Genomic DNA, 144,179 nt, shown 5'->3' with positions numbered 1-144,179 from the left:
AAGTACTCTGATCTCAACAGATTTCTGTAGATAACTTGAGTAAGAGAGGGAAATATTCCTCTGGAAATGTATCAAGGTGTCAGACACTTTATCCTTAAACATAAATGATGTGGCATGCAACACAGTCTGGGGTAAGGGTAGTAGTTTGGGGAGTCTCATCATGTACTTTAAGAAGACTGCACATGTGTTGGCTTGTGTCAGATGACAGGTGTTGGTATTTATTGACAATATTTTTAGTGGTGAGCACTATGAACTCCAGAACTGACCTGTATCTATCAGATAGGAGGAGACAATGCCCTCCAATTCTTCTGGCCTTGGTCAGCTTATGAGTTTCAAGGCCAGGGAGACTGCACTAGGGAGTGAGGCATGTGTTTAGTGATAGTGGTTGGAAACAGGGACATGTTGAGGAGCCTAGCTTGAAGATAGCTTTCCTGTTCTTTCTGTTATTCACTGTGTCTCTAGTTTTCCCTCTTCCTAGGGCCACTGTTTGGGACTAAGCATGGTTGCTCTTGTCTCTGTCTGTTTATCTCTACAAGTTTACTTGTGTTTATATATCTACAGGGTCTGTTGGGAAGGCATTAACCAAACCTGCAACCACCAGCAACACCAAAAATAAGAAGATGATGAAGAGGTTGGAAAAGCTGAAAATTTATCTGCAGAAGATCACAAATGAGAGGGACGAACTTCGGGGAATCCTGGCTAATTACACTGACAAAGATTTGAACAACAGGTAGTCATTATGCTTGGTATTTTGAAAACTATCTTGGGCCCTCTCTGTTAACCCCAGATTTCCTCATATCACAGAAGTCTTCAACTCCAGGCTGTCCTCATGCCCAAACTCATTTTCTTTTCTTTTCTTTTCTTTTTCCTAACTGGATTTCAAACACTGAATTGAAGGTATATAGAAGTGAGATGGAGTAACAGGGCATTTTGATTCCTCCAAAAGTAAATCAGAACCCATGGAATGAATCCCGGTCTGGGGATATTGGTAGTATTGTGTGAACTCCCACTATTCATTTTAAAAATCTAGACAATTCTTGGTGTGTGGGAGAGGCTAGATGTTGCTCTTTATGGTCAAACTCTTTCTATCTGATCTAAAATTGCTTTGGATCTAATTGGTCCTTTCAACAGCTGGAGAGGCCTGGTCTCATTTGCTCTCTCTTACTGCTTGACTGGATTGGCTGCATGTTAGCACTGCTTTCCTCAAATTTTCTTTATAATACTCTGAGATCAAGACAAATCATTGTATTTCTTTAGGATTCTGATTGTGTTTGGGTGTGCCTTCGTGTGTGTGTGTGTGTGTGTGTGTGTGTGAGTGTGTGAGTGTTTGTGTGTGTGTGTGTGTGTGTGTGTTCCACATAAGACCTCAAGAGTCTATAGAGAGTTATGGCCATGTAGATTTGTTGACTCAGTTTTCACTAAATCACAATTGTGAGGCCAAGAAGCCTCACTTTGAGCAGCATGTGACCTGTGTGTCCAACTTGGATGAACCTTAGAATATCCTGCTGTAAGTTACAGGCTTTTCCCCTGTAAATACTAATTATGTCATTTGGGAAATTGACATAATCAGTAGAAACAATGATTATCAATCCTTGTCTAAAAATGGAGAAGAGTCATCACAGATTTAAGTTGGACCAAGGCATGGGGCACAGGCATTTAGAAAGTTCTTGGAGAGCTAAGCTATTCCTTCAAACACCCTCAGAAAGCTAAAGGAGATTAATCCCTCCTTTTGCTTCCCTGGTTCTACTGGCCTGAGGCTAATAATAATAAATTTAATAAGATCCTAGAGGATGCAGTACCAAGGAACAAGTACATACAATATATGGGCAGGGGTAGTTAATCTAGTTAGAATCATGTGATCCTTGAATCCTTAGTCAAAAGAGTTATTTGATTTCTGCCATGCCCTACACCAGAATCAACTTTGAGTCTCATGCTGAAGACACAGCATCATGAGTTGATGTCTGACCTTGAGGAAATGCCACAGAAGATCAGTGAGGCCTTGTACAAGTTCCAGGATCTGATTCAAGAAAATCAGTATTATTGGTGAGTGACTAATAGAGACTTGATTCCAGCACTATGCACAGAATATGTCTGCCCATCCTTGTCTTTGAAGCAATGTGAGGGTTCAGGTTCTGTACTTTTTACCTCTTAATGGAAAGTGGAAGGCTCTAGGATTGTTACCTCTTGGACTTATTTTGACCAAATGTGAAGAGTATGTAAGTACCTCTGATCATTTTCCTTCCAAAATAAGGATCCTCTAGATAAAAAAAGTTTGCATCATGATGGAAATATCAATCAACCTTGAGCTTCCAGGGCCCTTAAAGTAGATTTGCAAAACTGAATTTCATAAGATATACAGAATTTATGTGTACTTATTGGGTCTCCTCTTGACTTACACAGAAAGTTTGCTCTCTACCTACAAGTAGTTGTATAATTCCAATGACATATAAGCATACATGGGAGCCATGTCTTTTTGGATTTCATTGGTACTTTGTGTCTTCTGGAATGGGTCTGTTCTCTGGATTTTACCTTTTCCTATGTGATGATTCATGAGTGATCTGAACTGTAGTCTGGGTCTCTCTGGTGATAAGAACCCATGAAGTGTGCATGGTATTTGGAGGAGAATGAGGAAGATAAATTCTAGTTTGGAGTCACCAATTTTCTTTGTGGTTCAGCATCTGGAACTGCTATCTCCAGAGAGAGTCAATTCATATGCAGAAGAAAGCAAAGCTATTGTGGGAGGAAAACGAAATGCTTGAAGCAAAGCAGAAGGTAACTGAAATGCCATATAGCAGGAGAAAGAAGCTCTGTGGTAAGGCCAGCATGAACATTTATGGACTATTGCCAAACAGCAGTAGGTAAAACTAATGAAGCATCAGGGTAGATTGTCCTCATCTGTAACCATAACGCCCATAGACATCCTATACCACAAAGCAGATTGTCTCTGATGTGTGTGTCTGTGTGTATGTGTTTGTGCATGTATGTGTTTTAGCTTAGGTCTGGGTTATCATGATCATGGGATATATGTGGTTGGTGATAGTTCTTTGATGTAGATATTTGCAGAGTGGGTACTTGCATATAAAACTCTATGTGTGTGTTCTTTTGTGTGTAAAGGCATGAAGATGTGTTCTTCTCTACATATATGTGTATATTATATCCATATATACAGATTCACTTGGAAAACAATTATCTTAAAAAATAACAATGGCCAAGTTTACTGGATAAAGTACTCTGTCAGTTCTCTTTGCATAGGAGCCTCACTAAATACAGCAGCCACCTTTAGGCCCAGCCACCTAGCTCAATAGAACAAGAGTAGATAATGGATTCTCTAAAGTCTGATATTCAACTGATTTTGTAAGAAAAATATGTCAGTATTGAAATCATTTTTTAAAAATCAAACAACTGTGGTACATGCAGGTGCGAAAGATGCTGCTGTGTCAAATGAATGAGCCTGAGAGTCAAAAGTGCTGGCTTAAGTTTTGTGAATATCATATGGTCCTAATGTGCAGTGCCTGGCTACTGGAATACAGCAGGCAGGTTGCATACTCTCAGCATCCTAGTTTTCTCTGCATTGCCTGTTAACATTTTCTTTCCAACTTCCCCTAAACGTGACTCAGTTATCCTTGGCATTGGAGTTTGTCCTGTGCATTATTATTTGAAAGACTGATTTGCTTGTTGTGCATATGCATCCAGTATAAAGCCCAGAATTCTAATGTGAGTAAAGAACAGGGAACCTCAGACAGCCCCTAACCCTCATGATAGTCTAAAACACTCACCCCGTGTTCTGTCTGTAGCACTCTGTAACTGCTGTTAATCAAAATCATTCTCTCCGAGTTAAAATCAGAATAAAGGAGGATTGGGAACAATGAGCACCCTCAGATATTTTTGATAGTATAAAATGTGCTAGCTCTGTGAGAAGCCATGTACAACTCTTCAGAAATTGAAACAGCAGTCCCCACTGACCCAGCAATTCCAGAACAAGAAGTCAGTATCCTGAAAAAAATTATGGTAATCACGTTTGTACTGGTACTTCTCATAGCAGCTTTGCAGTAGGAACTATCCAGATCTCATGAACACATTCAGGGACCATTTCCAAATGTGATCATTCATGCAACCACTTGGCCTTGAACCAGCCAGCCTTATTTTACTCAAAATATCTTTCAAATTGTATCCTTACAGGGAGAATAGTTTTATTTTGCAACCTGGTTATACAGATTTGGTAATTGCCTGGTCTCATATTTTTGGTTCCAAAGTTATGCAGCCTCTAGTAAATGGAGTACTTATTGGAACATGCTGCCCACTGTAGAGCCATAGAGAGACAGTGTACAAGAGGCAGGAACAGGCTTGTCCAATACCATGCAGTGTGTCTTTGCTGGGAGCCAAGTTTGCTGTGCAAAACCTTGGAATCTTGCTAAGCAGGCTTGGCTAACAGGCAAAGTTTGTTTAGTAGGGGAAAACACATTGTTGACCTAACTGTCTATCTGCTATGCCCACTATGTTCTTACTACATTCAAGGGTTGTATCCTGTGCCTTCATACCTTCATGGGTGAACTTTTATCTTTTCTGGGAATCTAAAAATGTTTCTGCAATGAAGTCTGCTTGCATGTGTGAGCACATGTAATTGCATGTATTGTGGAATGTGTGTCTGGGTGTCAACCTCTCTCCCCCCTCTTTTTCTCTCTCCATTTTTCTCTGTGTCTGTTGTGTGTGTGTTGAGAGAGAGAGATTGTGTGTGTATCTATGTGTGTCTGTGTGCACTTGTGTGTGCCTGGATTAGTGGAAATGATGCAGTATCTTTTTGATGTCTATAGGGAGTAGTAGTAGCACAGGATGGCAGGAGCCATGTAGATTTCCTGGACGTGTACAATAGTCTATGTTGGGTGACTGGTATTCAATATTACTCTCTACCTCAATCAACTAGAAGCACCTCAGAGTATTGATCTCGTCCAGTTTAAAATCCTTATGTCCATGATATAATGCATGTTGGCCACAGAGTTTCTGGCGATGGTGATGGTGTACTCCTTCCACCCTTCTGAGTTCTGTGTTATGACCTCAGCCTAATGTCACTTATGTCTCCTTAGAAAAAGTCCTAGAATACTCACACACATAGCTGGAGTGTCATCTCTTTCTTCATGAGTATAACTTGAGAGTTTAATGCTAACCATTTGGAAGATTTGCATGCAGTACAGAATTGTAGATCATATCATCTCTTCAGTGTGCATAGATTTTCTGTGAGATGGTTTCTCTGGGTTTCACAGATTTCGTGGTTCACAAGTAGAACAGAGGCAGGTTTCTGCATTCTAGAAACAAGAGAGTTTGCTTAAGTTTTAGCCAGACTCCCTAGAAGGCCTCCAAATGGTTTTCTAGGCTGCTCACACCTATTGTGAAATGAGATTCCGACATTGCTAAACTGTTATTTTTCAATATAATATATATTGACTACTGAAGTAATGTTGCATTTTATTTTAATTCTTGAACAATGTTTAGTTCACAATTCAGTTTCAAAATTTCTTTTTTTAAATCTGAACATAAAATTCAGGCCCAGGTACTCTTTGTCCCTTCTCCTTTCAGGATGCTTAGAATGACCTTAGCTGAAAGGTTGTACTAGGGTATCCTCTGAATAAAGCTGGTGTTTGCTGGATAGCTGACCTGGCAGGTCCACCTAACAAGGGTCAACAACCAGCTCCTCCCCTTTCTGGATATTGATCTTGTGCTCAGCAGCTCCTGACACAGAAAAATAACTTGCCTCAGTGAAGGGCATTGCTAACCACTTATTCTGTGACGTTCTGTATGTTCTGGTCATTTTTAATCTTAAAAGTACCACAACCATAAGCTCCCCTCAGGACAAATCAGAATACAGTATAATGAGAAATTTCTATCTAGCTAGCCAAAGTAGCTGGGATCAAAAGCAACAACCTGGGAACATTTTATAAAACTTCACAAGAGTCATTAGTGTTTTGGGGTTTTTTGTTTGTTTGTTTGCTTGCTTTTCAATTATGATTTGGACTTGAGAAAATTTCAGAATCTTACCTCAGCACACAAACTTTGAGCTATGGCACTAAGATCATTTAGTATTAGGGTGTGTGTTCAATATCCCCTCACATTCTGAATTTTTTTTTTATATGTGTGGGTGTTTTACTTCCTGGAGGTCTGTGCTCTACATGCATGTAATACCCACATTGTCCAGCAGAGATCAATGGATTCCATCTGAAACTGATGTGATAGAGGATTGTTAACTGCTTTTTAGCCACTATGAGAATAAAAGCCTCATATGGATAAAAGCCATCTCTCTTGCCCCTGTCCTGGACATTTGTTTTACTTGTGTGGTGTATTAGTTTGACTGGATCACACCCAACCAAAGAGGGAAGTTTCTTGAGACATGAAGGGAAACATACTTGGAATAGGCATGCTAAATGTTTAAATTTCCAGGCATGCATGTAAGGCATTAGTGTGTCAAGATCATGACTTTTCATCTCTTATTTTCAGGGTTGAAGGAGATCTCTCATGTGTCATCCTGCATGACAATGTAGATGAGTCTGTCAAATGAAATGGAGACTTGAGAACTCTCCTGGGAGTGAAGGTATTAAATAAATTATGTAATAAACAGATCAGGATCAAGAAATCTCTGTACTGGAGAAACGTCAGAAGTCGTAGGTACTGTAAAAATAACAATTAAACAGTCATGGGACTCATGTCTTTTCTCAGCTCATGGACTAATCCCATTCTCAAGAGTCTTCCAGATTCTCATGTCCAGGGCAAAGAACTCCAAGAGGGACACATGGTAATTTACTAAAAATAGAGATCATTTGTTAAAAAAAAGTAAAAGGCACTTCTCCAAATGAAACACTGCCAGCAATTTCTTTAAATCAGTGTTCATTGAAGGTACTTCTAGATTTGTTTTACAAGTATACTTTGCATATGTCTCCTTCCTCCATGACTTTCTTCCTGTACATTTAGTTTACAATGGGGAGAAAGTAATGGTGGTAGCTTTAGAAATCTTGGAATCTGGCCCAGATTTACCACAAGCAGACTCCATAGTCCTATTCACTAAGGTAAATGTACATAGGAGTATGTTCTAAGGCCTGTTTATCTATCTAAGGAATTTTGAAACCCTATGCAGTTCTAAAAGAATCCTTAGCAAAAGACATTTGAGCAAGAGGATCATTTCCTAGTGAAACCACCCAACTTGCCAAACCCCTTATTTTAGGGCCCGTAAACATTATCTGAACAAAAATGTTACTGAGATAAAAACAACATCAGTGGACTCTAATCTCAAAGTTTGCTACAAGCCTATAAATAAACATAGTAAAAGCAATATAGAGCAAACCAGTAGCCAATATCATACTAAATGGAGAGAAACTTAAACAATCCCATTAAAATCAGGGACTAGAAAATGCTGGCCACTATCCCCTACCTATTCAATATAGACTGGAAGTCTTGCCCAGAGCAATTAGACAACAAAAAGAAATCATAGAGATTCACATTGGAAAGGAAGAAGTCAAAATATCACTATTTGCAAATGATATGAGAGTATACTTAAGTGACCACAAAAAATTTTATCAGAAAACTTTACAACTAATGAACATCTTCAGCAAAGTGGCTGGATATAAATTTAACTCAAAAAATTTGCTGCCTTCCTCTTCTCAAATGATAAACAGGCTGAGCAAAAAATTAGGGAATCAACACCCTTCACAATACTCACAAAAATGATAAAATATCTGGGGTGCCTCTAAACAAGCAAATGGAGGTTCTGTATGAGAAAAACTTCAAGAATCTGAGGAAGGAAATCTCAGAAGTTGGAAAGATTTCCCATGCTCATGAATTGTAAGAAGCAATCTAGAGATTCAATGCAATTCTGAGCAAAATTCCAACTCAATTCTTCAGAGAGTTGAAAAAAACCAATTCATCTGGAATAACAAAATATACGAGAATAGTGAAAGCTATTCTCAAAAGTAAAACACTTCTGTGGGAATCACCATCCCTGATTCCAAACTATATTACAAAGAATTTGTGTTAAAAACTGCATGGTACTGCTACAGAGATAGACAGGTATATCAATGGAACAAAACTGAGGACCCAGTAATGGATCCACACACCTAAGGTCACTTGATCATTGAAAATGAAGCTGAAAACATTCCTTGGAAAAATGACAGACTCTTTAACAAATGGTGTTGTTTCAACTGGAAGTCAGCATGCAGAAGAATGAAAATCAATCTTTCCTTTCTCCTCTTACAAAGGTCAATTCCAAGTGGATCGAAGACATCCACATAATACCAGGTATACTTCAACTCTTAGAAGAGAAATTGGGGAAAAACTTAGAATACACAGGCACAGGAGAAAAGTTTCTGAACAGAACAATGGCTTGTGCTCTAAGATCTAGAATGGATAAATGGGACTTAGTGAGATTCCAAAGTTTCTGTAAGGCTAAGGACACTGTCAAGAAAACAAATGACAACCAACAGATTGGGAAAAGATCTTTACAATTCCCATATCTGATAGGGGACTAATATCTAATATATACAAAACACTGAAAAATTTAGACTCCAGAGAATCTAACAATCCTTTTAAAAAGAAGGTGCAGATCTAAAAAAGAATTCTGGAGTACAGATCTAAAATATATTCACAGTTGTGGAATATTGAATGGCTGAGAAGTAACTAAGGAAATGTTCAACATCCCTAGTCATCAGGAAAATGGAAATGAAAACAACCCAGAGAATCCAACTCAAACAATCAAAATGGCTAAGATCAAAAATTCAGATGACAGCAGATGGTGGCAAGGATGCAGAGCAAGAGGCACATTCCTCCATCGTTGGTGAGGCTGTAAGCTGGTACAACCACTCTGGAATTCAATCTGGAAGTTCCTTAAAAAGTTGGACATAGTACTACTTGAAGACCCAGCTATTCCACTTCTGGGCATATTCCCCAAAGATGCTGCAATACACAATAAGGACACATGCTCCACCATGTTGATAGCAGCCTTATTTATAATAGTCAAAAGCTGTAAAGAACCCACATGTCCTTCAGTAAATGAATGGATACAGAAATTGTGGTATATTCACACAATGGAGTACTACTCAGCTATTAGAAACAATGACTTTATGAAATTCCTAGGAAAATGGATGCATCTAGAAAATATCATTATGAGTGCGGTATCCCATTCATAAAAGAAAAGACATAATATGCAGTCACTGATAATTGGATACTAGCCCCAGAAATCTATGAATACCCAAGAAACAAATCACAGACTATATTAAGTTCAAAAAAAAAAAAAACAAGTTTATAGCACCTTCTCAGAGTGGGTACACCTAGATTTTAAATCATTAATAACTCAAAAGTTAAGAAGATAGCCTCGTGGCAATTTTTGGTATTTAAAATCATATGTTAAATCTTTAAACACCAAGAAAACTTTTACCATTTCCATGTTATGTTATTTTAAATGTACTTTATGCTCATTATAACTAGTAAGAATTCAATGCATACGATCAAACTTTCAGAAAAAGTTCTGAGAAAAATATATAGTTTTATGCCAAAATGCTTTAAAATGTATCTCTGTTTTTAAAAAAATAAAGTTGAAAAAAAACTCTTATTAACACACACACACACAGAAATAAATTATATTGTGGAAACTAGATGTCTGTGGGTAAAAAGGAAAAAAAAAATAAAAAACTACACAACTATCATACTCCATAAACAAGTCAAATCAAAATAGATGAATTGATGACATACCTCACACTTTTAACTGGAGCTCTCAAGAGACACAGGCAGACAGCTCTCTGTAAGTACAAGACTAACCTTCCCTAAATAACATGTTGCAGTTCACCAGAGCTATCGAGTAATAGCCTAAATAAATAAATAACTAAATAAATAAACAAAAACCCCAAAAGTACCCCTCCCGATACAGAAAAAAAAGGAACATTTCATAATATTTGCCTTAGCAAAAACTTTATGCATTTATCTTACGGTGGAGAAAGAATAATGGAATTCATGTTGGAAATCACAGGTTCCAGCTCAGCTTTACCACCAATGTCTCCAAAGTCCCAAGAGGAATCTTGGGCAGTAAGACTGAGAATAGGCAAATGGGGCTTTGTCACAGCAACGTGCTTCCCAGTAGCATTAAGAAAAGGTCATAAGATCTGAAACAGTATGGTTGCCAGTAGAAAATTTAAAAAGAAGAAGAAGAGGAAGGAGGAGGAAGAGGAGCAGGAAGAAGAAAAAGAAAGAGCAGGAGGAGGATGATGACAATGACAAGGACGACAACAACGTGCAAGGACGGGAGACATGTCAGTTTGCACATGACTTCCATGAGCTGTGCAGCCCCTCCCCAAACCCCAACTACATGATGGAGCTCTACTGCAACTTCCAAACTATTGGCTTCTACCCCTATGACCTGTGCTCCCATTTTATTCGAAACAAAGACAAGTACTGGCCTGTGTCATCAGGGGCACCTCTTGAGACCTGTGAGCCTTTGGTTTGCTTGGTTTAGGTGATGTGCTGCTCTACCTGGGCTTTGCCTGAAAACCATTGCACAAACTGCACCACAGCCTAAGTTTCTCTGGCTTTTCCCCCATTTCTGGCCACCAGAGGTGTTAGGGTGTGGTGGGGCTGAGGTTGCTACAACTGCTGAACTGACCCACTTCCACAAACTGCAGCCTTACTGCTCCTCTGCCTACAGAGCCCACACACACTCCAGTGACCCTACATGCTGCTCCTTGGTGGTGGCTAAGGTGGCAGCCACACTGTTCTACACTGCCTGCCATCCAGACCCACAGCCTAGTCACTGTAGCCACTGCTTACAACTGTCCCCAGCAGCAGGGCCTGTGTGCCCACACTGCCTCTTGCACAACCCAGTGCAGCTAATGAATGTGATGAAAATGATATCATAAGGACACTGACATTTTTGTGACACCTAATGAATGAATTCTACATGTAAGCACTACAATTATTAAACTACTACTGCTATTACAAAACTAGACAAGCAAAGATTATGCAGATTCTTATGAAATATCTAAATATTCGTTGAAATGACACCAAAAAATCAGTTCTAACACAACACCAGTCTTGCAGATTGATTTAGTGAAGATGTGGAGATCAAACAACTGTAGGCCAACAGTTGTTCAGGAACATCTCTGTGTTCTCCTGAGCAGAATTTAACTTGTACCAGCTGCACAGGAACACTGAAGGCCTTGTTTACCATATCAATGGCAATGAGAGGTAGCAATACACGATTTTACTATGTAACATGTAACTTACTTTCTAATCAGTTGAAAGAACACATAAAGCACAAAGTGCAAACTATGTTTGTCTTACGAATTTACGAGTTTAAAGAGCATTAGAAAATTTAGCGATCTAATTATGAAAGTCAGAGAGGAAAAGTCCACCATCTCCTTGCCAGTATTTGATGACATTTTGTAAGGGGGTGAAACTGATACTAAAATTTGATTCCCTAATTGAATCTTGATTATTTCAATAAAGAAGGCAGAAGTTAATTGCTGGCCCTAAAGAAAACGATGGGGCCTTTGGGTTACAGAAGGAAGAAGAGGGACATGGGGAGAAAAAAGACATCGGACAGGCTTTGGAAATAGTAAGATACAACAGTCATGTAAGATTTTAGCGCAACTGAAACTGGTAGCCTCTGATACCAGACATTGGATGAAGTAGGTCAGCTGATAAGAGCTCAGTAATTGTGAAGTGTTTGATGGCACCAGGTTGTCTTTGTTTCCATTGCTTATGTTCTTGTGATTGCCTCTTGCCATCTTGATATCTGTGATATTAGGTGATTTGTTTTCTCAGTAATAAGCGTGGCTCCACAGCCTGAAGATGGGACATCCAGTTATGGCTCAGTGCATAACCCAACGACAGTTTCTGAATTCATCCTGATCCTTAGGGCTTAAGCTACCTCTAGATATAAATTAAAATCTTTTTTTTCAAGTACACTCCCAAAACAAAGAAAAGACTGTCTTGACTCATTAAAGTATATGCAGTTTACAAAGATTGGCCAAGACCTATTTAGGTCTCAGATTCTCTGAAAAATTTATATCTCAAATTAAAAACAAAATGCATATATACACATGTACACATACTTCTGAGTTTATAATTGAAATTACAAATTCCCAACATTGATTTTCCATGTCACTTATCCATGTCCTCTAAAATGGGAGTAATAGGTAATCTAAAAGGTCGGAATGTCATTCTATAGTTATGATATCTTGGATATGTAAGTACAAACTGGTTAAGTACCTTCTCAATAACTGTTTTCCTTATTTTAAAATGAATAATAGCATTGTCTGTAGTGTGGCTGATCACAATAAATGTATTGATTAATATGACTCATCTGGCCTTACAGAGCATGGTATGAACATTCTAGGTATGAAACTAGTACCTGGCTGGAGATTACAAAATTAAAAATACAAAAACACAACCAGAAGAACAAATACAAGGCATCAATTCTTAAAACACCTTCTGAGTGCTGGGACTACTACATGTGCCAACTCTGAACAGCTTTCTAGATATTTCTAATTAAGAAATCCTAAAACAAAAAAAAATAAATAAAAAACCTCTTATAGTTTAAGCAGAGAGACTTGTAAACTAGGATATGCTCTTCTGTTTTCTCTGATACTCTTAGTCCTCAGACATTTACCAGGTGAGCTAAGATTAAGAGCAGACCAGGTGACTCTGATGGTGCCATAACATGAATCTGTGGCAATTATTTATTGCCAACATAAATTCTGGATGGAGATAGCATCTTTGCAGGCTATCTAGGATGCCTTGTTCCCTTGTTTCCTGTATTGTGCTAAAGACAAGCACAAATATGAATCCAAGGAAGTCACTTGTTGTGTGGGTACAGGCCTTGACTGCCTTAAAGAATGGTAATCTTTCAGTGTTAAAGAATTTTCTATTACCCTCATTAAGTGTGTGCCAATTGCTGAGCTGCTGTGTAAACAGTGAACATCAATCCTTACTTGTAACATCCAGGAAGAATCATCATCCCTGAATTCAAGCTGTATTACTGAGCAAAAATGATAATAATAATAAAAAAAAACTTGTATGGTATTGGTACAGGGACAGGAAGGTACATCAATGGAACAAAATCGAAGACTGAGAAATAAACCTACACATCTGTAGTCACTTGACCTTTGAAAAATATGCTAAAATAATCCAGTGTCATAAGAGATAGGATTTTTAAACAATGGTGATGGATCAATTGGTGGTCAGCATGAAGAAGAATGCAAATCTATTCATCCTTATCTCATTGTATAAATCTCAATTCCAAGTGGTCCATGCATCTCAACAGAAAACAGGATACACTCAACCTAATAGAAGGGAAATTAGGGTAGAGCCTCAAGCACACGATCACTGGAGAAAAATCCTTAAGAGCACATAAATGGCTTATACTATAAGATAAAGACTCAACAAATGCCACCTCATAAAATTGTGAAGCTTCTGTAAGGCGAGGACACTGTCAGTAGGACAAAACAACCACCAATAGATTGTGAAAAGACCTTTGTGAAATTTAAATCGGATAGAGAACTAATAGCCAATGTATACAAAGACCTGAAGAAATTTGATTTCGAGAATCAAATAAACCTATTAATATATTGGGCAACAGAGGTAAACTAATAATTCTCAACTGAGGAATAACGAAGGGTTGAAAAGAAACAAAAGACATGTCCAACATCCTTAGTCACCAGGAAAATACTAATCAAAACAAACATGAAATTCCACCTCAAATCAGCCAGAATGGCTAAAATTAAAAACTCATGTGGCATCCAATGCCAACTAACGTATGCAGAAAGAGGAACACTCAAATTTATTTCTGGGATTGAAGTCTTGTATAACCATTTTGGAAGTCAGTCTTGAGGCACATTAGAAAATTTGACAAAGTACTATCCATGTACACAGCTATACCACTCCTAGGCATATATCCAAACATGTTACAACACATAACAATGACACATGTTCTACTATGCTTATAGCAGCCTTATAATAGCCAGAAGCCAGAAAAAAAAAAAAAACAGTTGTTGTCCTTTAACAGAAATTATGGATACAGAAAATGTACATTTACATATTGGAGTACTACTCTGCTATTACAATTACTTCATGAAATTGGTAGGTAAATGGATGGAACTAGAAAATATTAACACAGACATAAAAAGAACACTCTTGGCATGCACTCATTGACAGAAGAATAATAGACCAGAAGCTCTGAATACACAGGATACAATTCACAAACCACATGAAGCTCAAGATGCAGGAAAACGAAAGTGCAGATGATTCAGTGCTATTTATAGTTGGAAACAAATATTCATAGGAGGAATTATGTAGACAAATTTTGTAGCAGAGACTGAAACAAAGGCTATCATTAGTCTGCCCCAATTGGGAATAAACCACATATACAGCCACCAAATCCAGACAGTATTGCAGAGGCCAAGAAGAATATGGTGACAGGACCCTGATATAGCTGTGTCCTGAGAGTCTCTGCCAGAGCATGACCAATACAGATGCAGATGATCTCAGCCAACCATTGAAGTGAGAACAGGGTCCTCAATGGAAGAACTAGAAAAAGGACTGAAGGAGCTAAAGAGGTTTTCACCCAAAAGAACAACAATACCTACAAACCAGAGCTTCTAGGGACTAAACCCCAATCCAAAGAATACACATGGAAAGATTTATGGCTCCAGTAGCATATGTAGCAGAGGAGGGCCTTGTTGAGCATCTATGTGAGGATAATTTCTTGGTCCTTCTTAGGTTCAGTGCCCTGGTGTAGGGAAATGTCAGGGAGGGAAGCAGGAGTTGTAGGTGGGAGGGTGAAAGGGTTAACTGGAGAGCACTCTTATAAAAACAAAAGAGAGTGGATGAGATGGAGGGGTATATTAGCTAGGGTTTTATTGCTGTGAACAGACACCATGACCGAGGCAAGCCTTACAAATAACATTTAATTAAGGCTGGCTTACAGGTTCAGAGGTTCAGTCCAGTAACAAGGCAGAAGCATGGCAGCATCCAGGCAGGCATGGTGCTGGAGGAGCTGAGAGTTCTACATCTTTATCCAAAGGAAGCCAGGAACGGATTGAAAATCCTCAGACAACTAGAAGGAGTAACTCCAAGCCCACTCCCAGAGTTACACACATCCTCCAACAATGCCACACATACCAATAGTGGCACTCCCTGGGCCAAGCATATGCAAACTATCACAAGGGGAAACTGAGAAAGGGGATGACTTTTGAAATGTAAATAAAATGTATTGAATAAAAATATTAATCTTATGCTGAAACTTCAAAATAAAATAAAAAGAATGAAAGATCTGGTTCATTTAGATGTTTAGGGGTGCTCAATGAATGTTAAATACAAAAGTAGGGAAATATCACTTTCACAATAGATTTTGCTCAAAGGCATGAAAATAGAATTTGGGTACCCTCCATGGACTAATGTCTGTATTGCTCAGGGGTTTGGAGAAAGCGTTGGGAGGCACAAAGACAGGCCATGTAGATGATTTCATATGGGGCCTTTCAGAAGCTATTTCTGTATATTTACAATTTGTTTTGCTGTGTGTTATACACACTTGAATCCACAAAACTAGTACAATGAGGTCTAGACCAGAGCATTGCGGTTTTGAAGGTAGTTTATGACCGCAGCCTTGTCATGTATGCTGCAGTGTACACATGCTGGGAAAACTGAGGTACTTATTGGAAATATGCAGTGTCTATACTTTAAAGCTCCAACACTTTGGCGTGGTAATGAGTGTTGTTAAATCTGTGCTCAGGGATTGATACCCAGGTGTTGCAGGCCAGCCAGGGCTATGTGTCCTGTGCCACAGAAACCAAATGAAAGGTGGGTAAGTGCACCGATGGGTGGAACAGCAGGTGAACATGCTTGAAACCAAGCTGGTGACCAGAGTTTGATGTCCAGGAATCACCAGATGGATAAATTTTTCTTCACAACATGTCCTTTAGGCTACACACAAGTGAAGTGGTACAAAAGTTTATAAATGTGATACAAATTCATAATTTAAAAACAATGTATAACATGTAAAATGTAGAGGGCAGACACAACATTCTATGGATTGTTACTTCATAGAAATATTTACACTGGCCAGAATGTGTCAGTCTGAAGAAGAGACCCTAGTCTTAACAGTGTCGCCTACCCATGCGAATAGGTTCTCCTTCTCCTTCCACTCTATCCTACCCATATGGGATTCCCCTAAATTTATCACTGTTTGGTAGGAAATGGGGTTGATATAAAAGTCACAGTTAACAGAGCTAATCCGATGCAGTGCCTTTGTAATCAGTGCATCCTGAAAGGCCTAGGTTTATCCAGCATAGACAAGGTCCTCAAAATTAGCTTTTCCTGTGGTTACACTGTGCCAAGTACATGATTATTTTCCCTCATGCTTAATGCAATCCTCTAGGTTAAAAAAAAAAAAAAAAAAAACACACACACATTCTACATGAAAGACACTGAAACTCCTCACACAACTTAAGTTGAATTACTAAGCCAGAATCCTAAGTGTTCTTCTGTGTAATTCTGAAGGTTAAACTCTTCCTGATACATGACATGAAAAGCTGGAAAAATATTCAACTGGAGGCAGCTTCTCTCCCACCCTTCATGATGAGAAGTAGGGCCTTGCCCTCTTTCATATTCTGTCCATCAGAATAGGCAGAGTCAACCACAAATAAAGCTAGGACTAATCTACCTGCTTAGATAATTTGGCCCAAACCTTCCTACAACAATTCAAAGCTGAAAGTCTTTTGCTGTCCCAGAATGTTGAATTATAAAGAAAAAAAAATCCAGTTAATTCTGTCTCACATTTTTATGGGCTTGTACTCTCCAGAAGGAAAGTCAGATTCCGCAGTGGTCATAGAGCTAATAATTAGGAATGACCCACAATAAGGCCATGCCTACATATTTGAAATACACAAAGCAACCATGACAGAAGCTACTGCTTAGAAAGCTGAGCAATAAAAAAGTAACAATAGATCCAGGACTTATTCCAAGCATGATGTCACCCCCAGTTCACTTAACTATATGCCTCACAGGCTGGCTAAGAGTCACTGTCATTTCTGACTTGCAAATGAGTATCACCTCTCAAATTTTACTGTGTAAAGAAACATGGCCCTGAAATTTGGTCTCCCTCTTGAGAAAAGCTGCTATGGAAGTGTAAAGGTGTAACTAAAACACCAGTTTCATGTCTGACTCTGCCACTTCCAAAATCTGCTGCCTAAAGCTGGTCCCCTAACAAGCCAAGAACCCTGTTTGCAGAACTCACTGTTAATCTTCACCTTGTGGAGACCTAAAAAAGAGTAGTGGTTTCAAGACTGGTGGAAACCTTGGCCCTTTTGCAGCTTTCCTGCTTGGCTAATCTGACCAGACAGTGTTAATGTAATAAAACCACGTAAGCATACTCTAGTTTCATGAATTCACATTGAAATTTGCCATGAACTCTGGGCAGAGTTCATGACCACCAGGAATACCTGGCCTCCCTTCTCCCTGTTGGTGCTTACTGAGTTCCTCTCCATTTTTTCTGTTCCCCTGTCTAACCTGATGAATCAGTCTTGGATATTCAGATACTGATAACTTTTTCTTCCCTTCAGACAGTGAATATCGGCTCTATCTCTACTTAGAATCCCATGTGTCAGGCTGGGTTTCCTGCTCTTCAGAACTAGATATCCACAGGGGCTTCATCCCAATAATGTTTGTTTGGACTACTTACCCCACTGCCTAAGGTCACATTTCAGTTTGAATTCATGTGATCCTTGAATCTTTAGTTCAAAGGGTTATTTGGTCTTTTGCCATGTCCTCCCCAGGATCAATTCTGAGTCCCATAAGATGAAAACACAGCATCATGAGGTGATGAATGACCTTCAGGTAATGCCCCAGAAGAAAAGTGAGGCCTTGTACAAGTTCCAGGAATTGAATCAAGAAAATCAATACTATTGGTGAGTGACTAAGAGGGTCTTAACCCCAGCACTTGGCACAGAATATGTCTGTCCATCCTTGTCTTCAAAGCAATGTGAGGGTTCAGGTTCTATACTGTTGGCCCCTTAAAGAAGGTGTGCTAAAATCAAATCTCTAAAAGTTTTACCTCTTGGACTCATTTTGACCATGTGTGAAGAGTCTCTGAGTCTCTGCAATCATGTCTTTTCCAGCATAGATCCTGAATATCGCGATATTGACTTTCTCCTGTTAGCATTTCATAAGTAACTGGATAGTATGATGTAGCTTTTAATTCTGCTGTTTGCTGACATCTTTCAAAAAATTCTGTTTTCCACAGCAAAAAATTTAGTCACCCTAGACATGCATGAGCTATTCTTTTCCAATCTGCAGGTGAATGATCTTCAGTGGACAGGCCATCCAACATAGCCATGGAACATAGAACATTTTATCAAAACCATGGATTTTATAGTGCCCTTTTATTCCTTCTCCTACTTTATCTCATGTCTGTAAACTTACAGAACCTTCCTCAGGCAACCAAGGACAGATTTCTTCTTTAAAAATCAGAAACTGGATAACTTGTTTCTGACTTATTTTTGCTCCTCTATCCTTTAGCATATTTTAAGCATATATATAAATGGCATTGTGCCATTGCCAAGCCCCATTCTTTTAGGGTTTACTCACTGCTGGCTGAGACTTTTCAAAACTTTCTTCTGCATGCCCTTCCTTTCCCATGATGTCCTCCACTATATCCACTGGAGCCTCACATTGAGTTCCACCTCACCAAACCAGCTCAGTCAAAGAGATTCTCCAGCAGCAGAGCTAGGATTAAAGTAAAAGAGATGATTAGAAAAAACTGCAGCATGACCCCAGCCAGTTCTGAGGCTGAAAGGGAGGTTCAATCCTTTAACTCTCTTTTATTCCATTTTAATTACATGCAGATAATAATAAGGCCAGGTCTAGGTTAAGAGAACAAGAAAGGCCATAGAAAATTCCATAATCACTATTTCTAAGGAGGGTTGTAAAGATGATGGGATTATCTGAACCTACTTTCCTGTCCTAGCCCAAAGTGAAGTTATTGCCTGAAGCCTATTTCTCTATTTGATCCTGAAATCAGATTCCTCTCTGAGCTTAATTCCCTGTCCTAGCCCAATGTCAAATTCCTTTCTGGAGTAGCTCTACTTTCTTTTCGTGGCCCCATGTCAGATTCCTGCCAAGAGACCCCAAAAGCTCTCTACAAAATTTCTCGGAAAGCTGAAAAAATATGTAGAAAAAAATTTTGATAAAAATTAATATATACATTGAAAATATTTGAGAGAAAACTTGAGAACTGCCAAGACAGAATTCTGATAAAATCAAAGGTTTCTATAAAAAAAAAAACAAGATAAAAAGAATGCATAGAAAATATTACTCACATAATTAAAGAATGTAGAATTTTTTTAGAAAAACCTGAAAATTTATCTCGAAAATACTGCTGAAAAAAATTGAAGAAATATATAGAAACAATTGTGATAATATCGAAAATTCACCTTTAAGATAATCATGGTAAAAAAGAAGCAGAAAATGTCAATCTCAAAATTGAAGATACATTAAGAAACTCTTTTCTGAAAAAATACATATTTATATTGAAAATACTTCTGAGAAAATTGAACAAATATATAGAAAGAATTTTCATAAAATTGGATATTCACATGGAATATAATCCTACTAAAACAGCATGCTAAAGTATTATTAAGAAAAGTAAACAGGCATTTAGAAACATTTTTTGACAAATTAAAATTTACATAAAATATTCTTTGAATAAATTTGAAAAATACACAGAAATATTTTGATAAATTTGAAGATTCTCATGAAAAATAGTCCTAAAAGAAAAGAAGAAAAAAAAATTCAAAAATGAAGATGCTTCTGCAGAAACCGTTTAAAAATGAAAGTTTGTATTGCTAATATTTCTGAGAAAATTGAAGAAGTATATAGAAAACATTCTGATAAAATTAAAATTTACATACAATAACAATGATAAAATATATCATGTAGAAAGTATTTCCCAAAACGTGAAGACACATGTGGAAAAATTTGTGGAATAAACTATGTATTTACATCCAAAATATTTCTAAGAAAATTAAATAATTGTATCAAGTTATTTTTGATAAAGTTGAACATTCACATGGGAAATAATCCTGCTAACATAAAAGACAGAAAATATTATTCTAAAACACGAAGACGAATATAGAAAAATTTTATGAAAATTTTAATATATACTTGGACATTTTTGGAGAAAACTGAAAAAAATAGAATAAACTTCTGATGAAAATGAAAGTTTCAAGTATAAAATATGATAAAAGAGAGGAGTAAAATATTTTTTTCAAAAAAATGCAGACACATAAAGAAAAACTATTTAAATAATTCTACATTCTCTTCAAAAATATTTCTGAAAATTTCAAGAAATATATAAAAATTTTGATAAAATTGAAGGTTACCATGAAAAAAGGCATGTTAAAATGCAAGAAAAGGTAAATATTATTTAAATCCTTGAAAACCCATGTAAAAGATTTTTTAAAAAATAATATATAAAGCAAACATATTTCTAAGAAATAGAGAGAATGTGAAGAAAGAAATCTGATAAAATTGAAGACTCACAACTAGAAAAATCACGTTATGATAGAAGATATAAAAATATTTAACAAATATTGAACATGTATGTAGAAAACATTTTAAAAAACACAAAAATTACATCAAATAATTTCTAAAAAATTGAAAATACATATAAAAAATTTCTGATAAATTTCAAGATTTACATAGAATATAATACTGATTACAGATAAAAGAGAAAACACAAAACATTTCTCGATAATCTTAAGACACATAGAGAAAAATGTTTTGATAAAATTCCACATTCACATCTGAAATTCTTTGAAGGAAACTGAACAAATATACGAACAGAAATCACAAAAAACTGGAGATTGACATGGAAAAATAATAATAATGGGACTTAATGAGATTGCAAAGTTTCTCTAAGGCTAAAGACACTATCATGAAAACAAAAACGGCAGCTAACAGAGTGGGAAAAGATATTTACAAACCACACATCAGATAGAGGCCTAATATCCAAGGTATACCAAGAACTCAAAAAGAAAAATAACAGAGAATCAAAAAACCCTATTAAAAAATGAGGTACAGACTTAAACAAAAAGTTCTCAATCGAGGAATATTGAATCGCTGAGAAACATCTAAGGAGTGCTCAACATCCTTGGCCATCAGAAAAATGCAAACCAAAACAACCCTCACACCATTCAGATTGGCCAAGGTCCAAAACGCAGATGATAATAGATGCTGGCGAGGATGTGGCGAAAGAGGAACACTTCTCCGCTGCTGGTGGGGTTGTAAACTGATACAACCACTCTGGAAATGAGTCTGGAGTTTCCTCAGAAAAATGGACATAGTACTACCTGAAGACCCAGTTATTCTACTTCTGGGCATTTGCCCAAGAGATGCTCCAACATACAACAAAGATACATGCACCACAATGTTCATTGCAGCTCTATTTATAATAGCCAGAAGCTAGAAAGAACCCAGATGTCCTTCAGAAGATGAATGGATACAAAAATTGTGGTACATTTACACAATGGAATACTACTCAGCCACCAGAAACAATGACTTAACCAAATTCTTATAAAAATGGATGCATCTAGAGAATATCATCCTGAGTTAGATAACACAGTCACAAAAGAACAGACATAATATGCAGTCACTGTTAATGGGACACTAACCCCATAAAGCTCTGAACACCCCAGAAACAACTCACAAAATGTGTGAAGTTCAAGAAAAAAAAAGAACATATTTTAATTAAAATAAAACTGTATCACATCCCTCTTTCCTTCCTACAGCCCCTCCCAGTTTCTCTCCTATCCCCTCAATTAATAACCTTTTTTCCTATATTATTGTTACATATATACATATGTGTTTGTATATGTAACCACAAATACTAAATTACAACTTTATAAAAAATATATTCCTGTACTTTTATGCAAAAATGCTTAAAAATATGTACATTTATCTTGGTTTTTAAAATTAAAGTTTAAAAAATGAAATAAGTAAAATACAACCAAAAGAAAAAAATCAAAAAAGGAAAAAAAGAGAGAAGTCGGGAAACATTTCTCGAAAACCTGAAAACACATAGAGAAAAACGTTTTGTTAAAATTTCAAATTCACATCTGAAACATTTGGAAGGAAACTGAACAAATGTATGAACAGAAATCACATAAAACTGGAGATTGACATGGAAAAATAATAATAAAATTGAAGACCCTGCAAATATACTTCAAAATATGAAAAACACATGTATGAAAATTTTGTAAAAATATTATCTATACATAAAAATATTTCTGAGAACATTGAAGGAATGTATAGAGAGAAATATGATAAAATTAAAATTCACATGCAATAATAATGATACAATAAACCAGATAGAAAATATTTCTCCCAAAATTGATGACACATGAAAGAAAATATTTAAAATATTTTATATATACATCAATAATTTTTCTGAGAAAAATAAAAAATTATTTCAACAAAATTCTGGCAAAACTGATGATTCACATGGGAAATAATCCTAATAAGATAAAAGACTGAAAATGTTTATTCAAAAATTGAAGAGGCATTTAGAAACATATTTTGAAATAATTTAATATTTGCCCTATAAATATTTTCAGGGAAATTTGTAGAAATATATTGACAGAATTTAGATAAAATTGAAAAATCAAATAAAAAAAGAATAATTTTTAAAATGGAGACTTAAATTTTTTCACAATTAAACTAGAAATAAATGTAGAAAAACATTTTGAAATTGAAAATTTACATCAAAATTTCTGAGAAAATAAATTCTGATCAAATTTAACATTCTCATGGAAAAAAATCTAAAAATTAATGATAGATAAACGATTTCTCAATTAAAGATACATGCTGAAAATCAGCACCTGTGTGTTTCACACACACACACACACACACACACACACACACACACACACACACACAGAGAGAGAGATGAGGGGGAAAGAGAAGAAAATGTACCTAAGACATCATTACATACAATATGGTACGTCAGCACATGCATGTGCAGCACACACAGACACACTCACAGGGGATGTAGGGGAAGAGAGAGGCAGGGGTCAGAGGCACATAAACGCAGTGAGCTCATCTCCAACTGTCAACAGCGCTCATTACCTCACAAGGACACAAAGGTGCTGCCATGTATCTGCTTGTAAATTTTCTTTCCTTGGTCGCTGTGCATCATGGGTATTTTCTCAGAAGTATCTCTTAATAGTTTTTCCAGGTTTGGCACGTTTCTGTTAAGAGCTAAATCAGTCAATCAATCAATCACACAAACAAACAAGCAAACTCATATAATTAAAAGTATTAATAACTAGGGCCTAGAGAGACAGCTCTGAGCTTAACAGCACCAGCTGCTGCTCTACCTGAGTGCCTGGGTTTGATTCCCAGCACCTGCAGGGAAGCTCGCAACTCCCTGTAATTCAACTTCCAGGGGATCTGAGGCAAAATCAAGACTGAACACAAATGCAAATAAGATAAAAATAAACAAGTCATTTTAAAATGTTTATAATCGGTCCCCTGTGATGTGTCCGCACACCTCATAATGTCCCCTTGTTTTTAACTCTGTTCACAGTACTTTCTCTGCCCTGTTTTTATTCCCCAATTCCATGTTTCAGTACCCAATACCCTGTTTCTGGTTCATGATGCCCTGTTCGGTCCCTGATGCCCTATTACTGGTCCCCCATCCCCTGTTTCCATTCCTGATGCCCTGTTTCTGGATGACAATGCTTACGTTTCTGGACCCTGATATCTTGTTTCTGATCCCCATGACCTGTTTCCAGTGCTTGGTTCCCTGCTTCCAGTTCCCAGTGCCCTGTTTCCAATTCCCAGTGCTGTTTTTCTGTTTACCAATACCCTGTTTCTGGCCCATGAAATCCTGTTCCCTGTCCATGAAGCCTTGTTTCCGGGCCCCGTCCTATTTCCTGTCGTCCATGCAGAGCTTCCGGTCTGATGCCCTGTTCTGGTTCCCGTGCCCTGTTTCCATTCCCAATGTCCTCTTTCCATCCTTGAAGACCTGCTTCCTTTCCTAGATACCCTGTTTTGGGGCCTGGTTTGCCTGTTTCCAGTCCCGGTGGGCAGGTGCATTATCTCAGGGCAGACCAGGATGACTGGGAAACCTCACATCTGGTCCAGCAGTTATAGGTGCTATAGGTGTGCTATAGGTATGGACTTGCTCCATGAGTCCTGAAGAGGGGTCAGAGGTTATGGGCTAGATTCAAAGGTCAGCAGTGAGCACTGTCTTAAATAAATAAAATCTAGTATTAATTTAATTATTGTTAACTTATGTAAAATTAATTTTATATAAGCTTTCTTTTAAAATAATCTGGATAAAATTAATTTAATATGTATTTATTTTAAATAAAATTAATCAATATGAATTTAAATATTTATTTCCATTGTGAATGTGTCACTGTGTAAGTACAATCTCTCCCCTGAAACCAGAAGCTAGGTGAGTGTGAGCCTCTGTGTGGGTGCTGGGTATTAGAGCAAGGAACTCAGAAAGAGCAGTTTGTTTTCTAACCACTGAACGATCTCTCAAGCACCAATGTTTTTATTCCTCATCAAATACACAGTATATATCATAAAGCTCTCTGCATTTTATTTTATCAATGGAGTCTTCCTGATGGTTCTCAGCCCCTATCTGACAAGCAGTGGCCCCGGGGTTCATTCCCATGCTGACTCCCTCTGTCCTCTGTGAGGAAGCTGTGATTAAAGCCAGGCACTTCCACTTAGAGCTGGGGAGGCTCATTTGAAAATACTAAATTTAATCCCAACAGTGTATATGTGGTTGTGTAAATAGCCCATGTGAGGCATTCCTTCTCCCTGAGGTATCAGGATATTATAGTATAGAATTTATTCAGGGCATGGGGAGGGGACTTGGGAGTGTAATAGAGGCAGAGAGAGAGAGAGAGAGAGAGAGAGAGAGAGAGAGACATAAAGTGAGAGACATATAGAGAGAAACATAGATATAGTAATAGAGAGATAGAAAGAAACAGAGAGTCACAGAGAGAGACACATAGAGTGAGAAACATATATAGAGAGAGACATGAGAGAGATTGGAGACATTGAGAAATACATAAAAATAACATAGAACCAGAGACATATATAAATAGATAATCAGAGACAGAGAGATAGAAAGAGAGAGACAAAGACATTGAGAGAGAGAGAGTGAGAAGAAAAGAGAAGAGAAGAGAAGAGACAGAAACCAGAGGCTGGCCATGAGCAACTGGAGAGAGAAGAGTAAGGGAAAGGAAGAGAGAGTGAAAGAATAGAGGAGCAAGGCCAAGAGAGAGAGGGGCAAACAAAATGTGCATGCTTCTATCCTACATAGATAATCACATGAGGTGGAGGGAAGAACGCACATAGGAGGGAGTCAAGAGTGGGAGATAAAAAAAGGGTGGACAGGGTCAGGTATAGGAAGGGACAGAGAACAGGGGGTCAGGAAATATAAATATGTTGCAGTAGATAATGGATAACTGGGAGTAGCCTCTAGAAAGTCCCAGGTGCCAGGGAAATAAGAGGTTTTCAGAACCCAACAGAAATGACATTAGCCAAACTACACAACAAAGGGAAGCTAGAACCTGTAGAGATTGCTCCCAATTGATAGGCATGTGCCTCCCGCTCATATCAAAATATTTATTCCAGAATTCTTCCTGTGAACAAAAGAACAGCCCCATCAGAATAGTCAGGGGGTAGGATTGAAGAAACTGAGGATTGCAACCCCAAGGGAAAAAAAATATCCACTAACCTGACCACACGGTACATTCAGGGACTAAACCAGCAACCAAAGAGCACAAATGGAGAGACCCTTGCTTCAGCTCTTGATGTAGCAGAGGATGTCATTATCTGACACTGATGGAAGAGGAGGCATTTGGGGCAAAAATGCAGAATTTCCCCTTATTTTGGGGCAAAAATGTAAAAATTCCCCTCATTTTGTGCAAAAATGCAGAAATTTCCCTTATTTTAGTGCAAAAATGCAGAAATTCCCATATTTTCGGGCAAAAAGGCAGAAATTTTGCTTTTTTGGGGGCTTAAATACAGAAATTTCACTTATTTCACGGTAAAAACAAAAATTTTTCTTATTTTGAAACAAAATTGCCGAAATTTACTTATTTCAGTGCAAAAAGGCAGAAATTTTCCTTATATTGGGGCAAAAAGACAGAAATTCCCTTTATTTTGGGGCAAAATTGGAGAAATTTCGATTATTTTGGGGCTAAATTGCAGAAATATCCCTTTTTTTCTGGTAAAAAATGCAGAAATTTTCTTTATTTTGGGGCAAAATTGCAGAAATTTTCCTTATTTTAGGGCAAAAAGGTAGAAATTCTTTATATTTTGGGGCAAAAATGCAGAAATTCCCCTTATTTGGGGGCAAAAGTGCAGAAATTCCCATTATTTTGGGGCAAAAATGCAGAAACTCTCCTTATTTTGGGCAAAATTGCAGAAATTTTACTTATTTCATGGAAAAATGCAGAAATTTCTTTTATTTTAGATAAAATGAAGACATTATCACTAGAAAGGCAGAAAGTCTACTTATTTTGGGGCAAAAAAGTAGAAATTCCCCTTATTTTGGGGTAAGAAGACAGAAATTCCCTTTCTTTTGGGAGAAAAATGCAGAGATTCCACTTATTATTTGGCAAAAAAGCAGAAATTCACCTTATTTTGGGGCAAAAAGGCAGAAATTTTCCTATTTTTGGGGCATAATAGCAGAAATTTCCCTTATTTCATGGTAAAATGGCAGAATTTTCCTTATTTTGGGGTGAAAATTGCAGAAATTTCACTTATTTCAGTGCAAAAAGGCAGAAATTTTATTTCTTTTGAGGTAAAAATGCAGAAATTCCCTTTTTTTGGGGCAAAAAGGCAGAAATTCACCTTATTTTGCGGAAAAAATACAGAAATATTCCTTATTTTGGTGGATAATTGCAGAAATTTCACTTATTTCACGGCAAAAAATGAGGAAATTGTCCTTATTTTGGGGCAAAATTGCAGATTTAACTTATTTCTGGGCAAAAATGCAGAAATATTCCTTATTTTGGGGCAAAAATGCAGAAATTCCCTTTATTTTTGGGTAAAATTTCAGAAATTTCCCTTATTTTGCAGCAATATAGCAGAAATTTCACTTATTTCATGTAAAAAAGGCAGATATTTCCATTATTTTGGGGCAAAAAGGAAGAAGTCCCCCTTATCTTGGGGCAAAAATATAGAAATTCTTTTTATTTTGGGGCAAAAATGCAGAAATTTTCATTATTTTATGGCCAATAGTCAAAAATTCTCCTTATTTGTGGCAAAAGGCAGAAATTACCATGATTTTTGAGCGAAAAGGCAGAAATTCCCTTTATCTTGGTGCAAAAAGGTAGAAATTCCCTTTATTTTGGGGTCAAAAAGGAAGAAATTCTTATTTTGAGGCAAAAAGGCTGAAATTCTTTTATTTTGGGGCAAAAATGCAGAAATTCCTCTTATTTTGGGGCAAAAATGCGAAAATTTGCTTATTTTGGGGCATAATTGCAGAAATTTCACTTATTTCATGGCAAAAAGGCAGAAATTTTCATTATTTTGGGGCAAAATTGTTGAAATTTCACATATTTCAGTGCAAAAAGGCAGAAATTTTCCTTATTTTGTGGCAAAAAGGAGGAAATTCCTTTTATTTTGGGGCAAAATTGGAGAAATTTTGATTATTTTGGGGCTAAATTGCAGGAATTTCAATTATTTCTGGTAAATAATGCAGAAATTTCCTTTATTTTAGAAAAAAAGGCAGAAATTTCTTTTATTTTGAGGCAAAATTGCAGAAATTTTCCTTACTTTAGAGCAAAAAGTTAGAAATTCCTTGTATTTTCAGGCAAAAATTTAGAGATTCCCCTTATTTTGGGGCAAAAGAGCAGAAATTCCCATTATTTTGGGGCCAAAATATAGAAACTCTTTTTATTTGTGGGCAAAATTGCAGAAATTTTACTTATTTCACTAAAAAATGCAGAAATTTCTTTTATTTTGGATAAAATAAAGAAATTTTCATTAGATTATGGCAGAAAGGCAGAAATTTCTTTTATTTTGGAACAAAATTGCAAAAATTTCACTTATTTTGGGGCAGAAAAGCAGAAATTCCACTTATTTTGGGGCAAAAAATGCAGAAATTCCCCTTATTATGGGGCAAAAATGCAGAAATTCCCTTTATTTTGGGGCAAAAAGGCAGAAATTCCCCTTATTTTGGGGTAAAGAGGCAGAAATTTCCCTTCTCTATTGGGGCAAATTGGCAGAAATTTCCCTTATTTTAGGGCAAAAACGCAGAAATTCCCTTAATTTTAAGGAAAATGCAGAACTTCTCCTTATTTTGGGCCAAAAAGCAGAAATGCCATTTTTTGGGGTCAAAAAGGCAAAAATTTCAATTATTTTGTGGTATAAATGCAGAAATTCCTTTTATTTTGGGAAAAAAAGGCAGAAATTTCCCATATTTTCGGGTAGAAAGGCAGAAAGTCTACTTATTTTGGGGCAAAAAGCTAGAAATTCCCCTTATTTTGTGGTAAAAAGACAGAAATTCCCTTAATTTTGAAAGAAAAAGGCAGAAATTCCACTTATTTTTTGGCAAAAGGCAGCAATTCTCTTTATTTTGTGGCAAAAAAAACATAATTTCCCATTATTTTAGGGCAAAAATGCAGAAATTCTTCCTATTTTTGGCAAAAATGCAGAAATACCCCGTATTTTGTGGCAAAAAGCAGAAATTTTCCTAATTATGGGGCAAAATTTTGGAAATTTCACTCATTTCATGGCAAAAAGGCAGAAATTCCCTTTATTTAGGGGAAACAAGGCAGAAATTCCCCTTATTTTGGAACAAAAATGAAAAAATTTCCCATTTTTCCGGTAGAAAGGCAGAAATTCCCCTTTTTTTGGGGCAAAAATGGAGAAATTCCTCTTATTTTGGGGCAAAAAGAAAGAAATTCTCTTTTTTTGGGGGGGAAAAGGCAGAAATTCCACTTATTATTTGGCAAAAAGGCAGAAATTCTAATTTTGGGGCAAAAATGCAGAAATTTTTTTATTTTAATGAAAAAGAAGAAAATTTCTGTTATTTTCTGGCAGAAAGGCAGAAATTTCTTTTATTTTGGAACAAAATTGCAGGAATTTCAATTATTTTTTGGCCAAAAGGCAGAATTTCCCATTATTTTGGGGCAAAAATGCAGAAATTCCCCTTATTTGGGGGCAAAAGAGCAGAAATTCCCATTATTTTGGGGCAAAAATGCAGAAACTCTCCTTATTTTGGGCAAAATTTCAGAAATTTTACTTATTTCACAAAAAAATGCAGAAATTTCTTTTATTTTAGATAAAATTAAGACATTATCACTAGAAAGGCAGAAAGTCTACATATTTTGGGGCAAAGAGGTAGAAATTCCCCTTATTTTGGGGTAAGAAGACAGAAATTCCCTTTCTTTTGGGAGAAAAATGCAGAGATTCCACTTATTTTTTGGCAAAAAAGCAGAAATTCACCTTATTTTGGGGCAAAAAGGCAGAAATTTTCCTATTTTTGGGGCATAATAGCAGAAATTTCCCTTATTTCATGGTAAAAAGGCAGAATTTTCCTTATTTTGGGGTTAAAATTGCAGAAATTTCACTTATTTCAGTGCAAAAATGCAGAAATTTTTTTTCTTCTGGGGCAAAAAGGCAGAAATTCCCTTTCTTTTGGTGCAAAATTGGAGAAATTTCGATTATTTTGGGGCTAAGTTGGCGAAATATAACTTACTTCTGGTAAAAAATGAAGAAATTTCCTTTATTTTGGGGCAAATAGGCCGAAATTTCTTTTATTTTTAGGCAAAATTGCAGAATTTTTTAAATTTTAGGGCAACAAGGTAGATAGTCTTTTTATTTTGGGGCAAAAATGCAGAAATTCCCCATATTTTGGGGCAAAAATGAAGAAATTCCTTTTATTTTGGGGCAAACGAAAAAAATTCCCCTTATTTTGGGGTAAATAGGCAGAAATTTTCCTTCTCTATTTTGGAAAATTTGCAGAAATTACCCTTATTTTTGGTCAAAAAGGCAGAAATTCCTTTTATTTTGGGGCAAAAATGCAGAAATTCCCTTTATTTTGGGCCAAAAAGCAGAAATGCCATTTTTGGGGGGCAAAAAGGCAAAAATTTCACTTGTTTTGTGGCAAAACTGCAAAAATTCCGCTTATTTTGGGACAAAAAGTCAGAAATTTTCCGTATTTTCGGGTAGAAAGGCAAAAATTCTCAATATTTTGGGGCAAAAAAAAAGAAATTCTCTTTATTTTGTGGCAAAAAGGCATAAATTCCCCTTATTTTGGGACAGAAACACAGAAATTATCGGTATTTTCGGGTAGAAAAGCCGAAATTCTCCTCATTTTGTGGCAAAAATTCAGAAATTTCTCTTATTTTGGGGCTAAAACAAAGAAATTCCCTTTATTTTTAGAGAAAAAGGCAGAAATTCCACTTATTTTTTGCAAAAAAGAAGCAATTCTTTCTTTTGGAGCAAAAAGGCAGAAATGCCCCTATTTTGGGGCCAAAAGGCGGTAATTCCCCTTATCTTAGGGCAAAAAGCAGAAATTCCCCTAATTTTGAAACAAAAATGCAGAAATTTTTTTTATTTTGGTGAAAAAGCAGGAAATTTCTGTTATTTTCTGGCAGAAAGGCAGGAATTTCTTTTATTTGGGAACAAAATTGCAGAAATTTCACTTATTTTGGGCCCAAAAGGCAGAATTTCCCCTTATTTTGGGGCAAAATTCGGAAATTCCCCTTATTTTTTGGGCAAAACTGCAGAATTTTCACTTCTTTCAGGGCAAAGCGACAGAAATTCCCCTTATTTTGGGGCAAAAAGGCAGAAATTCCCCTTATCTTGGTGCAAAAAGGTAGAAATTCCCTTTACTTTGGGGTCAAAAAGGCAAAAATACTTCTTATTTTTGGGCAAAAAGGCAGAAATTCCCCTTATTTTGGGGCAAAAATGCATAAATTCCCCTTATTTTTAGGCAAAAATTCAGAAATTCCCCATTTTCGGGGGCAAAAATGCAGAAATTCACCTTATTTTGTGGAAAAATGCAGAAATATTCCTTATTTTGGGGCAAAAATGCAGAAATTCCCTTTATTTTGTGGTAAAATTTCAGAAATTTCCTTTATTTTACAGCAAAATAGCAGAAATTTCACTTATTTCATGTATAAAAGGCAGAAATTTCCCTTATTTTGGGGCAAAAAGGAAGAAATCCCTCTTATCTTGAGGCAAAATATAGAAATTCTCTTTATATTGGGGTAAAAATGCAGAAATTTACATTATTTTATGGCCAAAAGTCAGAAATTCCCCTTATTTGTGGCAAAAAGGCAGAAATTTCCATGATTTTTGGGCAAAAATGGAGAAATTCCCCTTATTTTAGGGCAAAAATGAAGAATTTCCCCCTATTGTTGGCAAAAATGCAGAAATACCCCGCATTATGTGGCAAAAACAGAAATTTTCCTTATTATGGGGCAAAATTGCAGAAATTTACTCATTTCATGGCAAAAAGGCAGAAATTCCCTATATTTAAAGGCAAAAAAGTCAGAAATTCTCCTTATTTTGGGGCAAAAAGGAAGAAATTTCCTTTATCTTGTAGTAAAAATTCAGAAATTCTTCTGATTTTGGGGCAAAATTGCAGAAATTTCACTTATTTCAGAGAAAAAAAGCAAAAATTTTTCTTATTTTGGGGCAAAAAGGCAGAAATTCCCATTATTTTGGGGCAAAAAGGCAGAAATTCACCTTATTTTGGGGTAAAATTGCAGAAATTTCACATATTTCAGGGCAAAAAGCAGAAATTTCCCTTATTTTGGGGCAAAATTGCATAAATTTCACTTATTTCAGGGTAATAATTCAGAAATTCCCCTTATTTTGGGGCAAAAAAGACAGAAATTCTCTTTATTTTTAGAGAAAAAGACAGAAATTCCACTTATCTAGAGGAAACAAAGCAGAAATTCTTCTTATTTTGGAGCAAAAATGAAGAAATTTTCCTCTTTTATGGCATAAAGTTATGTATTCCCCTTATTTTCGGGCAAAAAGGAAGAAATTCCCCGTATTTTGAAGCAAAATTGCAGAAATGCCCCTAATTATGGGGCAAAAAGGCAGAAATTTCCTATATGTTGGGGCAAAAAGACAGAAATTCTCCTTATTTTGGGGCAAAACTCAGAAATTCCCCTTATTTTGGGACAAAATTGCAGAAATTTCACTTATTTTGGGGCAAAATTGAAGAAATTTCACTTATTTCAGGGAAAAAAGGCAGAAATGTTCCTTATTTTGGGGCAAAAATGCTGAAATTCTTAATATTTTGTGGCAAAAATGCAGAAATTCCCTTTATTTTGAGGTAAAAACGCTGAAATTCCTTTTAATTGGGGGCAAAATGGCAGAAATTTCCCTTATTTTGGGGCAAAAAGACAGAAATTCCTATTATTTTGTGGCAAAAAGGCCGAAATTTCCTTTATTTTGGGGCAAAATTGCAGAAATTTCACTTATTTCAGGGCATAATTAAAAATTCCTTTTATTTTGGGGCAAAAAGACAGAAATTCCGTTCATTTTTGGGTAAAAAGTCAGAAATTTCACTTATTTTGAGGTAAAAAGGCAGAAATTCCTCTTATTTTGGGGCAAACATGAAGAAATTTCCCTTTTTTGTGGCAAAAGGTATACATTCCCCTTACTTTCGGGATAAAAAGCAGAAATTCCCTGTATTTTGAAGCAAAATTGCAGAAATTCTCATAATTTTCGGGCAAAAAGGCAGAAATTCTCCTTATTTTGGGGCAAAAAGACAGAAAATCTCCTTTTTTCGGGAGCAAACAGTCATAAATTTCAGTTGGCAAATGGCAGAGACCTTGGAGTAGATGGGAGAGGGCAAGCATTCCAATTTGTTGAAAAGAAAGTGCATCTAAGGAAGAAGAAAACACTAGAAAGGATCAAAGTTCCTCAGACTTCTCCCTAAGAAACCAGCTCCAAGAGGAAAATAATGGCAGGCACACCCATAGCTCTTGAACACCATCTCATTGGTGAATGAGTGCTGTATTAAGGAAGCAGCAATTACCTTTCATCATGCCTAAGCAATTAAAGCACCAGTGGTTTAAAAACTGTAAAGAAATACTGAGAGTAATTAATATATTAGGGGACTTTTTTTTCTTGAACAGTAGTTAATTTGGGTCTTAAATGTTTCTGTATAAAAGTGTACAAGTTCAATACTTGTTTTTAATACCACAGTTTGATTGTTTGTTTGTTTGTTTCTTTCTTTCTTAATTTCTTTCTTTCTTTCTTTCTTTCTGAGAGAGAGAGAGAGAGAGAGAGAGAGAGAGAGAGAGAGAGAGAGAGAGACAGACAGATAGACTGACTGACTAGATGTGGTTTGTGTATGTGAGTACAGGTGCCTACAGAGGCCAGAAGAGGAAGTAAGATGGCTGGAGTTACAGGTGATTGTGAGTAACCCGATGTGGTTGCTTGGAACCAAAATCAGGTCCTCTGGGAGAGCAGCAAGAGCTCTGAACTGAACTATCTCTTCTTCAGCCCCATAACTTGCATATTTATTGAAATAGGGTTTCTATGTTTAGCCCTGGCTGTCCTGGAACTAACTCTTTAGCCCAGGCTGGCCTGGAATTCAGATATCTGCCTCCCAAATGCTAGAATTAAAGGTGTGGGATTAAAGATGGCTCAGCAGTTGAGAGCACTGACTGCTCTTCCAGAGGTCATGAGTTCAATTCACAGCAACCACATGGTAGCTCACAACAATCTGTAATGGAATCTGATGTCCTCTTCTGGTGTGTCTGAAGACAGTGATATTGTGTGTGTGTGTGTGTGTGTGTGTGTGTGTGTGTGTGTAATCTTTTAAAGGTGTGCACCAGTTGCTGTTCTTTAGATAAAATGTTTTCCTTTACCTTTAATTTTGATGTACTTTCTTACCTTTATTTTTTTATAATTATAAAGAAAAGCATGCCCACATCAAATAAAAATAAATAAAAGATGAAATAAAAAGAAAGTGAATATTGGTAAAATACTCTTAAGTATATAAAATCGCACAGAATTCTGAAATATATCATTTACAACAAAAAAGGCAGAAGAGTCACTGGATTGAATTATCCAGTAATGTGAGGCTAGACAATATGACCACATGCTGTTGTATAGTCACATGATCCAACATATTGGAATTATGAAATTCTCAGCCCTTATGGCTTATTAGACATAGGCACATTTATTTCTTTTTTTTCCCAGATTTATCTATTTAATTTTTATGATTCATTTGACTTTTTGTCAATCATTGTTGAGTAGTAGGGCCAAGAGAAGAACCATCAGTTAGAGAGAAGGTTCGATGAAAACAAGACTTCAGTCTTTCTTAGAAGGGAGAACAAAACAACCACAGGAGGAAATACAAGGTCAAATAGAGGAACAGGGATTGAAAAAAGATCATTCAGAAGCGCTCTCACCTGGGGATCCACCCCATATGCAGCCACTATATTCAAGTACTATTGCTGATGCCAAGAAGTATTTACTGACAGGAACCAGATAAAGATATCTCCTCAGGGGCTCTGCCATATTCATACAGATATAGCTGAACATGCTTGCAGCTAACCATCAGACTGAACACAGGAACCCCAAATGAAGGTGCTAAAGAAAGGACTGAAGGAGCTGAAATGGGTTGCAACCTCATGGGAAGAACAACCAAACAAACCCTCCATGACTCCCATGAACTAAAACACCGACCACTGAGCACACATTGAGAGACCTATGGCTCCAGTTGCATATGTAGCTGAAGACAGCAGTGTCTGGCATCAATGGGAGAAGAGGCCTTTGGTTCAGGGAGGACACATTTTTCCAATATAGAGGAAAGCCAATGCAATGGAGTGGAGAGGTTGATTAGGAGCAAGTGCACCTTTGTGAAGACAAATGAAGGGGAAGGGGGAGGGGAATGGGAGCAGGGTGGGGGAAGGGATAACATTTCAAATGTAAATACAGAGAGTATATAATAAAAAATTAGGGCAGTGGGAAAAACATGGCTTGTTGTTTTGTCTTTTATTAACTTGGTTCTTTGTAAAAGTAGAGAATGCTATTGACAGAAGATCACTGCTTTACATAGCCAAACTGTCTCTAACATTTGGAAAATCAAACTAGATGCTGAAAATCCCATATAAGGTTGATTTTGCTAGGTCTCACACCTAGCCTCATGGGTGCCCAGACTAAAGGGTTGACTTATATGTATGAAGAAAAAGCCAGTGTGTGTGTGGGGGGGGGATTAGTATCACAAAGGTCTTCACTAACTGAGAACTGTGGCAAGCAAACAAGAGAATGTTTAATGGAGCCTAGAGGCCAAGAAATAAGGTTAGAAGCAACAGTGATATGTGGTAGAGAAGAGGACAGACAAAGGGCAGGACTGAACTTGTTTGCAATCACTCAAAGTACCTCTCTAGAGGAGCAATGACCCTTGTATTGACATCATCTTAGACTGAGCATAATTAAGGTTCTAAGTTAACCCTATAGTGTTCTAGGTACTAAAAAGGTATCCCTGGCTGTTCTGTAAGCATTTAATTCCTGGCTCCAGGTCACCAAGATGCCAATGTAAGGGACAGCTGCAAGAGACAGAGCAGTCCTAGGACTGAGAGTGCATTCAGGGGCACTGAGGAGCAGCTTTGAAGCTATCAAACAAAGACACTTTATTTAAACCCAAAGATATGAGGTAGAATGTGCATGTCAGAAGATGAAAAGACACTGATTAAAGAGTTCAATCTAGCAGGTAGTGAAGCTCCCTGTTAATAAGATAGTAGTTAAGAGCCTAGCCTGGCCCCTACCCAGCATAAAAGTATAGCCTCCTCCTTAGGCTTAGAGAACATTCACAGGACATGTGAACTTTATACTTGGCTTAGCCAATAATGCTCTCATAAATGACCAATCCCAATAAAGATTACATCAGTCTCCCTCATAAGACTCATAAAAGTTCAGCAAGCAGGGCATCATGAGACATAGGCACATTTCTAATATCAAATTTCTCATTAATTAGGTTTTGGTTTAGAATGTCTGATTTGCATATTAATTGTGTTATTTCACCTTTTTGTTTATTAATATTTTATTCAAATTTACTGAATATTATCTGCGTTTACACTTCAAAAATTATACTCTTCCCCCCCACACTACTCTCAGTCCTCCATCTTAACCTGCTTCCATGAAGGTGCTCCCTCTCCTAATTACCCTCTTGATCTCAGTGCCTTGGCAGGTTGATAATGTTATTTTTCCTATGAGGTTGCAAACCTTTCAGCTTGTTCTGTCCTTTCTCTAGCTTTTTAATTGGTGTCCCTGTGTACAGTCTGATGGGTAGCTGCAAGCATCCTCATCTATATATATGACTCTGGAAGATTCTCTCAGGAGACATCCATTTCTGTTTCCTGTCAGTAAACACTTCTTGGCACCAGCAATACTGCATGGGTTTGCTGGGTGCATATGGGTGGTTCTCTCAGTAGGTAAATCTCAGTAGATGTTTTCTTCAATCCCTGCTCCTCTATTTGATCTTGTTTTTCATCCCTTGACTGTTTTATTCTCCATTCTAAGAAGGACTGATGCATCCACGTTCTGGGACTTCTTCTTTTTGAGTTTCATAATTTTTGTGGATAATTTCTTGGGTATTCTGAGCTTTTTGGGCTAGTTTCTGCTTAGGAGAGAGTACATAAGATAAGTGCTCTTTTGTGACAGGATTACATCACTGAGGACAATAGCTTCAAGATCCATATATTTGTCTAGAATTTCTTGAACTCATTGTTTTAAACAGTTGAGATGTAATCTATTGTATACTAAAATTTCTGTATTCATACGTCTGTTAAAAGATATCTGGGATTTTTCAACTTCTCATTAGTATACTTAAGGCTGCTATGAACATATTTGAGCATGCATCCTTGTTAGATGTTGAAGCTACTTTTGGGTATATGCCCAAAAGTAGTATAGCTGGGTACTTGGGTAGTACTATGTACAACTTTATGAGGAACAGCTAGATTCATTTGCAGAGTGGTTGTACCAATTTAGAAACCCACTAACAGAGGAAATGAGTTCCTCTTTCTCCACATTCTCACCAGCATCTGTTGTCACCTGAGGTTTTTATATTTTAGCCAGTCTGGTGTATGTGATGTGGAATCTTAGGATTGTGTTGATTTGCATTTACCTGATAACTAGGGATGTTTAGCATTTCTTTAGTTGCTTCTCACCAATTCAATATTTTCAGTTGATAAGTCCTTATTTAGCTCTGTATTCCTAATTTCAATAGAATTATTTGATTCTCTTGAGTGTAACTTCTTGAGTACTTTGTATATATTTGGTACTAGCCTTCCTAGCCAAATTTTGGTGATTTCAAGGCCCTCCAGATCAGTATTTTTTGTATGTTATGAAGAAATTTATGGCCAACCCACCAAAATGTTGTCTTAGGGAAGTGCTTGTGATCCTCAAAACAGAAATGAGCAAATATAATACAACTCACTGCAGCGTCTTTTTACCATTCTAGCAAGCCTTGGTCCCTCCACTGCCACAGTGCACCACCACACTGTGGGAAGATTTTGATGGTGTTTGGTCCTGAATGTCTATCAGGGCAAAGCTGTATATTAAGCAAAAAACAGGGAGTATGTGTGCAAGCACCTAATTGGAAAGTAACTGTGGCCTTTAATATAATTCATTGGTATTGGGATGATACCAATCAAAACGGGTCATAACATTAACTTGATTCCTGCTCTCCTACTCCTTAAGCAGGGGGCAGGCTTATACCCTGGGGCTACAGTTTTGATTTGTGAATAACCTGGAAGCAGTGGTCTTATTGAGAGTGTAATACTTTAAATGCTGGTGGTGATGAGAATTAGCCTAGAGACTATAGCTATGTAACACCCTCTTAGTTTATCTGAAATTAAATTACATCAGGTTCACTAAAATGGACTCTGAAATTGAAAATTTTGGCATCTCAATTCAAAGTCTCAAATAAGCACACCTGAATCAGAGGACGGAAGTGAGGTAAGGAATCGGTCAGATCTGGTAAGGATGGATTGTCATTCTTCTGGCAATCATGGCCAACCAATGGATGGTAACACTTATAAAAAGTCTTTTATCGTGGAGGATTGATTTAGCTTTTATGGTGTTTTTAGTTTTCCATAGGGAGAATTGCTCCTTAAGGATCTTTAAGAATTCGGTTGGGATTTAATGGGTTTTGCATTGAATCAGTAGAATGTTGTTGGTAAGATAGCATTTTGTACTGCATTAATCCTCTGAATGCAGGAGCATATGTGACCTGTGCATCTTCTAGTGGCTTCTTCAATTTATTTCTTCAGATAGTTGACTTTTTCATACAGGTAGTTTGCTTGCTCAGTTAGTTACACCTATAAATATAAAGCTTTACTCTTTGGGAAGGTATTGTTTTCATAATTTCCTTCTTATCCTATTTATTTTTTATGATAAAAAGGACCTTTGAATTATTTGAATTAAGTTTTTTTCTAGACACATTGTTGAAGATCTTTATCATCTGCAGCAGTTCTGTGGTTAGAAATTCTAGGATCAGTTCCCAGAGATAAAGGACTGGTGATAAGGAGATCTGAGTTGCCAGGGGGCAGAGAGATCTCTGCCGAGTGTGCCCGGAAAGCACGCCCCTGCTCTACCTGATCCAGGAACCCAGCATTCCCGCCCGGTGGGTTTGGGGCCAAGAACAGGGCTCTGACCATCTTATTTCTGGACCAGCAGAGATCCAGGGACACAGACCTGTTACAAGAGAAAGGCGAGAACATATCACTGACAATGAGATGGCAAGAGGAAAGCAAAAGAGCATATCCCAAGGAAACCAAGACAACCTGGCAACACCAGTACCAAGCTCTCCCATCACAGCAAACAGCAGAATTCCAAACACAAAAGAAGACGCAGAACTAAAATCATGCCTCAAGATGATGATAGAGATCCTTAAACAAGAACAGGGAGAAAAGCAAAAAGTATCAGAAGCTTTTAAAGAGGAAACAAGAAAAACACTCAAAGAACTCAACGAACTAGAAGAAAACAGAACCAAAGAAATGAAGGAATGGAAGAAGGAATTTAAAACGGAAATTAACAATATAAACAAAACACTAGAAGAGATAATCCTAGAGGTAGAACACCTAAAAAAGAAATCAGGAGTCACAGATGCAAGCATTTCCAATAGACTACAAGAGATGGAAGAAAGAATCTCCGGGTCTGAAGACAACTTTGAAAACATAGACAAATTAGAAAAGATGCAAAAACCAAAATGCTTCTAACCCAAAATGTCCAGAAGGTCCAAGACACAATGAGAAGACCAAACGTAAGTATAATAAAAATAGAAGAAGGAGAAGAATATCAACTAAGAGGCACAGTAAATATCTTCAACAAATTGTAGAAGAAAACTTCCCTACTCTTAAGAATGAGATGACCACGAGCATAAAAGAAGCCTTCAGAAATCCAAATACGTTGGACCAGAAAAGAAATTCCTCCTGACACATAATAGTCAAAACACCAAGTGCCCAAAGCAAAGAAAGAATACTAAAAGAAGTAAGGAAAAAAGATCAGGTAACATATAAAGGCAGACCAATCAGAATCACATCCAATTTCTCAACAGAGACTATGAAAGCTAGAAGAGCCTGGAATGACATCTTGCAGACCCTAAGAGAGCACAAGTGCCAACCCAAGCTGATATACCCAGCAAAACTATCAATCACCATAGATGGAGAGATAAAGATATTTCAAGACAAATCTAAATTTACACAATATCTGACTACAAACCCAGCACTACAACAAATTATAGGTGGAAAACCCAATACAATGAGGGGAACTACATCCTAGTAAAAACCAGAAAAACCCTAAGCAAGAAAACCAAAAGAAGAAAGAGACACAGACACAACTCTTTCTACAAAAGCAATAATAGCAGGAAACAGAAACCACTATTCCTTGGTATCTATTAACATAAATGGTCTTAACTCCCCAATAAAGAGACATAGGCTATCAGACTGGATACATAAAAAAAAATCCAGCATTTTGCTGCATACAGGAAACTCATCTCAGAGACAAAGACAGACACTATCTCAGAATAAAAGTTGGGAAAAAAACTTCCAAGCATGCAGCCCCAAGATGCAATCTGGAGTGGCTATTCTAATATCAAATAAAGTAAATTTCCAACCAAAAGATATCAAAAAGATAAAGAAGGACACTTTTTACTCATTAAAGGGAAAATATGTCAAGAGGAACTCTCAATCCTTAGCATATATATTCCAAATACAAAAGCACCCACATTCATACAAGAAACCGTAATAAAGCTCAAAAAATACATTTCACCCCACACAATAATAGTGGGAGACTTTAATACCCCACTCTCTCCAGTGGACAGATCATGGAAACAGTAACTGAACAAGGACACTCTAAAACTAGCAGAGACTATGAACCAATTGGAATTAATAGATATCTACAGAACATATCATCCTAAAGTAAAAGAATACACCTTCTTCTCAGTACCCCATGGCACCTTCTAGAAAATTGACCACATAATTGGACACAGAATGAGCCTCAATCCATATAAGAAGCTAGAAATACTCCCATGCATCCTCTCAGATCACCGTGGTCTAAGGCTGGTCTTTAACAACAACAAAGACAACAAAAAGTCCACATACACATGGAAACTAAACAATGCTCTGTTAAAATATAGCAGGGTCAAAGAAGAAATAAAGAAAGAAATTAAGGATTTTTTAGAATCAATGAAAACGAAAACACAACATACCCAAATCTATGGAATGCAATGAAAGCAGTACTGAGAGGAAAACTCATAGCCCTGAGTGCTTCCAAAAAGAAACTGGAGAGAGCACACATCAGCAACTTGACAGCACAGCTGAAAATTCTAGAAGAAAAAGAAGAAGATACACGCAAGAGGAGTAGATGGCAAGAAATAATCAAACTTTGGGCAGAAATAGACCAAATAGAAATAAAAAGAACCATTTAAAGAATCAACAAAACTAAGAGCTGGTTCTTTGAGTAAATCAAGAAAATTGATAAACCCCTAGCCAGACTAATTAGAGGGCAAAGAGAGAGTATCCAAATTAACAAAATCAGAAAGGAAAGTGGAGACATAACTGAAACTGGGGAAATTCAAAAAATCATCAGATCCTACTACAAAAGCCTATACTCCACAAAATTGGAGAATCTGGAGGAAATGGATAAATTCCTAGACAGATACAAGATCCTAAAATTAAACCAGGACCAGGTAAACCATCTAAATAATCCCATAACACATAAAGAGATAAAAGAAGTCATCAAAAGCCTCCCAACCAAAAAAAAAAAAAAAAAAAAAAAAAAAACCCAAGTCCAGATGGGTTACATGCAGAATTTCATTAGACATTTATTGTAGACATTACACCAATACTCTCCAAACTATTCCACAAGAAAGAATCAGATGGAAAAATACCTAACTCAATTTTAGAGGCTACAATAACCATCTTACCTAAACCACACAAAGACCTTAAAACTAAAGAGAACTTCAGACCTATCTCACTTATGAACATTGACGCAAAAATACTCAACAAAATCCTTGAAAACTGAATCTAAGAATATATCAAAACAATCATTCACCATGACCAAGAAGGTTTTATCCCTGGGATGAAGGGATGGTTTAATATAAGGAAATCCATCATTGTAATCCAACATATAAAAAAACCCAGAGAACAAAATCACATGGTCATCTCACTAGATGCTGACAAAGCATTTGACAAAATTCAACACCCCTTCATGTTAAAAGTCTTGGAAAGAACAGGAATCCAAGGTCCATACTTAAACATAATATAAGCAATATACAGCAAACCAGCAGCCAGCATCAAACTTAACGGTGGGAAACTTGAAGCAATCTCACTAAAATCAGGGAATTGACAAGGCTGCTCAATCTCCCCCTACCTATTTAACACAGTCTGGAATCCTGATTGGAGCAATTAGACAGCCAAAGGAGATCCAGGGGATATAAATCGGAAATGGAGAAGGAAAAACCTCACTCTTTGCAGAGGACATGATAGTGTACTTAAGTGACCCCACGAATTCCACCAGAGAACTCCTAGAGCTGATAAACAAGTTCAGCAAAGTGGCTGGATATAAAATTAACACAAACCAATCAGTAGCCTTCTTCTACTCAAAGGACAACATGTGAAGAAAAAAAATTAGGGAAATGATACACTTCACAATAGTCATAAACAATATAAAATACATTGGTGTGACTCTAACTAAGCAAGTGAAGGACCTGTAGGACAACAACTTTAAACCTCTAAAAAAGGAAATTGTGGAAGATCTCAGAAAATGGAAAGATCTCCCATGCTAATGGATTGGAAAAATCAACATTTTAAAAATGGCCATCCTTCGAAAAGCAATCTAGAGATTCAATGCAATCCCCATCAAAATTCCAACCCAGTTCTTCATAGAGTTGAAAAGATCAATGTGCAATTTCATCTGGAATAACAAAAGACATAGTAGAATAGCAAAATCCATCCTCAACAACAAGAAAACATCTGCGGGAATCACTATCCCTGACCTCAAGCTATATTACAATGCAATTGTGCTCAAAACTGCATGGTACTTGTACAGAAATAGGCAGGAGAATCAATGGAATAGAATAGAAGAACCAGAAATGTGCCCTCACGTATATGGTAACCTGATTTTTGACAAAGGAGATGTAAACATTCAATGGAAAAAGGACTGCCTATTCAACAAATGGTGTTGGTCCAACTGGCACTCAGCATGCAGAAGAATGAAAATAGACCCTTTCTTATCTCCTTGTTCAAAGATCAAGTGAAAATGGAACAAATATCTCCACATTAAAAAAGATACACTGAAACTATTAAATGAGAAAGTAGGGAACACCTTAGAACACATAGGCTCAGGAGAAGATTTTCTGAACAAAATGTGAATGGCTCAAGCTCTAAGGTCAAAGATTAACAAATAGGACTTAATGAGATTGCAAAGTTTCTGTAAGGCTAAGGACATTGTCAAGAAAACAAAACGGCAGTCAACAGAATGGGAAAAGATCTTTACCAGCTCCACATCAAATAGAGGCCTAATATCCAAGGTATACAAAGAACTCAAAAAACTAGACACCAGAGAATCAAACAACCCTATTAAAAATGGGGTACAGAGCTAAACAAAACGTTCTCATTAGAGGAATATGGAATAGCTGGGAAACATCTAAAGAAGTGCTCAACATCCTTAGCCATCAAGGAAATGCAAATCAAAACAACCCTGAGAGTCCACCTCACACCAGTCAGAATGGCCAAGATCCAAAACTCAGATGACAGCAGATGCTGGCGAGGTTGTAGAGAAAGAGGAACACTTCTCCACTGTTGGTGGGGTTTTAAACTGATACAACCACTCTGGAAATCAGTCTGGCGATTCCTCAGAAAATTGGACATAGTACTACCTGAAGATCCAGCTATTCCACTTTTGGGCAAATAACCCAGAGACACTCCAATATACAACAAAGATACAAGCACCACAATGTTCATAGCAGCTCTATTTAGAGTAGCCAGAAGCTGGAAAGGTCCCAGATGTCCATTTGCATCTAGAGAATATCTTGCTGAGTGAGATAACCCAGTCACAAAAGAACAGACATAATATGCAGTCACTGATAGTGGGATGCTAACCCCAGAGGCTGGGACTGCCCCAAAAACAACTCACAGACTGTTTAAATTTCAAGAAAAAAAGAAAAGAAAACAAACAAACAAACAAACAAACAAAAAAAAAAAACCCATTATGCTCAATCCTTACACACCAAGAAAACGTTGACTAATTCCGGTTTACATCCTGTTTTACATGTACTTTTTGCTCATTGTAACTAGTAAGACCTTAATGCATAGTATCAAACCTTAAAAAAAAAGAAAAAGAAAAAAAAGCCAAGCACTGATAAAAATGTATTTGTATACATTTATGCAAAAATGTTTAAAATTTTTTCTTTAATCTTTGTTTTTTAAAATAAAGTTTAAAAGAAAAAGAAAAACAATAAAAAGAAATTCTAGGCTTTTATTTATACTAAACTATCATCTGTGAATAGATATACTGTGTCTTCTTCCTTTCAAACTTGTTACACTTTAATCACTTTATTTCTTTTATAGCTCTAGCTAGAATACAAAATTCTATATTGGATTGATAGGGAGATAGTACACTGTCTTTTCTCATCCCTGGTTTTTGTGGAATTGTTTTACCTTTCTCTCCATTTAATTTTATGTTGCTTATCAGATTTCTGTATATTGAGTTTTTGTGGTTGTGTATATGGCTTTTACCCTACATTACTTTTATCACAAAGGGGTGCTGGATTTTGTCATAGGCTTTTTTAGCATCTTATGAGATGGAATGTGACCTTTTTGTCTGTTTGTTTCTATGGTGGATTACACTGCTGTATTTATTTTACTATGTTGACCCATCCCTGCATCCTTGGGATGAAGCGTACTGAATAGGATAGTTCATGTTTTTGTAGAGTTCTTGAATGTGGATTACCAGTATTTTATTTAGTATTGTATCAATATTTATATGAAAAATTGGTCTGAAATTTAAATTTTTCTTTTTGGTCATGGTTTTGTGATCTAGGTATCTATATGAGTGTGGTCTCACCTAATAGATAGATAAAGAGCCAGGCAGACAGATGGATAAACATATAGACAGAGACACAGATGGATAGATACAGACTTGGATAAACAGACAGACACCCAGTTTTCTTATATAAACTCTATGTACTCTTTTGTTCCTCCACGGTGCAGACCTCAAACTGGAATCCAGTATAGTCTAGACAATTGTTCACCAATTGAGCTCAATGCACACACATGAAATACCACAAACTCTCTTCTTTGTGGTGTGTATTGGAGTAATATTTGAGCCACACCAAGTCTGGCAAATACCTTGCTACTGAACATCACCATTTTAATTAATTAGTTGGTTTTTTGAAGTGTTTGTGAAACAGAGGTTTTTTTTTTTCCAAGATATTATCAGTTAGGTGAATACATAGGTGTTGTGCACATTGTGCCTGTAAAACCTGATAACCACAACGATCTACATACATGGGCCTACACCCTGAAGCCAGAGATCCAGCTGAGAGCCACTTGATATTACTTCTGCAACCAAACTCCGGTTTTCCTTTAAAGAAACATGTGCGCTTAAAACATGAGTAATCTCACTTCATCTATCAGTTCCTGGGCTTTTGTTTGTGTGTTTGTTTGTGTTATTGATTCTCTGCTGAGCATGAAAGAAGTTTATTGTGAGCAAACCTCCAGGAAATCAACAGGTTCCAAATAACAAGGCCTGCAAAGCTGACAGGCTGACAGGGAGAGAGTGTAGGGGCAGGAGAGAAAGAAACAAGGAGTGAGAGATAAATAGAGGTGGTTTCTATTATTCTATTTTACCATAGGCCAACCTAGATGTCCACATGTGAACCATCTTAGCTGATAACTTTACCCACCTACCCATGATTTTCAATCATAACATGCCTGGCACCAATGTATACATTTTGACGCCTCAAGAGGTCAGTTGGTACAGATTTGTTATTTAGTTTATTCCACTCAGGAAACAGTAATGACATCTAAACAAAGTATCAATGATTTATTTATTCACTATATACTACAAGGAAGGACAAAAAGTTTACACATTGTTGAAAGATCATCTAGTTAAACAATCTTGTCAGAATCCAATCAAAATTGCCAAGGTGTGCTTCTGTTTCCACAAGTTCCCTCTTCCCAGAGTCTATCTGAATATTCCCTGTGTAAAACTCAGCATCCAAGATCCTAGTCACTGGACATTCTTTTGTTTCCAAACTTCTGAGCAGTCTGTGAAGTCACAATCTCTGAGAGACCCAGTTCAAAACGAGTCTGAAGCCATCCATTTCTTCACATTCAAAAGTCATGGTTTCCCATTTGGTGAGGCCTTCTTTTATACCAAAACTGTAGTTATTTTGTTCCATGTATGTCAGATATTTCATATTATTGAGAGGGGAAAAAAGGAACACAACCATTGTTTGACACATCTGGACATCTGGGTAAATGTGGGGTGCATAGAAAGGCATTAAAACAACCATTCTGTCTCTCATATTCCTTTTTTCCTTCTGCACATGCCTTCTAAGGGCAGGATAAAGCTCAGTACACGCCTAGTTATATTGAGCATGTTCTGAGGTTTGCTAATATTATGGAGTTACACATCTATAATTTCCAAATACAACCAATCAGAATGAAGGTCAGTTAGAACTATTTAGTATATCTTGTGAAAATATCTTCAGTCAGAGCCCAATATAGAGCAGCTAATCTGTTTTCTCCTGGATTAGATTATCCTGTGAAATGTTCAATGTCCAGGTTAGGTCCACCTTCTGATCTGCAACCGTAATAGATCAGTCTTCAGGTATATGTTCAAAATATCTGGTATCTGACTGGTACTACTGTCTGTGTGATTTCTGGCTCTTTCTGAAACCCAAGATCATTTACAGCTATCAAAGACAATGACTACCACATGAATGACACATTTCTGTTGCAAAGGAGATGCTCTTTGGTTGTCTTATGGCCTGAGGGTAACAATGACCACAGCACAAAGCTGAAAAATTGCTCTTTGGTGGGAACACCCAAGTCATCATAGCACCGCAAAGGAGCAGGGTTCTTTCACATATTCAGTCAGCTCAAGTCAGCTGTGTGCTTCAAGAGGTCCCTCAGCACAGGAACAGAGATATTATTGTCATTGAAGCTGACCTTGGTGAGCTCAGAACAGTGGCAGATTGCCAGTATCAGGAGAGTAAGTTGAGAGTCATTCATCCTACAAGCCTTTAAGCCCAGGGACTGCAAAGAGTCTTCCACATTTTCTTGGAGAACTCAGAGAGGCACAATATCTAAACACAATAAGACTATTCCTCTCATGTTCAGATACTTTAGCTGACAGATCCTTGGAGAAAAAAAAAAGGAATCCAAGTCTGACTGTGAAATTTGGTACTGTGTGATGGAGAATTCTCCAAGGGCATCATCAGGGACTAGAGAAAAGCAGCGGGTTAGTTCTAGCAAATGGTGATGGAGAGTGGAATAGAATAGAAATTTGACCAGATATTCAAGGATATTATCTTAGGTATGATGTATGTATTGTACCATGCTGAGACAAGTCAGTCCTATAGTTCATCTCCTGGCATCCATCTCAAGGAGAAAATACATTAAATCAAGATCTCTGCACAATTACTTTTATCATATACAGACTCAAAGTTTCCTCCCTTGTTTCATGTTCTCAAACCTACTGTGTCTCAAACATTTTTTCCATAACAAATCAGGTGCAGACTGTAGAATGCTATCACTGACCTCAGCACAACTGCTGGCCTAACTGCTGTGTGGGTGAGTCCTGAGGCTCCTAACTACATTCTCCCTCCTTTCCTTTTGTATTGATTGGGTTGCCATGATACCAAGAATTACATCATATTTTGCCCTACTCCTTAACTCAAGTCAGCTGCTTCATAAATGGCCATTTGAGACCTTAATTCACGCTACTTATACCTTCTGCATTTTAATGTCTCCCTCATGGTCCATGAGTCCTTAAAATAAAAGGGAAATGTTTACTCTGGGAGCTCACCTAGTTCACCATCCTTACCGGACACCTGCTTTATGGCTTAGAAAGCACATGCCATTGTTGGAGTGATGCTGAAGTCCCTAGAGATGGGAAAACTGGGAAATGAACTCATTGACATACATTTGTTCTCTAGCATATGTGTTCCAGCCATTCATAAAAGTTTCCATGGAGGTGCATGCCATGAAAAATATATGAAGTTTCCTCATCTGCCAGAAGAAAGGAGTAAAATGTGACACTGTGTACTCAGTCAATGTCATGTTGAGTTCCAAATCCTCTATGTGCTTTGGATAGAAAACCTCCAAAATTTTTTCATACCATAAACAGGCAGAGCCTAGATCTTCATCTCCACACAGCAGAAATGTATGAAGTCTTTTCTCTGCTGAGCCCACTGCAATAAGCATGCTTCTTCCTCATTCAGATGGTAATAATTGATTTTCTTTTTATGCTCTTGAGATTCTTGATTTGGATTATATTCCTAGACAACTGCCTTGTTCTATAGCTAGAGATAATTTAGAATTCTATTACACAGGGATCCTCTTGTCTATGGCTTCATTCTGAAGGATCACTAGGTGGAACAAGTCACATGATTGTTTTTTTTTTTTCATTTGTGAGCAGCATGTTTTAGAGGGAAAATCACCTGGGGGCCATAACCTGTTCTTGTAAATACATCCACAAACCATCAATTGGCATGGTAAATGGACATGACAAATCCCTTTGTAGAGAGCTTTTGGGGACCTCCTTGTAGGAATACAGCAGGAATTCAGAATTGGGCTAGGACAGTGAAGTAGGTTCAGATAAGAACTTTTTGGGGGAGGGGAGGCTATTACAAAGCTCAAGGAAAACTAGGCAGAGAGATTTGTGGCACTCCTTTTATGTTGGTCTTCCTGATATATCCGTAAAACATTAATCAGGAGACTTAGCTTATTTTCCTTGTTTATTTCTTGTCCTAAAACTGACTTTATTCTTTGCAAGTATGTAAAATGGTATGTAAGCAGTCTGGAGAAAATTAAATTCCCTTCAGCCTTGCACTGTCTGAAGTCATGTTATAGTGTTGTCTAATTGTCTTTATCTTTTCAATCTTCATTCTCTCCCTTGAGACCCTGTTGACTGACTGAGCAGGATTCTTTCCAGTTTACACAATCACTTGACTCTTCTGGAATAAAGAGATGAACTTGATGCTTTGACAATCATCTAATATGACAACACTCAGAAGGCTGATGCAGGAGGATGGCTTGTATACACTCAAAGCTCCCCTCAAGGTCATACCCTCTCACATCTCATTCCCCATATCTCTTTTCTTTCTCATCTAAGTGAGTGGATTCCCTGGCTATCCCTCACCCTAGTACTTTAAGTATTTTTCAATCTGGGCATATCCTCTCTCACTGAGTTCAGACAAAGCAGCCCAGCTAGAACAACACATCCCACAAAGAGGCAATAACTTTTGAAGTTAGGGGATCCACATCATGACCATGATCCCCATCTCCTACATCTGAGTGGGGAGACCTAGGTCCAGCCAATGTATGATCTTTAGGTGGTGGTTCCATCTCTGAGAACCTCAAGTGTCCATGGAAATTGACTCTGTTAGACTTACTATAGGGACCTTACCCCTTTCTTTGCTCATCTGTTATTGCTACCAATTTTGAGTTTTTATTACACTCTTGTGAGTGTGATCCTGTCCTGCATCTCTATGTATTTTTTTTGTATTTTCTTTGTCTCTTTTCCATCTATTGTTTTTATTTTGTCATATTCCAATATGTTTCTTTTTGTTCTATTTCATATGATCCTTTGTTAGCTTTCATTTCTCTGTTTGTTTAATTGATTGTTTGTTTCTTAAGACATGACTTCTCAGTTTAATTGTTTGACCATGAACTCACTTTGTAAATAATACTGGACCAGCTCACAGAGATCTACCTGCCTCTTCCTCTTAAGTCCTAGGACTAAAGAAATGTCCCACTACATTTTTAGCTGCCTATTTGTTGTTTAGGAGAGAACAAAAGGGTGTTGATATAGTTGGAAGAGGAGGTGGTGAGAATGTCAGAGGAACTGGGTGTGGAAAAGATGTAATCACTGCATACTCTTATGGAAAAAAATCTATTTTCAATAAACAAAAAACACAAAGAAGGGCAAGGTTGGGAAATTATAAGCAGTTAAGAGCACAAAGGTCATTTGCCAGCATCCACAAAGAAGCTCCCAAAGGTCTATAACCCCATTTTATAGCATAACTTCTGATGCCCATTAGACATAAACAGTACTCCATGGTTCAAAAATTAAAAAATAAAATAAATAAGTTAAATATTATATAAATATGCATTTGAGTTTTTATATGATTTATTATCATTTATTTTACATGCACTAGAATGTTACCTGAATGTATATTTCTGTGAAGGTGTTGGGTCCCATGGAACTGGAAGCACAGACAGTTGTGATCATCCTATGTTTTATGGGAATGAACCCAATTTCACTGGAAGTATAGCCGATGCTAATGACTGATTAAACTTCTTTCCTGCGCTTATCCTATGAATCTTAAGAAAAGCAGAAAGAATCATCTTGGCACATTGTCTACAGATGGTACACCACCAAGAATGAGAGCAAGTCAGGGTTAAGGCTCATACTACACATGGAGGCAGAAACAGGACCATATCTAGTTTGAGTCTAGCCTGGGTTGTAGACTGGAAGGGTTTCACTTAGCCAACTGTAAATAATAGGTACTGGGGTTAAGCACAAGAGAGGATCTCAATATGTAGATGTGAAAAGTTCCAGAGTACAAGAGGAGAAGCTCTGAATGTCAGAGCTCTGGCATCTCAGATTGTGGGAGAACAAGCAAAGCAGGCAAGGCCTGTGGCTCATTAAAGTCAGTTAGAGTATCTGCAGGTGACTGGTTGAGATTGAGAATGCCCAGCTTAATTTGAGAGTTAATATTATTCTGCACAGACAACATTGAAGCAACTCCCAAGAAAATTTGTCCTCAATTCCAGTACTGGCTGCAGATTTAGAGACATCTGTGGTGGTGGTGGCAGAGATGGCAATGGTGGTGATAATAGCAGCAGTGATGCCAAAGTCTCTTTTGTGTCGGTAGAGCACAATAAGAAGCAGCCATTATCCTCCAGGGCTACAGGGATCACACCAGGAACTCAAACAACCTGAGCAAAATCCTCCCTCTCCCAACAGTTGGTCAACAGGCAATTCCTAGAACAATTGAGAATCTCCTCCCCAGATGATGCCTCTGTCTCATTGCATACCAAGAAGAGAAAGTGGTGCCAATATGCATGGTGAAGACAGCATGTTAAAATTCCTACTCCTTAACTGAATAAAAGTGTACAGATTCCTTAGCTGACTCTGATGGATTCCAAGAAGCACTACCATTATAGGTTATGCCTCACTTAAGCAGAAATGGAGCAGCAACTAAGCAAGTATGAGGCCATGGAATAGTGCTAGGTGCATCTCAGAAGTCACAAGGTTGCTCAGGTGGAAAGCACCTAATGAGGAACCAAGAAGCAACAGCTGAATTATGGGAAGTCCCAGCCCCCAAATGGGGCAGAAAGCAGCTTTGAAGGGCATAAACAGGTTTGCACCACCGCAGGTGAAAAGGCTTAGCGAGGGAAGAAAGGGAGGCCCAAAGTTATAGTATCTAACATGATCATTTTGTACTTAGAATACTACAAAGGGAAGAGCTGGATAAGTGAATGAATCCCTTTAGAGAAGTCCAGAATATCATGTGTGGATCCCAGACATTGGGACAAGAAGTTGGAATGTTGAAGTTGCCTTGGAGGCCCAAAGATATTCAGGAAGCCAGAGCTGTGAAATTTCTACTAAGGGAATCGGCTAACAATGAGTGGAAACTTGGCAGGAGAAAGAAATTTGTTGCAGTTAACAAAGGTGAAAAATGGAGTTAGAGATCTAAAGACCACATTGACATCCAACATAGAGGTATTCATTTGAGACTACTATAGACTATGAGGACTTTGGAAGTCATTTTGAATAACTGAATGTATTTAGTATTATGCTATGTTTAGATGTAGCTCCTATAGACTCATGTTTTTGAACAAGCCAATGTGGGCCATGGAGTAGAATGTGATTATTTATATATGCTTGGCCCAGGGAATGGCAGTGTGTGGAGTTATGGCCTCGTTAAGTAGATGTGTCACTGTAGGCATGGACTTTAAGACTTCACTCCTCACTGCCAGGAAGTCAGTCTGCTGCTAGCAGCCTTCAGAAGAAGATGTAGAATGCTCATATTCTATACTATGCCTGCAAGGATGCTGCCATGTTTCTGCCTTGATGATAATAGATTGAACCTCTAAACCTGTAAGCCAGCCCAATTAAATGTTATTCTTCTAAGGGTTTCCTAGGTCATTTATATCTGTTCAAAACAATAAAATCAAAACTAAGACATGGAACCCAATGGAGGAGTTAAAGAAATGAATCAAGGTGCCCAAAGGATTTGCAACACTGTTCTGGTTTGTATAAGCTTGGCCTAGGTAGCAGCACTATTAGAAGGTGTGGTCTTGTTGGAGGAGTGTGTCACTTTGAGGTGGTGCGTGGAGACACTCCTACTAGCTGCCTGAGGATGCTTGGTCTGTTCCTGGCTTCTTTTGTTTGAAGATGTAGAACTCTCAGCTTCTGCTGTATCATGCCTGCCTGGATGCTGCCATGTTCTTATCTTGATGAAAATGGACTGCACCTCTGAACCTGTAAGCCAATCACAGTTAAATGTTGTTATTTATAAGACTCGCCTGGGTTATGGTGTCTGTTCACAGAAAATAAAACCATAACCAAGACAGAATTTTGTAAGTGGATTTCCAGACACTGGATGGATAGAGGTTGATTTTGCTTTCACTGTGACTTTGTCCTGATATCTTTCCCTCTTGAAGAAAGAAGAAGAGCCCACAGTTTAGAGACTTTGAATTGTAAAAAGACCTTGATTTTTAAAAGAGACAGAATATTTTAATGGTATTTCAGTGTTAAAATGTAAGAATTGGCAAAGGCTGTGGGACTCTTAAACCTATCAAGGTCTTTGGAATGTACAAGAAAGTAAAGGTGGAAGCTAAATATTGATTTGCTTGCATATCAAGTTGACAAGGTGCTGGTCAATTGTACTGGCTGGTTTTGTTTCAACTTGACACAAGCTGGAGTTATCACAGTTGAGGAAATATCTCCATGAGATCCAGCTGTAAGGCAAATTCTCAACTAGTGATAAACACGGGGAGGGCCCAATCCATTGTGGGTAGTCACATCCCTGGGCTGGTAGACCTGGGTTCTAATAAAAGTGGGCTGAGCAAGCCATGGGAAGCAAGCCAGTAAGTAACATCCCTCCATCAGCTCCTGCTTCCTGACCTGCTTGAGTTCTAGTCCTGACTTCTTCTGGTGATGAACAGCGATATGGAAGTGTAAACTGAATAAACCCTTTCCTCTCGAACTTGCTTCTTGGTCTTGATATTTTGTGCAGGAATAGAAACCCTGACTTAACCAATAGGGGAAAGCTGGGTCAGTGAGATGCCAGTTGGTGGGTGGTATAGTACTCTCATAGAAGCAGAAGCAAGGGAGAGTGGGGATGAGATGGGACGCTTGCAGAGGAGAATTGGGTAAGAGGTATAACTTTTGAACTTTAAATACATAAAATAACCAATAACAAAACCAAAAACATAAATATTAGCATATTTTACGAATATCATTCAACTATTATTAGTAGTAATTTCCGATTCTCTATGTAGTTAGCATTTTAGAAATTATTTTATTCATTTACATTGCTCCCCTCCCAGTCTATGCTCTCAGAGATCTTCACACCGTTACCCCTCCTTTTATCATCTGAGATCTTGATCTTCCCACACCACACACTGCCATTACCTCACCACCACAACATCTCCACCAAACCTCCCATCCCCCAGGCCAACAGCATTCTTTTTCCATGGAACACCAACTTTCAACAGGATTAGATATACCTTTTCCCACTGAGGCCAGAAAAAATTTGTTCCAATATACATGTGCTGGGGTCACCAATTGGATGCCCTCACTACTTAGGTTGTCCATCAACAATAACAAAATTAACATTTTCTTAGTGTCTGATTTCAAAAAACTTTTCCTACTTTAATTTTTGTAAAATTATTAAGGATTAAATAAACTTTCTCATAATAATGTGGTTATTTTAATAAGTAAATGATTATTAGACAATTTATAGAGACATGTAATGCATTTTGTATACTCTCACTTTATGTCATGGGCTATCATATATGTTTCTCAATGATTCTATTTTTAATATTTTATGTTCTTTTACTAAGTGTAATTTCCAAATATTATTTTGTATGCTATGAAACATAAGTTAGTACTCAAGCAATAGAAGTGGGATCTTGAGCTATGGGTATCACTCAAAATCTGTTAATGATATTTTTGGGTAATAAAAGGTATTAATAGAGAAGATAGATGAAATATGTTAATGTATTATTTGATTCTTAAAATTATCAATATGATTAAGATAATTGACACATAAAAGAAATTTCAAATAATAAAACATTATAAGAAGAATAATTTATGGATTTCATAAATGGTTCAAGATAGGTTTTTTGTTTCCTTGATTTTTTTTTATGTTGCTGTGGAAACAGAACTCCCAGATTATTGTATAACAGTCCTATTCTTGATGCCTATAATCTAGTTCATGCATCGCTTTCAGAAATAAAACCTCATGGATTTACACAAATATAAAAATTATCATATCAGAGTTTCCTGTTTATTATTTGAAATTGTATTCGACTCTAACTATCTCTAAATTCCCAAGCTTACTTCAGGAAAGGCAGCGTTTACACAGAAATTTGCCATGTCTTGTAGTACAAACTTTACTGCAAATGAATAGAAAATTTTATGATTTGAACAATGGTGGTTTTAGTATGCTTGGTTCAGGGAGTGGTAGTACTACAAGGTATGGTCTTGTTGGAGTAGGCGTGGCCTATTGGAGGAATTGTGTCACTATGGGGTTTGAGGCTGCCAATGAGACCCTCCCTCTTCCTAACCACATGGGAGCCAGTCTTTTCTTAGTGGATTTCAGATGAAGATGCAGAACACTCAGCTCAGCCTCTACCATGCATTCCTGGATGTTGCCATGCTATCTCCTTGACAGTAATGGTCTGAACCTCTGAACATTTAGTCCAGTCCCAAAGTTAATGTTGTCTTTATAACTGTTTCCTTTTTAATGCTGTCTTTTCACAGCAGTAAAATCTTAACAAAGACAGAACTTGGTGTTAGAAACTGTGGTATTATTGTGATAGGACTGACCATCATTTTGGTTAGAGGAATGTGGTCCTAAAATATCCCAAATGTGATCCTTCCATGTAGGTGAACCTGGATCAGATAGGTCACCTCAGATGATGACCTGGGTATTCAGTTTCTCTCAGACTCAACAGAAACAACTGCAAAGATATGGGATGAGTTTGGTTTTTTGTGAATGTGATACCAGAAAACATTTATACACACCCACATGTATAAACACACATACACACACATACACTCACTCACACATGGCAAGGACTAAGATATATGACAAAAAATTATGGCACAAACAGCAAAGGTTGTTTACATTTATGGTAAAATGAACTCTACTGTAGAAGTCAGTGTTAGAAGATGGGGATATTTATGTGCACAGAGAATCTGGATCACAAATGCAAAATGAGATGTGATCAACGAAAGAGATTTCAGCCTTGGCTTCTTTCATGGGATCTGTTTTTTTTTGCACACCACAATGGAGAAATTGGTATATATAACAATATTATATGGAGGAGGCTTTGTGGGCCTCCATTTGTTGTACCTGCACCACTAACAGCAACTCTGAACTGGGTGAAGGCCTAAGGGTTTGAAAGAAAGACACAAGTCCATTATCTGTGTTACCAGAAAGTTTACTCCATATTGAACTGCTGTCTCTCAGGACACCTTGCAGTCACAGTCACATAGACAGTGGTCCCAGTATTATACACCCAGATAATTACAGGGGAGGAATGTAAGTTCTCACCTGCTGGGTGTAAGAGTCACCCCCTAGGGTGGTAATCTGTAATTATCTTTTAGCAACTGGGAACAGGAAGGTCAGGTGTGGAGTGGCTTGTGACTAGGCCAAATACCATAAAAAAAGGGGGGCTTCTATCCCAAGGGGATGAGGAGAGTTGGGGTGATTATTGCAACATCTCCCCCAATATTATTTTTTTAAATTAGAGAACTGGCTTAGACCTCAACACTTGCTCTTACCTGTCTTGGAAATATCCTCATGGGCCCCCATGGATTTTTGGTCTTAGGTTGAGCAGCACCCAGTAGGTTTTCTCATCATTGGTCACCTAATTTATACATACTCTACCATTCTTGGGCTATAGGGTTGCTTACTGCTAGTCTGCCAGCTGACAGCTTGGCTCCAGGCTTGTCTTGCCTGAGGGATATTAGAGAGGATACTCATCCAAAGTGCTCTAAGGGGTGCGTACCCAAAGCTAATACTATCTCAGTTTTAATAGTCTCAGAAACCACACGGAATTGTTCCTGTTAACAGTGTGGAGTTAATTCAAAATTAACATTCCTAATTGAATGTATATCCAAGTTAATGAAAGATTATAGATTAACCTAAGTTGAGAGGGCCTCAGCCACTTTTCCTAAAAATTCCACGGGGCAGCTATGGCAATAAGGTGGGGAAAAGAGGATCACAGCTACAAAGATTGCTGCTGAAACAGCACTAATAGGGCTGCAGCCAAAATTTTCTTGATTCTCTCTGGTACGTTCCATGGGCACAAGTATGGGTGCAGATTCTGGGGTTCTTGTCACCGCTACACGTTTTAACTCCTCTAGTGGCTTCTCAACAGCTTCTCACACTGCCTTCACATACCGCCTTCACATCAGCTTCACACTGGCTTCACTCCAGCTTCTCACTTCGGCTTCACACTGGCTTCTCACCAGCTTCTCACACTGGCTTCACATACCGCCTTCACATCAGCTTCACAAAGGCTTCTTACACCGCCTTCTCACACTGGCTTCTCACACCGGCTTCACACACTGGCTTCACACACTGGCTTCATACACTGGCTTCACACACTGGCTTCACACACCTCCTTCATACACTGGCTTCACATCAGCTGCACACACTGGCTTCACACACTGGCTTCACACACTGGCTTCACACACTGGCTTCACACACTGGCTTCATATACCGGCTGCCTACATCGGCTTCATACCTGTTGAGAACAAATGAAACCCTCCCCCTTGTTAATAACAATAGTGCTAATCTGCAGTTTTCAGAGAACATATACAGAACTCAGGGGCCCAGACAGGTGACTCAGAATCCTGAGGGAAAACACAAACAGAGGCCCAAGCACTATTCAAAACAAGGTCTGGTCCCCACCACAATGCAAGGTCCTTCCATTGCACAATTCCTTGCTGGACTGAGCATGCCCTCCAGTGTCTAGCAGCTGTAGAGCAGCCTTCAGAATTTACAGTTAAAAAAAATTAGAATATATAAAATTAAGGATAGATGCACATGAGGGGAGATATGCTCCCCCTTTTTTGTTTTAGACAAATACATCTTTATGGTGCGGTGAGCACATTCAATGATTGCTTGTCCTTGAGGATTATAAGGAATTCCAGTCTTATAAATTATAGCATAATATGAACAAAATTGTTTAAAACTTTTACTGGAATAGGCAGGACCATATTTTTTTTAATCTTTTTGGGAGCATTGATATATGCAAAAGCTTGTAAGCAGTGATTTTTTACATCTTTTAATATTTTCTACTATGTGCATATATATATATATATATATATATATATATATATATATATATAATTCTTGAATGAGTATCAATTAAAACATACACAAATTATAAATTCCCAAAAGAAGGGACATGTGTGAGATCCATTTGCCAAATATCATTGGGATTCAGTCCCCTAGGAATGACTCCTAAATTAGGGGCAGAAATGAACTCTGCACACATGGGACATGTTTCTAGAACTTGTCCTTTTATAATTTTACAATGAAATCTTAAGGATCCTGCATTCAAATGAAATTTAGTATGCACCTGCATAGCCTTATCCACATTAGATTCTTTTATAGCCAATGCATAAGGGCAAGTGTATACATGTGCAAGACGATTCCCTCTCCATAGTGGTCTTGGAAGGGCAGTATGGGCTCTAATGTGCCCTACAAATATGGAAAACTTCTTTGGCAAATCATGGGATCAGAATTACTCTTAAGAACACAATTGTCAAGAGGCTATACACATTTAGTTGCTTCTCAAGTTAAAGTGATTACAACTAGACAGCCTGAAAAGGTGTTAATATTTAAATACATATATTAATTCTCTAAAACCAGAAATATAAGGAATATTTATATGTCATAATGGGTTAGGTACAAGTCCTTGAGGGTTAACAACATCATGTAGTATAAGAAACTGAGGACATTCAGAACAAATCTTTACAATTTGACATGCACATTCTCTAGAAATTTCAAATTTTTGTCTCAGGCCATTACTATTTTGGTAGCTGAAGAGTAAAAGGTTGTCAAAGGACACTGATTCCTTGCCCTAGGGATTTCCTCTGCCGCTCCCAGGAAATCCCACTTTCTTGAGATTTGAGTTCCCAAAATACCACAGAAGGTCCAGATGACCTCTGTGGAATGTTCAAACGTCCTAGGTGTGCCTGGGGGTGTACTGATAAAAAAAATGTATGATTCTTCCCCTTATGAATTTCCTCATTCCCCCTGTCCCCCCATCCTTTGTGATTTTTGCTTTTATAAGCCTGTTACAAGTTCAGGCCGGGGTCGAACTCCTCTACCCCTTCGTGGTGTATGAGTCTCGACCCCAGCACGCTGGCCTGAGATCTCACTCTTTCACTTTTAATAAACTTCCTCATGTGATTGCAGAAAGTCTGGTCTCGGTGCCTCGCTGGGTGCGCGCCTCTCCTGAGATTTGAGTGAGGGTCTCCCTTCGGAGGTCTTTCATTTGGGGGCTCATCCGAGATTTGCGCGACCATCCAGGGGCCCTAGACCTACTTGAAGGTAAGGATTTTCTTTCCTTTCTTTTCTTGTCCTGTTGTGACTCTGTGTTTGTGGATTGTCCAGATTGTGATTCTGTGTTTGTGATTTGTTCAGAGGTCTGGTGCGATAGCAGTTCGGTATTCGCAAAAGCTCTAACCAAGTCTGCTCTTCCAAGGTAGGAGTGGAGTGGACGGGGATAGACGTGTCCAGGGTCCACCGTTTGCTTGCCCTGGGAGACGTCCCAGGAGGACAGGGGGAGGACCAGGGACGCCTGGTGGACCCCCACGGGAAAAGTCGGGAGATCAGTTTTTCTCCTTGACGATCTGTGTCAGAGGGCCAATTCTGGGCCATCTGGCTCTTTTCGGGATTTCGGGTCAACTCGAGGTCGGCGACTGACTTTGTCTCTCTGTTTTGTAGTATCTGTGAGTGTTTTATGTGTGTGTGTCAGAACTAGAAATGGGCCAGACTGTGACGACCCCACTAACACTGACTTTGAACCATTGGACGGACGTTAAGGCAAGGGCCCATAATATTTCTGTTGAAGTCAGGAAAGGACCGTGGCAAACTTTCTGCTCCCTGTCCCAAATGGCCGAGTTTTGGCATAGGATAGCCTTCGGAGGGAACTTTTAATCTATCTCATATTTCCGCTGTTAAGAGAATTGTTTTTCAGGCTTCAGGGGGACACCCTGATCAGGTTCCATACATCATCGTGTGGGAGGACCTGGTCTAAAACCCGACATCCTGGGTGAGACCCTGGACAGCGGGGGCAGAAACGGCAAAGGTGGCCGTGGCCTCGAACAAGCTGGCACCTGCGCCATCGGCCCCCACGAAGATCTATCCTGAAATTGATGATGGTTTTCTTCTCCTCGACAACCCTCCACCCCCATACCCTCAACTGGCTTCTCATGCAAGTCCCCCACAGGCGCTGACTCCCACTGACTCCTAGACAGCCTCTGAAACAGAACCAGCAGCCGGGACCCGAAGCCCCCGGGTTCGAAGCCCAGGGGGAAATGGCGCGGGGCTTGGCTCTGCTATTGTCGTACCATTACAGGCTTATGGACCCGCCCCAGCTCCGGGAGAAGTAGTCCTGCAACAGTATTGGCCGTTTTCATCAGCCGATATGTATAACTGGAAAACTAACCACCCCTCTTTTTCAGAGGACCCTCGGGCCTGACGGGACTCCTTCAGTCCCTGATGTTTTCTCATCAGCCCACTTGGGACAACTGCCAGCAGCTTTTGCAGGTCCTCTTTACTACGGAAGAGAGGGAGAGGATCCTCCTGGAAGCTAGAAAAAATGTTCCAGGACCAGATGGGACCCCCACCAATCTCCCTAATCTTATAGATGCAGCTTTTCCCTTGATCCGCCCTGACTAGGATTACAACTCTGCAGAAGGTAAGGAGCATCTCAAGGTCTACCGCCGGGCTCTAGTGGCAGGTCTCAAGGGAGCCACAAGGCGACCCACGAATTTGGCTAAGGTAAGAGAGGTTCTTCAGGGACCTGTTGAGCCGCCGTCTGTGTTTCTTGACAGGGGTTATACCTTGACCCAACCTCTGAGGATCAGCAGGCAGAGGTGGCTATGGCCTTTATACAGCAGTCAGCATCAGATATTAAGAAAAAGTTACAATGGCTAGAGGGGTTCCAAAACTATACCTTGCAGGATTTGGTGAAGGAATCAGAGAAAGTGTTTCATAAGGAGGAGACTGAGGAAGAGAAGCGAGAAAGAGAGAAGCAGAAGGCAGAGGAAAGAGAGGACCGGAGGGTAGTATACAAAAAAGAAATTTGTAGGATTTTGGCCACAGTAATGAAGGGCCAGGGAGTTAGGAATCAAGTCTGGCACTAGGAGGGAGCCTCTTGGCAAAGGTCAATGTGCTTACTATAAAGAAGAAGGCCACTGAGACAAAAAATTGCCCCAACAAGAAAAAAAGGGGACACCAGCAACAGAAGCCCCGGACATGTGGCTCCAAAGTTTTATATATTTATGGACTACCCGAAGATCTGTGGATCTCGGAGTGGGCCGGGTATCCCACTTATTCATTGTAAAGCGAGACTGTCACTGCACCCTGTTGGGGAGAGACTTCCTGACTAAGATGGGGCACAGATTCACTTCCACTCTGATGGAACACAGGTTAGAGGTCCAGAAGGGGAGCCTGTGCAGGTTCTAACCATTCAGCTGGAGGACAAGTACCAACTCTAAACAGCCTGCCTCAGATCAGACGGACTGGTGGCTGCAGGCATATCCACAGGCCTGGGCGGAGACTGCAGGAATGAGAGAGGCTAAGAACCAGCCCCTGCCCATATGGAGCTGAAAGTCCAGGCTAGTGGTGCGTTAGTACCCCATATCAAAGGAGGCATGAGACAGGATCAAGACACTCATCATTCGGTTACTCCAACAACTTCGTATGTGTCCATCATCCTGAGGTATGCCTCTCCTACAGGTACGGAAACATGGAACCAACGACTGCTGGACAGCTCAAGATCTCTGGGAGGTAAACCAATTGGTGGCAGAACTCCACCTCACAGTACTTAACCCCTATAACCTGTTGAGCTCATTGCCCTATCCAGGACCTGGTGTACAGCACTGGACTTGAAGAAAATGCATCAATGGACTCATCTAGAGGTAGACAAACTTGTAAAGACTGTCTTGAGGTCAAATTCTTTTGTGCCAGATTTGACTAGATAACTGTGTGCCATGTTAGAAAGCAAATGTATGTAGAAGGCTGGGAGAAGAGAAGATAGACCTGAGGTTTACTGAGAAGTGGATTTTACAGAACTGAGCCAAGAAGATATAGAGATATAAGTATCTATTAGTCTTTATAGATACATTTTATGGGTGGGTAAAAGCCTCCCCACAAAGAGAGAAATGGCAGCAGCTGTCATAGCTAAGAAGATTCCAGAAGAGATCTTCCCTAGGTTTGACACCCCTAAGGTAATTGGATCAGACAATGGGCCATCTGTGTTGCCCAGGTAAGTTAGATATTAGCTTGTTTACTGGGGACTAATTGGAAATAACATTGTGCTTACAGACCCCAGAGCTCAGGACAGGTAGAAAGAATGAATAGAACTCTAAAAGAGACCCTTACTAAATTAGCTATTAAGACCGGCGGTAAAGACTGGGTGACCCTCCTCCCCTTTGTGCTTCTTAGAGTCCGAAACACACCGGAGCGTTTCGGCCTTACCCCTTATGAACTCCTACATGGGGGACCGCCCCCCTTAACGGAGTCATGCGGGATATTGGATCCTGGCACTAACTCCCCCTCCTCCTCTGCTCTATTTGCCCACTTAAAGGCCTTAGAAGTTATTAAAACACAGATCTGGAGTCGAATCAAAGAAGCCTACATTCCAGGAACCACCGCGGTGCCCCACGGCTTCCCGGTTGGAGACTCAGTCCTGGTCAGACGACATCGGGCTGGCATGCTTGAGCCCCGGTGGAAGGGACACTACCTGGTGCTGTTGACTACCCCCTCGGCAGTCAAGGTCAACGAGATTGCTGCTTGGGTAGAGTGGCAGCTGGTGACAATTCTCTTAAGCTGCACCTTCGTCGTAGCCCCAACCTTGGGTAATAACCCCCATGCCCCTCAAAAATTAACCTGGGAAGTGCTTAATGAAGCGGGCGACATCGTGTGGTCAACTACCCCCTGGACTTGGTGGCGTGATCTTGCACCCGATGTCTGTAAGTTAGCAGCCGGCTCTATGGCCTAGGATCTCTCCAGTTATACCAATTTAGAAAAGCCACCCCCAGAAGAACAGTGTGTCCCTCATGGCATAGGGAGCACATTGGGGTGTTCAGGACAGTTTTACCGAGCCAACCTTCAGGCAGCAGACTTCTATGTCTGCCCCGGACAGGGACACACCAGGGAAATGAAGAGAGGGGCCTCAGACTATTTTTGTAGTAAATGGGGATGTGAGACCATGGGAAAAGCCTACTGGAACCCTTCCACCGCTTGGGTTCTAATTATAGTTAAAAAGGGTCGTAGGCCAGGGGAGCCAGAGAAAGGGGAAAGAGATCCATCCAAATACCTGGCTTATAGGACTGGGTGTGCCTCTGAAAGCTCCAGTAGCCCTCAGGGACCGTGCAAAGACAGTTATTGTAACCCTCTAAATATCAGCTTCACCTCATATGGAAAACAAGATCGTCAGTGGGTAAGAGGAAACCGTTGAGGATGGAGAGTCTATACTGGCAGAGGGGACCCTAGATTCATTTTTTGTTATTAAGATAAAGATAGAGAGTCCAACCACATGACCCGTAGGCCCCAATTCGGTGCTTGATAACCCTGCACCCAGGCCTGAGAGTCCTCCTTGTCTCACTCTGTCACCAAAGGAGGACTCGTATCCCCTTTTGACCACACCCTCTTATCTCCCTATGAGAACTGAGGACCGCCTGTTCAATCTGCTTGATAGTGCATTTGTTGTTTTAAACCGCCGCTACTTTGACCTTAGCTGTCTTGTTAGGACTTGGAGTGGCAGCAGGAATTGGAACAGGGGCAGCTGCCCTCATCCAACAACCTTACTACTATAATAAACTCAGAGCATCTATGGACGCGGACCTGGGAGCATTAGAACAGTCCATAACCAAACTAGAAGTGTCATTGACTTCATTATCAGAGGTAGTGCTACAGAACAGAAGGGGATTATATCTGCTTTTTCTAAAGGAAGGAGGGCTCTGTGATGCCCTAAAAGAAGAATGTTGCTTTTACGTAGATCATTCTGGTGTCATAAGAGATTCTATGGCAAAGCTTAGAGAAAGACTATAAAACAGAAATAAAGAAAGAGAAACATACCAAGGATGGTATGAAAATTGGTTTAACCAGTCACTCTGGTTCTCTAGGCTAGTCTCTGCTTTGGTCAGGCCTTTACTCATTTTAATGCTAATCCTAACCTTTGGGCCATGCATCCTCAATAGACTGGTGACTTTTATAAAAGAAAGGGTGAGTGCTGTACAGGTAATGGTCCTAAGACAACAATACCAGATATTACAAGAAGCTGAGGGATCGCTCTAAGATTAGAGCTTTTTACAAAAAGAAAAACGGGGGAATGAAGAGTAAAAGGTTGTCAAAGGAAACTGATTCCTTGCCCTAGGGATTTCCTCTGCCGCTCCCAGGAAATCCCACTTTCTTGAGATTTGAATTCCCAAAATACTACAGAAGGTCTGGATGACCTCTGTGGAATGTTCCAATGCCCTAGGTGTGCCTGGGGGTGTACTGATTAATAAAATGTATGATTCTTCCCCTTATGAATTTCCTCATTCCTCCTTTCTTCCCCCTCCTTTGTGATTTTTGCCTTTATAAGCCTGTTACAAGTTCAGGCCGGGGTCGAAATCCTCTACCCCTGCGTGGTGTATGAGCCTCAACCCCAGCATGCTGGCCTGAGATCTCACTCTTTCACTTTCAATAAACTTCCTCATGCGATTGCAGCAAGTCTGGTATCGGTGCCTCGCTGGGTGCGCGCCTCTCCTGAGATTTGAGTGACGGTCTCCCTTCGGAGGTCTTTCAAGCTATAAATGTGATTATAATCTGCCTGGTATACAAATCTGCTGTGGCATTCATTGCCTTTTCTATGTGATCCAGGCAATCCAGTATCTCTTAAATACCCTATGAAATATGGGATAATAAGCTCTCTTAAATTAAGTTGTATTTGCATAAACAATTGCAAAACTCAAGAATTAGCAATATCTAAAAACAGAACAAATTTAAGCAATTATAAACTATTAATTAATTGTATATTGGTGCAGGCCTTTAGCTATAAATATATATATATTTATATGCTATCAGTATATAAATTCAGAGTTTAACTGATTTTTTTTAACATCTAAAAACAGTGGCCACCAGCATATAAATTTTATAATCTATGCTGCAGCAGGCAAATTCAAGAAAATAAACTTGTGTGATTTAATTGTATATACTGCTTTTCCATAGATGAACCATCTATAAATACAGCAATTGCATTATCAATGGGCTGCATGCATAAATTTACAGGAAATAAAAAAGCATGCATAGAGGAAGGAACCTTAAGAACTTGTCTTTCATATAATGATTTATCAATTTTGAATTTTGTCTGAAAAAGCTAAACATCAGTATCTAGCCATAACCAATTTAATTGCTGCTCAGAATAAGGAAAAAATATTTCATCAGGTTAAAACATTCTCCTTAAAAAAAAAAAAAAAAAAAAAAACCTATCATACAATTCTGCATAAACATAGCAAAGAATGTTAAAACTGTATTTAAAAAGGAAATAAGATGAATTCACATTAATGGTTCCTTTTGCCAAAAGAACAAATACATATAGCCAACAGTTGATCAAATATAATATCTGCTGTTAACTAATTGTTTCCTCTATATTCACTGCAGAGCCTCTCAGTTCACTGCAGAGGATTTGCATCTCTTAAGAACAGCAGAAAGAGGTTTGAGACATTCTATGGTGAGCTTAAGGCGAGGTTTTTGCCAGCTAACCTCTGATGATTTTTGAAAATCACATTAAACAAGTAAATTAACTTTAGGAATCTCCTATGCCAAAGTCTGACTAGGGAGTGGTTAGCTAACAAAGCATTTACAACAGTAAACACTGAGGATTTTAAGTTCCAGCTTCCTGCCATCCAGGCAGCAGCAAAATAACAACAGACCATCAGCCATTCCCTGAGGCAAAGATATTCAGTGATACCCATTGTTTCAAGAGCTCTTTAAAACCTCAGACAAGCCAAAAGCAACCCATTTGCAATCACGAGGATGCAACAGAACGGTATAAAAACAATCTTTTAAATCTACGGATAATTTTTGAAGCTGTAAACCAGGCCATAACCATAACTCTCTCCTAAGTTTCCTACTTTCATGCCACAAAGTGGCTGCAAGTTCATATATATTTATGCATCTTTTAATACCTCATTACTTTAAGTTGTATCCTTTAAGTCTGTTTTCTAGAAGAAGAATTATTCAAATATTGTCCCAAGTTTGGGGTATCCACAGAAATCCCTTTCCTTATATATAGAAAACATGTGGCTCATGCCACATGTTGCACTTTAGGATGACTCTGTCCAAGTTACTAGTTTTAAACAAAATTTGTTGCCAAAGTTACAAAATTTTAAACATACCCAATGCTTATAAGCCAAATATCTAAGACCAAGACATTCAGAGCACATTTATTCCAATTAAAACTAGTTAAGCAAACATGAACTGACCACACATCTTATATATTTAAACCATATAAAATTCTCATTTTCTCTATCAGTAAATTCAAGAAATGAGCACCTTGTCACTTGCAGAGCTCAATAAACACAGTCAGAGATTTTTCTAGGAAAAACAATCATCTGCTTTAAGCTGAGACACAGCCAGCACCCTTTACCAGTGGCCTGGGAAAACATCTAACTCCCATTGGGTCTCCAGTTGAGCTGACTTAAGGGGTAGAGTCTGAAGCCTCCTTTCTTTTTTTTCTTTTTCTTTTTCTTCTTTTTTACCTTCTATTGTTTCCCTTTTAGACAGAAGTTAAGAATAAGTCAAGAGGTAAGCAACCATTTTATTTTTGAACATGAAGCACGAGCAACATTCAGACACAGAAACATGGACACAAATTGACACACATGGACAGGTTGGCACCAAGGGACAACAATACAGGGAGAAAAGAACGAGATTTGTCAACCAGACCCTGATAACCTTCCTTAGGAACCCAGAACCAGAACTGGACATTTCTCCAGTGGGATCCTAAGAGTCAGGAATTCTCCTGTTCCCCTGTTCCTGCTGGAAGAACTCTGAAACAGTTTACAATAATTTTCCTCCTCTCTTCCCATACTGTCCAAGACAAAAGAAAGGCATGCTTTTCTGAGATCTATTTTCTCTCTCTTCCAAATCAACTACCTCTAATCTGTTTACAAAGACTTAGAAACACTAATGGGAAATATCCTTTTTCTATTAGCTCTTTAAGTTTCTTGCTTAAGCACAAACACCACACCTACCAGCAGTGGATTTGATTTCTAAGAATGTGGCCATGGTGAGAGGAGCAGTCAATTCTTCTTTCCTTAATCCTTGTCACAAGTCTATTCTTACTAACTATCAATAAGATTTACTTAGGCTGCCCAAGTGAATTCTACTGCAGTCTTCTACCTTGATTCTAGTTCCCCTACTGTTTAAGCAAATTCAGCAACTGATCTAACAACCATAAAATAGAACTAGTGGTTTCCATCTCCAATCCACCCCACTATCCTTACTTATTTTGCTGGCTAGTTCCATGGGGCAAACCCTACGGGTCATTTCTTCCTTCCCATATCTTGGTGGAATCTCCATTTTCGGGTGGAATTGTAGAACTCCACTTGTGGTTCCTGTACAAATAACAGCTACTTCAAACCAGGCGAAGGCCTAAGGGTTTGAAAGAAACACACAAGTTTATTATTCGTGTTACCAGAAAGTTTACTTCATATTGAACTGCCCACATAGACAGTGGTCCCAGTATTATACCCTCAGGTAATTACAGCGGAGGTATGTAAATTCCCTAGCTGCTGGGTGTAAGAGTCACCCCCTGGGGTGGAAGTCTGTAATTATCTTTTAGCAACTGGGAACAGGAAGGCCAGGTGTGGAGTGTGACTGGACGAAATTGCATAACAAAGGGGGGTGTGTATCTCTCCCAGGGTCAAGGCATGCATGCAGGCAGTGAAGCTAATCTCAAGCAGATGCTGACAGTTGGGATGATTATTCCAATATTTATACAAACAATGAACTTTTGAAATATCCAATAGACATTTCTCAGACTATGCTAGAGTGGTTTGTTTTATTTGTTCAATCTCTGAAAACAGTATTAGTGAAATGGAACATTTTATATTCTCCAACAAAGCAGAATGGTTAGCACAGCACAACCTGACATGGTTCTGAGTGAAGAAGGCTACAACTGGTATAATGTTGTTTACCTTGTGGCCCATACCTACTATGAACTCATTCTTCAACATTTCTCAGGAAATGGTAAAAAAGAAGAAGGAGTAAAAGAAAGAGAAGCAGGAAGAGGAAAAAGAGGAGGAGGAGGAGAAGGAGAAGAATTTAAAAAGAGAATATTCCAAAACTGTAAGCAGGTAAAAAATACTGTTCATTATGTTTAGATTTATAAATGTCATATTTCAAATGATTCCTGAGAAACTCATAATCATTTGTTAGAGATTATTCTCTGTGTGGAAAGATTTCTACATTACAAAAAAAAAAAAACAAAAACAAAAAAAACAGAAGAACAAGAGCAACAGACCCCATGTAATTTGGTATCAGAACACAGTTCTCCCATCACAGCAAGCCTAACACAAATGAAAATCAAAATTATAACCAAGAAAAAAAATTTCACTTTCTTCTGATAATAAAGTCCTTTAAAGAGGATATATATAAAAAAAAAAAAAACTCCATTTAAAATCACAAGAAAACACAAGCAAACTGGTAGTAGCCTTTAAAAAGAAATCAAATCCCTTAAAGAAATACAGGTATATTCATTCAAGTACTTAAAGGAATTGAATAAAACTTTCTAAGATCTATATAGCGAAATAGATACAAAGCAATCACAAGTTGTGGGAAACTTGTAGATTACCCACTAAAGTGATCAGGAGGTACAGATGCTATCATCACATGATACAAAAGAGCAAAAAAGACTCTCAGGTGTAAGACATAACACAGAAGTTACTGACAAGTCAATCAAAGAAAATATAATGTTTGAAAAGCTCCTAAACCAAAACATCCAGTAAATTCAGGACACAATGAAAAAATCAATGCTAAGAATAATAGACCTAGAAGAGGGTGAGGGTTACCAGTTCAAAAGGTCAGAAAACATCTTAATCATATCATAGTAGAAAACTTCCTTAGCTCTATAGAAAGAAAGGACCATAGATGTGCATGATGCCCACAAAACACCAATAAATTGAATTAGAGTAGAAAATCATCCAATCACATATTAATCAAAAGAGAAGATGCATAGAAGAACAAAGGAATATTAAAAGGTTCATGAAAAATGGTCAAGTCATATACAAAGGCTGATCTGTGAGAATTACATCAGACTGCTCACCAGAGATGACAGAAATCAGGAAGAACCAAAAGTTCTCAATCAAAGAATATCAAATGACTAGAAACATCTAAGGAAGTGCTCAACATCCTTAGCCATCAGGGAAATGCAGATCAAAACAACCCTGAGATTCCACCTCACACTAGTCAGAATGGCCAATGTCCAAAACTCAGATGACAACAGATGCTGGCAAGGATGTGGAGAAAGAGGAACACTTCTCCACTGTTGGTGAGGTTGTAAACTGATACAACCACTCTTGATATCAGTCTGGCGATTCCTCAGAAAATTGTACATAGTACTACCTGAAGACCCAGTTATTCCACTTCTGGGCATTTACCCTAGAGACCCAAAGACACTCCAACATAGTACAAACATACATGCACCACAATGATCATTTCAGCTCTATTTATAATAACCAGAAGCTGGAGAGAACCCAGATGTCCTTCAGTAGATGAATGGATACAAGAATTGTGGTACATTTACACAATGGAGAACTACTCAGCTATCAGACACAATGGCTTAACAAAATTCTTAAGAAAATGGATGCATCATAGAGAATATTATCCTGAGTGAGATAACCCAGTCACAAAAGAACAGACATAATATGCAGTCACTGATATTGGGATACTAACCACAGAAAGATGTGAACACCCCAGAAACAACTCACAGACTGTATGAAGTTTAAGGAAAAAAAGAATATATTTTAATTAATTCGCTCTGTATCACATCCCCCTGTTCTTTCTACAGAACCTTTCACTTTCTAACCTATCCCCTCAAATTAGTAGCCCTTTTTCCTATATTATTGTTACATATATACATATGTTTATGTATACATACCCACAAGTACTTAATTACAACCTTAAAATGTATTTGTATATTTTTATGCAAAAATGCTGAAAATTTGTACATTCATCATTTTTTAAAATAAAGTTTTTCAATAAAAAGAACATCAAATAAGAAAATCTCTCACACACAAAATACTAATTTGAAAAACAAAAATAAGTGAAACTAAAAACCATTGGGTTTTAATATCTCTCAATATCAATGGACTCAATTCACAATAAAAGACACAGCCTAACCAACTGGAAACAAAAAGAATCCTGCCTTTTGCTGCATAGAAGAAACACACCCTGTTGATAAAGAAAGACAAGACTCCAGAGTAAAGTGTTGTAAAATACTTTTCCATGTAAATGATCCCAAAAACCAATTTGCAGAAGCCAAAACTTGTCAATTAACAGGGAATGATTTAGGTATATCGGGGAACCTTGATTCTGAATGCAGATCTCTGAGACCTGAACACATGAAAATAAAGAAAGGGACATTGAAGGAAAGAAACACTGCAGATCTCTCAGTACAGTCTAGAGAATGGTGGTTGTGTCTCCTGCTTGCTTTGTGCCTTCTGTACCCAATACAGGAACAGGTTAATCCCTATATATTTGTTTAGATTGCTTCCTCACTGTTTCCCAGGTTCAGATATCAACAGATAGATATCATTTCTCTATTTCTTTTCACATTACCCGGTCATACATTTCTTTATAAAGGCAAGTCATCTCACTATTTGAAAGACTGAGGGGACTTCTGAGTTAGAAAAAAGCTCCTGCATTTACATGATTTTTTCCCACTCTTATACCTTAGAGATTAGGTGGTATTTAACCATGGATTCAGAACACCCATGTCAAGAAGGAAGAAGTCTCCTGAATATATGCATCCACTAACATTGAAGTTTCACAAGATTTGTGGCCTTTCCATTCCTTACCCATCCTATTGTGTCCTATGTATCTTAAATACAGTATCATATTCCAAACTCCCAACACCCTCAGGAGTGGACCTGAGAACTCAGGATGGTAGAGAATGGAGAAGTGATAGCTAATTGGACTATAGAGCTACATTCCAAAAGCCCTGATGACATTTGCACACAAATATTTACTTAATTACTTGTATTGGAGAAATGGAGACTATGAGATTTTATATTTTGAAAAAGGAACTAACTTTTCAACTGATATGTACCTTTTACCTGGAGAACTATGGTGTCAAGTCCTTGGAAGTTTTCATTGCAAAAGAATGGGATTCTAAAAGAGATATTTCATAAAAACTCATGTCTGTATACATTGAAAGAATGTCCACCATCAAGGCATGCACAATAAGAAAATGTAACCAAACTTGCATAAAATTAAATGTGGAAGAAAATAATTTTGGCCTCTGGAAAATCCTGTGTCTGTGGACTGTCTTTCTGAATATACCCAAGGAGTACATTTATTATGGAGTAGAATCTTGCCCATTCAAATAGCATAGACCTTTATGTCTGATTAAAGATGATGCACCCATGCCATGACCATGAAAAAAACACTTTCCATCCAATTAATTAGATATGAAATTAAGCACAAAGTGATGTCTATCTTATGAAGGAAGAGGTACTGAGGTTCCAAAGGGGATCTCAAGTAATTACACCTCAGAAACTAGTCAATTTGGCTCAAGCTGGTTAGCATATAGATCGTGGCAGTTCCCAGTGACTTCATCAGCTGTCAATTCCCTGGACATTCTCTTGTATCCAGGAGAGCCCTTGAATCTTCTGTAATGTCAGCAGTGTTGTGATGATAGAAACTGCCTGTGGGGTATTCCTTCAGAGCCTATTGGGTTCACAAGTAGGCATGATGTCCATGCTGCTCAGGCTAATTCGGAGGAAGAATAGAGGACAAGCAGAGATTACACTGAGGCAGAAAGAGGCAAACCTTCTGTCATGTTCAAAAACAGGTAAAAAGAAGTGGTCCTGGGGAAAGCACAGTGAGTTCTTGGCAGGGGTTGGGGAACTTACTGGAGGAGTGGGCCTGGGCTAGTCTTTCCAGGAGTAGGGCTTATGATCTGGAGCCTTGACATTCCTAAATGGCAGACCATGAGTCAAGAATTTCTGATTAATTTTTCAAAAAGCCAGGAATTGACAGGCCAGAAGTTGCTTTGCTGAGAGACCTAAATTATCTGCTGAGTAGCATAGGATTTCAGGAAATAGCTCTGTGAGAGGAACAATGTGTTGTTCTCAGGAATACAGTGTTGAAAAGTACTCTGATCTCAACAGATTTCTGTAGATAACTTGAGTAAGAGAGGGAAATATTCCTCTGGAAATGTATCAAGGTGTCAGACACTTTATCCTTAAACATAAATGATGTGGCATGCAACACAGTCTGGGGCAAGGGTAGTAGTTTGGGGAGTCTCATCATGTACTTTAAGAAGCCTGCACATGTGTTGGCTTGTGTCAGATGCCAGGTGTTGGTATTTATTGACAATATTTTTAGTGGTGTGCACTATGAACTCCAGAACTGACCTGTATCTATCAGATAGGAGGAGACAATGCCCTCCAATTCTTCTGGCCTTGGTCAGCTTATGAGTTTCAAGGCCAGGGAGACTGCACTAGGGAGTGAGGCATGTGTTTAGTGATAGTGGTTGGAAACAGGGACATGTTGAGGAGCCCAGCTTGAAGATAGCTTTCCTGTTCTTTCTGTTATTCACTGTGTCTCTAGTGTTCCCTCTTCCTAGGGCCACTGTTTGGGACTAAGCATGGTTGCTCTTGTCTCTGTCCTTTTATCTCTACAAGTTTACTTGTGTTTATATATCTACAGGGTCTGTTGGGAAGGCATTAACCAAACCTGCAACCACCAGCAACACCAAAAATAAGAAGATGATGAAGAGGTTGGAAAAGCTGAAAATGTATCTGCCGAAGATCACAAATGAGAGGGACGAACTTCGGGGAATCCTGGCTAATTACACTGACAAAGATTTGAACAACAGGTAGTCATTATGCTTGGTATTTTGAAAACTATCTTGGGCCCTCTCTGTTAACCCCAGATTTCCTCATATCACAGAAGTCTTCAACTCCAGGCTGTCCTCATGCCCAAACTCATTTTCTTTTCTTTTCTTTTTTTTTTCCTAACTGGATTTCAAACACAGAATTGAAGGTATATAGGAGTGAGATGGAGTAACAGGGCATTTTGATTCCTCCAAAAGTAAATCAGAACCCATGGAATGAATCCCGGTCTGGGGATATTGGTAGTATTGTGTGAACTCCCACTATTCATTTTAAAAATCTAGACAATTCTTGGTGTGTGGGAGAGGCTAGATGTTGATCTTTATGGTCAAACTCTTTCTATCTGATCTAAAATTGCTTTGGATCTAATTGGTCCTTTCAACAGCTGGAGGGGCCTGGTCTCATTTGCTCTTTCTTACTGTGTGACTTGATTGGCTGCATGTTAGCACTGCTTTCCTCAAATTTTGTTCATTATACTCTGAGATCAAGACAAATCATTGTATTTATTTAGGATTCTGATTGTGTTTGGGTGTGCCTTCGTGTGTGTGTGTGTGTGTGTGTGTGTGTGTGTGAGTGTGTGAGTGTTTGTGGGTGTGTGTGTGTGTGTTCCACATAAGACCTCAAGAGTCTATAGAGAGTTATGGCCGTGTGGATGTTGACTCATTTTTCACTAAATCACAATTGTGAGGCCAAGATGCCTCACTTTGAGCAGCATGTGACCTGTGTGTCCAACTTGGATGAACCTTAGAATATCCTGCTGTAAGTTACAGGCTTTTCCCCTGTAAATACTAATTATGTCATTTGGGAAATTGACATAATCAGTAGAAACAATGATTATCAATCCTTGTCTAAAAATGGAGAAGAGTCATCACAGATTTAAGTTGGACCAAGGCATGGGGCACAGGCATTTAGAAAGTTCTTGGAGAGCTAAGCTATTTCTTCAAACACCCTCAGGAAGCTAAAGGAGATTAATCCCTCCTTTTGCTTCCCTGGTTCTACTGGCCTGAGGCTAATAATAATAAATTTAATAAGATCCTAGAGGATGCAGTACCAAGGAACAAGTATATACAATATATGGGCAGGGGTAGTTAATCTAGTTAGAATCATGTGATCCTTGAATCCTTAGTCAAAAGAGTTATTTTATTTCTGCCATGCCCTACACCAGAATCAACTTTGAGTCTCATATGCTGAAGACACAGCATCATGAGTTGATGTCTGACCTTGAGGAAATGCCACAGAAGATCAGTGAGGCCTTGTACAAGTTCCAGGATCTGATTCAAGAAAATCAGTATTATTGGTGAGTGACTAATAGAGACTTGATTCCAGCACTATGCACAGAATATGCCTGCCCATCCTTGTCTTTGAAGCAATGTGAGGGTTCAGGTTCTGTACTGTTTACCTCTTAATGGAAAGTGGAAGGCTCTAGGATTGTTACCTCTTGGACTTATTTTGACCAAATATGAAGAGTATGTAAGTACCTCTGATCATTTTCCTTCCAAAATAAGGATCCTCTAGATAAAAAAGGTTTGCATCATGATGGAAATATCAATCAACCTTGAGCTTCCAGGGCCCTTAAAGTAGATTTGCAAAACTGAATTTCATAAGATATACAGAATTTATGTGTACTTATTGGGTCTCCTCTTGACTTACACAGAAAGTTTGCTCTCTACCTACAAGTAGTTGTATAATTCCAATGACATACATGGGAGCCATGTCTTCTTGGATATCATTGGTACTTTGTGTCTTCTGGAATGGGTCTGTTCTCTGGATTTGACCTTTTCCTATGTGATGATTCATGAGTGATCTGAACTGTAGTCTGGGTCTGTCTGAGGATAAGAACCCATGAAGTGTGCATGGTATTTGGAGGAGAATGAGGAAGATAAATTCTAGTTTGGAGTCACCAATTTTCTATGTGTTTCAGCATCTGGAACTGCTATCTCCAGAGAGAGTCAATTCATATGCAGAAGAAAGCAAAGCTATTGTGGGAGGAAAACGAAATGCTTGAAGCAAAGCAGAAGGTAACTGAAATGCCATATAGCAGGAGAAAGAAGCTCTGTGGTAAGGCCAGCATGAACATTTATGGACTATTGCCAAACAGCAGTAGGTAAAACTAATGAAGCATCAGGGTAGATTGTCCTCATCTGTAACCATAACGCCCATAGACATCCTATACCACAGAGCAGATTGCCTCTGATGTGTGTGTCTGTGTGTATGTGTTTGTGCATGTATGTGTTTTAGCTTAGGTCTGGGTTATCATGATCATGGGATATATGTGGTTGGTGATAGTTCTTTGATGTAGATATTTGCAGAGTGGGTACTTGCATATAAAACTCTATGTGTGTGTTCTTTTGTGTGTAAAGGCATGAAGATGTGTTCTTCTCTACATATATGTGTATATTATATCCATATATAAAGATTCACTTGGAAAACAATTATCTTAAAAAATAACAATGGCCAAGTTTACTGGATAAAGTACTCTGTCAGTTCTCTTTGCATCGGAGCCTCACTAAATACAGCAGCCACCTTTAGGCCCAGCCACCTAGCTCAATAGGACAAGAGTAGATAATGAATTCTCTAAAGTCTGATATTCAACTGATTTTGTAAGAAAAATATGTCAGTATTGAAATCATTTTTTAAAAATCAAACAACTGTGGTACATGCAGGTGCGAAAGATGCTGCTGTGTCAAATGAATGAGCCTGAGAGTCAAAAGTGCTGGCTTAAGTTTTGTGAATATCATATGGTCCTAATGTGCAGTGCCTGGCTACTGGAATACAGCAGGCAGGTTGCATACTCTCAGCATCCTAGTTTTCTCTGCATTGCCTGTTAACATTTTCTTTCCAACTTCCCCTAAACGTGACTCAGTTATCCTTGGCATTGGAGTTAGTCCTGTGCATTATTATTTGAAAGACTGATTTGCTTGTTGTGCATATGCATCCAGTATAAAGCCCAGAATTCTAATGTGAGTAAAGAACAGGGAACCTCAGACAGCCCCTAACCCTCATGATAGTCTAAAACACTCACCCCGTGTTCTGTCTGTAGCACTCTGTAACTGCTGTTAATCAAAATCATTCTCTCCGAGTTAAAATCAGAATAAAGGAGGATTGGGAACAATGAGCACCCTCAGATATTTTTGATAGTATAAAATGTGCTAGCTCTGTGAGAAGCCATGTACAACTCTTCAGAAATTGAAACAGCAGTCCCCACTGACCCAGCAATTCCAGAACAAGAAGTCAGTATCCTGAAAAAAATTATGGTAATCACGTTTGTACTGGTACTTCTCATAGCAGCTTTGCAGTAGGAACTATCCAGATCTCATGAACACATTCAGGGACCATTTCCAAATGTGATCATTCATGCAACCACTTGGCCTTGAACCAGCCAGCCTTATTTTACTCAAAATATCTTTCAAATTGTATCCTTACAGGGAGAATAGTTTTATTTTGCATCCTGGTTATACAGATTTGGTAATTGCCTGGTCTCATATTTTTGGTTCCAAAGTTATGCAGCCTCTAGTAAATGGAGTACTTATTGGAACATGCTGCCCACTGTAGAGCCATTGAGAGACAGTGTACAAGAGGCAGGAACAGGCTTGTCCAATACCATGCAGTGTGTCTTTGCTGGGAGCCAAGTTTGCTGTGCAAAACCTTGGAATCTTGCTAAGCAGGCTTGGCTAACAGGCAAAGTTTGTTTAGTAGGGGAAAACACATTATTGACCTAGCTGTCTATCTGCTATGTCCACTATGTTCTTACTACATTCAAGGGTTGTATCCTGTGCCTTCATACCTTCCTGGGTGAACTTTTATCTTTTCTGGGAATCTAAAAATGTTTCTGCAATGAAGTCTGCTTGCATGTGTGAGCACATGTAATTGCATGTATTGTGGAATGTGTGTCTGGGTGTCAAACTCTCTCCCCCCTCTTTTTCTCTCTGCATTTTTCTCTGTGTCTGTTGTGTGTGTGTTGAGAGAGAGAGATTGTGTGTGTATCTATGTGTGTCTGTGTGCACTTGTGTGTGCCTGGATTAGTGGAAATGATGCAGTATCTTTTTGATGTCTATAGGGAGTAGTAGTAGCACAGGATGGCAGGAGCCATGTAGATTTCCTGGACGTGTACAATAGTCTATGTTGGGTGACTGGTATTCAATATTACTCTCTACCTCAATCAACTAGAAGCACCTCAGAGTATTGATCTCGTCCAGTTTAAAATCCTTATGTCCATGATATAATGCATGTTGGCCACAGAGTTTCTGGCGATGGTGATGGTGTACTCCTTCCACCTTTCTGAGTTCTGTGTTATGACCTCAGCCTAATGTCACTTATGTCTCCTTAGAAAAAGTCCTAGAATACTCACACACATAGCTGGGGTGTCATCTCTTTCTTCATGAGTATAACTTGAGAGTTTAATGCTAACCATTGGGAAGATTTGCATGCAGTACAGAATTGTAGATCATATCATCTCTTCAGTATGCATAGATTTTCTGTGAGATGGTTTCTCTGGGTTTCACAGATTTCTTGGTTCACAAGTAGAACAGAGGCAGGTTTCTGCATTCTAGAAACAAGAGAGTTTGCTTAAGTTTTAGCCAGACTCCCTAGAAGGCCTCCAAATGGTTTTCTAGGCTGCTCACACCTATTGTGAAATGAAATTCCGACATTGCTAAACTGTTATTTTTCAATATAATATATATTGACTACTGAAGTAATGTTGCATTTTATTTTAATTCTTGCACAATGTTTAGTTCACAATTCAGTTTCAAAATTTCTTTTTTTAAATCTGAAAATAAAATTCAGGCCCAGGTACTCTTTGTCCCTTCTCCTTTCAGGATGCTTAGAATGACCTTAGCTTAAAGGTTGTACTAGGGTGTCCTCTGAATAAAGCTGGTGTTTGCTGGATAGCTGACCTGGCAGGTCCACCTAACAAGGGTCAACAACCAGCTCCTCCCTTTTCTGGATATTGATCTTGTTCTCAGCAGCTCCTGACACAGAAAAATAACTTGCCTCAGTGAAGGGCATTGCTAACCACTTATTCTGTGACGTTCTGTATGTTCTGGTCTTTTTTAATCTTAAAAGTACCACAACCATAAGCTCCCCTCAGGACAAATCAGAATACAGTATAATGAGAAATTTCTGTCTAGCTAGCCAAAGTAGCTGGGATCAAATGCAACAACCTGGGAACATTTTATAAAACTTCACAAGAGTCATTAGTGTTTTGGGGTTTTTTGTTTGTTTGTTTGCTTGCTTTTCAATTATGATTTGGACTTGAGAAAATTTCAGAATCTTACCTCAGCACACAAACTTTGAGCTATGGCACTAAGATCATTTAGTATTAGGGTGTGTGTTCAATATCCCCTCACATTCTGAAATTTTTTTTATATGTGTTTTTTTTTTTCTTCCTGTAGGTCTGTGCTCTACATGCATGTAATACCCACATTGTCCAGCAGAGATCAATGGATTCCATCTGAAACTGATGTGATAGAGGATTGTTAACTGCTTTTTAGCCACTATGAGAATAAAAGCCTCAAATGGATAAAAGCCATCTCTCTTGCCCCTGTCCTGGGCATTTGTTTTACTTGTGTGGTGTATTAGTTGGACTGGATCACACCCAACCAAAGAGGGAAGTTTCTTGAGACATGAAGGGAAAAATACTTGGAATAGGCATGCTAAATGTTTAAATTTCCAGGCATGCATGTAAGGCATTAGTGTGTCAGGATCATGACTTTTCATCTCTTATTTTCAGGGTTGAAGGAGATCTCTCATGTGTCATCCTGCATGACAATGTAGATGAGTCTGTCAAATGAAATGGAGACTGGAGAACTCTCCTGGGAGTGAAGGTATTAAATAAATTATGTAATAAACAGATCAGGATCAAGAAATCTCTGTACTGGAGAAACGTCAGAAGTCGTAGGTACTGTACAAATAACCATTAAACAGTCATGGGACTCATGTCTTTTCTCAGCTCATGGACTAATCCCATTCTCAAGAGTCTTCCAGATTCTCATGTCCAGGGCAAAGAACTCCAAGAGGGACACATGGTAATTTACTAAAAATAGAGATCATTTGTTAAAAAAGAGCAAAAGGCACTTCTCCAAATGAAACACTGCCAGCAATTTCTTTAAATCAGTGCTCATTGAAGGTACTTCTAGATTTGTTTTACAAGTATACTTTGCATATGTCTCCTGCCTCCATGACTTTCTTCCTACACATTTAGTTTACAATGGGGAGAGAGTAATGGTGGTAGCTTTAGAAATCTTGGAATCTGGCCCAGATGTACCACCAACTGTCTCCATAGTCCTATTCACTAAGGTAAATGTACATAGGAGTATGTTCTAAGGCCTGTTTATCTATCTAAGGAATGGTGAAACCCTGTGCAGTTCTAAAAGAATCCTTAGCAAAAGACATTTGAGCAAGAGGATCATTTCCTAGTGAAACCACCCAACTTGCCAAACCCCTTATTTTAGGGCCCGTAAACATTATCTGAACAAAAATGTTACTGAGATAAAAACAACATCAGTGGACTCTAATCTCAAAGTTTGCTACAAGCCCATAAATAAACATAGTAAAAGCAATATAGAGCAAACCAGTAGCCAATATCATACTAAATGGAGAGAAACTTAAAGCAATCCCATTAAAATCAGGGACTAGAAAAGGCTGGCCACTATCCCCTACCTATTCAATATAGACTGGAAGTCTTGGCCAGAGCAATTAGACAACAAAAAGAAATGATAGGGATTCACATTGGAAAGGAAGAAGTCAAAATATCACTATTTGCAAATGATATGAGAGTATACTTAAGTGACCCCAAAAAATTTTATCAGAAAATTTTTACAACTAATAAACATCTTCAGCAAAGTGGCTGGATATTAATTTAGCTCAAAAAATTTCCTGCCTTCCTCTACTCAAATGATAAACAGGCTGAGCAAAAAATTAGGGAATCAACACCCTTCACAATACTCACAAAAATGATAAAATATCTGGGGTGCCTCTAAACAAGCAAATGGAGGTTTTGTATGAGAAAAACTTCAAGAATCTGAGGAAGGAAATCTCAGAAGTTGGAAAGATTTCCCATGCTCATGAATTGTAAAAAGCAATCTAGAGATTCAATGCAATTCCCAGCAAAATTCCAACTCAATTCTTCAGAGAGTTGAAAAAAACCAATTCATCTGGAATAACAAAATATATGAGAATAGTGAAAGCTATTCTCAAAAGTAAAACACCTCTGTGGGAATCACCATCCCTGATTCCAAACTATATTACAAAGAATTTGTGTTAAAAACTGCATGGTACTGCTACAGAGATAGACAGGTATATCAATGGAACAAAACTGAGGACCCAGTAATGGATCCACACACCTAAGGTCACTTGATCATTGAAAATGGAGCTGAAAACATTCCTTGGAAAAAGGACAGACTCTTTAACAAATGGTCTTGTTTCAACTGGCAGTCAGCATGCAGAAGAATGAAAATCAATCTTTCCTATCTCCTTTTACAAAGGTCAATTCCAAGTGGATCGAAGACATCCACATAATACCAGGTATACTTCAACTCTTAGAAGAGAAATTGTGGAAAAACTTAGAATACACAGGCACAGGAGAAAAGTTTCTGAACAGAACAATGGCTTGTGCTCTAAGATCTAGAATGGATAAATGGGACTTAGTGAGATTCCAAAGTTTCTGTAAGGCTAAGGACACTGTCAAGAAAACAAATGACAACCAACAGATTGGGAAAAGATCTTTACAACTCCCATATCTGATAGGGGACTAATATCTAATATATACAAAACACTGAAAAATTTAGACTCCAGAGAATCTAACAATCCTTTTAAAAAGAAGGTGCAGATCTAAAAAAGAATTCTGGAGTACAGATCTAAAATATATTCACAGTTGTGGAATATTGAATGGCTGAGAAGTACCTAAGGAAATGTTCAACATCCCTAGTCATCAGGAAAATGGAAATCAAAACAACCCAGAGATTCCAACTCAAAAAATCAAGATGGCTAAGATCAAAAATTCAGATGACAGCAGATGGTGGCAAGGATGCAGAGCAAGAGGCACATTCCTCCATCGTTGGTGAGGCTGTAAGCTGGTACAACCACTCTGGAATTCAATCTGGCAGTTCCTTAAAAAGTTGGACATAGTACTACTTGAAGACCCAGCTATTCCACTTCTGGGCATATTCCCCAAAGATGCTGCAATACACAATAAGGACACATGCTCCACCATGTTGATAGCAGCCTTATTTATAATAGTCAAAGGCTGTAAAGAACCCACATGTCCTTCAGTAAATGAATGGATACAGAAATTGTGGTATATTCACACAATGGAGTACTACTCAGCTATTAGAAACAATGACTTTATGAAATTCCTAGGAAAATGGATGCATCTAGAAAATATCATTATGAGTGCGGTATCCCATTCATAAAAGAAAAGACATAATATGCAGTCACTGATAATTGGATACTAGCCCCAGAAATCTATGAATACCCAAGAAACAAATCACAGACTATATTAAGTTCAAAAAAAAAAAAAACAAGTTTATAGCACCTTCTCAGAGTGGGTACACCTAGATTTTAAATCATTAATAACTCAAAAGTTAAGAAGATAGCCTCGTGGCAATTTTTGGTATTTAAAATCATATGTTAAATCTTTAAACACCAAGAAAACTTTTACCATTTCCATGTTATGTTATTTTAAATGTACTTTATGCTCATTATAACTAGTAAGAATTCAATGCATACGATAAAACTTTCAGAAAAAGTACTGAGAAAAATATATAGTTTTATGCCAAAATGCTTTAAAATGTATCTCTGTTTTTAAAAAAATAAAGTTGAAAAAAAACTCTTATTAACACACACACACACAGAAATAAATTATATTGTGGAAACTAGATGTCTGTGGGTAAAAAGGAAAAGAAAATAAAAAACTACACAACTATCATACTCCATAAACAAGTCAAATCAAAATAGATGAATTGATGACATACCTCACACTTTTAACTGGAGCTCTCAAGAGACACAGGCAGACAGCTCTCTGTAAGTACAAGACTAACCTTCCCTAAATAACATGTTGCAGTTCACCAGAGCTATCGAGTAATAGCCTAAATAAATAAATAACTAAATAAATAAACAAAAACCCCAAAAGTACCCCTCCCGATACAGAAAAAAAAGGAACATTTCATAATATTTGCCTTAGCAAAAACTTTATGCATTTATCTTACGGTGGAGAAAGAATAATGGAATTCATGTTGGAAATCACAGGTTCCAGCTCAGCTTTACCACCAATGTCTCCAAAGTCCCAAGAGGAATCTTGGGCAGTAAGACTGAGAATAGGCAAATGGGGCTTTGTCACAGCAACGTGCTTCCCAGTAGCATTAAGAAAAGGTCATAAGATCTGAAACAGTATGGTTGCCAGTAGAAAATTTAAAAAGAAGAAGAAGAGAAAGGAGGAGGAAGAGGAGCAGGAAGAAGAAAAAGAAAGAGCAGGAGGAGGATGATGACAATGACAAGGACGACAACAACGTGCAAGGACGGGAGACATGTCAGTTTGCACATGACTTCCATGAGCTGTGCAGCCCCTCCCCACACCCCAACTACATGATGGAGCTCTACTGCAACTTCCACACTATTGGCTTCTACCCCTATGACCTGTGCTCCCATTTTATTCGAAACACAGACAAGTACTGGCCTGTGTCATCAGGGGCACCTCTTGAGACCTGTGAGCCTTTGGTTTGCTTGGTTTAGGTGATGTGCTGCTCTACCTGGGCTTTGCCTGAAAACCATTGCACAAACTGCACCACAGCCTAAGTTTCTCTGGCTTTTCCCCCCATTTCTGGCCACCAGAGGTGTTAGGGTGTGGTGGGGCTGAGGTTGCTACAACTGCTGAACTGACCCACTTCCACAAACTGCAGCCCTACTACTCCTCTGCCTACAGAGCCCACACACACTCCAGTGACCCTACATGCTGCTCCTTGGTGGTGGCTGAGGTGGCAGCCACACTGTTCTACACTGCCTGCCATCCAGACCCACAGCCTAGTCACTGTAGCCACTGCTTACAACTGTCCCCAGCAGCAGGGCCTGTGTGCCCACACTGCCTCTTGCACAACCCAGTGCAGCTAATGAATGTGATGAAAATGATATCATAAGGACACTGGCATTTTTGTGACACTTAATGAATGAATTCTACATGTAAGCACTACAATGATTAAACTACTGCTGCTATTACAAAACTAGACAAGCAAAGATTATGCAGATTCTTATGAAATATCTAAATAATCGTTGAAATGACACCAAAAAATCAGTTCTAACACAACACCAGTCTTGCAGATTGATTTAGTGTAGATGTGGAGATCAAACATCTGTAGGCCAACAGTTGTTCAGGAACATCTCTGTGTTCTCCTGAGCAGAATTTAACTTGTACAAGCTGCACAGGAACACTGAAGGCCTTGTTTGCCATATCAATGGCAATGAGAGGTAGCAATACACGATTTTACTATGTAACATGTAACTTACTTTCTAATCAGTTGAAAGAACACATAAAGCACAAAGTGCAAACTATGTTTGTCTTACGAATTTACGAGTTTAAAGAGCATTAGAAAATTTAGCGATCTAATTATGAAAGTCAGAGAAGAAAAGTCCACCATCTCCTTGCCAGTATTTGATGACATTTTGTAAGGGTGTGAAACTGATACTAAAATTTGATTCACTAATTGAGTCTTGATTATTTCAATAAAGAAGGCAGAAGTTAATTGCTGGCCCTAAAGAATACGATGGGGCCTTTGGGTTACAGAAGGAAGAAGAGGGAAATGGGGAGAAAAAAGACATCGGACAGGCTTTGGAAATAGTAAGATACAACAGTCATGTAAGATCTTAGCGCAACTGAAACTGGTGGCCTCTGATACCAGACATTGGATGAAGTAGGTCAGCTGATAAGAGCTCAGTAATTGTGCTGTGTTTGATGGCACCAGGTTGTCTTTGTTTCCATTTCTTATGTTCTTGTGATTGCCTTATGCCATCTTGATATCTGTGATATTAGGTGATTTGTTTTCTCAGTAATAAGTGTGGCTCCACAGCCTGAAGATGGGACATCCAGTTATGGCTCAGTGCATAACCCAACGACAGTTTCTGAATTCATCCTGATCCTTAGGGCTTAAGCTACCTCTAGATATAAATTAAAATCTTTTTTTTCAAGTACACTCCCAACACAAAGAGAAGACAGTCTTGACTCATTAAAGTATATGCAGTTTACAAAGATTGGCCAAGACCTATTTAGGTCTCAGATTCTCTGAAAAATTTATATCTCAAATTAAAAACAAAATGCATATATACACATGTACACATACTTCTGAGTTTATAATTGAAATTACAAATTCCCAACATTGATTTTCCATGTCACTTATCCATGTCCTCTAAAATGGGAGTAATAGGTAATCTAAAAGGTCGGAATGTCATTCTATAGTTATGATATCTTGGATATGTGAGTACAAACTGGTTAAGTACCTTCTCAATAACTGTTTTCCTTATTTGAAAATGAATAATAGCATTGTCTGTAGTGTGGCTGATCACAATAAAAGTATTGATTAATATGACTCATCTGGCCTTACAGAGCATGGTATGAACATTCTAGGTATGAAACTAGTACCTGGCTGGAGATTACAAAATTAAAAATACAAAAACACAACCAGAAGAACAAGAACAAGGCATCAATTCTTAAAACACCTTCTGAGTGCTGGGACTACTACATGTGCCAACTCTGAACAGCTTTCTAGATATTTCTAATTAAGAAATCCTAAAACAAAAAAAATAAAATAAAATAAAAACCCTTTTATAGTTTCAGCAGAGAGACTTGTAAACTAGGATATGCTGTTCTGTTTTCTCTGATACTCTTAGTCCTCAGACTTTTACCAGGTGAGCTAAGATTAAGAGCAGACCAGGTGACTCTGCTGGTGCCTTAGCATGAATCTGTGGCAATTATTTATTGCCAACATAAATTCTGGATGGAGATAGCATCTTTGCAGGCTATCTAGGATGCCTTGTTCCCTTGTTTCCTGTATTGTGCTAAAGACAAGCACAAATATGAATCCAAGGAAGTCACTTGTTGTGTGGGTACAGGCCTTGACTGCCTTAAAGAATGGTAATCTTTCAGTGTTAAAGAATTTTCTATTACCCTCATTAAGTGTGTGCCAATTGCTGAGCTGCTGTGTAAACAGTGAACATCAATCCTTACTTGTAACATCCAGGAAGAATCATCATCCCTGAATTCAAGCTGTATTACTGAGCAAAAATGATAATAATAATCAAAAAAACCTGTATGGTATTGGTACAGGGACAGGAAGGTACATCAATGGAATAAAATCGAAGACTGAGAAATAAACCTACACATCTGTAGTCACTTGACCTTTGAAAAATATGCTAAAATAATCCAGTGTCATAAGAGATAGGATTTTTAAACAATGGTGATGGATCAATTGGTGGTCAGCATGAAGAAGAATGCAAATCTATTCATCCTTATCTCATTGTATAAATCTCAAGTCCAAGTGGTCCATGCATCTCAACAGAAAACAAGATACACTCAACCTAATAGAAGGGAACTTAGGGTAGAGCCTCAAGTACACGATCACTGGAGAAAATTCCTTAAGAGCACATAAATGGCTTATACTATAAGATAAAGACTCAACAAATGCCACCTCATAAAATTGTGAAGCTTCTGTAAGGCGAGGACACTGTCAGTAGGACAAAACAACCACCAATAGATTGTGAAAAGACCTTTGTGAAATTTAAATCGGATAGAGAACTAATAGCCAATGTATACAAAGACCTGAAGAAATTTGATTTCGAGAATCAAATAAACCTATTAATATATTGGGCAACAGAGGTAAACTAATAATTCTCAACTGAGGAATAACGAAGCGTTGAAAAGCAACAAAAGACATGTCCAACATCCTTAGTCACCAGGAAAATACTAATCAAAACAAACATGAAATTCCACCTCAAATCAGCCAGAATGGCTAAAATTAAAAACTCATGTGGCATCCAATGCCAACTAACGTATGCAGAAAGAGGAACATTCAAATTTATTTCTGATATTGAAGTCTGGTATAACCATTTTGGAAGTCAGTCTTGAGGCACATTAGAAAATTTGACAAAGTACTATCCATGTACCCAGCTATACCACTCCCAGGCATATATCCAAACATGTTACAACACATAACAATGACACATGTTCTACTATGCTTATAGCAGCCTTATAATAGCCAGAAGCCAGAAAAAAAAAAAAAAACAGTTGTTGTCCTTTAACAGAAATTATGGATACAGAAAATGTACATTTACATATTGGAGTACTACTCAGCTATTACAAACAATTACTTCATGAAATTGGTAGGTAAATGGATGGAACTAGAAAATATTAACACAGACATAAAAAGAACACTCTTGGCATGCACTCATTGACAGAAGAATAATAGACCAGAAGCTCTGAATACACAAGATACAATTCACAAACCACATGAAGCTCAAGATGCAGGAAAACGAAAGTGCAGATGATTCAGTGCTATTTATAGTTGGAAACAAATATTCATAGGAGGAATTATGTAGACAAATTTTGTAGCAGAGACTGAAACAAAGGCTATCATTAGTCTGCCCCAATTGGGAATAAACCACATATACAGCCACCAAATCCAGACAGTATTGCAGAGGCCAAGAAGAATATGGTGACAGGACCCTGATATAGCTGTGTCCTGAGAGTCTCTGCCAGAGCATGACCAATACAGATGCAGATGATCTCAGCCAACCATTGAAGTGAGAACAGGGTCCTCAATGGAAGAGCTAGAAAAAGGACTGAAGGAGCTAAAGAGGTTTTCACCCAAAAGAACAACAATACCTACAAACCAGAGCTTCTAGGGACTAAACCCCAATCCAAAGAATACACATGGAAAGATTCATGGCTCCAGTAGCATATGTAGCAGAGGAGGGCCTTGTTGAGCATCTATGTGAGGATAATTTCTTGGTCCTTCTTAAATTCAGTGCCCTGGTGTAGGGAAATGTCAGGGAGGGAAGCAGGAGTTGTAGGTGGGAGGGTGAAAGGGTTAACTGGAGAGCACTCTTATAAAAACAAAAGAAAGTGGATGAGATGGAGGGGTATATTAGCTAGGGTTTTATTGCTGTGAACAGACACCATGACCGAGGCAAGCCTTACAAATAACATTTAATTAAGGCTGGCTTACAGGTTCAGAGGTTCAGTCCAGTAACAAGGCAGAAGCATGGCAGCATCCAGGCAGGCATGGTGCTGGAGATGCTGAGAGTTCTACATCTTTTTCCAAAGGAAGCCAGGAACGGATTGAAAATCCTCAGACAACTAGAATGAGTAACTCCAAGCCCACTCCCAGAGTTACACACATCCTTCAACAATGCCACACATACCAATAGTGGCACTCCCTGGGCCAAGCATATGCAAACTATCACAAGGGGAAACTGAGAAAGGGGATGACTTTTGAAATGTAAATAAAATGTATTGAATAAAAATATTAATCTTATGCTGAAACTTCAAAATAAAATAAAAAGAATGAAAGATCTGGTTCATTTAGATGTTTAGGGGTGCTCAATGAATGTTAAATACAAAAGTAGGGAAATATCACTTTCACAATAGATTTTGCTCAAAGGCATGAAAATAGAATTTGGGTACCCTCCATGGACTAATGTCTGTATTGCTCAGGGGTTTGGAGAAAGCGTTGGGAGGCACAAAGACAGGCCATGTAGATGATTTCATATGGGGCCTTTCAGAAGCTATTTCTGTATATTTACAATTTGTTTTGCTGTGTGTTATACACACTTGAATCCACAAAACTAGTACAATGAGGTCTAGACCAGAGCATTGCGGTTTTGAAGGTAGTTTATGACCGCAGCCTTGTCATGTATGCTGCAGTGTACACATGCTGGGAAAACTGAGGTACTTATTGGAAATATGCAGTGTCTATACTTTAAAGCTCCAACACTTTGGCGTGGTAATGAGTGTTGTTAAATCTGTGCTCAGGGATTGATACCCAGGTGTTGCAGGCCAGCCAGGGCTATGTGTCCTGTGCCACAGAAACCAAATGAAAGGTGGGTAAGTGCACCGATGGGTGGAACAGCAGGTGAACATGCTTGAAACCAAGCTGGTGACCAGAGTTTGATGTCCAGGAATCACCAGATGGATAAATTTTTCTTCACAACATGTCCTTTAGGCTACACACAAGTGAAGTGGTACAAAAGTTTATAAATGTGATACAAATTCATAATTTAAAAACAATGTATAACATGTAAAATGTAGAGGGCAGACATAACATTCTATGGATTGTTACTTCATAGAAATATTTTCACTGGCCAGAATGTGTCAGTCTGAAGAAGAGACCCTAGTCTTAACAGTGTCGCCTACCCATGCGTATAGGTTCTCCTTCTCCTTCCACTCTATCCTACCCATATGGGATTCCCCTAAATTTATCACTGTTTGGTAGGAAATGGGGTTGATATAAAAGTCACAGTTAACAGAGCTAATCCGATGCAGTGCCTTTGTAATCAGTGCATCCTGAAAGGCCTAGGTTTCTCCAGCATAGACAAGGTCCTCAAAATTAGCTTTTCCTGTGGTTACACTGTGCCAAGTACATGATTATTTTCCCTCATGCTTAATGCAATCCTCTGAGATTAAAAAAAAAAAAAACAAAACAAAACACACACACATTCTACATGAAAGACACTGAAACTCCTCACACAACTTAACTTGAATTACTAAGCCAGAATTTTAAGTGTTCTTCTGTGTAATTCTGAAGGTTAAACTCTTCCTGATACATGACATGAAAAGCTGGAAAAATATTCAACTGGAGGCAGCTTCTCTCCCACCCTTCATGATGAGAAGTAGGGCCTTGCCCTCTCGCATATTCTGTCCATCAGAATAGGCAGAGTCAACCACAAATAAAGCTAGGACTAATCTACCTGCTTAGATAATTTGGCCCAAACCTTCCTACAACAATTCAAAGCTGAAAGTCTTTTGCTGTCCCAGAATGTTGAATTATAAAGAAAAAAACTCCAGTTAATTCTGTCTCACATTTTTATGGGCTTGTCCCCTCCAGAAGGAAAGTCAGATTCCGCAGTGTTCATAGAGCTAATAATTAGGAATGACCCACAATAAGGCCATGCCTACATATTTGAAATACACAAAGCAACCATGACAGAAGCTACTGCTTAGAAAGCTGAGCAATAAAAAAGTAACAAGAGATCCAGGACGTATTCCAAGCATGATGTCACCCCCAGTTCACTTAACTATATGCCTCACAGGCTGGCTAAGAGTCACTGTCATTTCTGACTTGCAAATGAGTATCACCTCTCGAATTTTACTGTGTAGAGAAACATGGCCCTGAAATTTGGTCTCCCTCTTGAGAAAAGCTGCTATGGAAGTGTAAAGGTGTAACTAAAACACCAGTTTCATGTCTGACTCTGCCACTTCCAAAATCTGCTGCCTAAAGCTGGTCCCCTAACTAGCCAAGAACCCTGTTTGCAGAACTCACTGTTAATCTTCACCTTGTGGAGACCTAAAAAAGAGTAGTGGTTTCAAGACTGGTGGAAAGCTTGGCCCTTTTGCAGCTTTCCTGCTTGGCTAATCTGACCAGACAGTGTTAATGTAATAAAACCACGTAAGCATACTCTAGTTTCATGAATTCACATTGAAATTTGCCATGAACTCTGGGCAGAGTTCATGACCACCAGGAATACCTGGCCTCCCTTCTCCCTGTTGGTGCTTACTGAGTTCCTCTCCATTTTTTCTGTTCCCCTGTCTAACCTGATGAATCAGTCTTGGATATTCAGATACTGATAACTTTTTCTTCCCTTCAGACAGTGAATATCGGCTCTATCTCTACTTAGAATCCCATGTGTCAGGCTGGGTTTCCTTCTCTTCAGAACTAGATATCCACAGGGGCTTCATCCCAATAATGTTTGTTTGGACTACTTACCCCACTGCCTAAGGTCACATTTCAGTTTGAATTCATGTGATCCTTGAATCTTTAGTTCAAAGGGTTATTTGGTCTTTTGCCATGCCCTCCCCAGGATCAACTCTGAGTCCCATAAGCTGAAAACACAGCATCATGAGGTGATGAATGACCTTCAGGAAATGCCCCAGAAGAAAAGTGAGGCCTTGTACAAGTTCCAGGAATTGAATCAAGAAAATCAATACTATTGGTGAGTGACTAAGGGGGTCTTAACCCCAGCACTTGGCACAAATATGTCTGTCCATCCTTGTCTTCGAAGCAATGTGAGGGTTCAGGTTCTATACTGTTGTCCCCTTAAAGAAGGTGTACTAAAATCAAATCTCTAAAAGTTTTACCTCTTGGACTCATTTTGACCATGTGTGAAGAGTCTCTGAGTCTCTGCAATCATGTCTTTCCCAGCATAGATCCTGAATATCGCGATATTGACTTTCTCCTGTTAGCATTTCATAAGTAACTGGATAGTTTGATGTAGCTTTTAATTCTGCTGTTTGCTGACATCTTTCAAAAAATTCTGTTTTCCACAGCAAAAAATTTAGTCACCCTAGACATGCATGAGCTATTCTTTTCCAATCTGCAGGTGAATGATCTTCAGTGGACAGGCCATCCAACATAGCCATGGAACATAGAACATTTTATCAAAACCATGGATTTTATAGTGCCCTTTTATTCCTTCTCCTACTTTATCTCATGTCTGTAAACTTACAGAACCTTCCTCAGGCAACCAAGGACAGATTTCTTCTTTAAAAATCAGAAACTGGATAACTTGTTTCTGACTTATTTTTGCTCCTCTATCCTTTAGCATATTTTAAGCATATATATAAATGGCATTGTGCCATTGCCAAGCCCCATTCTTTTAGGGTTTACTCACTGCTGGCTGAGACTTTTCAAAACTTTCCTCTGCATGCCCTTCCTTTCCCATGGTGTCCTTCACTATATCCACTGGAGCCTCACACTGAGTTCCACCTCACCAAACCAGCTCAATCAAAGAGATTCTCCAGCAGCAGAGCTAGGATTAAAGAAAAAGAGATGATTAGACAAAACTGCAGCATGACCCCAGCCAGTTCTGAGGCTGAAAGGCAGGTTCAATTCTTTAACTCTCTTTTATTCCATTTTAATTACATGCAGATAATAATAAGGCCAGGTCTAGGTTAAGAGAACAAGAAAGGCCATAGAAAATTCCATAATCACTATTTCTAAGGAGGGTTGTAAAGATGATGGGATTATCTGAATCTACTTTCCTGTCCTAGCCCAAAGTGAAGTTATTGCCTGAAGCCTATTTCTCTATTTGATCCTGAAATCAGATTCCTCTCTGAGCTTAATTCCCTGTCCTAGCCCAATGTCAAATTCCTTTCTGGAGTAGCTCTACTTTCTTTTCCTGGCCCCATGTCAGATTCCTGCCAAGAGACCCCAAAAGCTCTCTACAAAATTTCTCGGAAAGCTGAAAATATATGTAGAAAAAAATTTGATAAAAATTCATATATACATTGAAAATATTTGAGAGAAAACTTGAGAACTGCCAAGACAGAATTCTGATAAAATCAAAGGTTTCTATAAAAAAAAAAAACAAGATAAAAAGAATGCATAGAAAATATTACTCACATAATTAAAGAATGTAGAATTTTTTTAGAAAAACTAGAAAATTTATCTCGAAAATACTGCTGAAAAAAATTGAAAAAATATATAGAAACAATTGTGATAATATCGAAAATTCACCTTTAAGGTAATCATGGTAAAAAAGAAGCAGAAAATGTCAATCTCAAAATTGAAGATACATTAAGAAACTCTTTTCTGAAAAAATACATATTTATATTGAAAATACTTCTGAGAAAATTGAACAAATATATAGAAAGAATTTTCATAAAATTGGATATTCACATGGAATATAATCCTACTGAAACAGCATGCAAAAGTATTATTAAGAAAAGTAAACAGGCATTTAGAAACATTTTTTGACAAATTAAAATTTACATAAAATATTCTTTGAATAAATTTGAAAAATACACAGAAATATTTTGATAAATTTGAAGATTCTCATGAAAAATAGTCCTAAAAAAAGAAGAAAAAAAATTCAAAAATGAAGATGATTCTGCAGAAACCGTTTAAAAATGAAAATTTGTATTGCTAATATTTCTGAGAAAATTGAAGAAGTATATAGAAAACACTCTGATAAAATTAAAATTTACATACAATAACAATGATAAAATATATCATGTAGAAAGTATTTCCCAAAACGTGAAGACACATGTGGAAAAATTTGTGGAATAAACTATGTATTTACATCCAAAATATTTCTAAGAAAATTAAATAATTGTATCAAGTTATTTTTGATAAAGTTGAACATTCACATGGGAAATAATCCTGCTAACATAAAAGACAGAAAATATTATTCTAAAACACGAAGACGAAAATAGAAAAATTTTATGAAAATTTTAATATATACTTGGACATTTTTCTGAGAAAACTGAAAAAAATAGAATAAACTTCTTATGAAAATGAAAGTTTCAAGTATAAAATACGATAAAAGAGAGGAGTAAAATATTTTTTTCAAAAAAATGCAGACACATAAAAAAACTATTTAAATAATTCTACATTCTCTTCAAAAATATTTCTGAAAATTTCAAGAAATATATAAAAATTTTGATAAAATTGAAGGTTACCATGAAAAAAGTCATGTTAAAATGCAAGAAAAAGTAAATATTATTTAAATCCTTGAAAACCCATGTAAAAGATTTTTTAAAAAATAATATATGAAGCAAACATATTTCTAAGAAATAGAAAGAATGTGAAGAAAGAAATCTGATAAAATTGAAGACTCACAACTAGAAAAATCACGTTATGATAGAAGATATAAAAACATTTAACAAAAAATTGAAAATGTATGTAGAAAACATTTTAAAAAACACAAAAAATTACATCAAATAATTTCTAAAAAATTGAAAATACTTATTAAAAATTTCTGATAAATTTCAAGATTTACATAGAATATAATACTGATTACAGATAAAAGAGAAAACACAAAACATTTCTCGATAATCTTAAGACACATAGAGAAAAATGTTTTGATAAAATTCCACATTCACATCTAAAATTCTTTGAAGGAAACTGAACAAATATACGAACAGAAATCACAAAAAACTGGAGATTGACATGGAAAAAAAATAATAATGGGACTTAATGAGATTGCAAAGTTTCTCTAAGGCTAAAGACACTATCATGAAAACAAAAACGGCAGCCAACAGAGTGGGAAAAGATATTTACAAACCACACATCAGATAGAGGCCTAATATCCAAGGTATACCAAGAACTCAAAAAGGGAGATAACAGAGAATCAAAAAACCCTATTAAAAAAATGAGGTACAGACTTAAACAAAAAGTTCTCAATCGAGGAATATTGAATTGCTGAGAAACATCTAAGGAGTGCTCAACATCCTTTGCCATCAGGGAAATGCAAACCAAAACAACCCTCACACCATTCAGATTGGCCAAGGTCCAAAACTCAGATGACAATAGATGCTGGCGAGGATGTGGAGAAAGAGGAACACTTCTCCGCTGCTAGTTGGGTTGTAAACTGATACAACCACTCTGGAAATGAGTCTGGAGTTTCCTCAGAAAAATGGACATAGTACTACCTGAAGACCAAGTTATTCTACTTCTGGGCATTTGCCCAAGAGATGCTCCAACATACAACAAAGATACATGCACCACAATGTTCATTGCAGCTCTATTTATAATAGCCAGAAGCTAGAAAGAACCCAGATGTCCTTCAGAATATGAATGGATACAAAAATTGTGGTACATTTACACAATGGAATACTACTCAGCCACCAGAAACAATGACTTAACCAAATTCTTAAGAAAATGGATGCATCTAGAGAATATCATTCTGAGTTAGATAACCCAGTCACAAAAGAACAGACATAATAGGCAGTCACTGTTAATGGGACACTAACCCCATAAAGCTCTGAACACCCCAGAAACAACTCACAAAATGTGTGAAGTTCAAGAAAAAAAAAAGAACATATTTTAATTAAAATAGAACTGTATCATATCCCCCTTTCCTTCCTACAGCCCCTCCCAGTTTCTTTCCTATCCCCTCAATTAATAACCTCTTTTCCTATATTATTGTTACATATATACATATGTGTTTGTATATGTAACCACAAATACTAAATTACAACTTTATAAAAAATATATTCCTGTACTTTTATGCAAAAATGCTTAAAAATTTGTACATTTATCTTGGTTTTTAAAATTAAAGTTTAAAAAATGAAATAAATAAAATACAACCAAAAGAAAAAAAACAAAAAAGGAAAAAAAGAGAGAAGTCGGGAAACATTTCTCGAAAACCTGAAAACACATAGAGAAAAAAGTTTTGTTAAAATTTCAAATTCACATCTGAAACATTTGGAAGGAAACTGAACAAATGTATGAACAGAAATCACATAAACCTGGAGATTGACATGGAAAAATAATAATAAAATTGAAGACCCTGCAAATATACTTCAAAATATGAAAAACACATAAATGAAAATTTTGTAAAAACATTATCTATACATAAAAATATTTCTGAGAACATTGAAGGAATGCATTGAGAGAAATATGATAAAATTAAAATTCACATGCAATAATAATGATAAAATAAACCAGATAGAAAATATTTCTCCCAAAATTGATGACACATGAAAGAAAATATTAAAAATATTTTATATATACATCAATAATTTTTCTGAGAAAAATAAAAAATTATATCAACAAAATTCTGGCAAAACTGATGATTCACATGGGAAATAATCCTAATAAGATAAAAGACTGAAAATGTTTATTCAAAAATTGAAGAGGCATTTAGAAACATATTTTTAAATAATTTAATATTTGCCGTATAAATATTTTCAGGGAAATTTGTAGAAATATATTGACAGAATTTAGATAAAATTGAAAAATCAAATAAAAAAAGAATAATTTTTAAAATGGAGACTTAATTTTTTTTCACAATTAAACTAGAAATAAATGTAGAAAAACATTTTGAAATTGAAAATTTACATCAAAATTTCTGAGAAAATAAATTCTGATCAAATTTAACATTCACATGGAAAAAAATCTAAAAATTAAAGATAGATAAACGATTTCTCAATTAAAGATACATGCTGAAAATCAGCACCTGTGTGTTTCACACACACACACACACACACACACACACACACACAGAGAGAGATGAGAGGGAAAGAGAAGAAAATGTACCTAAGACATCATTACATACAATGTGGTACGTCAGCACATGCATGTGCAGCACACACAGACACACTCACAGGGGATGTAGGGGAAGAGAGAGGCAGGGGACAGAGGCACATAAACGCAGTGAGCTCATCTCCAACTGTCAACAGCGCTCATTACCTCACAAGGACACAAAGGTGCTGCCATGTATCTGCTTGTAAATTTTCTTTCCTTGGTCGCTGTGCATCATGGGTATTTTCTCAGAAGTATCTCTTAATAGTTTTTCCAGGTCTTGGCACGTTTCTGTTAAGAGCTAAATCAGTCAATCAATCAATCACACAAACAAACAAGCAAACTCATATAATTAAAAGTATTAATAACTAGGGCCTAGAGAGACAGCTCTGAGCTTAACAGCACCAGCTGCTGCTCTACCTGAGTGCCTGGGTTTGATTCCCAGCACCTGCAGGGAAGCTCGCAACTCCCTGTAATTCAACTTCCAGGGGATCTGAGGCAAAATCAAGACTGAACACAAATGCAAATAAGATAAAAATAAACAAGTCATTTTAAAATGTTTATAATCGGTCCCCTGTGATGTGTCGGCACACCTCATAATGTCCCCTTGTTTTTAACTCTGTTCACAATACTTTCTCTGCCCTGTTTCCATTCCCCAATTCCATGTTTCAGTACCCAATACCCTGTTTCTGGTTCATGATGCCCTGTTCGGTCCCTGATGCCCTATTACTGGTCCCCCATCCCCTGTTTCCGTTCCTGATGCTCTGTTTCTGGATGACAATGCTTACGTTTCTGGACTCTGATATCTTGTTTCTGATCCCCATGTCCTGTTTCCAGTGCTTGGTTCCCTGCTTCCAGTTCCCAGTGCCCTGTTTCCAATTCCCAGTGTTGTTTTTCTGTTTACCAATACCCTGTTTCTGGCCCATGAAATCCAGTTCCCTGTCCATGAAGCCTTGTTTCCGGGCCCCGTCCTATTTCCAGTCGTCCATGCAGAGCTTACGGTCTGATGCCCTGTTCTGGTTCCCGTGCCCTGTTTCCATTTCCAATGTCCTCTTTCCATCCTTGAAGACCTGCTTCCTTTCCTAGATACCCTGTTTTGGGGCCTGGTTTGCCTGTTTCCAGTCCCGGTGGGCAGGTGCATTATCTCAGGGCAGACCAGGATGACTGGGAAACCTCACATCTGGTCCAGCAGTTATAGGTGCTATAGGTGTGCTATAGGTATGGACTTGCTCCATGAGTCCTGAAGAGAGGTCAGAGGTTATAGGCTAGGGTCAAAGGTCAGCAGTGAGCACTGTCTTAAATAAATAAAATCTAGTATTAATTTAATTATTGTTAACTTATGTAAAATTAATTTTATATAAGCTTTCTTTTAAAATAATCTGAATAAAATTAATTTAATATGTATTTATTTTAAATAAAATTAATCAATATGAATTTAAATATTTATTTCCATTGGTGAATGTGTCACTGTGTAAGTACAATCTCTCCCCTGAAACCGGAAGCTAGGTGAGTGTGAGCCTCTGTGTGGGTGCTGGGTATTAGAGCAAGGAACTCAGAAAGAGCAGTTTGTTTTCTAACCACTGAACGATCTCTCAAGCACCAATGTTTTTATTCCTCATCAAATACACAGTATATATCATAAAGCTCTCTGCATTTTATTTTATCAATGGAGTCTTCCTGTTGGTTCTCAGCCCCTATCTGACCAGCAGTGGCCCCAGGGTTCATTCCCATGCTGACTCCCTCTGTCCTCTGTGAGGAAGCTGTGATTAAAGCCAGGCACTTCCACTTAGAGCTGGGGAGGCTCATTTGAAAATACTTAATTTAATCCCAACAGTGTATATGTGGTTGTGTAAATAGCCCATGTGAGGCATCCCTTCTCCCTGAGGTACCAGGATATTATAGTATAGAATTTATTCAGGGCATGGGGAGGGGACTTGGGAGTGTAATAGAGGCAGAGAGAGAGAGAGAGAGAGAGAGAGAGAGAGAGAGTGAGAGACATATAGAGAGAAACATAGATATAGTAATAGAGAGATAGAAAGAAACAGAGAGTCACAGAGAGAGACATATAGAATGAGAAATATATATAGAGAGAGACATGAGAGAGATTGGAGACATAGAGAAATACATAAAATAAAGATAGAACCAGAGACATAGATAAATAGATACTCAGAGACAGAGAGATAGAAAGAGAGAGACAAAGACATTGAGAGAGAGAGAGTGAGAAGAAAAGAGAAGAGAAGAGAAGAGAAGAGAAGAGAAGAGAAGAGAAGAGAAGAGACAGAAAGCAGAGGCTGGCCATGAGCACCTGGAGAGAGAAGAGTAAGGGAAAGGAAGAGAGAGTGAAAGAATAGAGGAGCAAGGCCAAGAGAGAGAGGGGCATACAAAATGTGCATGCTTCCATCCTACATAGATAATTACATGAGGTAGAGGGAAGAAGGCACATAGGAGGGAGTCAAGAGTGGGAGATAAAAAAAGGGTGGACAGGGTCAGGTATGGGAAGGGACAGAGAACAGGGGGTCAGGAAATAGAAATATGTTGCAGTAGATGATGGATAACTGGGAGTAGCGTCTAGAAAGTCCCAGGTGCCAGGGAAATAAGAGGTTTCCAGAACCCAACAGAAATGACATTAGCCAAACTACACAACAAAGGGAAGCTAGAACCTGTAGAGATTGCTCCCAATTGATAGGCATGTGCCTCCCGCTCATATCAAAATATTTATTCCAGAATTCTTCCTGTGAACAAAAGAACAGCCCCATCAGAATAGTCAGGGGGTAGGATTGAAGAAACTGAGGATTGCAACCCCAAGGGAAGAAAAATATCCACTAACCTGACCACACGGTACATTCAGGGACTAAACCAGCAACCAAAGAGCACAAATGGAGAGACCCTTGCTTGAGCTCTTGATGTAGCAGAGGATGTCATTATCTGACACTGATGGAAGGGGAGGCACTTGGGGCAAAAATGCAGAATTTCCCCTTATTTGGGGGCAAAAATGTAAAAATTCCCCTCATTTTGTGCAAAAATGCAGAAATTTCCCTTATTTTAGTGCAAAAATGCAGAAATTCCCATATTTTCGGGCAAAAAGGCAGAAATTTTGCTTGTTTTGGGGCTTAAATTCAGAAATTTCACTTATTTCACAGTAAAAAGAAAAATTTTTCTTATTTTGGGACAAAATTGCCGAAATTTACTTATTTCAGTGCAAAAAGGCAGAAATTTTCCTTATATTGGGCAAAAAGGCAGAAATTCCCTTTATTTCGGGGCAAAATTGGAGAAATTTCGATTCTTTTGGGGCTAAATTGCAGAAATATCCTTTTTTTCTGGTAAAAAATGCAGAAATTTTTTTTTATTTTGGGGCAAAATTTCAGAAATTTTCCTTATTTTAGGGCAAAAAGGTAGAAAACTTTATATTTTAAGGCGAAAATGCAGAAATTCCCCTTATTTGGTGGCAAAAGAGCAGAAATTCCCATTATTTTGGGGCAAAAATGCAGAAACTCTCCTTATTTTGGGCAAAATTGCAGAAATTTTACTTATTTCACAGAAAAATGCAGAAATTTCTTTTATTTTAGATAAAATGAAGACATTATCACTAGAAAGGCAGAAAGTCTACTTCTTTTGGGGCAAAAAGGTAGAAATTCCCCTTATTTTGGGGTAAGAAGACAGAAATTCCCTTTTTTTGGGAGAAAAATGCAGAGATTCCACTTATTATTTGGCAAAAAAGCAGAAATTCACCTTATTTTGGGGCAAAAAGGCAGAAATTTTCCTATTTTTGGGGCATAATAGCAGAAATTTCCCTTATTTCATGGTAAAATGGCAAAATTTTCCTTATTTTGGGGTTAAAATTGCAGAAATTTCACTTATTTCAGTGCAAAAAGGCAGAAATTTTCCTCCTTTTGGTTTAAAAATGCAGAAATTCCCTTTTTTTGGGGGCAAAAAGGCAGAAATTCACCTTATTTTGCAGAAAAAATACAGAAATATTCCTTATTTTGGTGGATAATTGCAGAAATTTCACTTATTTCATGGCAAAAAATGAGGAAATTGTCCTTATTTTGGGGCAAAATTGCAGATTTAACTTATTTCTGGGCAAAAATGCAGAATTATTCCTTATTTTGGGGCAAAAATGCAGAAATTCCCTTTATTTTGGGGTAAAATTTCAGAAATTTCCCTTATTTTGCAGCAAAATAGCAGAAATTTCACTTATTTCATGTAAAAAAGGCAGAAATTTCCATTATTTTGGGGCAAAAAGGAAGAAGTTCTCCTTATCTTGGGGCAAAAATATAGAAATTCTTTTTATTTTGGGGCAAAAATGCAAAAATTTTCCATTATTTTATGGCCAATAGTCAAAAATTCCCCTTATTTGTGGCAAAAGGAAGAAATTACCATGATTTTTGAGCAAAAAGGCAGAAATTCCCCTTATCTTGGTGCAAAAGGGTAGAAATTCCCTTTATTTTGGGGTCAAAAATGAAGAAATTCTTATTTTGAGGCAAAAAGGCTGAAATTCTTTTATTTTGGGGCAAAAAAGCAGAAATTCCTATTATTTTGGGGCAAAAATGCGGAAAATTTGCTTATTTTGGGGCATAATTGCAGAAATTTCACTTATTTCATGGTAAAAAAGCAGAAATTTTCTTTATTTTGGGGCAAAATTGGTGAAATTTCAATCATTTCAGTGCAAAAAGGCAGAAATTTTCTTTACTTTGTTGCAAAAAGAGGAAATTCCCTTTATTTTGGGGCAAAATTGGAGAAATTTTGATTATTTTGGGGCTAAATTGCAGGAATTTCAATTATTTCTGGTAAATAATGCAGAAATTTCCTTTATTTTGGAAAAAAAAGGCAGAAATTTCTTTTATTTTGAGGCAAAATTGCAGAAATTTTTCTTACTTTAGGGCAAAAAGTTAGAAATTCCTTGTATTTTCAGGCAAAAATTCAGAGATTCCCCTTATTTTGGGGCAAAAGAGCAGAAATTCCCATTATTTTGGGGCCAAAATGCAGAAACTCTCCTTATTTGAGGGCAAAATTGCAGAAATTTTACTTATTTCACTAAAAAATGCAGAAATTTCTTTTATTTTGGATAAAATGAAGAAATTTTCATTAGATTATGGCAGAAAGGCAGAAATTTCTTTTATTTTGAAACAAAATTGCAAAAATTTCACTTATTTTGGGGCAGAAAAGCAGAAATTCCCCTTATTTTGGGGCAAAAAATGCAGAAATTTCCCTTATTTTGGGGCAAAAATGCAGAAATTCTCTTTATTTTGGGGCAAAAAGGCAGAAATTCCCCTTATTTTGGGGTAAAGAGGCAGAAATTTCCCTTCTCTATTGGGGCAAATTGGCAGAAATTTCCCGTATTTTAGGGCAAAAAGGCAGAAATTCCCTTAATTTTAAGGAAAATGCAGAACTTCTCATTATTTTGGGCCAAAAAGCAGAAATGCCATTTTTTTGGGATCAAAAAGGCAAAAATTTCAATTATTTTGTGGTATAAATGCAGAAATTCCTTTTATTTTGGGAACAAAAGGCAGAAATTTCCCGTATTTTCTGGTAGAAAGGCAGAAAGTCTACTTATTTTGGGGCAAAAAGTTAGAAATTCCCCTTATTTTGTGGTAAAAAGACAGAAATTTTCTTTATTTTGGGAGAAAAAGGCAGAAATTCCACTTATTTTTTGGCAAAAGGCAGCAATTCTCTTTATTTTGTGGCAAAAAGACATAATTTCCCATTATTTTAGGCCAAAAATGCAGAAATTCTCCCTATTTTTGGCAAAAATGCAGAAATACCCCTTATTTTGTGGCAAAAAGCAGAAATTTTCCTAATTATGAGGCAAAATTTTGGAAATTTCACACATTTCACGGCAAAAAGGCAGAAATTCCCTTTATTTAGGGGAAAAAAGGCAGAAATTCCCCTTATTTTGGAACAAAAAGAAAAAAATTTCCCATTTTTCCGGTAGAAAGGCAGAAATTCCCCTTAATTTGGGGCAAAAATGGAGAAATTCCTCTTATTTTGGGGCAAAAAGAAAGAAATTCTCTTTCTTTTGGGGGAAAAGGCAGAAATTCCACTTATTATTTGGCAAAAAGGCAGAAATTCTTCTAATTTTGGGGCAAAAATGCAGAAATTTTTTATTTTAATGAAAAAGAAGGACATTTCTGTTATTTTCTGGCAGAAAGGCAGAAATTTATTTTATTTTGGAACAAAATTGCAGGAATTTCAATTATTTTGGGGCCAAAAGGCAGAATTTCTTCTTATTTTGGGGCAAAAATGCAGAAATTCCCCTTATTTGGGGGCAAAAGAGCAGAAATTCCCATTATTTTGGGGCAAAAATGCAGAAACTCTCCTTATTTTGGGCAAAATTGCAGAAATTTTACTTATTTCATGGAAAAATGCAGAAATTTCTTTTATTTTAGATAAAATTAAGACATTATCACTAGAAAGGCAGAAAGTCTACTTATTTTGGGGCAAAGAGGTAGAAATTCCCCTTATTTTGGGGTAAGAAGACAGAAATTCCCTTTCTTTTGGGAGAAAAATGCAGAGATTCCACTTATTATTTGGCAAAAAAGCAGAAATTCACCTTATTTTGGGGCAAAAAGGCAGAAATTTTCCTATTTTTGGGGCATAATAGCAGAAATTTCCCTTATTTCATGGTAAAAAGGCAGAATTTTCCTTATTTTGGGGTTAAAATTGCAGAAATTTCACTTATTTCAGTGCAAAAATGCAGAAATTTTTTTTCTTCTGGGGCAAAAACGCAGAAATTCCCTTTCTTTTGGTGCAAAATTGGAGAAATTTCGATTATTTTGGGGCTAAGTTGGCGAAATATAACTTACTTCTGGTAAAAAATGCAGAAATTTCCTCTATTTTGGGGCAAATAGGCCGAAATTTCTTTTATTTTGAGGCAAAATTGCAGAATTTTTTAAATTTTAGGGCAACAAGGTAGATAGTCTTTTTATTTTGGGGCAAAAATGCAGAAATTCCCCATATTTTGGGGAAAAAATGAAGAAATTCCTTTTATTTTGGGCAAACAAAAGAAATTCCCCTTATTTTGGGGTAAATAGGCAGAAATTTTCCTTCTCTATTTTGGAAAATTTGCAGAAATTACCCTTATTTTTGGTCAAAAAGGCAGAAATTCCTTTTATTTTGGGGCAAAAATGCAGAAATTCTTTTTATTTTGGGCCAAAAAGCAGAAATGCCATTTTTTGGGGGCAAAAAGGAAATAATTTCACTTGTTTTGTGGCAAAAATGCAGAAATTCCGCTTATTTTGGGACAAAAAGTCAGAAATTTCCTGTATTTTCGGGTAGAAAGGCAAAAATTCTCAATATTTTGGGGCAAAAAAAAAGAAATTCTCTTTATTTTGTGGCAAAAAGGCATAAATGACCCTTATTTTGGGACAGAAACGCAGAAATTATCGGTATTTTCGGGTAGAAAAGCAGAAATTCTCCTCATTTTGTGGCAAAAATTCAGAAATTTCCCTTATTTGGGGGCTAAAACACAGAAATTCCTTTTATTTTTAGAGAAAAAGGCAGATATTCCACTTATTTTTTGCAAAAAGGAAGCAATTACCTTCTTTTGGGGCAAAAAGGCAGAAATGCCTCTATTTTGGGGCCAAAAGGCGGTAATTCCCCTTATTTTAGGGCAAAAAGGTAGAAATTCCTTTAATTTTGAAACAAAAATGCAGAAATTTTCTTTATTTTGGTGAAAAAGCAGGAAATTTCTGTTATTTTCTGGCAGAAAGGCAGGAATTTCTTTTATTTTGGAACAAAATTGCAGAAATTTCACTTATTTTGGGGCCAAAAGGCAGAATTTCCCCTTATTTTGGGGCAAAATTCAGAAATTCCCCGTATTTTTTGGGCAAAACTGCAGAATTTTCACTTCTTTCAGGGCAAAACAACAGAAATTCCCCTTATTTTGGGGCAAAAAGGCAGAAATTCCCCTTATCTTGGTGCAAAAAGGTAGAAATTCCCTTTACTTTGGGGTCAAAAAGGCAGAAATACTTATTTCTGGGCAAAAAGGCAGAAATTCCCCTTATTTTGGGGCAAAAATGCATAAATTCCCCTTATTTTTAGGCAAAAATGCCGAAATTCCCCATTTTGGGGGGCAAAAATGCAGAAATTCACCTTATTTTGCGGAAGAAATGCAGAAGTATTCCTTATTTTGGGGGAAAATTGCAGAAATTTCACTTATTTCACGGCTAAAAAGCAGAAATTTTCCTTATTTTGGGGCAAAATTGCAGAAATTTAACTTACTTCAGGGCAAAAATGCAGAAATATTCCTTATTTTGAGGCAAAAATGCAGAAATTCCCTTCATTTTGTGGTAAAATTTCAGAAATTTCCTTTATTTTACAGCAAAATAGCAGAAATTTCACTTATTTCAGGTATAAAAGGCAGAAATTTCTTTTATTTTGGGGCAAAAAGGAAGAAATTCCCCTTATCTTGAGGCAAAATATAGAAATTCTCTTTATATTGGGGTAAAAATGTATAAATTTACATTATTTTATGGCCAAAAGTCAGAAATTCCCCTTATTTGTGGCAAAAAGGCAGAAATTTCCATGATTTTTGGGCAAAAATGGAGAAAGTCCCCTTATTTTAGGACAAAAATGCAGAATTTCCCTCTATTTTTGGCAAAAATGAAGAAATACCCCGTATTATGTGGCAAAAGCAGAAATTTTATTTATTATGGGGTAAAATTGCAGAAATATACTCATTTCATGGCAAAAAGGCAGAAATTCCCTTTATTTAAAGGCAAAAAGGCAGAAATTCTCCTTATTTTGGGGCAAAAAGGAAGAAATTTCCTTTATCTTGTGGTAAAAAGGCAGAAATTCTTCTGATTTAGGGGGAAAATTGCAGAAATTTCACTTATTTCAGAGAAAAAAGCAAAAATTTTTCTTATTTTGGGGCAAAAAGGCAGAAATTCACATTATTTTTGGGCAAAAAGTCAGAAATTCACCTTATTTTGGGGTAATATTGCAGAAATTTCACATATTTCAGGGCAAAAAGGCAGAAATTTCCCTTATTTTGGGGCAAAATTGCAGAAATTTCACTTATTTCAGGGTAATAAGTCAGAAATTCCCCTTATTTTGGGGCAAGAAAGACAGAAATTCTTTTTGTTTTGGGGTAAAAGACAGAAATTCCACTTATTTAGAGGCAAAAAAGCAGAAATTCTTCTTATTTTGGAGCAAAAATGAAGAAATTTCCCTTTTTTATGGCAAAAAGGTATGCATTCCTCTTATTTTTGGGCAAAAGGGCAGAAATTCCCCATATTTTGGAGCAAAATTGAAGAAATTCCCCTAATTGTGGGGCAAAAAGGCAGAAATTCCCTATCTGTTGGGGCAAAAAGACAGAAATTCTCCTTATTTTGGGACAAAACTCAGAAATTCCACTTATTTTGGGGCAAAATTCCAAAAATTTCCCTTATTTGGGGGCAAAATTACAGAAATTTCACTTATTTTGGGGCAGAATTGCAGAAATTTCACTTATTTCAGGGAAAAAAGGCAGAAATTTTCCTTATTTTGGGGCAAAAATGCAGAAATTCTTAATATTTTGTGGCAAAAATGCAAATATTCCCCTTATTTTTAGGTAAAAAGGCTGAAATTCCTTTTATTTGGAAGCAAAAAGGCAGAAATTTCCCTTATTTTGGGGCTAAAAGACAGAAATTCCTCTTATTTTGTGGCAAAAATGCAGAAATTTCTTTTATTTTGGGGCAAAATTGCAGAAATTTCACTTATTTCAGGGCATATTTCAAAAATTCCTTATATTTTGGGGCAAAAAGACAGAAATTCCATTTATTTTTGGGTAAAAAGGCAGAAATTTCACTTATTTTGAGGTAAAAAGGCAGAAATTCCTCTTATTTTGGGGCAAAAATGAAGAAATTTCCCTTTTTTGTGGCAAAAGGTATACATTCCCTTTACTTTCGGGATAAAAAGCAGAAATTCCCCATATTTTGAAGCAAAATTGCAGAAATTCTCATAATTTTCGGGCAAAAAGGCAGAAATTCTCCTTATTTTGGGGCAAAAGGACAGAAAATCTCCTTTTTTCGGGAGCAAACAGTCATAAATTCCTGTTGGCAAAGGGCAGAGACCTTGGAGTAGATGGGAGGGGGCAAGCTTTCCAGCTTTGTTGAAAAGAAAGTGCATCTAAGGAAGAAGAAAACACTAGAAAGGATCAAAGTTCCTCAGACTTCTCCCTAAGAAACCAGCTCCAGGAGGAAAATAATGGTAGGCACACCCATAGCTCTTGAACACCATATCATTTGTGAATGAGTGCTGTATTAAGGAAGCAGCAATTACCTTTCATCATGCCTAAGCAATTAAAGCACCAGTGGTTTAAAAACTGTAAAGAAATACTGAGAGTAATTAATATATTAGGGGACTTTTTTTTCTTGAACAGTAGTTAATTTGGGTCTGAAATGTTTCTGTATAAAAGTGTACAAGTTCAATACTTGTTTTTAATACCACAGTTTGTTTGTTTGTTTGTTTCTTTCTTTCTTTCTTAATTTCTTTCTTTCTTTCTGAGAGAGAGAGAGAGAGAGAGAGAGAGAGAGAGAGAGAGAGAGAGAGACAGACAGATAGACTGACTGACTAGATATGGTTTGTGTATGTGAGTACAGGTGCCTACAGAGGCCAGAAGAGGAAGTAAGATGGCTGGAGTTACAGGTGATTGTGAGTAACCCGATGTGGTTGCTTGGAACCAAAATCAGGTCCTCTGGGAGAGCAGCAAGAGCTCTGAACTGAACTATCTCTTCTTCAGCCCCATAACTTGCATATTTATTGAAATAGGGTTTCTATGTTTAGCCCTGGCTGTCCTGGAACTCACTCTTTAGCCCAGGCTGCCCTGGAATTCAGATATCTGCCTCCCAAATGCTAGAATTAAAGGTGGGGGATTAAAGATGGCTCAGCAGTTGAGAGCACTGGCTGCTCTTCCAGAGGTCATGAGTTCAATTCCCAGCAACCACATGGTAGCTCACAACAATCTGTAATGGAATCTGATGTCCTCTTCTAGTGTGTTTGAAGACAGTGATATTGTGTGTGTGTGTGTGTCTGTGTCTCTGTGTGTGTGTGTAATCTTTTAAAGGTGTGCACCAGTTGCTGTTCTTTAGATAAAATGTTTTCCTTTACCTTTAATTTTGATGTACTTTCTTACCTTTATTTTTTTATAATTATAAAGAAAAGCATGCCCACATCAAATAAAAATAAATAAAAGATGAAATAAAAAGAAAGTGAATATTGGTAAAATACTCTTAAGTATATAAAATCGCACAGAATTCTGAAATATATCATTTACAACAAAAAAGGCAGAAGAGTCACTGGATTGAATTATCCAGTAATGTGAGGCTAGACAATATGACCACATGCTGTTGTATAGTCACATGATCCAACATATTGGAATTATGAAATTCACAGCCCTTATGGCTTATTAGACATAGGCACATTAATTTCTTTTTTTTCCCAGATTTATCTATTTAATTTTTATGATTCATTTGACTTTTTGTCAATCATTGTTGAGTAGTAGGGCCAAGAGAAGAACCATCAGTTAGAGAGAAGGTTCGATGAAAACAAGACTTCAGTCTTTCTTAGAAGGGAGAACAAAACAACCACAGGAGGAAATACAAGGTCAAATGGAGGAACAGGGATTGAAAAAAGATCATTCAGAAGCGCTCTCACCTGGGGATCCACCCCATATGCAGCCACTATATCCAAGTACTATTGCTGATGCCAAGAAGTATTTACTGACAGGAACCAGATAAAGATATCTCCTCAGGGGCTCTGCCATATTCATACAGATATAGCTGAACATGCTTGCAGCTAACCATCAGACTGAACACAGGAACCCCAAATGAAGGTGCTAAAGAAAGGACTGAAGGAGCTGAAATGGGTTGCAACCTCATGGGAAGAACAACCAAACAAACCCTCCATGACTCCCATGAACTAAAACACCAACCACTGAGCACACATTGAGAGACCTATGGCTCCAGTTGCATATGTAGCTGAAGACAGCAGTGTCTGGCATCAATGGGAGAAGAGGCCTTTGGTTCAGGGAGGACACATTTTTCCAATATAGAGGAAAGCCAAGGCAATGGAGTGGAGAGGTTGATTAGGAGCAAGTGCACCTTTGTGAAGACAAATGAAGGGGAAGGGGGAGGGGAATGGGAGCAGGGTGTGGGAAGGGATAACATTTCAAATGTAAATACAGAGAGTATCTAATAAAAAATTAGGGCAGTGGGAAAAACATGGCTTGTTGTTTTGTCATTTATTAACTTGGTTCTTTGTCAAAGTAGAGAATGCTATTGACAGAAGATCACTGCTTTACATAGCCAAACTGTCTCTAACATTTGGAAAATCAAACTAGATGCTGAAAATCCCATATAAGGTTGATTTTGCTAGGTCTCACACCTGGCCTCATGGCTGGCCAGACTAAAGGGTTGACTTATATGTATGAAGAAAAAGCCAGTGTGTGTGTTGGGGGGGATTAGTATCACAAAGGTCTTCACTAACTGAGAACTGTGGCAAGCAAACAAGAGAATGTTTAATGGAGCCTAGAGGCCAAGGAATAAGGTTAGAAGCAACAGTGATATGTGGTAGAGAAGAGGACAGACAAAGGGCAGGACTGGACTTGTTTGCAATCACTCAAAGTACCTCTCTAGAGGAGCAATGACCCTTGTACTGACATCATCTTAGACTGAGCATAATTAAGGTTCTAAGTTAACCCTATAGTGTTCTAGGTACTAAAAAGGTATCCCTGGCTGTTCTGTAAGCATTTAATTCCTGGCTCCAGGTCACCAAGATGCCAATGTAAGGGACAGCTGCAAGAGACAGAGCAGTCCTAGGACTGAGAGTGCATTCAGGGGCACTGAGGAGCAGCTTTGAAGCTATCAAACAAAGACACTTTATTTAAACCCAAAGATATGAGGTAGAATGTGGATGTCAGAAGATGAAAAGACACTGATTAAAGAGTTCAATCTAGCAGGTAGTGAAGCTCCCTGTTAATAAGATAGTAGTTAAGAGCCTAGCCTGGCCCCTACCCAGCATAAAAGTATAGCCTCCTCCTTAGGCTTAGAGAACATTCACAGGACATGTGAACTTTATACTTGGCATAGCCAATAATGCTCTCATAAATGACCAATCCCAATAAAGATTACATCAGTCTCCCTCATAAGACTCATAAAAGTTCAGCAAGCAGGGCATCATGAGACATAGGCACATTTCTAATATCAAATTTCTCATTAACTAGGTTTTGGTTTAGAATGTCTGATTTGCATATTAATTGTGTTATTTCACCTTTTTGTTTATTAATATTTTATTCAAATTTACTGAATAATATCTGCATTTACACTTCAAAAATTATACTCTCCCCCCCCCACTACTCTCAGTCCTCCATCTTAACCTGCTTCCATGAAGGTGCTCCCTCTCCTAATTACCCTCTTGATCTCAGTGCCTTGGCAGGTTGATGATGTTATTTTTCCTATGAGGTTGCAAACCTTTCAGCTCTTTCTGTCCTTTCTCTAGCTTTTTAATTGGTGTCCCTGTGTACAGTCTGATGGGTAGCTGCAAGCATCCTCATCTATATATATGACTCTGGAAGAATCTCTAAGGAGACATCCATTTCTGTTTCCTGTCAGTAAACACTTCTTGGCACCAGCAATACTGCATGGGTTTGCTGGGTGCATATGGGTGGTTCTCTCAGTAGGTAAATCTCAGTAGATGTTTTCTTCAATCCCTGCTCCTCTATTTGATCTTGTTTTTCATCCCTTGACTGTTTTATTCTCCATTCTAAGAAGGACTGATGCATCCACGTTCTGGGACTTCTTCTTTTTGAGTTTCATAATTTTTGTGGATAATTTCTTGGGTATTCTGAGCTTTTTGGGCTAGTTTCTGCTTTGGAGAGAGTACATAAGATAAGTGCTCTTTTGTGACAGGATTACATCACTGAGGACAATAGCTTCAAGATCCATATATTTGTCTAGAATTTCTTGAACTCATTGTTTTAAACAGTTGAGATGTAATCTATTGTATACTAAAATTTCTGTATTCATACGTCTGTTAAAAGATATCTGGGATTTTTCAACTTCTCATTAGTATACTTAAGGCTGCTATGAACATATTTGAGCATGCATCCTTGTTAGATGTTGAAGCTACTTTTGGGTATATGCCCAAAAGTAGTATAGCTGGGTACTTGGGTAGTACTATGTACAACTTTATGAGGAACAGCTAGACTCATTGGCAGAGTGGTTGTACCAATTTAGAAACCCACTAACAGAGGAAATGAGTTCCTCTTTCTCCACATTCTCACCAGCATCTGTTGTCACCTGAGGTTTTTATATTTTAGCCAGTCTGGTGTATGTGATGTGGAATCTTAGGATTGTGTTGATTTGCATTTACCTGATAACTAGGGATGTTTAGCATTTCTTTAGTTGCTTCTCACCAATTCAATATTTTCAGTTGATAAGTCCTTATTTAGCTCTGTACTCCTAATTTCAATAGAATTATTTGATTCTCTTGAGTGTAACTTCTTGAGTACTTTGTATATATTTGGTACTAGCCTTCCTAGCCAAATTTTGGTGATTTCAAGGCCCTCCAGATCAGTATTTTTTGTATGTTATGAAGAAATTTATGGCCAACCCACCAAAATGTTGTCTTAGGGAAGTGATTGTGATCCTCAGAACAGAAATGAGCAAATATAATACAACTCACTGCAGCATCTTTTTACCATTATAGCAAGCCTTGGTCCCTCCACTGCCACAGTACACCACCACCCTGTGGGAAGATTTTGATGGTGTTTGGTCCTGAATGTCTATCAGGGCAAAGCTGTATAGTAAGCAAAAAACAGGGAGTATGTGTGCAAACACCTAATTGGAACGTAACTGTGGCCTTTAATATAATTCATTGGTATTGGGATGATACCAATCAAAACGGGTCATAACATTAACTTGATTCCTGCTCTCCTACTCCTTAAGCAGGGGGCAGGCTTATAACCTGGGGCTACAGTTTTGATTTGTGAATAACCTGGAAGCAGTGGTCTTATTGAGAGTGTAATACTTTAAATGCTGGTGGTGATGAGAATTAGCCTAGAGACTATAGCTATGTAACACCCTCTTAGTTTATCTGAAATTAAATTACATCAGGTTCACTAAAATGGACTCTGAAATTGAAAATTTTGGAATCTCAATTCAAAGTCTCAAATAAGCACACCTGAATCAGAGGACAGAAGTGAGGTAAGGAATCGGTCAGATCTGGTAAGGATGGATTGTCATTCTTCTGGCAATCATGGCCAACCAATGGATGGTAACACTTCTAAATAATCTTTTATTGTGGAGGAGTGATTTAGCTTTTATGGTGTTTTTAGTTTTCCATAGGGAGAATTGTTCCTTAAGGATCTTTAAGAATTCGGTTGGGATTTAATGGGTTTTGCATTGAATCAGTAGAATGTTGTTGGTAAGATAGCATTTTGTACTGCATTAATCCTCTGAATGCAGGAGCATATGTGACCTGTGCATCTTCTAGTGGCTTCTTCAATTTATTTCTTGAGATAGTTGACTTTTTCATACAGGTTGTTTGCTTGCTCAGATAGTTACACCTATAAATATATAGCTTTACTCTTTGGTAAGGTATTGTTTTCATAATTTCCTTCTTAGCCTATTTATTTTTTTATGATAGGAAGGGCCTTTGAATTATTTGAATTAAGTTTTTTCCTAGACACATTGTTGAAGATCTTTATCATCTGCAGCAGTTCTGTGGTTAGAAATTCTAGGATCAGTTCCCAGAGATAAAGGACTGGTGATAAGGAGATCTGAGTTGCCAGTGGGCAGAGAGATCTCTGCCGAGTGTGCCCGGAAAGCACGCCCCTGCTCTACCTGATCCAGGAACCCAGCATTCCTGCCCGGTGGCTTTGGGGCCAAGAACAGGGCTCTGACCATCTTCCTTCTGGACCAGCAGAGATCCAGGGACACAGACCTGTTACAAGAGAAAGGCGAGAACATATCACTGACAATGAGATGGCAAGAGGAAAGCAAAAGAGCATATCCCAAGGAAACCAAGACAACCTGGCAACACCAGTACCAAGCTCTCCCATCACAGCAAACAGCAGAATTCCAAACACAAAAGAAGACGCAGAACTAAAATCATACCTCAAGATGATGAAAGAGATCCTTAAACAAGAACAGGGAGAAAAGCAAAAAGTATCAGAAGCTTTTAAAGAGGAAACAAGAAAAACACTCAAAGAACTCAACGAACTAGAAGAAAACAGAACCAAAGAGATGAAGGAATGGAAGAAGGAATTTAAAACGGAAATTGACAATATAAACAAAACACTAAAAGAGATAATCCTAGAGGTAGAACACCTAAAAAAGAAATCAGGAGTCACAGATGCAAGCATTTTCAATAGACTACAAGAGATGGAAGAGAGAATCTCCGGGGCTGAAGACAACTTTGAAAACATAGACAAATTAGAAAAGATGCAAAAACCAAAATGCTTCTAACCCAAAATGTCCAGAAGGTCCAAGACACAATGAGAAGACCAAACGTAAGGATAATAAAAATAGAAGATGGAGAAGAATATCAACTAAGAGACACAGTAAATATCTTCAACAAAATTGTAGAAGAAAACTTCCCTACTCTTAAGAATGAGATGACCACGAGCATAAAAGAAGCCTACAGAAATCAAAATACGTTGGACCAGAAAAGAAATTCCTCCTGACACATAATAGTCAAAACACCAAGTGCCCAAAGCAAAGAAAGAATACTAAAAGAAGTAAGGAAAAAAGATCAGGTAACATATAAAGGCAGACCAATCAGAATCACATCCAATTTCTCAACAGAGACTATGAAAGCTAGAAGAGCCTGGAATGACATCTTGCAGACCCTAAGAGAGCACAAGTGCCAACCCAAGCTGATATACCCAGCAAAACTATCAATCACCATAGATGGAGAGATAAAGATATTTCAAGACAAATCTAAATTTACACAATATCTGACTACAAACCCAGCACTACAACAAATTATAGGTGGAAAACCCAATACAATGAGGGGAACTACATCCTAGTAAAAACCAGAAAACCCCTAAGCAAGAAAACCAAAAGAAGAAAGAGACACAGACACAACTCTTTCTACAAAAGCAATAATAGCAGGAAACAGAAACCACTATTCCTTGGTATCTATTAACATAAATGGTCTCAACTCCCCAATAAAGAGACATAGGCTATCAGACTGGATACATAAAAAAAAAATCCAGAATTTTGCTGCATACAGGAAACTCATCTCAGAGACAAAGACAGACACTATCTCAGAATAAAAGTTGGGAAAAAAACTTCCAAGCATGCATCCCCAAGAAGTAATGTAGAGAGGCTATTCTAATATCAAATAAAGTAAATTTCCAACCAAAAGATATCAAAAAGATAAAAAAGGACACTTTTTACTCATTAAAGGGAAAATATGTCAAGAGGAACTCTCAATCCTTAGCATATATATTCCAAATACAAAAGCACCCACATTCATACAAGAAACCATAATAAAGCTCAAAAAATACATTTCACCCCACACAATAATAGTGGGAGACTTTAATACCCCACTCTCTCCAGTGGACAGATCATGGAAACAGTAACTGAAGAAGGACACTCTAAAACTAGCAGAGACTATGAACCAACAGGAATTAATAGATATCTATAGAACATATCATCCTAAAGTAAAAGAATACACATTCTTCTCAGTACCCCATGGCACCTTCTCGAAAATTGACCACATAATTGGACACAGAATGAGCCTCAATCCATATAAGAAGCTAGAAATACTCCCATGCATCCTCTCAGATCACCGTGGTCTAAGGCTGGTCTTTAACAACAACAAAGACAACAAAAAGTCCACATACACATGGAAACTAAACAATGCTCTGTTAAAATATAGCAGGGTCAAAGAAGAAATAAAGAAAGAAATTAAGGATTTTTTAGAATCAATGAAAACGAAAACACAACATACCCAAATCTATGGAATGCAATGAAAGCAGTACTGAGAGGAAAATTCATAGCCCTGAGTGCTTCCAAAAAGAAACTGGAGAGAGCACACATCAGCAACTTGACACCACAGATGAAAATTCTAGAAGAAAAAGAAGAAGATACACGCAAGAGGAGTAGATGGCAAGAAATAATCAAACTTTGGGCAGAAATAGACCAAATAGAAATAAAAAGAACCATTGAAAGAATCAACAAAACTAAGAGCTGGTTCTTTGAGTAAGTCAAAAAAATTGATAAACCCCTAGACAGACTAATTAGAGGGCAAAGAGGGAGTATCCAAATTAACAAAATCAGAAAGGAAAGTGGAGACATAACAACTGAAACTGGGGGAAATTCAAAAAATCATCAGATCCTACTACAAAAGCCTATACTCCACAAAATTGGAGAATCTGGAGGAAATGGATAAATTCCTAGACAGATACAAGATCCTAAAATTAAACCAGGACCAGGTAAACCATCTAAATAATCCCATAACACATAAAGAGATAGAAGAAGTCATCAAAAGCCTCCCAACCAAAAAAAAAAAAAAAAAAACCCAAGTCCAGATAGGTTACATGCAGAATTTTATTAGACATTTATTGTAGACATAACACCAATACTCTCCAAACTATTCCACAAGATAGAATCAGATGGAAAAATACCTAACTCAATTTTAGAGGCTACAATAACCATCTTACCTAAACCACACAAAGACCCTAAAACGAAAGAGAACTTCAGACCTATCTCACTTATGAACATTGACGCAAAAATACTCAACAAAATCCTTGAAAAACGAATCTAAGAATATATCAAAATGATCATTCACCATGACCAAGTAGGTTTTATCCCTGGGATGAAGGGATGGTTTAATATAAGGAAATCCATCATTGTAATCCAACATATAAAAAAACTCAGAGAACAAAATCACATGGTCATCTCACTAGATGCTGACAAAGCATTTGACAAAATTCAACACCCCTTCATGTTAAAAGTCTTGGAAAGAACAGGAATCCAAGGTCCATACTTAAACATAATATAAGCAATATACAGCAAACCAGCAGCCAGCATCAAACAACGGTGAGAAACTTGAAGCAATCTCACTAAAATCAGGGAATTGACAAGGCTGCTCAATCTCCCCCTACCTATTTAACACAGTCTGGAATCCTGATTGGAGCAATTAGACAGCCAAATAAGATCAAGGGGATATAAATCGGAAATGGAGAAGGAAAAACCTCACTCTTTGCAGAGGACATGATAGTGTACTTAAGTGACCCCACGAATTACACCAGAGAACTCCTAGAGCTGATAAACAAGTTCAGCAAAGTGGCTGGATATAAAATTAACACTAACCAATCAGTAGCCTTCTTCTACTCAAAGGACAAACATGTGAAGAAAAAAATTAGGGAAATGATACCCTTCACAATAGTCATAAACAATATAAAATACATTGGTGTGACTCTAACTAAGCAAGTGAAGGACCTGTAGGACAACAACTTTAAACCTCTAAAAAAGGAAATTGTGGAAGATCTCAGAAAATGGAAAGATCTCCCTTGCTAATGGATTGGAAAAATCAACATTTTAAAAATGGCCATCCTTCGAAAAGCAATCTAGAGATTCAATGCAATCCCCATCAAAATTCCAACCCAGTTCTTCATAGAGTTGAAAAGATCAATGTGCAATTTCATCTGGAATAACAAAAGATATAGTAGAATAGTAAAATCCATCCTCAACAACAAGAAAACATCTGCGGGAATCACTATCCCTGACCTCAAGCTATATTACAATGCAATTGTGCTCAAAACTGCATGGTACTTGTACAGAAATAGGCACGAGGATCAATGGAATAGAATAGAAGAACCAGAAATGTGCCCTCACGTATATGGTAACCTGATTTTTGACAAAGGAGATGTAAACATTCAATAGAAAAAGGACAGCCTATTCAACAAATGGTGTTGGTCCAACTGGCACTCAGCATGCAGAAGAATGAAAATAGACCCTTTCTTATCTCCTTGTTCAAAGATCAAGTGAAAATGGAACAAATATCTCCACATTAAACAAGATACACTGAAACTATTAAATGAGAAAGTAGGGAACACCTTAGAACACATAGGCTCAGGAGAAAATTTTCTGAACAAAATGTGAATGGCTCAAGCTCTAAGGTCAAAGATTAACAAATAGGACTTAATGAGATTGCAAAGTTTCTGTAAGGCTAAGAACATTTTCAAGAAAACAAAATGGCAGTCAACAGAATGGGAAAAGATCTTTATCAGCTCCACATCAGATAGAGGCCTATTATCCAAGGTATACAAAGAACTCAAAAGCTAGACACCAGAGAATCAAACAACCTTATTAAAAATGTGGTACAGAGCTAAACAAAACGTTCTCATTTGAGGAATATGGAATGGCTGGGAAACATCTAAGAAAGTGCTCAACATCCTTAGCCATCAGGGAAATGCAAATCAAAAAAACCCTGAGAGTCCACCTCACACCAGTCAGAATGGCCAAGATCCAAAACTCAGCTGACAGCAGATGCTGGTGAGGTTGTAGAGAAAGAGGAACACTTCTCCACTGTTGGTGGGGTTTTAAACTGATACAACCACTCTGGAAATCAGTCTGGTGATTCCTCAGAAAAGTGGACATAGTACTACCTGAAGATCCAGCTATTCCACTTTTGGGCATATAACCCAGAGACACTCCAATATACAACAAAGATACAAGCACCACAATGTTCATAGCAGCTCTATTTAGAGTAGCCAAAAGCTGGAAAGGTCCCAGATGTCCATTTGCATCTAGAGAATATCTTGCTGAGTGAGATAACCCAGTCACAAAAGAACAGACATAATATGCAGTCACTGATAGTGGGATGCTAACCCCAGAGGCTGGGACTGCCCCAAAAACAATTCACAGACTGTTTAAATTTCAAGAAAAAAAGAAAAGAAAACAAACAAACAAACAAACAAAAAAACCCATTATGCTCAATCCTTACACACCAAGAAAACGTTGACTAATTCCGGGTTACATCCTGTTTTACATGTACTTTTTGCTCATTGTAACTAGTAAGACCTTAATGCATAGTATCAAACCTTAAAAAAAAAGAAAAAGAAAAAAAAGCCAAGCACTGATAAAAATGTATTTGTATACATTTATGCAAAAATGTTTAAAATTTTTTCTTTAATCTTTGTTTTTTTAAAATAAAGTTTAAAAGAAAAAGAAAAACAATAAAAAGAAATTCTAGGGTTTTTATTTATACTAAACTATCATCTGTGAATAGATATACTGTGTCTTCTTCCTTTCCAACTTGTTACACCTTAATCACTTTATTTCTTTTATAGCTCTAGCTAGAATACAAAATTCTATATTGGATTGATAGGGAGATAGTACACTGTCTTTTCTCATCCCTGGTTTTTGTGGAATTGTTTTACCTTTCTCTCCATTTAATTTTATGTTGGTTATCAGATTTCTGTATATTTGATTTCTTGTGGTTGTGTATATGGCTTTTACCCTACAGTACTTTTATCACAAAGGGGTGCTGGATTTTGTCAAAGGCTTTTTTAGCATCTTATGAGATGGAATGTGACCTTTTTGTCTGTTTGTTTCTATGGTGGATTACACTGCTGTATTTATTTTACTATGTTGACCCATCCCTGCATCCTTGGGATGAAGCGTACTGAATAGGATAGTTCATGTTTTTGTAGAGTTCTTGAATTTGGATTACCAGTATTTTATTTAGTATTGTATCAATATTTATATGAAAAATTGGTCTGAAATTTAAATTTTTCTTTTTGGTCATGGTTTTGTGATTTAGGTATCTATATGAGTGTGGTCTCACCTAATAGATAGATAAAGAGCCAGGCAGACAGATGGATAAACATATAGACAGAGACACAGATGGATAGATACAGACTTGGATAAACAGACAGACACCCAGTTTTCTTATATAAACTCTTTGTACTCTTTTGTTCCTCCATGGTGCAGACCTCAAACTGGAATCCAGTGTAGTCTAGACAATTGTTCACCAATTGAGCTCAATGCACACACATGAAATAGCACAAACTCTCTTCTTTGTGGTGTGTATTGGAGTAATATTTGAGCCACACCAAGTCTGGCAAATACCTTGCTACTGAACATCACCATTTTAATTAATTAGTTGGTTTCTTGAAGTGTTTGTGAAACAGAGGTTTTTTTTTTCCAAGATATTATCAGTTAGGTGAATACATAGGTGTTGTGCACATTGTGCCTGTAAAACCTGATAACCACAATGATCTACATACATGGGCCTACACCCTGAAGCCAGAGATCCAGCTGAGAGCCACTTGATATTACTTCTGCAACCAAACTCCGGTTTTCCTTTAAAGAAACATGTGCGCTTAAAACATGAGTAATCTCACTTCATCTATCAGTTCCTGGGCTTTTGTTTGTGTGTTTGTTTGTTTTATTGATTCTCTGCTGAGCATGAAAGAAGTTTATTGTGAGCAAACCTCCAGGAAATCAACAGGTTCCAAATAACAAGGCCTGCAAAGCTGACAGGCTGACAGGGAGAGAGTGTAGGGGCAGGAGAGAAAGAAACAAGGAGTGAGAGATAAATAGAGGTGGTTTCTATTATTCTATTTTACCATAGGCCAACCTAGATGTCCACATGTGAACCATCTTAGCTGATAACTTTACCCACCTACCCATGATTTTCAATCATAACATGCCTGGCACCAATGTATACATTTTGACGCCTCAAGAGGTCAGGTGGTACAGATTTGTTATTTAGTTTATTCCACTCAGGAAACAGTAATGACATCTAAACAAAGTATCAATGATTTATTTATTCACTATATACTACAAGGAAGGACAAAAAGTTTACACGTTGTTGAAAGATCATCTAGTTAAACAATCTTGTCAGAATCCAATCAAAATTGCCAAGGTGTGCTTCTGTTTCCACAAGTTCCCTCTTCCCAGAGTCCATCTGAATATTCCCTGTGTAAAACTCAGCATCCAAGATCCTAGTCACTGGACATTCTTTTGTTTCCAAACTTCTGAGCAGTCTGTGAAGTCACAATCTCTGAGAGACCCAGTTCAAAACGAGTCTGAAGCCATCCATTTCTTCACATTCAAAAGTCATAGTTTCCCATTTGGTGAGGCCTTCTTTTATACCAAAACTGTAGTTATTTTGTTCCATGTATGTCAGATATTTCATATTATTGAGAGGGGAAAAAAGGAACAAAACCATTGTTTGACACATCTGGACATCTGGGTAAATGTGGGGTGCATAGAAAGGCATTAAAACAACCATTCTGTCTCTCATATTCCTTTTTTCCTTCTGCACATGCCTTCTAAGGGCAGGATAAAGCTCAGTACACGCCTAGTTATATTGAGCATGTTCTGAGGTTTGCTAATATTATGGAGTTACACATCTATAATTTCCAAATACAACCAATCAGAATGAAGGTCAGTTAGAACTATTTAGTATATCTTGTGAAAATATCTTCAGTCAGAGCCCAATATAGAGCAGCTAATCTGTTTTCTCCTGGATTAGATTATCCTGTGAAATGTTCAATGTCCAGGTTAGGTCCACCTTCTGATCTGCAACCGTAATAGATCAGTCTTCAGGTATATGTTCAAAATATCTGGTATCTGACTGGTACTACTGTCTGTGTGATTTCTGGCTCTTTCTGAAACACAAGATCATTTACAGCCATCAAAGACAATGACTACCACATGAATGACACATTTCTGTTGCAAAGGAGATGCTCTTGGGTTGTCTTATGGCCTGAGGGTAACAATGACCACAGCACAAAGCTGAAAAATTGCTCTTTGGTGGGAACACCCAAGTCATCATAGCACTGTAAATGAGCATGGTTCTCTCACATATTCAGTCATCTCAAGTCAGCTGTGTGCTTCAAGAAGTCCCTTCGCACAGGAACAGAGATATTATTGTCATAGAAGCTGACCTTGGTGAGCTCAGAACAGTGGCAGATGGCCGGTATCAGGAGAGTAAGTTGAGAGTCATTCATCCTACAAGCCTTTAAGCCCAGGGACTGCAAAGAGTCTTCCACATTTTCTTGGAGAACTCAGAGAGGCACAATATCTAAACACAATAAGACTATTCCTCTCATGTTCAGATATTTTAGCTGACAGATCCTTGGAGAAAAAGAAAAGGAATCCAAGTCTGACTGTGAAATTTGGTACTGTGTGATGGAGAAGGTCTCCAAGGGCATCATCAGGGACTAGAGAAAAGCAGCGGGTTAGTTCTAGCAAATGGTGATGGAGAGTGGAAATAATAAAATTAGGTAGTTGCCACAATAGAAATTTGACCAGATATTCAAGGATATTATCTTAGGTATGATGTATGTATTGTACCATGCTGAGACAAGTCAGTCCTATAGTTCATCTCCTGGCATCCATCTCAAGCAGAAAATACATTAAATCAAGATCTCTGCACAATTACTTTTATCATATACAGACTCAAAGTTTCCTCCCTTGTTTCATGTTCTCAAACCTGCTGGGTCTCAAACATTTTTTTCCATAACAAATCAGGTGCAGACTGTAGAATGCTATCACTGACCTCAGCACAACTGCTGGCCTAACTGCTGTGTGGGTGAGTCCTGAGGCTCCTAACTACATTCTCCCTCCTTTCCTTTTGTATTGATTGGGTTGCCATGATACCAAGAATTACATCCTATTTTGCTCTACTACTTAACTCAAGTCAGCTGCTTCATAAATGGCCATTTGAGACCTTAATTCACGCTACTTATACCTTCTGCATTCTAATGTCTCCCTCATGGTCCATGAGTCCTTAAAATAAAAGGGAAATGTTTACTCTGGGAGCTCACCTAGTTCACCATCCTTACCTGAACACCTGCTTTATGGCTTAGAAAGCACATGCCATTGTTGGAGAGATGCTGAAGTCCCTAGAGATGGGAAAACTGGGAAATGAACTCATTGACATACATTTGTTCTCTAGCATATGTGTTCCAGCCATTCATAAAAGTTTCCATGGAGGTGCATGCCATGAAAAATATATGAAGTTTCCTCATCTGCCAGAAGAAAGGAGTAAAATGTGACACTGTGTACTCAGTCAATGTCATGTTGAGTTCCAAATCCTCTATGTGCTTTGGATAGAAAACCTCCAAATTTTTTTTTATACCATAAACAGGCAGAGCCTAGATCTTCATCTCCACACAGCAGAAATGTATGAAGTCTTTTCTCTGCTGAGCCCACTGCAATAAGCATGCTTCTTCCTCATTCAGATGGTAATAATTGATTTTCTTTTTATGCTCTTGAGATTCTTGATTTGGATTATATTCCTAGACAACTGCCTTGTTCTATAGCTAGAGATAATTTAGAATTCTATCACACAGGGATCCTCTTGTCTATGGCTTCATTCTGAAGGATCACCAGGTGGAAAAAGTCACATGATTGTTTTTTTTTTTTTTTTCATTTGTGAGCAGCATGTTTTAGAGGAAAAATCACCTGGGGGCCATAACCTGTTCTTGTAAATACATCCACAAACCATCAATTGGCATGGTAAATGGACATGACAAATCCCTTTGTAGAGAGCTTTTCGGGACCTCCTTGTAGGAATACAGCAGGAATTCAGAATTGGGCTAGGACAGTGAAGTAGGTTCAGATAAGAACTTTTTGGGGGAGGGAAGGCTATTACAAAGCTCAAGGAAAACTAGGCAGAGAGATTTGTAGCACTCCTTTTATGTTGGTCTTCCTGATATATCCGTAAAACATTAATCAGGAGACTTAGCTTATTTTCCTTGTTTATTTCTTGTCCTAAAACTGACTTTATTCTTTGCAAGTATGTAAAATGGTATGTAAGCAGTCTGGAGAAAATTAAATTCCCTTCAGCCTTGCACTGTCTGAAGTCATGTTATAGTGTTGTCTAATTGTCTTTATCTTTTCAATCTTCATTCTCTCCCTTGAGACCCTGTTGACTGACTGAGCAGGATTCTTTCCAGTTTACACAATCACTTGACTCTTCTGGAATAAAGAGATGAACTTGATGCTTTGACAATCATCTAATATGACAACACTCAGAAGGCTGATGCAGGAGGATGGCTTGTATACACTCAAAGCTCCCCTCAAGGTCATACCCTCTCACATCCCATTCCCCATATCTCTTTTCTTTCTCATCTAAGTGAGTGGATTCCCTGGCTATCCCTCACCCTAGTACTTTAAGTATTTTTCAATCTGGGCATATCCTCTCTCACTGAGTTCAGACAAAGCAGCCCAGCTAGAACAACACATCCCACAAAGAGGCAATAACTTTTGAAGTTAGGGGATCCACATCATGACCATGATCCCCATCTCCTACATCTGAGTGGGGAGACCTAGGTCCAGCCAATGTATGATCTTTAGGTGGTGGTTCCATCTCTGAGAACCTCAAGTGTCCATGGAAATTGACTCTGTTAGACCTACTATAGGGACCTTACCCCTTTCTTTGCTCATCTGTTATTGCTACCAATTTTGAGTTTTTATTACACTCTTGTGAGTGTGATCCTGTCCTGCATCTCTATGTATTTTTTTTGTATTTGCTTTGTCTCTTTTCCATCTATTTTTTTTTTATTTTGTCATATTCCAATATGTTTCTTATTGTTCTATTTCATATGATCCTTTGTTAGCTTTCATTTCTCTGTTTGTTTAATTGATTGTTTGTTTCTTAAGACATGACTTCTCTGTTTAATTGTTTGACCATGAACTCACTTTGTAAATAATACTGGACCAGCTCACAGAGATCTACCTGCCTCTTCCTCTTAAGTCCTAGGACTAAAGAAATGTCCCACTACATTTTTAGCTGCCTATTTGTTGTTTAGGAGAGAACAAAAGGGTGTTGATATAGTTGGAAGAGGAGGTGGTGAGAATGTCAGAGGAACTGGGTGTGGAAAAGATGTAATCACTGCATACTCTTATGGAAAAAAATCTATTTTCGATAAACAAAAAACACAAAGAAGGGCAAGGTTGGGAAATTATTAGGCAGTTAAGAGCACAAAGGTCATTTGTCAGCATCCACAAAGAAGCTCCCAAAGGTCTATAACCCCATTTTATAGCATAAGTTCTGATGCCCGTTAGACATACACAGTACTCCATGGTTCAAAGATTAAAAAATAAAATAAATAAGTTAAATATTATATAAATATGCATTTGAGTTTTTATATGATTTATTATCATTTATTTTACATGCACTAGAATGTTACCTGAATGTATATTTCTGTGAAGGTGTTGGGTCCCATGGCACTGGAAGCACAGACAGTTGTGATCATCCTATGTTTTATGGGAATGAACCCAATTTCACTGGAAGTATAGCCGATGCTAATGACTGATTAAACTTCTTTCCTGCCCTTATTCTATGAATCTTAAGAAGAAAAGCAGAAAGAATCATCTTGGCACATTGTCTACAGATGGTACACCACCAAAAATGAGAGCAAGTCAGGGTTAAGGCTCATACTACACATGGAGGCACAAACAGGACCATATCTAGTTTGAGTCTAGCCTGGGTTGTAGACTGGAAGGGTTTCACTTAGCCAACTGTAAATAATAAGTACTGGGGTTAAGCACAAGAGAGGATCTCAATATGTAGATGTGAAAAGTGCCAGAGTACAAGAGGAGAAGCTCTGAATGTCAGAGCTCTGGCATCTCAGATTGTGGGAGAACAAGCAAAGTAGGCAAGGCCTGTGGCTCATTAAAGTCAGTTAGAGTATCTGCAGGTGACTGGTTGAGATTGAGAATGCCCAGCTTAATTTGAGAGTTAATATTATTCTGCACAGACAGCATTGAAGCAATTCCCCAGAAAATTTGTCCTCAGTTCCAGTACTGGCTGCAGATTTAGAGACATCTGTGGTGGTGGTGGCAGAGATGGCAATGGTGGTGATAATAGCAGCAGTGATGCCAAAGTCTCTTTTGTGTCGGTAGAGCACAATAAGAAGCAGCCATTATCCTCCAGGGCTACAGGGATCACACCAGGAACTCAAACAACCTGAGCAAAAACTTCCCTCTCCCAACAGTTGGTCAACAGGCAATTCCTAGAACAATTGAGAATCTCCTCCCCAGATGATGCCTCTGTCTCATGGCATACCAAGAAGAGAAAGTGGTGCCAATAGGCATGGTGAAGACAGCATGTTAAAATTCCTACTCCTTAACTGAATAAAAGTGTACAGATTCCTTAGCTGACTCTGATGGATTCCAAGAAGCAGTACCATTATAGGTTATGCCTCACTTAAGCAGAAATGGAGCAGCAACTAAGCAAGTATGAGGCCATGGAAAAGTGCTAGGTGCATCTCAGAAGTCACAAGGTTGCTCAGGTGGAAAGCACCTAATGAGGAACCAATAAGCAACAGCTGAATTATGGGAAGTCCCAGCCCCCAAATGGGGCAGAAAGCAGCTTTGAAGGGCATAAACAGGTTTGCACCACCGCAGGTGAAAAGGCTTAGCGAGGGAAGAAAGGGAGGCCCAAAGTTATAGTATCTAACATGATCATTTTGTGCTTAGAATACTACAAAGGGCAGAGCTGGATAAGTGAATGAATCCCTTTAGAGAAGTCCAGAATATCATGTGTGGATCCCAGACATTGGGACAAGAAGTTGTAATGTTGAAGTTGCCTTGGAGGCCCAAAGATATTCAGGAAGCCAGAGCTGTGAAATTTCTACTAAGGGAATCGGCTAACAATGAGTGGAAACTTGGCAGGAGAAAGAAATTTGTTGCAGTTAACAAAGGTGAAAAATGGAGTTAGAGATCTAAAGACCACATTGACATCCAACATAGAGGTATTCATTTGAGACCACTATAGACTATGAGGACTTTGGAAGTCATTTTGAATCACTGAATGTATTTAGTATTATGCTATGTTTAGATATAGCTCCTATAGACTTATGTTTTTGAACAAGCCAATGTGGGCCATGGAGTAGAATGTGATTATTTATATATGCTTGGCCCAGGGAATGGCAGTGTGTGGAGTTATGGCCTCGTTAAGTAGATGTGTCACTGTAGGCATGGACTTTAAGACTTCACTCCTCACTGCCAGGAAGTCAGTCTGCTGCTAGCAGCCTTCAGAAGAAGATGTAGAATGCTCATATTCTATACTATGCCTGCAAGGATGCTGCCATGTTTCTGCCTTGATGATAATAGATTGAACCTCTAAACCTGTAAGCCAGCCCAATTAAATGTTATTCTTCTAAGGGTTTCCTAGGTCATTTATATCTGTTCAAAACAATAAAATCAAAACTAAGACATGGAACCCAATGGAGGAGTTAAAGAAATGAATCAAGGTGCCCAAAGGATTTGCAACAATGTTCTGGTTTGTATAAGCTTGGCCTAGGTAGCAGCACTATTTGAAGGTGTGGTCTTGTTGGAGGAGTGTGTCACTTTGAGGTGGTGCGTGGAGACACTCCTACTAGCTGCCTGAGGATGCTTAGTCTGTTCCTGGCTTCCTTTGTTTGAAGATGTAGAACTCTCAGCTTCTGCTGTATCATGCCGGCCTGGATGCTGCCATGTTCTTATCTTGATGAAAATGGACTGCACCTCTGAACCTGTAAGCCAATCACAGTTAAATGTTGTTATTTATAAGACTCACCTGGGTTATGGTGTCTGTTCACAGCAATAAAACCATAACCAAGACAGAATTTTGTAAGTGGATTTTCAGACACTGGATGGATAGAGGTTGATTTTGCTTTCACTGTGACTTTGTCCTGATATCTTTCCCTCTTGAAGAAAGAAGAAGAGCCCACAGTTTAGAGACTTTGAATTGTAAAAAGACCTTGATTTTTAAAAGAGACAGAATATTTTAAAGGTATTGCAGTTTTAAAATGTAAGAATTGCCAAAGGCTGTGGGACTCTTAAACTTATCAAGGTCTTGGGAATGTACAAGAAAGTAAGGGTGGAAGCTAAATATTGATTTGCTTTCATGTCAAGTTGACAAGGTGCTGGTCAATTGTACTGGCTGGTTTTGTGTCAACTTGACACAAGCTGGAGTTATCACAGTTGAGGAAATATCTCCATGAGATCCAGCTGTAAGGCAAATTCTCAACTAGTGATCAACACGGGGAGGGCCCAATCCATTGTGGGTAGTCACATCCCTGGGCTGGTAGACCTGGGTTCTAATAAAAGTGGGCTGAGCAAGCCATGGGAAGCAAGCAAGTAAGTAACATCCCTCCATCAGCTCATGCTTCCTGACCTGCTTGAGTTCTAGTCCTGACTTCCTCTGGTGATGAACAGCGATATGGAAGTGTAAACTGAATAAACCCTTTCCTCTCGAACTTGCTTCTTGGTCTTGATATTTTGTGCAGGAATAGAAACCCTGACTTAACCAATAGGGGAAAGCTGGGTCAGTGAGATGCCAGTGGGTGGGTGGTATAGTACTCTCATCGAAGCAGAAGCAAGGGAGAGTGGGGATGAATGAGACGCTTGCAGAGGAGAATTGGGTAAGAGGTATAACTTTTGAACTTTAAATACATAAAATAACCAATAACAAAACCAAAAACATAAATATTAGCATATTTTACGAATATCATTCAACTATTATTAGTAGTAATTTCTGATTCTCTATGTAGTTAGCACTTTAGAAATTATTTTATTTATTTACATTGCTCCCCTCCCAGTCTATGCTCCCAGAGATCTTCACACTGTTACCCCTCCTTTTATCATCTGAGATCTTGATCTTCCCACACCACACACTGCCATTACCTCACCACCACAACATCTCCACCAAACCTCCCATCACCTAGGCCAACAGCATTCTTTTTCCCTGGAACACCAACTTTCAACAGAATTAGATATACCTTTTCCCACTGAGGCCAGAAAAATTTGTTCCAATATACATGTGCTGGGTTCACCAATTGGATGCCCTCACTACTTAGGTTTTCCATCAACAATAACAAAATTAGCATTTTCTTAATGTCTGATTTCAAAAAAACTTTTCCTACTTTAATTTTTGTAAAATTATTAAGGATTAAATAAACTTTCTCATAATAATGTGGTTATTTTAATAAGTATATGATTATTAGACAATTTATAGAGACATGTAATGCATTTTGTATACTCTCACTTTATGTCATGGGCTATCATATATGTTTCTCAATGATTCTATTTTTAATATTTTATGTTCTTTTACTAAGTGTAATTTCCAAATATTATTTTGTATGCTATGAAACATAAGTTAGTACTCAAGCAATAGAAGTGGGATCTTGAGCTATGGGTATCACTCAAAATCTGTTAATGATATTTTTGGGTAATAAATGGTATTAATAGATAAGATAGATGAAATATGTTAATGTATTATTTGATTCTTAAAATTATCAATATAATTAAGATAATTGACACATAAAAGAAATTTCAAATAATAAAACATTATAAGAAGAATAATTTATGGATTTCATAAATGGTTCAAGATAGGTTTTTTGTTTCCTTGATTTTTTTTTATGTTGCTGTGGAAACAGAACTCCCAGATTATCGTATAACAGTCCTATTCTTGATGCCTATAATCTAGTTCATGCATCGCTTTCAGAAATAAAACCTCATGGATTTACACAAATATAAAAATTATCATATCAGAGTTTCCTGTTTATTATTTGAAATTGTATTCGACTCTAACTATCTCTAAATTCCCAAGCTTAGTTCAGGAAAGGCAGCGTTTACACAGAAATTTGCCATGTCTTGTAGTACAAACTTTACTGCAAATGAATAGAAAATTTTATGATTTGAACAATGGTGGTTTTAGTATGCTTGGTTCAGGGAGTGGTAGTACTACAAGGTATGGTCTTGTTGGAGTAGGCATGGCCTATTGGAGGAATTGTGTCACTATGGGGTTTGAGGCTGCCAATGAGACCCTCCCTCTTCCTAACCACATGGGAGCCAGTCTTTTCTTAGTGGATTTCAGATGAAGATGCAGAACACTCAGCTCAGCCTCTACCATGCATTCCTGGATGTTGCCATGCTATCTCCTTGACAGTAATGGTCTGAACCTCTGAACATTTAGTCCAGTCCCAAAGTTGATGTTGTCTTTATAACTGTTTCCTTTTTAATGCTGTCTTTTCACAGCAGTAAAATCTTAACAAAGACAGAACTTGGTGTTAGAAACTGTGGTATTATTGTGATAGGACTGACCATCATTTTGGTTAGAGGAATGTGGTCCTAAAATATCCCAAATGTGATCCTTCCATGTAGGTGAACCTGGATCAGATTGGTCACCTCAGATGATGACCTGGGTATTCAGTTTCTCTCAGACTCAACAAAAACAAATGCAAAGATATGGGATCAGTTTGGTTTTTTGTGAATGTGATACCAGAAAACATTTATACACCCCCACATGTATAAACACACATACACACAAATACACTCACTCACACATGGCAAGGACTAAGATATATGACAAAAAATTATGGCACAAACAGCAAAGGTTGTTTACATTTATGGTAAAATGAACTCTACTTTAGAAGTCAGTGTTAGAAGATGGGGATATTTATGTGCACAGAGAATCTGGATCACAAATGCAAAATGAGATGTGATCAATGAAAGAGATTTCAGCCTTGGCTTCTTTCATGGGATCTGTTTTTTTTTTTTTTTTTTTTTTTTGCACACCACAATGGAGAAATTGGTATATATAACAATATTATATGGAGGAGGCTTTGTGGGCCTCCATTTGTTGTGCCTGCACCACTAACAGCAACTCTGAACTGGGTGAAGGCCTAAGGGTTTGAAAGAAAGACACAAGTCCATTATCTGTGTTACCAGAAAGTTTACTCCATATTGAACTGCTTTCTCTCAGGACACCTTGCAGTCACAGTCACATAGACAGTGGTCCCAGTATTATACACCCAGATAATTACAGGGGAGGAATGTAAGTTCTCACCTGCTGGGTGTAAGAGTCACCCCCTAGGGTGGTAGTCTGTAATTATCTTTTAGCAACTGGGAACAGGAAGGTCAGGTGTGGAGTGGCTTGTGACTAGGCCAAATATCATAACAAAAGGAGGGCTTCTATCCCAAGGGGATGAGGGGAGTTGGGGTGATTATTGCAACATCTCCCCCAATATTATTTTTTTAAATTAGAGAACTGGCTTAGACCTCAACACTTGCTCTTACCTGTTTTGGAAATATCCTCATGGGCCCCCGTGGATTTTTGGTCTTAGGTTGAGCAGCACCCCGTGGGTTTACTCATCATTGGTCACCTAATTTATACATACTCTACCATTCTTGGGCTATAGGGTTGCTTACTGCTAGTCTGCCAGCTGACAGCTTGGCTCCAGGCTTGTCTTGCCTGAGGGATATTAGAGAGGATACTCACCCAAAGTGCTTTAAGGGGTGCGCACCCAAAGCTAATACTATCTCAGTTTTAATAGTCTCAGAAACCACACGGAATTGTTCCTGTTAACAGTGTGGAGTTAATTCAAAATTAACATTCCTAATTGAATGTATATCCAAGTTAATGAAAGATTATAGATTAACCTAAGTTGAGAGGGCCTCAGCCACTTTTCCTAAAAATTCCACGGGGCAGCTATGGCAATAAGGTGGGGAGAAGAGGATCACAGCTACAAAGATTGCTGCTGAAACAGCACTAATAGGGCTGCAGCCAAAATTTTCTTGATTCTCTCTGGTACGTTCCATGGGCACAGGTATGGGTGCAGATTCCGGGGTTCTTTTCACCGCTACACATTTTAACTCCTCTAGTGGTTTCTCAACAGCTTCTCACACTGCCTTCAAATACCGCCTTCACATCAGCTTCACACTGGCTTCACTCCAGCTTCTTACTTCGGCTTCACACTGGCTTCTCACCAGCTTCTCACACTGGCTTCACATACCGCCTTCACATCAGCTTCACACAGGCTTCTTACACCGCCTTCTCACACTGGCTTCTCACACCGGCTTCACACACTGGCTTCACACACTGGCTTCATACACTGGCTTCACACACTGGCTTCACACACCTCCTTCATACACTGGCTTCACATCAGCTGCACACACTGGCTTCACACACTGGCTTCACACACTGGCTTCACACACTGGCTTCACACACTGGCTTCATATACCGGCTGCCTACATCGGCTTCATACCTGTTGAGAACAAATGAAACCCTCCCCCTTGTTAATAACAATAGTGCTAAACTGCAGTTTTCAGAGAACATATACAGAACTCAGGGGCCCAGACAGGTGACTCAGAATCCTGAGGGAAAACACAAACAGAGGCCCGAGCACTATTCAAAACGAGGTCTGGTCCCCGCCACAATGCAAGGTCCTTCCATTGCACCATTCCTTGCTGGACTGAGCATGCCCTCCAGTGTCTAGCAGCTGTAGAGCAGCCTTCAGAATTTACAGTTTAAAAAAAAATTAGAATATATAAAATTAAGGATAGATGCACATGAGGGGAGATATGCTCCCCCTTTTTTGTTTTAGACAAATACATCTTTATGGTGCGGTGAGCACATTCAATGATTGCTTGTCCTTGAGGATTATAAGGAATTCCAGTCTTATAAATTATAGCATAATATGAACAAAATTGTTTAAACCTTTTACTGGAATAGGCAGGACTATATTTTTTTTAATCTTTTTGGGAGCATTGATATATGCAAAAGCTTGTAAGCAGTGATTTTGACATCTTTTAATATTTTCTACTATGTGCATATATATGTATATATATAATTCTTGAATGAGTATCAATTAAAACATACACAAATTATAAATTCCCAAAAGAAGGGACATGTGTGAGATCCATTTGCCAAATATCATTGGGATTCAGTCCCCTAGGAATGACTCCTAAATTAGGAGCAGAAATGAATTCTGCACACATGGGACATGTTTCTAGAACTTGTTCTTTTATAATTTTACAATGAAATCTTAAGGATCCTGCATTCAAATGAAATTTAGTATGCACCTGCATAGCCTTATCCACATTAGATTCTTTTATAGCCAATGCATAAGGGCAAGTGTATACATGTGCAAGACGATTCCCTCTCCATAGTGGTCTTGGAAGGGCAGTATGGGCTATAATGTGCCCTACAAATATGGAAAACTTCTTTGCCAAATTATGGGATCAGAATTACTCTTAAGAACACAATTGTCCAGAGGCTATACACATTTAGTTGCTTCTCAAGTTAAAGTGATTACAACTAGACAGCCTGAAAAGGTGTTAATACTTAAATACATATTTTAATTTTCTAAAACCAGAAATATAAGGAATATTTATATGTCATAATGGGTTAGGTACAAGTCCTTGAGGGTTAACAACATCATGTAGTATAAGAAACTGAGGACATTCAGAACAAATCTTTACAATTTGACATGCACATTCTCTAGAAATTTCAAATTTTTGTCTCAGGCCATTATTATTTTGGTAGCTGAAGAGTAAAAGTTTGTCAAAGGACACTGATTCCTTGCCCTAGGGATTTCCTCTGCCGCTCCCAGGAAATCCCACTTTCTTGAGATTTGAGTTCCCAAAATACCACAGAAGGTCCGGATGACCTCTGTGGAATGTTCCAACGCCCTAGGTGTGCCTGGGGGTTTACTGATAAAAAAAATGTATGATTCTTTCCCTTATGAATTTCCTCATTCCCCCTGTCCTCCCCCTCCTTTGTGATTTTTGCCTTTATAAGCCTGTTACAAGTTCAGGCTGGGGTCGAACTTTTTCCATAGATAAACCATCTATAAATACAGCAATTGCATTATCAATGGGCTGCATGCATAAATTTACAGGAAATAAAAAAGCATGCACAGAGGAAGGAACCTTAACAACTTGTCTTTCAGATAATGATTTATCAATTTTGAATTTTACCTGAAAAAGCCAAACATCAGTATCTAGCCATAACCAATGTAATTGCTGCTCAGAGTAAGGAACAAATATTTTATCAGGTTAAAACTTTCTCCTTAAAAAAAAAAAAAAAAAAAAAAAAAAAAAAAAAAAAAAAAAAAAAAAAAAACCTATCATACAATTCTGCATAAACATAGCAAAGAATGTTAAAACTTTATTTAAAGAGGAAATAAGATGAATTCACATTAATGGTTCCTTTTGCCAAAAGAACAAATACATATAGCCAACAGTTGATCAAATATAATATCTGCTGTTAACTAATTGTTTCCTCTATATTCACTGCAGAGCCTCTCAGTTAACTGCAGAGGATTTGCATCTCTTAAGAACAGCAGAAAGAGATTTGAGACATTCTATGGTGAGCTTAAGGCGAGGTTTTTGCCAGCTAACATCTGATGATTTTTGAAAATCACATTAAACAAGTAAATTAACTTTAGGAATCTCCTATGCCACAGTCTGACTAGGGAGTGGTTAGCTAACAAAGCATTTACAACAGTAAACACTGAGGATTTTAAGTTTCAGCTTCCTGCCATCCAGGCAGAAGCAAAATAACAACAGACCATCAGCCATTCCCTGAGGCAAAGATATTCAGTGATACCCATTGTTTCAAGGGCTCTTTAAAACCTCAGACAAGCCAAAAGCAACCCCTTTGCAATCACGAGGATGCAACAGAACGGTATAAAAACAATCTTTTAAATCTACGGATAATTTTTGAAGCTGTAAACCAGGCCATAACCATAACTCTCTCCTAAGTTTCCTACTTTCATGCCACAAAGTGGCTGCAAGTTCATATATATTTATGCATCTTTTAATACCTCATTACTTTAAGTTGTATCCTTTAAGTCTGTTTTCTAGAAGAAGAATTATTCAAATATTGTCCCAAGTTTGGGGTATCCACAGAAATCCCTTTCCTTATATATAGAAAACATGTGGCTCATGCCACTTGTTGCACTTTAGGATGACTCTTTCCAAGTTACTAGTTTTAAACAAACTTTTCTTGCCAAAGTTACAAAATTTTAAACATACCCAATGCTTATAAGCCAATAATCTAAGACCAAGACATTCAGAGCACATTTATTCCAATTAAAACTAGTTAAGCAAACATGAACTGACCACACATCTTATATATTTAAACCATATAAAATTCTCATTTTCTCTATCAGTAAATTCAAGAAATGAGCTCCTTGTCAATTGCAGAGCTCAATAAACACAGTCAGAGATTTTTCTAGGAAAAACAATCATCTGCTTTAAGCTGAGACACAGCCAGCACCCTTTACCAGTGTCCTGGGAAGACATCTAACTCCCATTGGGTCTCCAGTTGAGCTGACTTAAGGGGTAGAGTCTGAAGCCTCCTTCCTTTTTTTTCTTTTTCTTTTTCTTCTTTTTTACCTTCTATTGTTTCCCTTTTAGACACAAGTTAAGAATAAGTCAAGAGGTAAGCAACCATTTTATTTTTGAACATGTAGCACGAGCAACATTCAGACACAGAAACATGGACACAAATTGACACACATGGACAGCTTGGCACCAAGGGACAACAATACAGAGAGACAAGAACTAGATTTGTCAACAGGATCCTGATATCCTTCCTTAGGAACCCAGAACCAGAACTGGACATTTCTCCAGTGGGATCCTAAGAGTCAGGAATTCTCCTGTTCCCCTGTTCCTGCTGGAAGAACTCTGAAACAGTTTACAATAATTTTCCTCCTCTCCTCCCATACTGTCCAAGACAAAAGAAAGGCATGCTTTTCCGAGATCTATTTTCTCTCTCTTCCAAATAAACTACCTCTAATCTGTTTACAAAGACTTAGAAACACTAATGGGAAATATCCTTTTTCTATTAGCTCTTTAAGTTTCTTGCTTAAGCACAAACACCACACCTACCAGCAGTGGATTTGATTTCTAAGAATGTGGCCATGGTGAGAGGAGCAGTCAATTCTTCTTTCCTTAATCCTTGTCACAAGTCTATTCTTACTAACTATCAATAAGTTTTACTTAGGCTGCCCAAGTGAATTCTACTGCAGTCTTCTACCTTGATTCTAGTTCCCCTACTGTTTAAGCAAATTCAGCAACTGATCTAACAACCATAAAATAGAACTAGTGGTTTCCATCTCCAATCCACCCCACTATCCTTACTTATTTTGCTGGCTAGTTCCATGGGGCAAACCCTACCAGTCGTTTCTTCCTTCCCATATCTTGGTGGAATCTCCATTTTCCGGTGGAATTGTGGACCTCCATTTGTGGTTCCTGTACCAATAACAGCTACTTCAAACCAGGCGAAGGCCTAAGGGTTTGAAAGAAACACACAAGTCCATTATTCGTGTTACCAGAAAGTTTACTTCATATTGAACTGCCCACATAGACAGTGGTCCCAGTATTATACCCTCAGGTAATTACAGGGGAGGTATGTAAATTCCCTAGCTGCTGGGTGTAAGAGTCACCCCCTGGGGTGGAAGTCTGTAATTATCTTTTAGCAACTGGGAACAGGAAGGCCAGGTGTGGAGTGTGACTGGACGAAATTGCATAACAAAGGGGGGTGTGTATCTCTCCCAGGGTCAAGGCATGCAAGCAGGCAGTGAAGCTAACCTCAAGCAGATGCTGAGAGTTGGGATGATTATTCCAATATTTATACAAACAATGAACTTTTGAAATATCCAATAGACATTTCTCAGACTATGCTAGAGTGGATTGTTTTATTTGTTCAATCTCTGAAAACAGTATTAGTGAAATGGAACATTTTATATTCTCCAACAAAGCAGAATGGTTAGCACAGCACAACCTGACATGGTTCTGAGTGAAGAAGGCTACAACTGGTATAATGTTGTTTACCTTGTGGCCCATACCTACTATGAACTCATTCTTCAACATTTCTCAGGAAATGGTAAAAAAGAAGAAGGAGTAAAAGAAAGAGAAGCAGGAAGAGGAAAAGAGGGGGAGGAGGAGAAGGAGAAGAATTTAAAAAGAGAATATTCCAAAACTGTAAGCAGGTAAAAAATACTGTTCATTATGTTTAGATATATAAATGTCATATTTCAAATGATTTCTGAGAAACTCATAATCATTTGTTAGAGATTATTCTCTGTGTGGAAAGATTTCTACACTACAAAAAAAAAAAAAAAAAAAAAAAAAAAAAAAAAAAAAAACAAACAGAAGAACATAAGCAACAGACCCCATGTAATTTGGTATCAGAACACAGTTCTCCCATCACAGCAAGCCTAACACAAATAAAAATCAAAATTATAACCAAGAAAAAAAAATCTCACTTTATTCTGAAAATAAAGTCCTTTAAAGAGGATATAAAAAAAAAAACTCCATTTAAAATCACAAGAAAACACAAGCAAACTGGTAGTAGCCTTTAAAGAGAAATCAAATCCCTTAAAGAAATACAGGTATATTCATTCAAGTACTTAAAGGAATTGAATAAAACTTTCTAAGATCTATATAGCGAAATAGATACAAAGAAATCACAAGTTGGGGGAAACTTGTAGATTACCCACTAAAGTGATCAGGAGGTACAGATGCTATCATCACATGATACAGAAGAGCAAAAAAGACTCTCAGGTGTAAGACATAACACAGAAGTTACTGACAAGTCAATCAAAGAAAATATAATGTTTGAAAAGCTCCTAAACCAAAACATCCAGTAAATTCAGGACACAATGAAAAGATCAATGCTAAGAATAATAGACCTAGAAGAGGGTGAAGGTTACCAGTTCAAAAGGTCAGAAAACATCTTAAACATATCATAGTAGAAAACTTCCTTAGCTCTATAGAAATAAAGGACCATAGATGTGCATGATGCCCACAAAACACCAATAAATTGGATTAGAGTAGAAAATCATCCAATCACATATTAATCAAAAGAGAAGATGCATAGAAGAACAAAGGAATATTAAAAGGTTCATGAAAAATGGTCAAGTCATATACAAAGGCTGATCTGTGAGAATTACATCAGACTGCTCACCAGAGATGACAGAAATCAGGAAGAACCAAAAGTTCTCAATCAATGAATATCAAATGACTAGAAACATCTAAGGAAGTGCTCAACATCCTTAGCCATCAGGGAAATGCAGATCAAAACAACACTGAGATTCCACCTCACACTAGTCAGAATGGCCAATGTCCAAAACTCAGATGACAACAGATGCTGGCAAGGATGTGGAGAAAGAGGAACACTTCTCCACTGTTGGTGAGGTTGTAAACTGATACAACCACTCCTGATATCAGTCTGGCAATTCCTCTGAAAATTGTACATAGTACTACCTGAAGACCCAGTTATTCCACTTCTGGGCATTTACCCTAGAGACCCAAAGACACTCCAACATAGTACAAACATACATGCACCACAATGATCATTTCAGCTCTATTTATAATAACCAGAAGCTGGAAAGAACCCAGATGTCCTTCAGTAGATGAATGGATACAAGAATTGTGGTACATTTACACAATGGAGAACTACTCAGCTATCAGACACAATGGCTTAACAAAATTCTTAAGAAAATGGATGCATCTAGAGAATATTATTCTGAGTGAGATAACCCAGTCAGAAAAGAACAGACATAATATGCAGTCACTGATATTGGGATACTAACCACAGAAAGATCTGAACACCCCAGAAACAACTCACAGACTGTATGAAGTTTAAGGAAAAAAAGAATATATTTTAATTAATTCGCTCTGTATCACATCCCCCTGTTCTTTCTACAGAACCTTTCACTTTCTAACCTATCCCCTCAAATTAGTAGCCCTTTTTCCTATATTATTGTTACATATATACATATGTTTATGTATACATACCTACAAGTACTTAATTACAACCTTAAAATGTATTTGTATATTTTTATGCGAAAATGCTGAAAATTTGTACATTCATCATTTTTTAAAATAAAGTTTTTCAATAAAAAAGAACATCAAATAAGAAAATCTCTCACACACAAAATACTAATTTGAAAAACAAAAATAAGTGAAACTAAAAACCATTGGGTTTTAATATCTCTCAATATCAATGGACTCAATTCACAATACAAGACACAGCCTAACCAACTGGAAACAAAAAGAATCCTGCCTTTTGCTGCATAGAAGAGACACACCCTGTTGATAAAGAAAGACAAGACTCCAGAGTAAAGTGTTGTAAAATACTTTTCCATGTAAATGATCCCAAAAACCAATTTGGAGAAGCCAAATCCTGTCAATTAACAGGGAATGATTTAGGTATATCGGGGAACCTTGATTCTGAATGCATATCTCTGAGACATGAACACATGAAAATAAAGAAAGGGACATTGAAGGAAAGAAACACTGCAGATCTCTCAGTACAGTCTAGAGAATGGTGGTCGTGTCTCCTGCTTGCTTTGTGCCTGCTGTACCCAATACAGGAACAGGTTCATCCCTATATATTTGTTTAGATTGCTTCCTCACTGTTTCCCAGGTTCAGATATCAACAGATAGATATCAATGCTCTATTTCTTTTCACTTTACCCGGTCATACATTTCTTTATAAAGGCATGTCATCTCACTATTTGAAAGACTGAGGGGATTTCTGAGTTCGAAAAAAGCTCCTGCATTTAAATGATTTTGTCCCACTCTTATACCTTAGAGATTAGGTGGTATTTAACCATGGATGCAGAACACCCATGTCAAGAAGGAAGAAGTCTCCTGAATATATGCATCCACTAACATTGAAGTTTCACAAGATTTGTGGCCTTTCCATTCCTCACCCATCCTATTGTGTCCTATGTATCTTAAATACAGTATCATATTCCAAACTCCCAACACCCTCAGGAGTACACCTGAGAACTCAGGATGGTAGAGAATGGAGAAGTGATAGCTAATTGGACTATAGAGCTACATTCCCATAGCCCTGATGACATTTGCTCACAAATATTTACTTAATTACTTGTATTGGAGAAATGGAGACTATGAGATTTTATATTTTGAAAAAGGAACTAACTTTTCAACTGATATGTACCTTTTACCTGGAGAACTATGGTGTCAAGTCCTTGGAAGTTTTCATTGCAAAAGAATGGGGTTCTGAAAGAGATATTTCATAAAAACTCATGTCTGTATACATTGAAAGAATGTTCACCATCAAGGCATGCACAATAAGAAAATGTAACCAAACTTATATAAATTAAACGTGGAAGAAAATAATTTTGGCCTCTGGAAAATCCTGTGTCTGTGGACTGTCTGTCTGAATATACCCAAGTAGTACATTTATTATGGAGTAGAATCTTGCCCGTTCAAATAGCATAGAGCTTTAGGTCTGATTGAAGATGATGCACCCATGCCATGACCATGAAAAAAACACTTTCCATCCAATTAATTGGATATGAAATTAAGCACAAAGTAATGTCTATCTTATGAAGGAAAAGGTACTGAGGTCCCAAAGGGGATCTCAAGTAATTACACCTCAGAAACTAGTCAATTTGGCTCAAGCTGGTTAGCATATAGATCGTGGCAGTTCCCAGTGACTTCATCAGCCATCAATTTCCTGGACATTCTCTTGTATCCAGGAGAGCCATAGAATCTTTTGTGATGTCAGCAGTGTTGTGATGATAGAAACTCCCTGTGGGGTATTCCTTCAGAGCCTATTGGGTTCACAAGTAGGCATGATGTCCATGCTGCTCAGGCTAATTCGGAGGGAGAATAGAGGACAGGCAGAGATTACACTGAGGCAGAAAGAGGCAAACCTTCTGTCATGTTCAAAAACAGGTAAAAAAAAGTGGTCCTGGGGAAAGCACAGTGAGTTCTTGGCAGGGGTTGGGGAACTTACTGGAGGAGTGGGCCTGAGATAGTCCTTCCAGGAGTAGGGCTTATGATCTGGAGCCTTGACATTCCTAAATGGCAGACCATGAGTCAAAAATTTCTGATTAATTTTTCAAAAAGCCAGGAATTGACAGGCCAGAAGTTGCTTTGCTGAGAGACCTAAATTATCTGCTGAGTAGCATAGGATTTCAGGAAATAGCTCTGTGAGAGGAACAATGTGTTGTTCTCAGGAATACAGTGTTGAAAAGTACTCTGATCTCAACAGATTTCTGTAGATAACTTGAGTAAGAGAGGGAAATATTCCTCTGGAAATGTATCAAGGTGTCAGACACTTTATCCTTAAACATAAATGATGTGGCATACAACACAGTCTGGGGTAAGGGTAGTAGTTTGGGGAGTCTCATCATGTACTTTAAGAAGCCTGCACATGTGTTGGCTTGTGTCAGATGCCAGGTGTTGGTATTTATTGACAATATTTTTAGTGGTGAGCACTATGAACACCAGAACTGACCTGTATCTATCAGATAGGAGCAGACAATGCCCTCCAATTCTTCTGGCCTTGGTCAGCTTATGAGTTTCAAGGCCAGGGAGACTGCACTAGGGAGTGAGGCATGTGTTTAGTGATAGTGGTTGGAAACAGGGACATGTTGAGGAGCCCAGCTTGAAGATAGCTTTCCTGTTCTTTCTGTTATTCACTGTGTCTCTAGAGTTCCCTCTTCCTAGGGCCACTGTTTGGGACTAAGCATGGTTGCTATTGTCTCTGTCCTTTTATCTCTACAAGTTTACTTGTGTTTATATATCTACAGGGTCTGTTGGGAAGGCATTAACCAAACCTGCAACCACCAACAACACCAAAAATAAGAAGATGATGAAGAGGTTGGAAAAGCTGAAAATTTATCTGCAGAAGATCACAAATGAGAGGGACGAACTTCGGGGAATCCTGGCTAATTACACTGACACAGATTTGAACAACAGGTAGTCATTATGCTTGGTATTTTGAGAACTATCTTGGGCCCTCTCTGTTAACCCCAGATTTCCTCATATCACAGAAGTCTTCAACTCCAGTCTGTCCTCATGCCCAAACTCATTTTCTTTTCTTTTCTCTATTTTTTTCCTAACTGGATTTCAAACACAGAATTGAAGGTATATAGGAGTGAGATGGAGTAACAGGGCATTTTGATTCCTCCAAAAGTAAATCAGAACCCATGGAATGAATCCCGGTCTGGGGATATTGGTAGTATTGTGTGAACACCCACTATTCATTTTAAAAATCTAGACAATTCTTGGTGTGTGGGAGAGGCTAGATGTTGCTCTTTATGGTCAAACTTTTTCTATCTGATCTAAAATTGCTTTGGATCTAATTGGTCCTTTCAATAGCTGGAGGGGCCTGGTCTCATTTGCTCTCTCTTACTGTGTGACTGGATTGGCTGCATGTTAGCACTGCTTTCCTCAAATTTTGTTCATTATACTCTGAGATCAAGACAAATCATTGTATTTCATTAGGATTCTGATTGTGTTTGGGTGTGCCTTCGTGTGTGTGTGTGTGAGTGTGTGAGTGTTTGTGTGTGTGTGTGTATGTGTGTGTGTGTGTGTGTGTGTTCCACATAAGACCTCAAGAGTCTATAAAGAGTTATGGCCGTGTAGATTTGTTGACTCAGTTTTCACTAAATCACAATTGTGAGGCCAAGAAGCCTCACTTTGAGCAGCATGTGACCTGTGTGTCCAACTTGGATGAACCTTAGAATATCCTGCTGTAAGTTACAGGCTTTTCCCCTGTAAATACTAATTATGTCATTTGGGAAATTGACATAATCAGTAGAACCAATGATTGTCAATCCTTGTCTAAAAATGGAGAAGAGTCATCACAGATTTAAGTTGGACCAAGGCATGGGGCACAGGCATTTAGAAAGTTCTTGGAGAGCTAAGCTATTCCTTCAAACACACTCAGGAAGCTAAAGGAGATCAATCCCTCCTTTTGCTTCCCTGGTTCTACTGGCCTGAGGCTAATAATAATAAATTTAATAAGATCCTAGAGGATGCAGTACCAAGTAACAAGTATATACAATATATGGGCAGGGGTAGTTAATCTAGTTAGAATCATGTGATCCTTGAATCATTAGTCAAATGAGTTATTTAATTTCTGCCATGCCCTACACCAGAATCAACTTTGAGTCTCATATGCTGAAGACACAGCATCATGAGTTGATGTCTGACCTTGAGGAAATGCCACAGAAGATCAGTGAGGCCTTGTACAAGTTCCAGGATCTGATTCAAGAAAATCAGTATTATTGGTGAGTGACTAATAGAGACTTGATTCCAGCACTATGCACAGAATATGTCTGCCCATCCTTGTCTTTGAAGCAATGTGAGGGTTCAGGTTCTGTACTGTTTACCTCTTAATGGAAAGTGGAAGGCTCTAGGATTGTTACCTCTTGGACTTATTTTGACCAAATGTGAAGAGTATGTAAGTACCTCCGATCATTTTCCTTCCAAAATAAGGATCCTCTAGATAAAAAAGGTTTGCATCATGATGGAAATATCAATCAACCTTGAGCTTCCAGGGCCCTTAAAGTAGATTTGCAAAACTGAATTTCATAAGATATACAGAATTTATGTGTACTTATTGGGTCTCCTCTTGACTTACACAGAAAGTTTGCTCTCTACCTACATGTACTTGTATAATTCCAATGACATATAAGCATACATGGGAGCCATGTCTTCTTGGATTTCATTGGTACTTTGTGTCTTCTGGAATGGGTCTGTTCTCTGGATTTGACCTTTTCCTATGTGATGATTCATGAGTGATCTGAACTGTAGTCTGGGTCTGTCTGGGGATAAGAACCCATGAAGTGTGCATGGTACTTGGTGGAGAATGAGGAAGATAAATTCTAGTTTGGAGTAACCATTTTTCTTTGTGGTTCAGCATCTGGAACTGCTATCTCCAGAGAGAGTCAATTCATATGCAGAAGAAAGCAAAGCTATTGTGGGAGGAAAACGAAATGCTTGAAGCAAAGCAGAAGGTAACTGAAATGCCATATAGCAGGAGAAAGAAGCTCTGTGGTAAGGCCAGCATGAACATTTATGGACTATTGCCAAACAGCAGTAGGTAAAACTAATGAAGCATCAGGGTAGATTGTCCTCATCTGTAACCATAACACCCATAGACATCCTATACCACAAAGCAGATTGTCTTTGATGTGTGTGTCTGTGTGTATGTGTTTGTGCATGTATGTGTTTTAGCTTAGGTCTGGGTTATCATGATCATGGGATATATGTGGTTGGTGATAGTTCTTTGATGTAGATATTTGCAGAGTGGGTACTTGCATATAAAACTCTATGTGTGTGTTCTTTTGTGTGTAAAGGTATGAAGATGTGTGCTTCTCTACATATATGTGTATATTATATCCATATATACAGATTCACTTGGAAAACAATTATCTTAAAAAATAACAATGGCCAAGTTTACTGGATAAAGTACTCTGTCAGTTCTCTTTGCATCGGAGCCTCACTAAATACAGCAGCCACCTTTAGGCCCAGCCACCTAGCTCAATAGGACAAGAGTAGATAATGAATTCTCTAAAGTCTGATATTCAACTGATTTTGTAAGAAAAATATGTCAGTATTGAAATCATTTTTTAAAAATCAAACAACTGTGGTACATGCAGGTGCGAAAGATGCTGCTGTGTCAAATGAATGAGCCTGAGAGTCAAAAGTGCTGGCTTAAGTTTTGTGAATATCATATGGTCCTAATGTGCAGTGCCTGGCTACTGGAATACAGCAGGCAGGTTGCATACTCTCAGCATCCTAGTTTTCTCTGCATTGCCTGTTAACATTTTCTTTCCAACTTCCCCTAAACGTGACTCAGTTATCCTTGGCATTGGAGTTTGTCCTGTGCATTATTATTTGAAAGACTGATTTGCTTGTTGTGCATATGCATCCAGTATAAAGCCCAGAATTCTAATGTGAGTAAAGAACAGGGAACCTCAGACAGCCCCTAACCCTCATGATAGTCTAAAACACTCACCCCGTGTTCTGTCTGTAGCACTCTGTAACTGCTGTTAATCAAAATCATTCTCTCCGAGTTAAAATCAGCCTAAAGGAGGATTGGGAACAATGAGCACCCTCAGATATTTTTGATAGTATAAAATGTGCTAGCTCTGTGAGAAGCCATGTACAACTCTTCAGAAATTGAAACAGCAGTCCCCACTGACCCAGCAATTCCAGAACAAGAGGTCAGTATCCTGAAAAAAATTATGGTAATCACGTTTGTACTGGTACTTCTCATAGCAGCTTTGCAGTAGAAACTTTCCAGATCTCATGAACACATTCAGGGACTATTTCCAAATGTGACCATTCATGCAACCACTTGGCCTTGAACTAGCCAGCCTTATTTTACTCAAAATATCTTTCAAATTGTATTCTTACAGGGAGAATAGTTTTATTTTGCATCCTGGTTATACAGATTTGGTAATTGCCTGGTCTCATATTTTTGGTTCCAAAGTTATGCAGCCTCTAGTAAATGGAGTACTTATTGGAACATGCTGCCCACTGTAGAGCCATTGAGAGACAGTGAACAAGAGGCGGGAACAGGCTTGTCCCATACCATGCAGTGTGCCTTTGCTGGGAGCCAAGTTTGCTGTGCAAAACCTTGGAATCTTGCTAAGCAGGCTTGGCTAACAGGCAAAGTTTCTTTAGTAGGGGAAAGCACATTATTGACCTAGCTGTCTATCTGCTATGCCCACTATGTTCTTACTACATTCAAGGGATTCAAGGGTTGTTTCCTGTGCCTTCATACCTTCCTGGGTGAACTTTTATCTTTTCTGGGAATCTAAAAATGTTTCTGCAATGAAGTCTGCTTGCATGTGTGAGAACATGTAATTGCATGTATTGTGGAATGTGTGTCTGGGTGTCAACCTCTCTCCCCCCTCTCTTTCTCTCTCCATTTTTTCTGTGTCTGTTGTGTGTGTGTTGAGAGAGAGAGTGTGTGTGTGTATCTATGTGTGTCTGTGTGCACTTGTGTGTGCCTGGATTAGTGGAAATGATGCAGTATCTTTTTGATGTCTATAGGGAGTAGTAGTAGCACAGGATGGCAGGAGCCATGTAGATTTCCTGGACGTGTACAATAGTCTATGTTGGGTAACTGGTATTCAATATTACTCTCTATCTCAATCAACTAGAAGCACCTCAGAGTATTGATCTCGTCCAGTTTAAAATCCTTCTGTCCATGATATAATGCATGTTGGCCACAGAGTTTCTGGCGATGGTGATGGTGTACTCCTTCCACCCTTCTGAGTTCTGTGTTATGACCTCAGCCTAATGTCACTTATGTTTTTTTAGAAAAAGTCCTAGAATACTCACACACATAGCTGGGGTATCATCTCTTTCTTCATGAGTATAACTTGAGAGTTTAATGCTATTCATTGGGAAGATTTGCATGCAGTACAGAATTGTAGATCATATCATCTCTTCAGTGTGCATAGATTTTCTGTGAGATGGTTTATCTGGGTTTCACAGATTTCGTGGTTCACAAGTAGAACAGAGGCAGGTTACTGCATTCTAGAAACAAGAGAGTTTGCTTAAGTTTTAGCCAGACTCCCTAGAAGGCCTCCAAATGGTTTTCTAGGCTGCTCACACCTATTGTGAAATGAGATTCTGACATTGCTAAACTGTTATTTTTCAATATAATATATATTGACTACTGAAGTAATGTTGCATTTTATATTAATTCTTGCACTATGTTTAGTTCACAATTCAGTTTCAAAATTTCTTTTTTTAAATCTGAAAGTAAAATTCAGGCCCAGGTACTCTTTGTCCCTTCTACTTTCAGGATGCTTAGAATGACCTTAGCTGAAAGGTTGTACTAGGGTGTCTTCTGAATAAAGCTGGTGTTTGCTGGATAGCTGACCTGGCAGGTCCTCACTAGGCCTTTGTCTCTTCCTCTGCTAGGTCTGAAATTCAAGAGCAATAATCTACAGCCCAGATCAAGATCTCCCTCTGATACAACTCTATACCAGAAGCACTAAGTTTGTCAAGCAAGTGAACCATCATTTTATTTAATCCCTATAACAATCCAGTCTTGTGCTACATTTTCTTAATTTTTTATGTGTTATAAGGCCTGTATTTTGGATAGCATCTGGTCCAGCTACTTTGCAGGGCTTCAGAGAAGTGCTGAGGGACATGAAGATCCACCGGGCATCCAGGATGAATCTGAGAATAAAATTGTTCCGAGCCATGATGTGTCATCAAGAAAAATTTAATGGAGACCTGTTAAAAGGAATTTGCTAGCATTTGAGCTGAATTCTGCAACATGTCTCATGCTTAGCCTTGGGAGGACTTGTCCATCAACCACCACAAAATGAGGCATGCCTACCTTCATTGTGAAGAGATTATTACCATCACTGACTGAGTTTTCTCCTTGTTTCTAAGGCCAACAGCAGGCTTTAGGATTGTGCTGCAAAACTTGCATCAAGAGAGTGCTGCTTAACATAAATAATGTGTTTGGGTTTTGGTTAAATTTTTGATTGTTCTGGGGGTTTTCTTTTTGTTGTTTGCATTTGAATGTTGTTTATTAGTTATCTTTTTGTTACTGTATTTAATTTGCTATTTGGATAAGGCTAAGTACTGTATACATTGACTCCCCACTTTAAACTGTTATTGAATAAAATAAATGTATATTTATGAATAAACACATGATCTCTAATTGTTCACTCATAGGAACTGTCACTATTCATGAATGGGTTACAGTGTTGTAACTTCAGAAGTATCAGAAAGAGATAGATCTCTTCAAGTATCATGTGGTCTAGGCTTCATAAGAAGTTCCCAGACAGCCAGAGCTACAGAGGGAATTGAGACTTTGAAGTGGGATCCAAGCACTTGGTCAATATCTAATTTTCTGAGTTGTAGTAGAGAAATACTGTTGTGTTTCTTCTTTATTTATTCAACATAATCATTCACATATAAATACATTTTAACAGAGTTAATTCATGACCACAAAGTTTCAGCATGAATACTCTTTTCATCAAATTTTGGATCCCAAAGATTGACAAACTACCCACATCAAAAGGAACTTGCATTTCAATAGCACCATTCCCTGTCTTCC

Source organism: Micromys minutus, assembly GCF_963924665.1.
Source record: "Micromys minutus genome assembly, chromosome: 20".
Lineage (NCBI taxonomy): Eukaryota > Metazoa > Chordata > Mammalia > Rodentia > Muridae > Micromys > Micromys minutus.
This window is presented reverse-complemented; position numbering follows the sequence as displayed.